This window comes from Lethenteron reissneri, chromosome 45 (genome assembly GCF_015708825.2).
Source record: "Lethenteron reissneri isolate LAM-NWPU_2019-01 chromosome 45, ASM1570882v1, whole genome shotgun sequence".
NCBI lineage: Eukaryota > Metazoa > Chordata > Hyperoartia > Petromyzontiformes > Petromyzontidae > Lethenteron > Lethenteron reissneri.
In genome coordinates, this window is record NC_083823.1 from 5,575,730 (window position 1) to 5,719,908 (window position 144,179).

Sequence of the window (144,179 nt, forward strand, 5' to 3'; positions counted from 1 at the left end):
TATTGGAATTACCTTCCCCGCTGGACACACGTCTGGAAAGACGCGTGAGTACACACACCGTAATGATAAAATATATTGGGACATACACACACATCCCCCCCCCCCCCAATATTCAAATATGCTCAAAATGTGTCCCCCCTAATATATTGCTATATAAAATAGATTTATGTTTATATGATTGTGGTTATGGTTGTACTTTATTAATCCCTAACCTCTGCCATTACATACAATGAAACAAGAAAAGGTAAAAAACCAGAGCAATATCATACAATACACTTTTAGATATTATTGTAAAAAATAAATAAAAGGTCCATCCTATGTGTTAGTGATTTTTTTTTTTCATATTTCAGGCAGGAAATTGCAGGCAAATTAGTTTTCAAATTGGGATTTTTTTTTCTGGGGGGGGACCCCCAGACCCCCTGGAAGATTTGGTCCCCCCCAATGTTGACTCCATGGATACGGCCTTGACCGCCACCATACACGCGAACTGGCCCGATTCGTCCGACTACGTTGCTGGTGGATGGACAGAGGCTTGTGGGGGAAGTGGATTCAAGAAACTTGCGGGCATTGTATCAACTGCCGCGCCCGGAGGTGAAACAGAACCTGCGACCTCCAGTGTGCTCACGACTGCACTACTGTAGCAGCATCCGTTTCTAAATAAAGTACTGAAGATGAAAATGTCGCATCGGGGACCACATGTTTCCATGCTGTTGCTACACTAACACCACTCACTGTTATTAATATTATATTATTACCGAGTTTATTTCTGCTTTAACAAAAAAAGTTTTCCTTTTGCAATCGCTCATGCAAAAGGGTTCATCCTCTTCTTGGGGTGGGGTGACACGTGGATATAGATTCTTACAACTCATTAAACATTCATTGAATCACGTGTGTAATATTATATGCGTTTTATTTATGTCAAGTACGAGCTTTACTACCCGGCTTCGCCCGGGACTTGGATTCACGACGCCCGGCCGCCTTTGTCTCCCCAGTCGCGATGTTCACACAACCACACTACTTACTGGTTTGAGGCTGAGTCGTCCTAGGGGAGGCCCAGGACCCGGTTAAAATAATCGTCACCGGTGGTGGCCGTGAACGGGAATCGAACTCGGGTCGCCGGGTTCGTAGCGCGCGCTACCTGCTACACTACAATGCGTTACGCTTCCACATGCGTGGGTCACGTGACAGATGTGACGTCACAGCTCCCTTGCCGTGCTAAAAAAATATGGATTATTGAGCTCCCCCCCCCCCAAAAAAAAAACCACAAAAGTGTATTTTTTATATTTTTGCATGGTGTACTGTCTGGAAAGTACCCCAAATTTCCAGTTTGTTGCATGTCGGGAAGTACACTAAACATTTTGAACAGACACACATAATCACAATTTTGCCTTTTATATATATGGAGATATGCAATTGGCATGCTGTTTCATAAAGATTAATTTATTATTATTATTACTACTACCCTATACTTGTTAATCCAGGAAAACCTCACTGAGTCACATGACTCTTTTACAGGAGGGTCCTGGCAAGTGTCCGCAATGAGGGGGTGTCGGGCAGGGGGGGGGGCGATAGATGCTCATGTCATTGATTCATTTGCGGTGTCATTTGTTAAATGTAGAGGAGAATGCCACGGCTCTAAACGAAACATGTTTTTTTTTGTTTTACCCGGTAAGACCCGGCCATAAATGATGATAGCTCAACGAAAGTGGCTTATAGGGTGGAAGTTTATAGCGGCCAAATACTCTAAACGATTGATGTTGAGTGTAAATGTGGAGGGAAAACCCGGAGAACCCAGAGAAAAATCCACGCGATCACGGAGAGAGAGAGAGACATGCAAACTCTAAATATGCAGCAGGCGTCCGGGTCGGGATCGAACCCACGGCCTCCTGTACACAGGGCGAGAGAGTTAACATCTCCTAGCCACTGCGGTGTCGATTAGTGGAGCATTTTATCTCTTAAAGAGTTTAAATTCCAAGCCAGTGGAACTTGTTGCTAATTCTTTGATAAACCAACTTAGATGCTTAACTCAAAATAATGAGGAGCGCCGTCAAGAGAGAGAGAGAGGGCCTTGCTTGTCAGATCAGCACTTCACCATCATTGATTCAAGCAAGGCTCACTGCTGATGAGACACTGAAAGTCGAAACCGGCACAGAGGTTTGCTGAAATTACGCACTCCCAGAAGGCTGCGAAGCCGATGGGTAGTGTAACACATTATTTGTACCTTTTATGTAGAGAGACAACTTAGATGAAGGATACATATTAGCCTGTTTATCCCACGTGTTGTTTATATTCTCCACGACAACGATCACGATTGTTTGAGTCGTTAGATAAGGGAAGGATTTGAATGTCCGTGGCACTTTATTCAGTGTCTCCACCAATCAAAGCGTGGTGCTGGATCGTTAACATCGCAGAACCGTGAGAGATCGCGACAGCTTGGACGTGTGAGATGGGTGGGGGGTGTCATCCAGCACGAGATAGATCATGGCTGATTAAGGCGATTATATCAATTTCCCAGCAGCCCATGCTTAGAATAGAACAACACACAAACACGTGGTCACATGGTCGTCGCAAAACAGATGGACGTGCGGTTCCCGAAAACGGGAAGAACATTGAGCGATTTTGACACAAGCGCCCATCACTTCCTTCCCACGATCGGTTCAGATGTCACTCGCCACCAGTGCCGGATTATCGTAGTAGCACAAGTAGCTACATTTGTAGTAGCTACACATGTAGTAGCTACACATGTAGTAGCTACTACACATGTACTACACGTGTAGTAGCTACACATGTAGTAGCTACGGGCCCCGCACTTTCAAGGGCCCCGCGCTAAACGCTTTCAAGCTATCAATCCCGGTTCAGTGATTCTGCACTTGCTCTATTACTATAGTACTATACCGCCTTCAGCCTTTACGAACGACTGGGTGTTTAAGGTTAGCGATTTGTCGTATCAACTGGCTTTATAGGAAATGAAAAAATACAATAACTTTACTGTGCAAGTAAAAAACATTGTCTTTTAATATTTGTGATTTTTTTTTTATTAGGGCCCCTTTACAACATATACTACAGGCCCCGCACTCCTTAATCCGCCACTGCTCGCCACCGGTGTTTTGCACTGAGTTCCGCGGGTTTACCTAAAAAAAGAGAAATACACTGATGGATGAAGGCCTCTACGTGCCTTTCGATTGCCGAGATGACTTGACCATACTTTGCCCAGCTGGTCAACGCGGGTTAGTGAAGGGGTGGAGAGGGAAGAGCACAGCCGCTCACGGAGACGAGAGGCACTGAACAGTGGAGCACACCCACCGGATTTGTCGCGCTACTGCCCTCTGCCGGCCTACAACTGGAGCCCCGATTCGTGTGCGTGGTGTAATTGGTTCACGTGCCCCCTTGCAGCCACTAGAGGCCGCTACATCCAATACGAATACACGCCACGTCACCACGGCCCCTGTGCCAGGCCAGGTGCACTTTGAGGCCACGTGAAGTGTCGAAGGCTCGCTGACAAGGAGGTCACGGGGCATACCCAGGTGCCGTGGGTTTGGCTGACTGAGATGAATGGTTAGATGCACCAGTTGTACCCCCGACTGTGCCGCTACATGAACCACAAAATCACATTCATACCGGAGATGATTTAATCGAAACCACTGATGATGATGGCGGTGGTGGGGGGGGGCAGTTGTTCTTGTACTGCACTATAAGTTCGATACCCGGTCACGGCTAACATCAGTAGCGGCGAGTGAGATCTGAATGGTTCCTGGTGGCCTCTCTCTCTCCTGTCACAGCTCAGCCAAGCGGGAGATGGGAACCATCGCCCCGGTGCTCAGAAAGAGGCCGTCCATTAATGACGTCACGCACCTAGGGGGGGGGGTCAGACATTTGTGACGATGTGTGACGAGTGGGGGGGGGGAGAAATGTGACGTCACATCAAAATGCGCAACTTTAAATAAATATAGAATTGTTATAACAACACAAATTTTTATTAATTTTCATTGTTAACCAGAGGTGTGGACTCGAGTCATGTGACTTGGACTCGAGTCAGACTCGAGTCATGAATTTGATGACTTGAGACTCGACTTGGACTTGCATAACAATGACTTTGTCCCACCTCTGAGGTGTGGACTCGAGTCATGTGACTTGGACTCGAGTCAGACTCGAGTCATGAATTTGATGACTTGAGACTCGACTTGGACTTGCATAACAATGACTTTGTCCCACCTCTGTTGTTAACTATTTGATTATTTAAATTCACTAAGGTCACCTTTTATTTATTCCATGAAGGAGAATTTTTCTTCTCCATCGGAGAATATAGAAGTATACATTTTAAAAAAATGTTTAATGATTGTTATTAAACATTTTGATTCCAATGATTCTACCAGGGCTTTTAATTCTGGAGAATGAATAGACGATTGTTATAATTGTACTCTCCATTTTGCTTCGTTCTACTACAAAGTTTCAGGTATTTTTCTAATAGTTATAATTACTTTTAATATTTTATAATTATAAGATAATTTCAATGCAATATTCTGAACATCTGCAGTTTTAGTTAGACGTTGAATATTTTCAAGTGAATTTTATGCTAATTTTAAGCTTTCCAACGCCTCATTTTTAATAAATGTTTTCTCCTACAACATCAGAGTGCAGCGCCACATTAAATACGCACTACAATGACAATAGTTTAAAGCGATTTGAAGCATGATTTATTTTCTAAATGTAAGTATGGTTTTGGGGGGGGGGCGGGGGGCAGAGCTTTGTGACGTCATATTTGAGGGGGGGTCTGACTTTTTGTGACGCCGTGTGACGAGAGGGGGGGGGGGGTCAAAAATCGTCCAAAATCGAGTGACGTAATTTATGAACGGCCCCAGATCACTTTGGCTCTGACAGGAATGAGTGTGGAAGGAAGGCGACGGTGACGAGTCGGTCACAGCGTCGCGTGCATCTCGCCTGCCACCTGCTGTGCGACCAGAGGCTGTGACACAACCACCACGGCGAACGAGAGCCCGAGACGAGGTATGTTTTTTTCTATTCTATGTTTTATTTTATTTGACCAGGTTAAAGCCAAGTGAGCTAGTGGTCATCTTTCAGACGGTATCTGGCCACGCGTAATAACAGCTGATGGAAGTGGCTCACATCGCTCATCATCACACGTGGGAATTTGTAGTCGGAGGCAAAACATTCAAAACGGATAAATTGCGATGTAAAGCTTTCGTGACTGCAGGGATTCATATTCTTGGTTCTTTCGGTAAAGTCACGTAGAAGGGAAATAATAAAATAATAATAGAACAATTACATTTTCTTGATGTGGTTTTCACACCTGATGATGATTGCTTGTGTTGCAATCGAAACGTCGTGAGCATTTTATGGTTGTATTTGTATTATTTTATTATTTCCCTTCTACGTGACTTTACCGAAAGAACCAAGAATATTCAAAACGTATGTTTGTAAATGTGGAGGGCAAACCCGGAGGAACCCGTAGAAAAAAAAATCCACGCAACCACCACAGTGAGATAGAACATACAAACTCAAAATATATATACATGCAAAAGACAATCAGCAGTTTCTGAATAACTGCATTGTGGACCTCTTGTCTAAAACAATTAATTTGAGCAAACGCGACCGACTGACAGCACTAATGATAGACAAACTGTGGACCGGTAGCGTCTTAATTCCGACTCACCAGCACGGTGTCCGTACAGTGTACAACTTTCTAGCTAAAACGTTTCAAGGCCGGGTGACTGCATTGATTTTAAATCGATGCAATGAGAATATCCTCAACACACGACACACATTATTGTGGGTCGAGTCGTGTGATTGGTCAATGAACGACAGAAAACGCACGTGGCGAGTCACGTGACGCAGCCACGGCACGTGCGATCAAACGACCACGTGGCGCGAGGCGGGTAGTTGAGTAAACGAATTCTTTTGGAAGTCGCCGTTTATTATGACTTTGTACAGAATCCATAGAGAAGCAATGTTATAACGACCACATCTTAGGCTGGTCGCGATTTCAGAAGTAGATTTCGGAACGTCCGTCGCCTGCCTTTATCGACAAGTAAGCAATGCTGTGTGGCGAGGGGTGTGACAACACATCGTTATTTATCGGATTACCAAACGGACTCACACTCTGTATTATTATAATCCAGTAGGTGTAAGTGACCATATTTATATACAGCAGTTGTATTGGGGTGAGTCAGTCACTAATATATGAACCGGTCCTGGGCCTGCCCTAGGTCGACTCAGCCCCAAAATAAATGATCACCCAGGTCACCCTTGCAATTGAGGCTCCAACTCGGTCTTTGTTGAGTTCCCCACCTGGTTAACCAAATCAACTTTCTAGAGTATGTGGCTGCTGTAAATTTCCACACGATACGCCAATTTGTTGAGCTATCATTTGCGATAGCCATGTCGCTTCTTCAAAAGAGCTCAAGTGGACCTTACCGAGTAAGATAAGATAGTTTTAGTTTAACATGAACTCGCGTCCGTTGCCTTTTGTCGATGTGCCTGTGACTGACAGTGCGGAGAGTAGATTCGACCTCGCCGTGGGGGGAGGCAACTCTCCAGCCACCCCTTCCCCCACCCACACCATCACCGATCAGCTTCTTGACTGTCCCCCCAACCCAACAACACAAGAGTACGGTGTGGATGACAGCAGGCCCCCCGCAAACAAACTGCCCCCCGGGACTGGAATTCATGTCACAGGTGAGGTGAAGGGGTTTAGAGGCAGTCGCCCCCCCACCGCTCACAACAACGAGCGGAGCGCCGGGCGGCTAAAAACGCAGGGAGTTGACGCAGTGGGGAGCACAGGTGGTGGTGCATCTTGCCAGCCATCTCAGTCAGTCAACCCATGACACCTGGGTCTGTCCCGTGACCTGTGAGCGAGCCTTCGACACTTTGCGTGGCCTCAAAGTGCACCTAGCATGGCACAAGCACCGTGGTTACGTCACCGCTGCTTAGTGGTGAACGGTGGGGTTTGTTGTTTGCTGTTGAGAGGGAAACGTTTTGGAGTTTGCTAAAAATATATATAGAATTTGGATATTAAGCAGAATTTGGGATTCATGTTCCAGATTTTTGGATAGTTTACATCGCGTAATGTAACGCGGCTTCGTGCGAACAAAAGTGACGTCACCCGGTGGCACTGCTGAAGCTGTCATACATTGATTGCCACGTGATAACTTTATTAATTGGATGCGTCGGGTGATTGGAGGGTGTACGACACACATTATACTTCTTAACACGGTGATCTGACCCCAAAACTCAATTGTAAATTCTAATACTGCTTATGATTCATTCCTTCACGTGATGTGTCCGTCGGTTTGTTTTGTAGGTTGATCAGCTGCTGGTGAGCAAATTAAGAGAAAACACCGAAGGTATCTCTATTTGTGATATTTTTTTCGAGAATTATTTTATTTTGGTTTACCGCGTTGGCTTTCGCGACCAATATTATCCATAATAGAGGTTTCGATTGAAAGCTTTCGTGACTGCAGGGATTCATCTTCTTGGTTCTTTCGGCAAAGTCACGTAGAATGGAAATAATAAAATATTTTATTACGTTTGCTTTTATTCTTTTATTATTTCCATTCTACGTGACTTTACCGAAAGAACCAAGAAGACATAATAGAGGTGTTTGGGTTAGATCGCGTGAATATAAACGTGTCGTTAAACCCGCCACCACCCGACACAGCCAATTAGTAAGGTTTGTCACGTAAACAGAAGGTGGCAATTCGTTTCTAGTACAGCACACCGGTGTGTTGGAGAGTAAACCCACAACATTTACAAGTCTAGTACATGGAGGTGAAACCTACAAATCTTGTTTATCCGTGAAAGCCTCTAAAAAAAGAAGTGAACAGCTCAATGGGCCTTACTTGATAAGATAAAAAAAGTAGTTTAGTTCAATTTTTTTAATGATTTGTTTAGCTTTTTGTAGTTTTCACTCCCGTCGTGTTTCTGTATTGTTGTTGTAACGTTCTGACCCGCCCCTACTGGGCATCTGTGAAAAAAAAGCTTTATAGCTCATCGGATTCCTCCAGTATGAATAAATATTCAGATTCTGAGTCTCAAGACTAACTCTGAGGAGGGTCCTGCCAAGTTTTCGCAGGAGTGGCCGACTGTTGCTACGTGTTTCCAAATCCAGTAAACTTCGAATATTGTTCATTTTAACTTTGGACAACGACGCTTGACAAACCATTTAGATATATATTCTTGGTTCTTTCGGTAAAGTCACGTAGAAGGGAAATAATAAAATAATAAAAATATAAAACAATAATAAATTCTCACGACGTTTCGACTGCAACACAAGAAATCATCATCAGGTGTGAAATCCACAGCAAGAAAAAGCCTTTTTTCAATTTTTCTTGCTGTGGATTTCACACCTGATGATGATTGCTTGTGTTGCAGTCGATACGTCGTGAGAATTTTTTTTATTGTTTTATACTTTTATTATTTTATTATTTCCCTTCTACGTGACTTTACCGAAATAACCAAGAACATGAATCCCTGCAGTCACGAAAGCTTTAAATCAACATTTAGATATATTAAAAAATCGGAATGAGAAGTTTTATTTCCCGAGCAAAACTCACTGAACATCAATTTAGCCTTTTATATCTCCTAGTTTATTTCCTGGCTTTCCATACACGGCGCCGCGTTGCGATCTTCCGATGATGCGTGCCATTTTAACGAGATAGTAAAATTGTCGTGGTGATTGTTACCCTCCCGCGAATGACGTCGCCGCATCTTGAACGTCGACCGTGGGTGCAGACGGCACGCATTATTTCGCGGCTGACAACCGTACACACCGCAGCATTGAAACTAAACAGTTTTTATTTTATTTTACCAGTTAAGGCTCACTAAGGCTCTTTTTCACAAGCGACCTGGCCACCGCAAATGATAGGTCAATGAAAGTGGCTTATCATCGTGTGGACGTTCATAGCATCCAAGTACTCTGAACGCGTGATGTCGATTCTAAATGTGGAGGGAAAATCCGGAGGACCCAAAGAAAAATCCACGCGACCACGAGTAGAGAGAAAGACATGCAGACTCGAAATATACAGCAGCAGGCATCAGGGTCGGGATCGAACCCACGACCTCCTGAATACCAGGCGAGGTAGTGAACATCTCCTAGCCTGGGGCGACCTTCCGGATTCTAAACCGCTCACCCCTAAATCCTGCCACCCACGGGGCAGAGACGGCGAGCGAGCTGGGCACGGTGAGCTTCAAGGTGAAGAACAGCATGGGCCAGCGCGTGTTCTTCGTGACCAAGAGGCCCTACCCGGCGCTGGCGCTGACGCCGAGCAGGGCTCAGGGCGCGGCCTGCTCCTGGGAGGCGACCATGACGGATGGCGGGTCGCGCGAGGTCATGCGGGTCGTGCGCAGGTTTCGCTGTGGCTGCCACCGCTGCAGCTGCAACGTGGATGACGTGAGTGAGCGTGCGTGCGTGTACTGGCAGTCTGTTTAGACGGTATGTGTGTGTGGGTCTGTTCCATGACCTGTCAGCGAGCCTTCGACACTTCACGTGGCCTCAAAGTGCGCATGGCCTGGCACAGGCGCCGTTGTGACGTTACCGTGACTTAGTGGCGAATGGCGGGTGTTGGTATTGTGGTTAGCGGTAGTGCAGCAGTTAGCGCAACGCTGCGCTGTGAACCTGGCTACGAACCGAGTTCCATTCCCGCTCACGGCCACCGACACCAGCGACGAACCTCTGAACCGGTGCTGGGCCTCCCCTAGTTCGACTCAGCCTCAAATGAGTACCTGGTGCGCTGTGTGGTAAACATCGCCACGAGTGAGACAAGTGCGGCCAGGAGTGGTGTTGCCCACACGGCCACCTCGTGCGCCGTGCCGCTAACAGCAACAGCACTCGCTTCAACAGCCTCTTTAGGCTATACAGCGAAGGGACCTTTGCATTTTGGAGTGAATTGGAGAGAGAGAGGGGGACGGCCATGCGGTGTGGCGAAGGCTCTGCGATGTTTCTAACGCCGCCGCCGCCGTGACAGATGGAGGTCCAGTCCCCTCCGGGCTCCATCATCGGCTACCTGCGGCAGAAGGTGACCGAGACGGAACCGACGTTCGCCGTCACCGACGTGAGCAACAAGGCTCAGCTGTGGCTCCGCGGGCCCAGCTGCGCCGTCTACTGCACCGTCAACAACGCCGTGAGCTACCAGGTGAGGCACCCTCCAGGTGAGGGTGAAGCACGAGGCAAGCCTGCCAGGTGTGTCACAGGCGAGGCACTAGGTGCAGTTGCGGGAGGCAGGCGTGCTTTGGGGCGAAGGGGAATTCAAAACTAGTGATTTTGCGGGAGGTAAGCTGGAATACACTCCTCCACTCCGCGCTCAGCCACTAGCACCGCCCACTAACACACTTTTGTGTGTGGTGTGACATGGTAAGCCCACCATGTTACCCCACTGGGCGATGCGGTGGCGAGATGTTAACTACTTCGCCTGGTATACAGGAGGTCGTGGGTTCGATCCCGACCCTGACGCCTGCTGCTGTATATTTGGAAGTTCCGTGTTTTCCTTGTGGTCGTGTGGATTTTTTTCCGGGTCCTCCGGTTTTTCCCTCCACATTTAGAAGCATGCGTTTAGAGTATTTGGCTACTATAAATTTCCACTTTGTTGAGCTATCATTTGTGGCCAGGACGCTTCTGAAAAAGAGCTATATAGCTCAGTCGGCCTTACCTGGTAAGTTTTCAATGAACATGACAGTCACATAGTAAAGTGTACGTACTCTCAGCTCTACCAAGACGTCTGGCCGCTGTGGAAGAGTAGGCAAAATACCCTTCTCTAGAGCGCCTTTCGAGAGCTTCCTCTAGTGGAGGCCCCTTCCACCTGCAGTGTTGTGAGCGAACAATTGCAGGGCTGCGCCTTTACCTGTAATCTCTTGTAATCTGTTTAATACAAAAAGGTAAATGAGACCCCTTACACTGCAGGAGTTTTAGGTCCTGGCTGATTGTCTCACTTGCCTCTCCCGTGCCCAACTCCCCCCAACTCTCAGCTACTCCCCCCCCCCTCTCTATCCAACCCGCACCTCCGATTAGCGCGGTCAGCTATGTACGGTGCGAAAGAAGTTCAACATATGAACCTTATGGCGGGAGCCTGGGGTCCCGAATAAACGGAAGTCAACATCGTAATAAATTAATTTATTTTTGGCGACTCCGTCCCACGGCGCACATGAACGCCGCGACCCACCCCGCCGCGGGTCATTCTGTTGTCGTGTCGTCCAAGCGCAGCGAGGGCGAATGCGCAGAAGAAACAAAACTTTTAAACTTTAATTATCGCATCGCGTAGAGCTCGTCGAGAGGAATAGATTGCCGTGTCGTTCGCCTTCAACAGACATTTTTACGTCGCAACGCAGTTTATGCGAGAGCCGGAGGCTTATGGGACCCCGGGGTCCCTCCACATGTACACACAAAGACTCACACAGAGACCCATCGTTTGTTGTCTTTCCCCCGCACCTCCGATCAGCACGGTTCACTACGTACGGTGTGAAAGAATTCCCAGCGTACGTACAAACCCCGGCCCCGCCGACAGCGTGCCCGCGCAAGGCACAATCGCTCGCGCTCCGTCGCAGCGCTCCGAACGTTGTTTGTTTCGTCCCCAGATCTTGAGCAAGGACGAGAGGACTCAGGTCGGCGCCGTGGTCAAGCAGTGGATGAAGGGGGCAGCCGCGGAGAGCGCCGGCGGCGGTAGCAGCAGCAAGGGAGGGAAGACCTTCATCCAGTTCCCTATGGACCTGGCTCCCAAGCTGAAGGCAACACTTCTCGCCAGCTGCTTCCTCATCGTGAGTCTCTCCGCGTGCCACGGGGGCAGATAGTCCCCGAGTTACGATGGTTCGACTTACGATATTTCGATTTTACGATGGCGATAGCGATACCACAAAATTGTAACCTAACATCGTTCAAGTATGCAGACGACGGACAGAATCTTGGTGAGTACAGTACAATATGATATGTTACGATACGTTCAATGCATGTGTGATACGTAGCTTTAGCGATTTTATTTTAGGGTTACCACGATACAATACGATCAAAGCATGTTAAAAGTTTTTTTATAGCAGATAGGATTGTTTCCTGAAAAAACTTTCTATTAAATAGCAGTTCATATAGTTAGGCTAAGAATTTACCTTGTTTTTTTTACTTTACATGTTACTGTGCAATACAGTATTGTAATTAATACATACATACAGTATATAGTTTATACAGTACGGTACTGTAACTTGCTCTGTTTTGCTAAATTATCACCAATCATTAAGACTCGTGGGTAGGCTAGGCCATTTTCGACTTACGATATTTTTGACTTACGATGGGGTCGTCGTAACGCATCTCCGTCGTAAGTAGAGGACTACCTGTCGTTCCTTTCTGGCAGTAAAACAGGCGTTTAAACACCAAATAGATACCGTTTGCAAGGAATCAAGTACTGCATTAACACCACATGCTTGTGGTGGACATGCAAACAAACATGCTCTGGTAATATTTGCATCGTCTTTGAAACTGATTGGCCTACACCAGAAGGCTGTCTCTGGTGTGGAAGAGCAGAAGGCCCTCCCCGAGGGAGCTCGTGGCTTCGTCAGATTTCAGAATCGGAACCTTGATGGATCCTGTAGGAATCCGTTGAGAGGTCTTTTTCGCACGTGTCTATTCAGAAAGTTAGGACAAGAAACAATACACTAAAACGATAGGAGAGCCGAGCAAAGTAAAGAAAAGGAAATAAATCAAAATAAATGCATAGAATAGATGCAGTTCCACCTCCTTCATGTCACCATTATCGCTGGGTTTATCCTGGACAAATCCGATGAGCCGTGAAGCTCTTTTTCACACGCGTCCGGTAGGGGGCGGGTCGGCAAGCGGGGGGGGGGGGGGGGAGCGGGTTAGCAGGGCCTGTCGTGGTGCCGGGCCTAACCTCGCCGTAGGCCTCCTGCGACGACGTGGCGTGACGTGGACCACTTCGGTCACGGCAACGCGGGGGGGCTCTGGGTTTCTGATGATTGATGACGATGATGACTGATGATTGATGATGATGATGATTGATGATTGATGACGATTGATGTTGATAATGATTGATGATGATGACGACTAATGTTGAAAATGAATGATGACGATTTGATGATGATGATGATGATAATTGATGACGATTGATAATGATGTATTTTATGATGACGATTGATGATGATGGTTGATGATGGATGGTGATGATGATGTTGCTGCTGCTGCTTCATCCCGTGTGTGGTCGGTGTCTCCACCTGCAGGACCACGTGTACACCAAAGATGATGATAGTTGATGAGCATGATGATTGATGATGATTGATGATGATGGATGGTGATGATGATGGTGCTGCTGCTTGACCCCGTGTGTGCTCGGTGTCTCCGCATGCAGGACCACGTGTACACCAAAGATGATGATAATTGATGATCATGATGATCATGATGATTGATCATGATGGTTGATGATAGATGGTGATGATAATGGTACTGCTGCTGCTTCACCCCGTGTGTGATCGGTGTCTCCACCTGCAGGTCCACGTGTACACTAAAGATGATGATGATGATGATAATTGATGACGATTGATGATGATGGTTGATGATGGATGGTGATGATGATGGTACTGCTGCTGCTTCACCCCGTGTGTGATCGGTGTCTCCACCTGCAGGTTCACGTGTACACTAAAGATGATGATGATGATGATGATAATTGATGACGATTGATGATGATGGTTGATGATGGATGGTGATGATGATGGTACTGCTGCTGCTTCACCCCGTGTGTGATCGGTGTCTCCACCTGCAGGTTCACGTGTACACTAAAGATGATGATGATGATGATAATTGATGACGATTGATGATGATGGTTGATGATGGATGGTGATGATAATGGTACTGCTGCTGCTTCACCCCGTGTATGGTCGGTGTCTCCGCCTGCAGGACCACTTGTACACTAAAGATGATGATGATGATGATAATTGATGACGATTGATGATGATGGTTGATGATGGATGGTGATGATAATGGTACTGCTGCTGCTTCACCCCGTGTATGGTCGGTGTCTCCGCCTGCAGGACCACGTGTACACCAAAGATGATGATTGGTGATCATAATTGATGATGATAATTTATGATGGATGGTGATGATGATGGTGCTGCTGCCTCACCGCGTGTCTGGTCGGTGTCTCCACCTGCAGGACCACGTGTACACCAAAGATGATGATCATGATGATTGATGATGATTGATGATGATAGTTGATGATGGATGGTGATGATGGCACTGCTGCTTCACACCATGTGTGGTCGGTGTCTCCGCCTGCAGGACCACGTGTACACCAAAGGTCAGCGCAGGGGGGGCGACGGCACGCCCGAGACGCGGTCACCCTGCAGCTGGCGCTGACCAGGGCAGACCCCTGCAGAGAAACCGGCGAGCGTAGCCCGTCAACATCATAGTCAACATCATCGTCAACATCATCGTCAACATCGTCGTCAACATCATCGTCGTCAACATCATCGTCAACACTTTGATGTTATAAAACCGCCGCGCATAGCCCGTCAACATCATCATCAACATTGTCAACATCATCGTCAACATCGTCAACGCCTCGACGTTAGATTTTCACGTCACGTGCAACTCGTGTTGAATTTGATCCAAGCTGAACCACCCAATTGCCCGGAATGCACCACAACAGCGCACTGGCGAGTTTGTGCTCCTGGACATCGCAGCGCGCGCCGTTTTGAACTTTAAAGTGAATGAAAGCATCGATTTGTTTATTAGATAAAAGTTGGAAAGCCCGAAAGTTAGCGTTCTTGTGTTCCTGGTTGAGACCTCGATGTTTTGAAGGTGGCTGGGGCATTGCTCACGGCTCCCGTGCTGGGATGTTCAAAACCCATGCGTCAATTATTACAAATAAATAACCATTCCGTGCAGTTCCCTGCACTCTCCAGCAGATGTGAGCAAAACGTCAGACAAACGGCGTCTCCCCGCGTGTGTCTCGCTGGGCTGAATGAGGCCGAGGTGGTTTCAGGGTGCGGCGTGATGCCCAATTCGCAGCCCGCCAGCCCCACCGTGCACAGCCCTCTTGGAGAGAGCAGGGCATTGATTCAGTGCAAGCGGAACGCCGGATCGCTTTCGGCACCCGCAGCGGCTCATCAGCAGAGGCAGGCCCGCCGGAGCTAACCCTGGCCACAACAATAATACAATTACAGTTTCAGCTCGTAGCACTGCCCCACCGTCGCCACGCAGTGTCGTTCGATCGCTCTCGTAGAGAGAAAGAGGATGATGAGTTGCAGGTGCGAGAAGGAGGCGGGAAGGCAGCAGCACCCACCACCAAGCTCTGCGGTCCTCGATATATCGAGTTGTTATCGGCCAAATAACGAGTGTTTATACGGTAAACCGCCGGTAAAGAACGCCCTTTGGATGTGACGCTCCCTCCAGCCAGCCAAACTTTTTCTTCTTCTAATGTCGTGTGACAATAAGTCCGATTTATAAGGGTTCATGTGAGGGAGTTGCTCACCCAAGGCCGAGGGGGCCATGAGGCAAGGCCCCCCCCCCCCCCCGCTCCTTGTCTCGGTAATGGTTTGGGGGAGGCATTCGCGGTGCTTAGTCCACGCGAAGGCACAGGAGGAAAGCGGAAACAAATGACGAAATGTGCAGTGAACACCCAGGGGCTAACTACCCGTGGGTCGTGATGATGGCGGTGATGATGGTGATGATGATGGTGATGATGATGATGGTGATGATGATGGTGATGATGATGATGAGGCCGTGCGGCGGCGGCAGGGGAAGGGAATGAATTCCGCGCGGTACAATCGCTCGCGCCGTGGGACTTGTACGCCCCACTTCGAGCCCACATTCATCCCTGCGAACAGGCCTAACGTCGGCCCAAGCTCGGAGGTTCATTCCATGGCAATACATGACATGTACGTTCGAAGGCAGTGTTCTTCACTCATTTACAACGGGGGGGGGGGGGGGAGGGGGCAATTTCGCCGATAAGACATAAGCGTGCGAGGGCCGCCACATCATTTGAAACCATCGTGGGGGTTGACAGCAGCACGGTGATGATGATGATGGGGGTGTTTGTCACGTGTCGTTGTGCATTGTCGGGCGGCCGCACTAAAGGGCCACCAGGGGCCGCCAGGGGCCCGCGGGCCTTGCAATGAAGAGCGCCGATGCAAGGAAAGCTTTGCAGACTGCAGGGGCAAGTGCTGTTAGCGAGCACCTATGAAGGCCGGCACGGCACACGAAGGGGGTGGGTGGCCAACACCACGCCCGACCGCCTTTGTCTCCCCAGTAGCGATGCTTACAGATCGCACCAGGTACTCATTTGAGGCCGAGTCGACCTAGGGGAGGCCCAGAACCGTTTCAGATAATCGTCACCGGCGTTGGCCGTGAGCGGGTCTTCGAACGCGGCTCGCCAGGTTTGTGCCGCCTCGTAGCGCTAACCGCTGCACCACCGCTCCCCACACACGGACACACACACACGGCTCCCCAATGAGCTTCATTCCCTAGGACGGGTGAGGAACGTCCGGCCCGCGGGCCGTATGAGGCCCGCAAAATCATTTGGTTCTGGCCCTGCCAAGGCAACCGCAGGCGGGACTCGAAATTCAATAAATCTCGGAGCAAACTTGGAAAAGCAGTTGCGAGTAGCGACATCATCAATACCAGCTAACATCACACGCCTCGCCAAAGAGAAGCAGTTCCAGCCCATCGCATTAGGGGTGAGTTAATTAAATGTTTGACCAAAAATAACAGGCAAATTTTTAAGTTGATAATTTTGTATGGCCCGCGAATGATGTTATAAATATCCAAATGGACCTTGGCAGATGGATGATGCAGCGAAGGAAAATAAGATCCTGGACAGGGTTTTCCTCTTTCACTTTATCCTGGATTCTTTTCAGCAGCCCAACATTTTTTCCAGTTAAATTTGGCGATCCATCCGTTGTGACATTGACAAGTTTACTTCAAGGTAGCGTCATTCTTTCGATGACAGCAGATACCTGGTTATACACCCCTGCGCCTAGGAGAACAGCAGTTGGGCCTCGGCTGGCTGCAGGATGAATGGGACTGCCAGGGGGCACCAATCCGATTCCGTGCCCCCTAACTACCTGCCCACCACCGCACCCCACCACAATTCACCGTGGAGAAATCAATACGAACTCCCCCACAATCAGCGAGTTTGTGGTGATTGTTGAACGCAGGTCCCGTCGCTGCCGCCGCATGCGCGCGCGTGCGCGTCGCTAACAGCACTTGCCCCTCCAGTCTGTTAAGGCTATGTGGGGGATCTTTGTCTTTTGTGTGTGCCCTCGCAGCGCAGAGTTTGTTTTTGTCCGTGTGATGGGGGGCTGAGGCTGTTATTAAAAAAAGAGTTGGGGAGAGGTGGGGAGGGGGGGCATCTCTTTGCGTTTGTGACCGTTTCACCCCTCGCCACCCACAACCCGGTGATGCCAAACGCCCCGTCGGTCGTTATTCACCGCGGTTATTGGAGTCCCGGTTCGTCAACGTGATACGCAGTGCCGCTGATTTGTAAAGCCCGGTCGAGGTTGAAACGAACAGCACGACTTTAAAAATGTCAGTGCGCGACTCGTCAAGCAAAGTTCCAGGAGTGATGTCCGCTGTGGAAATTCCACATTCCTTTTGTCGGGCGCGGGGGGCGAGTCTACACGTCTACACATGGGGCAGCCCGGGGGGGGCATGATAACGCTGAGTTCAACCCCCACAACTTGGATTTGAACTCGCAACCTTCTCACTGTGAACCGCTCAACTGCTGAAGCCGTGTTCTTAGGTTTTTTCGGTAAAGTCACGTAGGTAAAAAATGTAAATTAATAAAAGTAAAACAAAAATAAAATAAAAATCACGATGTTTCGGAGGCAACACAAGCTTCAGTCTTCAGGTGGAACCGTCACAGCGCGATAGCTATCGTGTGTTACCTCCGAAACGTCGTGATTTTTATTTGATTTTTATTTTACTTTAATTAATTTAATTTTTTACCTACGTGACTTTACCGAAAAAACCTAAGAATATGAATCCTTGCAGTCACGAAAGCTTCAAATCTAGAATGCTGAAGCCGTCTTGTAATTATTGAACGTGTGGTCATTTGGTGATTCGACTCAGACCATCAGCTTACCGCATCTGAAATCCCCACGTATTCACGTTGGGCGTGGAACCCGGATTTGAACCTGGGATTTGTTTGGGTGCCGGCTCACAACACGCTGGCTGCTGTCCAAACAGCCAGCGGGGGGAGTTTAAAGATTGATGCTCGCCCCGATTAAACAAAAAACACATGTGTAGAAAAAAATCAAATGCACTGAAAACCTTAGACTGATAAATGTGTTGTTGACAATTCCACGGGGATGAACCGCTTACACGTCTCTGAATGATAACATATCTTCCCAAACGTTGTATTACCGTATTCCCTCGGCCACAAGACGCACTTATTACCCCCCCCCCCCCCGTACTTCAAATCAACAGTCTGGAGTTCGTCTGGCAATCCAGTGGATGTGCGTGAGTGCGTCCGCGTGACCACCAGATGTGTATCGGTGTATTGGCGACGAGCTACTTTCCGGAAATAATAAAAATAAAGCCGTCGCTCAGCTGGCCTGGGAACGCCTGAGAATTCCCCGCGAAGAGCTAGAGTCTGTTTATAGTAGTGTATCTATATATATAAAATCGCAAATCTGTCTGTCTGTGTGTGTGTCTGTCTGTCTGTGTGTCGCCGGACCATACGCAGTTTCATTGGACGAAATGTGAGGGATTTGCGAGACACGATTGGTCCGTTTGGTTTTCCACGGCGGTTGCCCCTGGCAACGGGTAGCGACGCATTCGCTGTGGGGTGGACGCCATTTTTAATTCCCGTTAAAAATATGCGCACGCATTAACACGCGACTCTGAGGTAAATTCAGGTAAAAAGTATTATTGTAGCGCGGGGGGGGGGGGGGGGTAACGGCCCCAGTACCCAGCCTCAGCCGGGTGGGCAATTTAGGCGAGGCCGGAGGCTCTGCACGGTACTAGGCCTCGACCACACTATAGGCCGTACATATTACTGCACAGTGGCCGAGGAGATCGTGGCTGGGGGGGGGGGGGGGGGGGCAGGGGTAGCAGCCCATCTGTGTATATATGTAAGGTTATTAAGAAATATATTTTTCACCCGGGCAACGCCGGGTACTTCTGCTAGTAGTAATGTATAAATAGTGTGTATAGTGGCCACAGGGTTTGGAAGAGGTGGAAAGTGCCCACACTTTACCCCACCACAAGCCACCTGCCCATCGACTGCGGTTAAGCCATTTATCCTGCAGAGTGGACAGTGGTGGCACGGTTTGATTTAATAAATCAGCTCATTATTGCAAATGCCACGCCGGGAAATTGAACCTAATAAGGAATGAATTGCGTGTAACATTAGTCAGTACGCCACATCATTTATACGCGTCTCATGCATTGCACATCACACTATCTCTCTGGCCCCTCTATGTGCTGTCAAGGGCCGTTGCCCGAAACGTCGACTATTATATACGATTCGTGTGATGTCGTGGGACGGCCAGGCTCGGCTTCTGCAGTGTAAAAAAACAATAACAACCAGGCCACGAGGGCCCCGGCACGGCTCTGTTGTGCAATGGAAAAGAGACGGACAAAGTGGCAGGCCGCGCTCCTGCAAGAGAAGTTCTCCGTCCCCAGTGCAGGCCCAGCTGGATCCAGTTCCAGGGATTTCCACCTCCCCCCCCAACCCACCCCGCGTGGTACAGCGACCCGTTACATCGCCGTATTTCTGATTCAAGGGACTGCGTTTTTAGTTGCACCACGTGTCACATTACGGCTGGGTTTTAAATTTATAGACCCATAATTTTGCGCGTTTCCCTTCTCCCCAGGAAGAAAATAGCTTTTGGCTTGGCGCTTGACCTCAGAGCTTTGCTCAACGATGGTCCACAATTTCTCGTAAAGTGGAGATCATTTTTTTGTTATACTTTTCAAAGGAAACTGTAAAGTACAAAAATGTTGGCACGCATTGTACACACACATATAAAGATTTTTGACACGCACGTAAAATATATATACGGTATTGAGAGCGACGCAACAACAGTCCACCCGCCCCTTTCAACGACAGAACTCACGAATCTTGATTACATTCGCGGACAATCTCCACGAGTGCCAGGGCTGATTTTCAAGAGGGTACTGCCGTGAATGATTTGGCCAATACCAGCAATAAGTGGACACACACTTAGTATACCATTCAAAACCTGCACTAGCCTGGTATCAGCATATATTCCGGAGTTCAATACAGTATATAACAAACCCACATTTGTGTTGCAATACAAAAAAATATTGAACGGAAATCACAATCATATCATCAGGAAAGTCTCACTGAGTCTCAACACACTTTCTTTTGCGGCAGGATGCTGCAATGTTGTGATGCTTGGCCAATTCGCACCTACGTACGGTGCAAAATAAGTTCAAAATAAACAGATGCAATACTGTGATTGAGCGTTTGGCTTCGTGTGGGAGAAAACGGGAAAACCCGGAGAACACCCAGCACGCACAAGCAGCTGACGCTCACCCCCCGCATACATTATTTTAAATTGTACGCTTCCTTACCAGCATGGCGCTGTGTGGGTTTAGGGCAGTGTTCTCTTCATTGCAAGGCCAGTGGGCCACTGGCTGCCCCTGGTGGCCTTGAGTGCGGCCCCCGACAATACACGACACGTGACAACAACCCAAATCACCATCGTGTTGTCAGACCCCAACGGTTTCAAATGTGTGGCGGCTCTCACGCTGACGATGCCTTGTCGGAGAAAGTGCCCCCCCCCCCCTTCTGAAAATGTGTGAAGGACAACTGCTTTTGCGTGTTGACACCATTATATATACGGAGTGGTATCTCCTGTAATCTCTCATTTACTTGATACAGCTGTCGGGCTGTGACGGTTCCACCTGAAGACGGAAGCTTGTGTTGCCTCTGAAACGTCGTGATTTTTTTTTCGATGTAAAGCTTTCGTGACTGCAGGGATTCATCTTCTTGGTTCTTTCGGTAAAGTCACGTAGAAGGAAAGTAATAAAATAATAAAAATAAAACATAAAACAATTCTCACGACGTTTCGGCCACAACGCAAGCAGCCGTCCTCAGGTGAAAACCAGGTCCGTCGAGGCGACAGAGTCTGATTTTTATTTTATTTTACTTTTATTAATTTTAATTTTTTACCTACGTGACTTTACCGAAAAAAACTTAAGAATAAAAAAGCGGCTCTGTGGTTTTCTAAAGTACCTTTACCATGGGCTTTTTAAAGAGGTAATCTAATCTATACACAGAAGTGGGCAGGTGGCTCAGCACCAGAGGACTTTGCCGGTTACAAAGACACATCCTGGGGTTTTGAATCCAGATTTCGGCCACCTCGTGGATTGAGCCAGGTTCTTGAGTTTAGCGAGATTGCGATCCATTTGCAGATAGCCCCAACCGATAGCTCCATGACCCCTTTAATTGCATATCAGTGACCTCAGTGAACGCGCACCATCGGAAGTCGCAAGGCAATCTCGCCGGGCTCTGTTGGACAAAGTGTGTGTTGAGATTAGTGGAGGGGGGGGGGGCACGTGGTGGATTGAGGCTTTGAATTGAAACCTAAAGGAGTTTTCTCGACGATGTTTCCCTCTTGTTTCAGTGGGGTATCTTTAAATGGATCCGCCTGAATAGTAAGTTTCTCTTACTTTTTGGTTCTTTCGGTAAAGTCACGTAGAAAGAAAAACAAATCAATAATAGAATACGACGTTTCGATTGCAACACAAGCAATCGTCATCGGGTACGAATGAATGAGAAAACAAACCTAGTGAACTTATAAATATAATGCAATACAACACAGAGAGTCGGCTAACATAACAGTCAACACACGTAACTGTATCATTGCGCGTACTGTATCACTGTACCGCTCCGCTGCTCAGCTCAAGAAAGTAGTTCGTCGTCGACCGCTCAGCAACCGCGTTATAACGGTGCGCTTTCTGCGTTATAACAGGGGGCGGTACCGGTCCGTGGCCTGTTAGGAACCGGGCCGCACAGCAGGTGAGAGCGGTGAGTCCACGCGTGTCCCACCCCCATTATTTTATTATACATGTTGTTGTTGTCATTGTTGTGATTATAATGTGGTGTGAGTGGGGGGGGGGCTATGTAGTTAGATTTGTGTTAAATTTGTTTGTGCGAGGGGCTGGTAACTCCTCCACCTTGAACATTTTCTACCAAATACCATGGTGGAAACACCCAAATAAGCATGTGCTGGGAATAATTCAGGCTGGCCTGCCCATGATCCATCCTGGGTTGAACTAGGCTGGATTGTGTGCGGAGCTCACAAATCCTTGAAATATCTGGACACATTCCCATCAGTGAGCTCCTCCGGCGGGCATAGCTGCATTGGCTGGGTCATGTAACCCGCATGTCCAGGCACCGCATGTCCAAGCAGCTTTTGTTTGGCCAGATAGAGGGGGTTAAACGGGCGTGGCACGGGCTAGAGAAGAGATGGAGCTCATGCGGTACAGGCGGACGTGGAGCTGAGTGGACGTGCCGATGATCGGTGTCAAGTTCGGCCTCTGTGGAGGAGGCTCGTGATGGACACTGCTGGGCAGTTGGAGGCAGTCGCTCTTCAACAACAACTGAGAGCAGAGAAGCAACGCTCACATTAAGCAATCAATGTCTTAACTCAGTCCGGGTTTGCACTACAACAACAACAAAAACCGCCATTCGCCACTAAGTGGCGGTGACGTCACCACGGCGTCTGTACCAGGCCAGGTGCACTTCGAGGCCACGTGAAGTGTGGGAAGCTCGCTGGCAGGAGGTCACGGGCCAGACCCTGCAGGTGCCATGGGTTGGCTGACTGAGATGACCGGCAGATGCACACCAGGTGTACTCCTCTACTGTGCCAGGCTAGGTGCAGGTCTCGGGACAGACCCTGCAGGTGCCATGGGTTGGCTGACTGAGATGACCGGCAGATGCACCACCAGCTGTGCCTCCTTGGGTTACGCCCTCCCCCCTAACCCCACCTTCACCAACCCCGCACTGACCAGTGTGGCGAAGTATGGTCAACCCCCCCCCCGTCCCTCTCCATGACCGGTGCGAAACGGGGAGACCTTCATCCTCCAGTGGATTTACAAAAGGGCCTTACATTATTAAATGCCTTCATTTCAAACGAAGACCTTGCGCTTCCAGAATGCGAACGTTAATCTTATTAGACGCGCCAATCTCTCACACACACACGTGGGCTGATGTCTTCATATCGCGTAATCCCGTCGGCGTGTCGCTGTTGTGGTGTCTACCCGAGCGGGGGTGCTTGAGTTTTGTTCAAAACACCCCGTCCGCCGGCAACCCACAAACTCATAATTACCAATTCGCTCTCATTACGAGCGTACGGGAGAGACGGAGGAAGAGGCTTCCACGAGAAGGAGATGTTAGTGAACCCCTTGAGAGAGGGGGGAGGGGTGTCTTGGTCTACTTTTCCACTGTGGCCAGGTGTTTTGGAAGAGGTGGGGTTACCCTCGATTTAGACAGAATTTAGATCGCGTGCGCAACCTGCCACGCTGACCTCATGGCTGTAATTGTTGAGCGGCCAATTATAGAAAGGAAACATTTTCAGCATTTCCTCTTCTTATTTTCCTGATGGAGAATATTATTTTTTTTAAACTTTACATTCCAGAAAACAGCATGCGGCTATAACGGTCTCTTGTAGCTGTTAAGATGTAGCACGTTTTTTTATTGCACAATATTGGTTATTTGTGAACAATAGACTGTGGGATTTATTACATTAACGTGCCATGAGCGGACGCCTTAGGAGATCTTTTACTCCGTTGAAAATGCCGCTTTTTAAACAAGCACTCGATTATTACACGACCTGTCCCGATCAATGAAACACGGACCCTCCGCCGTGCCGCCATCGAGTAATTGAGAGCATCCTCCATTCGTTAAACTTTTAATTTGGCTTAAAAATAATGTAGCTCCTCCGCTGACTTAGGGCCCCATTAAAACAAAAAAGACAACCAAGCAAGCTTGCGCGTCCACCACCCGTCCTGTTTATATTCATTTTGTCATCTGTGCTGGAATCCTCCCCCACCCCAGCCACCTCATCCACCCACCTCAACCACCCCACCCACCTCACCCACCCACCCCACCGACCCCACCCCACCCACCCAACCCCACCTCAACCAGCCTATCCACCCACCCCACCCCACCCACCCACGCCACCCCGCCGACCCCATCCACCACCCACCCAACCCCACATCAACCACCCTACCCCACCCACCCAACCCCACCTCAACCACCCTACCTTTCAACCCCACCCCACCCACCCAACCCTACATCAACCACCCTACCTTCCCACCCCATCCCACCAGGTCACTCTTGCAAATGAGACTCCTATCCTTGGTCTTTCTCTCGAGTTCTCACCCTGGTAAAAAAAAACACAAAATCAACTTGCCCTGTCTTGACTTGCTGCCCAACCAAATCGCTCTCGAAAAAAAAATCGCGCAACTTAGCCGGTCCTCTGCTTCAGTATCACGGGAGAATTTGACAACGGGCCGTCGAGTTTGGTGACCCGCTGAGTGGCTTGCTGAGATACCAAGTGCCTAGAAAGTAGGCGACTATCGCAACCGATCTCGGTGGACAGGTTGATGCGATATCTATGGGAACATTTTTTTTGGCAGTATCCAAAATGATGAAACATTTGAATAGCTTTTCCTTTTTTCGGTCAATAAAACAGGTGTTAAGATGATAATAGGTGTTTCACCCTTCTATCTGGCAACAAAACTGACACTTTTTTTACAAGGAGTCATGTTTGCGTAAACCACAATACCTGCAGTCATAATGCAAACAAAAAACATAACTCTGATAATGTGCACTGTCCTTGAAGTTGATTGGTCCACACCCGAGACAGCTTTCCTTAGAGACTAGTCTCACATGGGTTGGACCAGATGACGCCAAAAGGCGCACAACTCAAAGACAATGCACCATCAGAGTATGAGAGCTAATGGTAAGCATTTACACCATTGGAACCTCCTGGCAAATGAGGTTCCAATGGTGTAAAAGGTGTTAAGATGTTCAAACAACAAATATATACCTTTTGCAAAGCATCAAGTCTGCATTAGCCACATATACTTGTGGCAAAGCATGCAAACAAACATGCTCTGATCAATTTTGACTTAAAGCTTTCGTGACCGCAGGAATTCATATTCTTTGTGATATTGTGATTATTATTATTTTTTTTTCTATCTACGTGGCTTTACCGACAGACCCAAAGAATATGCTCTGATTACTCTTTGGTTCTTTCGGTAAAGTCACGTAGAAAAAAAAATCAAACAATAATAGAATGCGACGTTTCGATTGCAACACAAGCAACCGTCATCAGGTAAGAATGAACGAGAAAAAAACAACACGGTAAACTTAGAAACACAATGCAACACAACACAGAGAGCCGGCCAACACAACAGCCAACACCCCACATGGCTGACCACACTCCTCCAAAGAATGACAAACAGAAAGACAGCGCCACTGTTCAACGTGACTTTACCGAAAAAACCAAAGAGTAATTCCTGCAGTCACGAAAGCTTCGAATGTATGCTCTGATAATATAATCAATGAGCCTTTGAAATTGATTGGCCTGCACCAGAGACCACCTTCTTTGTGGCCGTGTTTCACCGCCAGTGTTAGACCATGCGAACCACGGTTCCACGGTCCGTGACCGTGAAAGAACTCAGCCGATCATCTCCTTGACCGCCTGCACATATCCATAGTTGTGATTGCATCCGCTGAATGCAATCACAACTATGCAACAAATCTCTAATCCGTGGACGCAGAATCGGATCTAGAACCTGGCAATACATGTGCCTCTGTTCATTGAATATATTTGGGTCGAATGCCATGCAACGAAACGTTGCTCAAGTTGGAAAATTAAACCCCTGCCCCCCCCCCCCCCCGTGTATTCGTTGACATGTGTTGTATCCTAACCCTTCTTCCATAATTGAGATTAATAATATTTGATGATTTTTATATATTATCTTTTTACTTGTTTTTTTTAATGAGTGAAACACACCAAGCGCAGCAAACTGCAAAACACCAGGTGTTGTTAAGTAATGAACCGGAGGAGGGCTAGGATGGCAGAATTTGCAACCTTGCTTCAAGGAAAGATAAGGCCTGATGAACGGGCACATGTCACCCGTGCAAGGGCAGAGACAGTGGGAGTGTCAGCCAGACATAGTTAAGACAAAAAGCTCAATTATTCTGTATTGCTATTAAAGTAACGTTAAAGTCGGAATTTAACAACAGGGTAGGCTAAAGTTATTGATATTCACACCCACTCCAATTAAACCAGGCCACAAGTTACGCCTACTGAACCATCACCATTATTAAGTCAATATGAAATGTTATTTCCATACTTCAATACTTTCTATACAATTCGACCCGAAGCATATGACAATCAGAACCTTCCTAAGTCAAAATTGAATCGCACCCAGACAGGAGCGAATAGTCAATATAAGGTTGAAGAGGGAAGGAAATCAAGAGCACGGCGAACTGCAAACGTAAGCAAAAAGCCGGGAACGACCAGCCCAGCAACAGCGAGTGGGGCTTCGACAGGCCATAAAGTAGAATAATAACTCCCGGGGTCAGGGGACACAAGAAGAAGCAGGCAGACAAAAACCAGAACTGACTCCAAGGTTCAACCGCCCTCACCTACTCAGGAGTGACGGAAATTAATGAGGCCTTGAATTAACGGCAGGCAACAACAACGGCGAGCAGAGATAGGGTGGGGCAAAGACTGCGGGCTATGAAATACAGCTTTGTGTCAGTAAAGCTCTGACAAACAAGTTAAGTTAAAGACATCACAATACATAATATCGCACATAACATCAATGTTAACGCTATTCACCGTAAACTATATTCCGCTTATATAACCATGCAGGCACCAAGGAATACGAATTCCTAGGATCAAGAAACTTACCCCTTAACCTAAGATATCGGAAATAAATTTATAGTAATAAGTATATGCATGAAAAGACAAAAGTAAAACTTATGGAAAAGCCAGGATAACGGGATGAATCACCACCAGGTCGAATATAAATACATAATAAAAAAAAAAACAATGTTAAACCCAGGGTCGGAGAGAAAGGGAGATCCCGGCCGTCTTTGTATCCCCGCAGCGCGGGATAGGAGTGTGTGTACGCTCGGGGAAACACCTACACTTGGGTCGGGAACCACGATGGGAAACGACAGACCTTAGGTTACATACAGAATCATAACTGTGAAATAGTAAGGGACAAATGTTAACTTAAAACTTTTTAACCATTTCTTTGTGCGCCGGGTCGGAGAGAGTGTTGCCCCTCCCTCCAGGTTGTGCAACACGAACAAAGACGCCTATGAGACGATTTGTAACGTCTGTGTTTTGGGTCATGAAGAAGGCCAGACAAGAGATAATATTGCACCCAGACAGAGAGACGACTTCGAGGCAATTTGTAACATCTGATTGTTTGCTCGTGGGTTTTATGGAGGGAGTGTGACAACGAATATACCGTCAGTGATGCACACAAGGACACACGGACATACGGACAGACACATGGACACACCTGCCTACGGACAGATCCTGACACAGCAAAAATCGGAGGAAGCCCCGCCTTGTGGGCGGGATCCAGGGGGAATTTTCGGCATAAAGTAAAGGATCCTGAGCATTGGAAACCAGTGCGACGGGAGGGTCCACTCAGAAGCTCGACCGGGAGGGTCGACTCAGGAACGAGTGTGACGAGAGGGTCCACTCAGGAGCGCGACCGGGGGAGTCGGCTCAGGAGGAGTGCGACCAGTGGGTCCACTCAGGAGTGCGACCAGAGAGTCGACTCAGGAGCGAGGGCGACCAGCGGGTCGACCCAGGAGCGAGCTCGACCGGGAGGGTCGACTCAGGAGCGAGCTGCGACCAGCGGGTCGGCTCGACTCATCTTCAGCTCGTCAACCTCTGCCGAATCGGGGGTCTCTGCTGCCACCGGAGTGGTGAGCATCGCGGATCGGCGACAACCCAGAGCTGCACGCTATGAGCGAGTTGTGGGCGCCACCTACCGACCGGGTTCCGAACTGCGACAGCGTATCAACAGCCATCCGAACCAATTCGCCACGGGATCGACTGATACGTATGACGCGCACCGCCCCCTCACCACACGACCACCAGGCGTCTGTTTGACCTAAAGAATCGACTCCGAACACTGACTATTCAAGACAACTCTTACCACTCAAAAACACTCGAACCCATAAGCCATCCGTGGCTGGAAAGCATCACAACGAGACCGAGGGATGGCCCTCCGTCGTTTATAAGAGTATTCTTAATTTTTATCTTTAATATTTAGTGGGCTGTACTCTTAATCGCATAAATTCCCAACAGATCCATCAATACGAACTGATTCTTGGCACCTCCTTCCGCCGAGCCACGCTCACGTGGGGAGTGGTGGCCCACCGGATCCTTATCAGGTGATCTGGTCCCCAATTAGTAAACTTGGTATAAGATAACGATCTTCGGAAAAGGAGCACCGTCGCAGGCCCTTACTCCGAGCCGTTCTGAGATAACCTGCCGATGTATCTGTTGAGATTGGTGCCTTTAAGAATAATAACTGTTTTCGATTGTGTTTTTTTATCGCCGTATAATCTTTCAAGTATCTTTCAGTCATAATCGCCGCACGTACTCGCATCCTCTACAGAATATTCAACTGTTCCGTGACCCAAGGTGTTAACAACGTGATAAGGGTTGCGTATGATCAATAAGGAGTGCGGTACTGCGTGAACAATATTGAGTATAATCATTCATTAACGTTAAGGTTTTCTTAGCATAATATTTGCATGTTTTAACGACTCTCTCTCTCACTAAGAACCATCGCGTTATGCGGGATCCATGTGCCGTTGTCAAAGTGAAATCAGACAATCGTTGATGATACTGTATTGATGCCGTATTGACGTTCCGGGATTGAGAGTTCGCATACTATATCATAGTTAAGGTTGAATTAGTAATAAATTGATCAATACAGAAGTGGTTGTGTGATTCTTTCCTGAAATCTATGCATAAGATCTGCTTCTGCGTTGAGATTTGAACTTGGTGACCTTAATAAACACACTAATACATACTCAGTAAATGTTAAAGCGATAACGGGGTGAACCGGGGTCTGGTTATCATAACGACTTGCGTTATCATAATTACACCCACTCGCATAATTAATACGATTACCTCTCGAATTGGCATAATTAAAATGTGCGTAATTACATAAATTAACATATTTCCGGATAATTACACATTTGGCCAAATTTCATTTAATTATTATTATTTCCACTGAATATTCATAACCCACATATACAACATAATAATTTCACCCACGCACGCATACAACATAACAAATTTTCATACCCAACATATACAACACATGGACATCTCCTTCTGCAGGTCGCTATCAACACGCGGTGTGGTGGAGGCAATGCCATGCGCCTCCATGCTAGAGGTCCGGCAATGGGGAACGCCTTCCGTCTGTTGACACGGTGCGGAAAATAAATAAAATTGGAAAAATGACAAACAGTGAAAAAAAAAAGTTCGCTCAATGTGACGCGCGGTGAATTCCCACGTTACGAACTTCCCGAGGCTGCAATTGAGCCGGAGAGGGGAGAGGGAGGGAGAATGCGCACTCAGGAGACGATCTCCGTGGCTTCTGCAGAATCAATTGGGTCTCGCTGGAATTCTTTGAGTCTCGTGTGGGGTGAAGGGATTCGTCACGCGAACCACTCCGAGTTTGTGTAAAATCCCAACCCGATCGAGCCTCTCGCGATGTGAGCGTCACGCCAGGCTCGGTGTCGTTCTTAACAGGGCAGCAGGCCCATCGCTGTTGTAATTAAGAGGGCAGCAGAGCCCATCGCTGTCGTTATTAAGAGGGCAGCAGGCCCATCGCTGTTGTTATTAACAGGGCAGCAGAGTCATCGCTGAGGATGCACAAACTCTGCAGTAGTTTATATTCACGGGACCCTTTTATTTTTGCCAGTATCAAAAGTACGACAAGAAAACAAGGATACATTTGACCCTTTCTGGCAATAACATAGGAGGTGTTATAAGACGTTCAAACACCAAATGGGTACCTATTGCGACGGCATCGAGTCTGCAGTAGACACACGTACTTGTGGCAAGACATGCAAACAAACATGCTCCGATAAAGTATGAATTGACTTTGAAACGGATTGGCCTCCACCATACAAACCTTCTTTCATGGACTTGTCTCACCAGCGCCAGAACAGAGAACGCCACAAGGCGAACAGTACAAAGGCAATGCAATAATTCGAATTATTGCATTAATAATTATTATAATTATTGCATTAATAATTATGATAATTATTTCACGTGTAGCTTGGGTTGAGCAGCAATATCTATGGGACCTTTTTTGCCGGTAACAAAAGAATGAATAAAAATAATAAAAAGTTTTACCCTTTCTGGCAATAAAAAAAAACGGGTGGTAAGATGTTGAAACACCAAAAAAGAGACCTGCTGCAGTAGTTTCACACGAGGGGGGGCCGTGAACCGGGATTTAAACTCGGGTCGCCTGGTTCGCAGCGCAGCACGCTAACCACTACGCCACCGCTCCCCGCTATGTACGTGCAAAGACAAAGATCCCCCGTGTAGCCTTAACAGACTGGTTGACCAAGTGCTGTTAGCGAGCACCTATCAAGGCCGGCACGACACACGAGGGGGTGGGTGGCCAGCACCACGCCCGACCACCTTTGTCTCCCCGGTGGCGATGCTTTACACACCTCACCAGGTACTCATTTGAGGCTGCGTCGACCTAGGGGAGGCCCAGGACCAGTTCAGACAATCGCCACCGGTGTTGCCCGTGGGCGGGAATCGAACTCGTGTCGTCGGGTTCGTAGCGCAGCGCGCTAACCGCTGTGCCACCGCTCCTCACTATGTACGTACACACACACGCACACGACAATCCCAATGCATGTAATAAACTTAAAGGGGACCAAGAGACATGCCTGTCGCACTGAGCACGTTCACAAACGTGTATCCGTTAACCTCGGCTCGTTATTCATTTGACATTGAACCATGTTGCTCTTACAGAAGAGGAGAGGAAATAAGCATAACCCGTAAAAACAAAGTTTTTCACTCTAAATCCTTTATATGCGTGGCGGCTAGAGTCCTCTCGTCCTCTGGCTTGAGATGGCTGCCACCTATGGGTCAGATGATTGTCTGCCAGTATTAAGCAATTGGTAATTAAATATTTAATTTGTTTTCCCTAAACAGTATAAAATGTTGGAAAAAAAATTTCACGAACATTAATTGTCTCGCACAACGAGTCTGTGTGCAAAATGTCAGCTCGATTGGATCACGGGAAGTGGGTTAAAAAACGACCGAAAGATTTGCACGGTCGTGAGCAAGCAAGCAAGCACGCAAGCACGCAAGCAAGCGAACTTAATATAAAGGATTTAAAAAGTGATTGGTGGTGAAGGGCGAGAGGGGGGGGGGTCATGGGGAGGCGGGGGGTCATGGGGAGGGGGGGATTGGGGAGGGGCATCTCTAAAAAACAGATTCATAGCTCTTTGTGTTCCTCCAGTCTAAATAATCTCATCCTATTATGCACTGTTACGTCTTCAATGAAAACTCTCTTTTTTTAAACTGCTCTGTGTGTGTTTAGCACGTGGACCCCGAATGATCCGATCGAAATCACTCATTTCGATCGGATCATTGGGGTTTATTAGTAATAAATCGGCATTTCGCGACCCCCACTGCCACTGTGTAGCATGTTATTACGTGCCAGGGACTCTATGAGATAATAGCACAATAGTCTGAGTCCATAATTGGCAATAAGTAACGGCAAAGCAGTTATAAGTGACTCAGAATTGTGCGCAGTTGCGTATACAGTACACGACTTCCTTGAAGGCATTCACCTTCAGCGAGCGCGATGCCGATCACACGTACGGTGCGAAATAAGTTCAGCAGGCAGTACGCATCCAAATTGGACAATCACTTGGCCATGTTAATGCCCACCTCGTGTCCTCCATCCCCTAAGGGAGCCACCGCTCTTGATGACATAATCCCACCCCCCCGCCCCCCATTCGCAACACTGACTAACTTCACTCCCTTCTTCGAACGCCACCACTACAGCCCTCCTCGGGACATGAAGAAGCGGGGGGGGGGGGGGGGGGGTCTTGAGTCTCGTGTCTCCGCGAGCTCGAACTGGCAGGGTCCGTGCCGACTTCTTCTCTCGGCCCATCGACCAGCGGGGGTCAAACCAGTGACGGGTTAAGCTCGTGCGGGGCCTCCAGCAGACGTTGTTATAAAGGGGCCGTACATTTTTTTTTCTATAACAAAAATAATTAAATATTAAAACACAATTTTTTTTACTTGCATAGTAAAGTAATTGTAGTTTTTCATTCGCTATAAATCTAGATGATACGACAAATCGCTAACCCTAAACACCCGGTCGTTCATTAAAGTCGAAGGCGGTATAGTACTATAGTAATAGGCCAAGTGCAGAATCACTGAACCGGAATTGATAGCTTGAAAGCGTTTAGCGCGGGGGCCCTTGAAAGTGCAAGGCCCGTAGCTACATTTGTATATACTTGTGCTACTACATATGTAGTAGCTACTACACATGCAGCTACTTGTGCTACGACGATAATAATCCGGCACCGATTTGAAGCTTTCGTGACTGCAGGGATTCATCTTCTTGGTTCTTTCGGTAAAGTCACGTAGAATGGAAATAATAAAATAATCAAAATAAAACATATTAAAATAATTCTCACGACGTTTCGGCTACAACGCAAGCAGCCGTCCTCAGGTGAAGAAGGAAACACCACCAAGCTTGGAGCGTATATTTAAGCTGGGTTGTTGGGGGAAGAAGAGCGCCTTGACAAAATAATTTGCATATCAAGAGGAATTATACAAAAATACATTTAAAAACCCCCCGCCCACCTCCTTCGCATTTCCCATAAATATGCTGAATTCTTCTTGATATGCAAATTAATTTGTCAAGGCGCTCTTCTTCCCCCAACAACCCAGCTTAAATATACGCTCCAAGCTTGGTGGTGTTTCATTCTTCACCTGAGGACGGCTCCTTGCGTTGAAGCCGAAAGGTCGTGAGAATTATTTTATTATGTTTTATTATTATTTTATTATTTCCATTCTACGTGACTTTACCGAAAAAACCAAGAAGATGAATCCGGCACCGGGTCAAACGCAACCCAACCCGCAGCCTGTGCGCCGTGGGGCGAGATGCGCGTCCAGCAGTGGATTTGTCGATCGAGCGTTGCGGCGAACGGTCACGCGTCGTCGTCGTCCTAGCAGTGACAATGGCAACATCGCAAGCAGTTGGCGTCTGCTTAAAATGGAACGGGGGGGGGGCGGTAAGGAGGGGGGGGGGGCATCCGGGATGGAAGGGCAGCTGCTAAATTCTTGCGAACAAACCCCGTAGGAGAGCTACCGCGTGACAAGTCAGAAAGATCTTTCCAACTCTCTCCAGCGAAGCCGTGTATGTATGCATGGCGCCACGGTGGCTAGGAGATGTTGACTACCTCGCCTTGTATACAGGAGGTCGATCCCGATCCCGACCCAGACGCCTGCTGTAATATTTCGAGTTTGCGTGTTCTCCCTGTGGTCGCGTGGATTTTTCTCCGCGTCCTCCGGGTTTTCCCCCTCCACATTTAGAAACACGCGTTCAGAGTGTTTTGGCTGCTATGCATTTCCTCTGCAACAGATGTAGTCAACACACACACTCAGCCGCAGTGCTTGGAACAAATCTACCTGGGGCGCCGTAGTGGTGAGATGTTGACTACCTCGCCTGGTATACATGGAGCGTCGTGGCTTCGATCCCGACCCTGACGCCTGCTGTAATATTTCGAGTTTGCATGTTCTCCTAATGTGGTAGCGCGGATTTTCTTCCGGGTCCTCCGGTTTTTCCCTCCACATTTAGAAATGTGCTTTAAGAGTATTTTTTGCCTGCTATACATTTCCACGTGATAAGCCACTTCGTTGAGCTATTATATTTATTTGTGGCCAGATCGCTTCTGAAAAAGAGCTATGTGGCTCAAAATATATATATAGTTTAGTTTTCAATGCACATGACAGCTGTCAGACTCAATTGCTCATTATTTACGTTTTAGTTCTTGAAGAATGCTCCTAGCACGTGGAGCCAAACGTCGGACATCGTGCCGAACAACAACAACAACAACAACGCGACACACAAACGGAAAACACATCGGACTCTGCGCGCATCCAATAACTTTTGAACAAACAAAAAAAAGGGAATTGATCGAATGTCGTCTAAGCGGCACCGTCCTGAGACTGGGCAACATTTTCCCACGGGCGAATGGCTAAAACAGCAGCTGAGTGACAACGACAGGCCAGCCGTGCGTGATTCAGCCTACCCCGCTGCGACTTGGTGACATCGCATACAAGCGTCCGAGTGAGTGAGCCACTCGTTCGTGCTCGAGTGGGGCAGTGTTAGCGTCACTATGACCAGGCTAAGAATAAACATTATTATGGGGAGGGGGAGGGTGTTGTAGTTTTTTTGGTGGTGGGGTGGGCGCTATTGAAGCCATTCCCCTTGAAAGTTTTAACAAAAACTCCGTGCCTGGCGATCCAAAACGCTCGACCGTTATTCACCCTCGGTTATTTTAGCTCTAGATTCTAAATGCGAAATACTGTGGGCATTGTGAAGGTATCAAGGTCGTAGCCATCGAGTCAACATTGGGGGGGGGACCAAATCTTCCAGGGGGTCTGGGGGTCCCCCTACAGAACAAAAATCTAATTTGAAAACTAATTTACTGCATAAAATAAAAAAATCACTAACACAGGATGGACTTTTTATTTAATTTTTTACAATAATGTCTAATAGTGTATTGTATTACATTGCTCTGTTTTTTCTTTTTTACCTTTTCTTGTTTCATTGTATGTAATGGCAGAGGATAGGGATTCATTAATTACAACCATAACCACAATCGTATAAACAGAAATTTATTTTATAGCAATATATTGGTGGGGGGGAGATATTTTGAGCATATTTGAATATTGGGGGGGATGTGTGTCCCCCAATATGCCCCCCCCTCCCCAATATATATTATAATATCGGCCTTGGAAGGTATATCAACGTTAAAATGAACGAAACTATTTAGATTGCGTCCTGTGACTGGTAGACATATACAGAGCGATGTCGCTCGGGCTGGAATGTACAAATTATATGTACTGTATGATTAATCGGTGCTGCAGTATCGTGTTTGAACCAAACAGTATCTTCATAGGACAACCACTCTTGACTTCCTTATAAAGCAGTACTAATTTTAATCGACCCCGGAGAAATGATTGGCTGAGTCAACCCCTAACCAGGATCTGAACTCGCAACCTTCAGATTGCGAATTGGAATGGAAATAGAGGAAAAACGACTGGGCGCTGAGTGGAGGGGCAGTGTTGGTGTCGCTGCATGGACTGGACTAGAGGGGACAGGGCGCATGAACCACGAAACAGGCCACATGAACCACGGGACAGGGCGCATGAACCAGGAAACAGGCCGCATGAACCACGGGACAGACCACATGAACCACAAAACAGGCCACATGAACCACGAAACAGGCCACATGAACCACGGGACAGGCCACATGAACCACGGGACAGACCACATGAACCACGAAACAGGCCACATGAACCACGAAACAGGCCGCATGAACCACGAAACACAGATGAACCACGGGACAGGCTGCATGAACCACGAAACAGGCCACGTGAACCACGGGACAGGCCACATGAACCACGGGACAGGCCACATGAACCACGGGACAGACCACATGAACCACGAAACAGGCCACATGAACCACGAAACAGGCCACATGAACCACGAAACAGGCCACGTGAACCACGAAACAGGCCACATGAACCACGGGACAGGCCACATGAACCACGGGACAGACCACATGAACCACGAAACAGGCCACATGAACCACGAAACAGGCCACATGAACCACGAAACAGGCCACGTGAACCACGGGATAGGCCACATGAACCACGAAACAGGCCACATGAACCACGAAACAGGCCACATGAACCACGAAACAGGCCACATGAACCACGGGATAGGGTGCATGAACCACAGGGCAGGCCACATGAACCACGGGACAGGCCACATGAACCACGAAACAGGCCACGTGAACCACGAAACAGACCACTTGAATCACGAAACAGGCCACATGAACCACGGGATAGGGTGCATGAACCACAGGACAGGCCACATGAACCACAGGACAGGGCACGTGAACCACGAAACAGACCACATGAACCACGGGACAGGCCGCATGAACCACGAAACAGGCCACATGAATCACGGGACAGGGCACGTGAACCACGGGGCAAGAGTGGACACCGAGCCTTGCCAAAACATGACTGCGAAACGCGTTCTTATCCTGTGAAAAAGAGCTTCACATCTCATCGGATTCCTCCAGTAAAATACATATTCTGATTATGAAACTGAACCCCTATTTGAAAAGCTTCCTATCCTTACATCCTCTTTGTTCAATAGCTCCCCACCTCGACAGCACTGCAGCCCCGACTCAGCTTGCCAACATCGACGTAATCTCATGGACGCGCAGCTGATGTGGCTGTCCCTTGCCTTCTTTACCGGCGTTTCTAAGGTGGCACCATCATCTCAATACATCATATGCTTATTCAACTAATCTACGCCTCGAGTTTTCTGGCTGGCTCGTAGGCTGGCTGGCTGCTGGCTGGGCACCTCTCCACCAGGGTTGCGATTTCCGCATGGAAAATGCGGAAGGAGGGTTCAAATTTTCCCGCATTTTTGCTAAAGTCAACCGCAAACGGTGGAAAGACTACTCCTATGACCGCGCGCTTTTAACAACACGTTAATGCGTTCTATTGGAAAGGATACATCATGTACATGTGCTCGTAATCACGGCTCCGCTTTTGAATAAAGTATGTGGTTCTTGTGCGGAAATGCGGAAATCATATATTCATTCCAATCAGTAACTCAAAGCCCTACGTGATGCTGGGCCTTGCATGTATCCTTTCCAATAGAACGCATTAACGTGTTGTTAAAAGCGCGCGGTCATAGGAGTAGTCTTTCCACCGTTTGCGGTTGACTTTAGCAAAAATGCGGGAAAATTTGAACCCTCCTTCCGCATTTTCCATGCGGAAATCGCAACCCTGCTCTCCACCCCAACACAAACTCTTGTTGTCGGTGGCTGCGGGAAGTTGCCACCGATACTAACTGGGTAACTGGCTACACGGGATTTTCCGTGTAACAAATACACTTGGAGTTGAATTGAAACGGCGGAAGCAGCTTTTCGGGAGACTTTAAATCGTAACAATAATTACACCAATGGATATAGCGACACACAAGAGGTGTGAGTAACAAATACAAAAGACGGTTCATTTAAAATCGCTCCAGAACTAATTTTCAGAGGGGGGGGGGGCACTTTCGCCGATAAGAGTGGCCACCACACATTTGAAACCATAAGAAGTTTGTGACAGCACAATGATGATGGGGGGGGGGGGGTCTCACATTTGTCGTCGGGGGCCGCACTAAAGGTCGACCAGGGTCCACCAACAGCCCGCGGGCCTTGTAATGAAGAACGCTCGCTCTAAATGTTCAACTCGTGCTCATATTATTAATGCACAGGAAGACTGTGAAAGGAGCATGCTCATGACAGCTGCCACTTATTTTCCGTTACAGTGCAACACCGGGGGGGGGGGGGGGCTCCACTCGGCATATATAATGTATTCTACAACTTCCCCACTTGCAAATTAATTCCTTTCTACGAATTTCTTATTTTTTTGTATAAAACAACCCACCCGTTTTCTCGTCTCAATGAGAAGAAGCAACTGACAACACAGTCTCACCGCACGTGCAGTCCCGCGATCCATTCAACAGCATCGGCAGAAGTCTGATATAACGCATGGGTATACATTCCCACGATATGGAAACGGATACATTTGAAATTGTTGCCCGAACGAGACACATTTTGTCGCTTGCAAATTATATAATTATATTTTAGAATAAACGCCCTTAGCGGGGGAGGAAATATTAAGGTGAGAGTGGATATATGGTGGGTGCGTAGGTGGAAAGTATCGGGGGTGGGGGGGGGGGGGTAATGGGTTGGAGATAAAAATAAAACCGGTGATAAATCTCAATTATCGCTTTTATCTCGCGTCTTCGGCGGCGGCGGCGGACGACGGCGGCGGGAAGATGCAAAAGGCGGAGGGAATCTCGCAGCCGCATCGTCTCGTACGCAGCAGCGCCGGCTTTGATAGACGGCGAGAGAGGGGCCAGAGAGAGAGAGAGGAGATCTGGCTCCGCAGTCGTCTGCGAGCAGCAACCGACGACGGGGTTTTTTTCGGCCAAATCATTACTATTCACGGCGCACCTTGAGCAACGCGCTCCCACCAGCCCCCCCCCCCCACCGTATCATCGTGGTTGGTGCGGCGGTGACGCACACGGCACGCTGCCAGCCCCAACGGGGAGCGGCCCAACCAACCCGGTCTCACCCCTCCCCTACCCCACCCAGCCACGCACCCCCACCACCACCACCATCAGCCCCCCCTCCCCTTCCCTACCGCTGCCCTGCCTTCCCGACGTCCCTCTCAGCTGCCTTGGCCGCCTCGGGTTTGTAAACAAAATCCATTCAGCAGCAGCAGCGGCGGCGGCGGTGCTGGTGGTGGTGGCGGTGCAAGCGAGCTTCGTCTCGTCTGTGAGAGCGAGAGGGAGAGTGGAGCAGCCTGAATGGATCTGGGCGTTCCTTTATCAATAAAACAAAACAACAAGGCCTTGTTTTGATTTGTATGGGTGGGTTATTCATTTTTTTTCGTGCAATTCTTTTTGGAGGAAGCGGCGTGCGGGCGGGCGGGCGGGCGGGCGGGCGGGCGGGCGGGCGGGTGGGGGGGCCCGTTTTATTTTCGGAATGTGACGGCGGATATCCCCCCCCCCCCGACCCCAACACACGAAGACGGGAGAAATTCAGGATGTCCGAGGCGGTCTAGCGGTTAGCAGTGTTTACTGTATTTTCATCCGACGGATGGGCCTTCCTCATCGATGTGATCGTGCTCGGAGCCTGGGATAACCTTGGAACAACACCATGTCAGAATACGACTACCCCAACACATCTTCTTCGGTAAAAAAAAAACGAATAAGCTCTCTCTCTCTTTCTACACGCTGTGCATTCTACGTTTTTTTCTTCTTCTTCTTCCCATTCGTTTTATTAATTCATGTGCATGTTCGTGTTGGTGCTCCACGCGTGATTAGTGTCGGGTTCTTTTAGATTTTTCCCTCTTCGCCTGTCTAGCGTTTCTGTAATGGAATGTTTGCATACCAACACCGCCGGACAAGCCGGTATCGGAGAGTCATCATCCCCGCTTATTTCACTCTCCAGAGGAAATTTGTATGCGGGAGAGGACTGCAATGGCAAAGCATACTGTACCAATACAATTGCCTCGCCGTCCCGTTATATATATTTTTAAGGTTGCAGTCTTTGCAAAAAAAAAAAACATTGTTCGCCTTGTTTCGCAACGTAATCGTGTTGCATAATAGACCGTCAATGCCGCCGTGCCGGGAGAAAACTGTTTGCATTCGCATTTATATTTGAAAAGGGGCCATGAATTGCTAAAGAGGGCCCTATGAATAGCACTCAAATGCCATCAGCGAAATGCACGCGCGGAATGCTGCTCAACAGAGACGCAATCTATATATGGAAGTCGCACTTTGAGCGTGTCTGGCGATTCTGAATTGTGATTAAGGCGCATAGCATAAATGATCAGACAATTAGTTAATTATGAATAATATTATTCTATCCATTGGCCGACTCGGGACAATGGGTATTCCTGGTTAATGAAAAAAAACACAAGCCGCATTTGCCACGTGATGTTTTCCTGCTGCGATCAGAGGCCGTATAATAACAATCGCACAGACCGGGCGTGTTCGATGCGCGTTCGACAGCACGCGTCGCGAAACGTGGCCGACCTCGATGCCGTCGTCGTGAATGTTTTGGGAGACGAGACCAATTCTTTTCACGATCCGCAAAACAAAATTCCAACACAATTTACAGGGAGGTGGGTGGGAAATCTGATTACATTTCGCTCGTCACGGTGAAGGCAGCTTGGCGCGGGATGTTTATTGGTGGCGGACTTTTGGAGAATCGCAGCAGCGTGAAAACAACAGCGTGACCATCAACCACCACCCACCACCACCCCCCCCCCGTGTCAACAAGGCGACTTGAAAACACGCGTGCCAGGGCATTCACGCAGCGAGGCGTCGCTCATTCCGCTGGTGGAGGTGGGAGACACCAGCCGGAGGAGCGAGGGAATTGGAAATCTCGTGCGGTGGAGGGGGGGGGGCAGTGAGGAGAGTGGGCGGTAGTGGAGTCGGGGTACACGGCCCGGTCTCTGTGGTACAGTCGGCACATCGCGGATTGTCTTCCTGCAGCGGCGGTGGGAAATTGTTGCACTGCGCTCGATTCGCTGCCCCTCCCCTTCCCCCCTGCCCCCCTCCCTCCCTCCCCTGCCCCCCCCCTCCCTCCCCTGCCCCCCCCCTCCACGCTAGCCCCCCCCCCCCGCGCCTCCAATGATGTTGTCGGCCGCGTCACGTGTTACGTATGCGATGCTGGGAGCTGCATTTTTATACGATGTAATCCAGCGCACACACACACGTATATTTTTTAAAAAGATAATATTTATAACTATATATTACCGGTTTTAGTAATATATATACAGTCACGGTGTATATTGTATGGTGGTATAAAACTGCATCGGCTGTTATTTGATTGGGGCTGGGCTGGCGAGGAGAGAGACTCCCAGCGTTGTGTTTTGTTAGAACGGAGCGTCTCGTCTCGTGCCGCCGCGTTTATTGGGGAGGGGGGCGTGGGGGGAGGGGGGGCGTGGGGGGGGGGGGGAGGGGGGGCGTGGGGGGAGGGGGGGCGTGGGGGGAGGGGGGGGGCGTGGGGGGAGGGGGGCGTGGGGGGAGGGGGGGGCGTGGGGGGAGGGGGGGCGTGGGGGGAGGGGGGGGAGGGGGGGCGTGGGGGGAGGGGGCGTGGGGGAGGGGGGCGTGGGGGGAGGGGCGTGGGGGAGGGGGAGGGGGCGTGGGGGAGGGGGGGGGCGTGGGAGGAGGGGGCGTGGGGGGAGGGGGCGTGGGGGAGGGGGGGCGTGGGGGAGAGGGGGGCGTGGGGGGAGGGGGCGTGGGGGGAGATGGGGGCGTGGGGGAGGGGGGTGTGGGGGGAGGGGGGCGTGGGGGGAGGGGGGGGGCGTGGGGGGAGGGGGGGCGTGGGGGAAGGGGGGGCGTGGGGGGAGGGGGCGTGGGGGGAGGGGGCGTTGGGGGGAGGGGGCTTGGGGGGAGGGGGGGGGGGGGCGTGGGGGTATAGGGGGAGGGGGGTATAGGGGGGGGGGGGGACTATGGGGGGGAGGGGGGAAGGGGGGGGCTATGGGGAGGGAGGTATGGGGGGACGGACCTGATTAACCTCGCACCCAAGCGAGAAATATTTCGTCTTCGTTATTGATTTCCTTATTATTCAACGTAAGCGCTCTTCCGAATGATCGCATGAATTATAAATACGAATCCGGACGAGCGAGCGGGGGGGGGGGGGGGTTTAGGTTAAATTATGTCGAATCAGCTCGAGGGAGAGAGACAGACGCACGTATTACACAAGCAGCCCCCCCCCCCACCACCTCTCATCCCCATCCAACGCTCCCCCCTTTCAAGGTCACGTCCGCCACTCAAGGTCACGCGAACGCCGAGCGCAATTGGTTGGTTGCTTCTCCCAGCAGCAGCAGCGGCGGCAGCAGCAATAGACGCGAAGGATCACCGGGGGACCCGAGCGGCACACGCTGTGTCGTCGTGTGCACGATGACAGCTCTCCTGATTGCCGGCACTACAAAAGACAAAGACCCCCCCCCCCTCCTTCCCCGCGTAGCCTTTACACGGCGTTGGGGCAAGTGCTGTTGACGAGGTGCCTAATGAAGGCCGGCACTGGCGCGCGAGGGGGTGGGTGGCCCGGCTCTATGTCCGGCTGGCTCTGCATCCCGAGTGGCGATGGTTTTCACACCGCGCCCAGCTACTCATTTGAGGCTGAGTCGACCTAGGGGAGGTCCAAGACCGGTTCAGATAATCGTCACTGTTGTTGGCCGTGGGCAGGAATCAAACTCGGGTCGCCGGGTTCTTAGCGCAGCGCGCTAACCGCTACAGAATGTCTTTCGACTGATGGTGATTAAACGGCTGAACGGTGATTGATTGATTAGTCTGGGGCCTCGGCGCATAAGATCCCCTTTATAGCCTTAAGACTGTAGGGGCAAGTGCTGTTAGTCAGCACCTATGAAGGCCGGCACGGCACACGAGGGGGTGGGTTGGTCAGCACCACACCTGACCGACTTTGTCTTCCCAGTGGCGATGTTTACACACCGCACCAGGTACTCATTTGAGGCTGAGTCGACCTAGGGGAGGCCCAGGACCGGTTAAGATAATTATCGTCACTGGTGTTGGCCGTGAGCAGGAATCGAACCCGGGTCCCTGGGGTCGTAGCGCGGTAGTGGAGCGGTTACACAAGCACAACAACCGCCATTCGCTAGCTACTAAGTGACGGTGATGTCACCACGGCGCTTGTGCCAGGCTGCGTGCACGTTGAAGCCACGTAAAGTGTCGAACGCCCGCTGGCAGGAGGTCAAGGGGCAGACCCAGGTCGACCGACTGAGATGATTGGCCGCACACACAAACAAGCAATTGTCAATCGCACGCAGAAGGAGAGAACAGGAGGGGAATCTCCACTGCCCACCCCCCTCCTCTCCCCACACGCAACATTTGGCACGAAATTAAATTTCGCTGGCTCTGTGTAACGCGAGAGAGTCACGCGGGCAGCGCTTGTCATTGCGCGCGGATACAATCGGGAACATCTCTACGATTTAGCTATCGGGGTCATTGCGTTGGCCCCGGGAGAGGTTCGGCATAATGATACAACTGCAAATTTAACGCTTTAGGGATTCGAAGCTGATTCGCTCTACGCATATTATTACTGTTGCTCGCAATATGCAGACAGCTGTGCTCGACTGCGGTGAGGGTGCGGTTGTGGGGGGGGGGGGAGCTATCCGAGTTTGAGTCCTAGTCACGGCTTACGTCAAGGTCGAGGGGGTCAGGGGGCTCGAGCTGAAGATGCCTTCGTGGCACGTGTCATCAGCAAGCGCACGGCGAGGACACCACCACCACCCACCACCACCCACCACCACCACTCACCACCACTCACCACCACCCACCACCACCCACCACTCACCACCACCACCCACTACTCACCACCACTCACCACCACCCACCACCACCCACCACCACCACTCACCACCCACCACCCACCACCACCACCCACCACCACCACTCACCACCACCACCCCCCACCCACCACCAACCACAACGGCGTCGCCCCCACATGTCCAGACTCGTTCCCGTTGCGAGCCTTGACGGCGGCGGCGCGGCTCGGCTCGGCACGGCTCGGCTTCTGCAGTGGAAAAGGGAGACGATCCAAAAAACATTCCGGCGCTTCTCCTGAGCTCGGCACGGCCCTGGCACGGTTCGGCTTTGCCCACTTGGCGAGGTGGGGGGAGGAGGAGTGTGTGGGGGGGCAGTGGAGATTCTCCTCCGGTTTTCTCCTTCTACGTGCGATTGACAATTGCTTATGATGCTTTCAAGTGAAGCCACGAGTGTCGCACAAAAAAAGTAAACAACGCATGCTGTGTTTGACCCCCCCTCCCACCCCACTTGCAGGCCGGCTGTGTGAGACTCCTCCCAGTGCCTTGGCAGAGCGAGCACTTGGCCGAAATTTGCCATCAGCTGCATCGAAAAGTAGTCATCTGCCAAAAAGGTAAGCCGCGTCATGGGGGGCACGGCCGGGGGTGGGGCATGGGGGGGAAGGGGGGCGGGGGAGCACTGATGGCATCAATCACATGGGCAATGGAAGTGTTTGTCAATTTAACCCAGAATCGTCAGAATTTTTTTATCCTGGAGAAATCCGACGCGCCATGAAGAAGCTCTTTTTCAAAGCAATCCAGTAGGGACGGGTCAGAAAGTTACAACAAACAAAACAACTATAGGAGTGCGAAGTATAGGAAAGATAAGCAAAATCATTAAAACTAAATTCATTGAAACTTTATTTTTATTTTACCAGGTAAAGCCTACTGTGCAGTTCTTTTTCAAAAGCGATCTGGCCCTCCATCGGTTCAGGATTTGTGTTCCTTGTGTCTCCACGGCGGACGTGAGAGTGGACCGCTGTGACTATGATGAGAGGAGTGAGGAGGCGAGTGAGTGCTGTGTTTGATGACACACTGCTGTCCGCTTTGTATGTGTTGTCCGTGCAACGCATTGTGGGTGTGATTCAATGTTCATGGATACGTTTAGGAATAGTGACGTTGAGTAAAAAGGCCAGCGACAATTTGTTTTGTACAACTGGTGCTGCTTCGTTGATACCAGCGGGTGGCTGGGTGGGTGGCTGACTGTTTGTCTGACTGGCTGGCTGACTGGCTGGCTGGCTGGGTGGCTGGGTGGCTGGCTGGGTGGCTGACTGGCTGGGTGGGTGTGTAGCTGACAGTTTGTCTGACTGGCTGGTTGGCTGGGTGGCTGGGTGGCTGACCGGCTGGCTGGCTGGTTGGCTGACTGGCTGGCTGGCTGGTTGGCTGGGTGGCTGACCGGTTGGCTGGCTGGTTGGCTGACTGGCTGACCGGCTGGCTGGCTGGGTGGCTGACCGGCTGGCTGGCTGGTTGGCTGACTGGCTGGCTGGCTGGGTGTGGGTGGCTTGCTGGGTGGCTGGCTTGGGTGGCTGGCTGGCTGAGCGGATGGCTGGCTGGGTGGCTGACCGGCTGGCTGGCTGGTTGGCTGACTGGCTGGCTGGCTGGGTGTGGGTGGCTTGCTGGGTGGCTGGCTTGGGTGGCTGGCTGGCTGAGCGGATGGCGAGGTGGCTGACTGGCTGAGTGGATGGCTGGCTGGAGTAAGCTAACCAAGCAAACGACCACAATAACAATCCTCAGTGTGACTCAGAGCTGTGCAGTGTCGACAATTGCCATCATCATCATCATCATCGGAGTCATCACCTATTTTTGCACCTCTCACATTCAACGCTCCATGCACACACAACAACGACGAGGGCAATCCGGGATGTTTGTGCAAATTTTAATGGGTAAGTGGGAGGCTTTCTGCCAGCCCAGTGCTGCGTGAGTCGGAGCAAACGCTATCGCCTCCACGCAGCAACGCCACACCGGTTGCGATGGCTCTACACCACAGCAGCTTGCGTCCCGTGATAAACATCAAACCATCGGTTTTTGCGGGGTGCACCTGACAAGACGGTTCGCGTTGCCTGTGACAATTTTTTAATGTCCGCGTTGAAAAATGCAACAAAAACTGCCCCCCAATTTCTTGTGGCCAGAACCTTGGCATTGCTTGCGATCAGAAGTCGCTCAAACTCAATCGAATAACAATCTCCTTCCATCCTGCAACTCCCACCCCCCCTCTCTTTCGTTGAGTGTTCGTGGATGAAGGGGGGAGGATGTGGAGTTAAGCAGAAAGTGGCCTGACACACTCCCCCCCCCCCTTTGATGCGCAACTGCTCGCTCAGATGTGGGCAAAGCAGTTGGCAGGGGGGGGGGGGCTCAAGGGGGGAAGGTAGTTTTTGAATAACCCCCCTTGCCTTCTGGGCACCACGAGAGGATGAATGGGTAAATGACGGTCAAATACGATGCTTATCATTATTAATACTGCGTAGGGCAAATTAACGGAGGTCACAAAAATGCGTGGTGACCAAATTGTGAACGGTGTTATAATGTAGAGGACGCGAGCGCGGTATTTATCGACGAGCTCGGCGCGACCTTCTGACAAGTCGTAGCGAGAAGGGCGCGAGCACGCGGTTTTGCCCCGACACGTGACCACCCTTAGCGCGCCCGGACGCGACGACGCCACGGCTCATCACCTTGCGCTGTGTTTTCATTCCTCTGCTTCCCTTTAATCTCCGCCGTCCTCCTCCTAAAGAATCTCTCCGCTCCGCCGTGACGATTTGAAACGTGCACGAGTAGACCGATCCCCACCGCCCCCCTCCCCAAATTCGTCTTCTTTCGTTGCGTAAACTCTTACCCAGCATGACGCTTGTGGTCCCTTTTCCCCACCTCACACTACGACCATCCCCGCAACCTCCTCCCCACCTGAACCGAACCTGACCCTCAACCCCAAACCACCACCCCCCCATCGTTGCCACCACCGCTGACATCCTCGCCACCGTCGCCACCAATACCACCATCGTCACCACCGCCATCGTCGCCAACACCACGACCATCATCGCCGTCACCACCGCTACCGCTTCAACCGCTGCCACCCCTTGCCACCATCGCCATCAACGCGAACAATCGCCACTACCGCCATCATCGCTTCCGCCACGACCACCGTCGCCACCGCCACCACCACCGCCACCCCCGCCGGCCCCAACCCTTCGGCGGCAACAGCCGTGCGGAGGTTCATCGCTCGGCAGAGGTTGCGGCAGAGGGTGAGCGGTGGCGGCGGCGGCAGCAAGCAGTGGGCGGCCGTGACTCCCACCAAGGATGGCCACGGGGCACCACCGCCGTCGGCGTCGGAGGGCGGCAGCGGCCGGCGGTTTTACCGCAAGCTGAGGGCGATGCACGGCGGAGGAGGCGGCGGAGGTTGCCACCCGCACGAGTGCTCCTGCGGGCTCGATGGCCTCAAGAGCGGCGCCACCAGGCACAAGCTGGCGGCCAGAGACTGGTAAGCGGCGGGCGTGCAGCCGGAGGATGAACCGGTCGGTCGGTCGGTGCAGCTTGGTCGCGTGGGATTTGCGCCGTCGCCGATTGTCCGCGATTCGAGATGCAATCAATTTTTTTGTGCTAAGCCGGACCCCCCCCCCCCCCCCGCGCGCCCCCCAGCCCCCACCCCCCCCCCCTGCCCCCCCAGCCCCCCCAGCACCCCCAGCCCCGCTTAATGATCCGGCCAAATGTGTGTCGTGGCACCCTCCGCCAGCTGACGACGCAGCCAAAACCAATTGAAACGTCCGCGTGTAATAGCTTCCGCGCGCGTTTCCGCTCACGGCCAGGGCGAAGTTCGACGCGTGATTGTTAAGCGAGGGTTCCTCGCCTGTAAGACCGGCAGTTCACCAGCATTGATTCATGCGATGCCCGACTGCTGATGAGACACTGTAATGCCGAAACCAGATTAGTGTCTCCGTGTCCAAAAAAATGTCACGACGTTTTGTTTTTTTGATCACGGGGGAAACAGTCGTTCCGCTCCAGGTTGTGACGGAACTTCTCCTTAAGCGGACGATGAGAAACATAGTTAAATATGTGCTTTAATCACGAGTTAAAAGCAATCAAACAAAAAACTACAACAGGTGAGCGGCGTAAATGTTTTTCCAAATAGTTTCCACCAACAGGAGGGAAACAAAAACAAAGGTCCCCCGTATAGCCTGTGACAGGCTATTGGGGAAAGTGCTGTTAGCGAGCACCTATAAAGGCCGGCACAGCACAAGAGGGGGTGGGTGGCCAGCACCACACCCGACCGCCTTTGTCTCCCGAGTGGCGATGTTTACACACCACGCCAGGTACTCATTTGAGGCTGAGTCGACCTAGGGGAGAGCCAAGACCGGTTCAGATAATCGTCACTCGTGTTGGCCGTGAGCAGGAATCCAACTGGGGTCGCCGGGTTCTTAGCGCAGCGCGCTAACCGCTACAGAATGTCTTTCGACTTGATGGTGATTAAGCGGCTGAAAGGTGATTGATTGATTAGTCTGGGGCCTCCGCGCATAACCGCCCAACGCTCCAAGCCCCGGGGATCATTGACCGGTCGAGATCTACGAGGCCGCACGTCCGCACACAGGCCCAAATGAAGCGGCTCGCGCTCCGTGTTTTCAAAATAGATTCCGCAAACAAGTTGGGCAGCAGGGCACTCCGGGGCACACCAACAACCTGCGCCTGACAACTTTGCATGAGGTCATTTTGGCTTAAAAAAAAAACATACACAATCAATCAACCAACATCGGGACGCTTTTTCCTAACTGAATCGGGTCACGGGGGCAGCGAATCCACCAAGGCCTTCTTCCATCCTGGTCCTGTCCTCCGCCAGCGGCATCGACCGTGGCTCCCGGATCGCCGGGCTCTCCTCAGCCAGGCGGACCGGCCCGCGCTTTTCCAGCACAATCGCGGGCGGCCTCGGGGTCTTTTGCCCGGATGACATCCTTCGAACGTCTCCCCGGGGAAGTTTTTCGGCATTCTTAGCAGATGAGCCCATCCACCGTAGCCGGCTTCGCGCTACGCTGAATAGTGCCGACTGAACGTTGAGTACATCTCTACAAAAATAGAATGCATCTTGGGATTACATCGACAGACATAAAGAGCAACACATGGGTTAGAGCACGTGCACAGGCATGTTCTCGAACAGCACTTGTCCCAGCAGTCTGTACGCCTACACGGGGGATATTCGTCTAGGTGAGATCGAAGAGGGCTTGAAGCTGATTATGCGGTCAGCAACAAGCAGCACTGTCGATGGTGCAACGGATCAGAGTGCGAACGCAGAGGTTAGGAGAGCTTTGGGGAAGGGACGATGGGTAGGGGGAGAGAATGATTGTAAAATTGGCGACTGTATTTTATTGAGTACATATCTACAAAAATAGAATGCATGTAATTTATTTTAACAAGTCAATTGAATGCCATTCAACGGCTGCTCGGGCATGGCCAGCTTTCTGGAAGATGCAAAAACACCGAGGCACTTTGTGCACTTTGTGCAGCAGGGGGTTTAAGGGCAATGCTGGGAACGCATCGTACGCACGTATATGTTGAACGTCATTCGCACTGTTGCAAATCGGAGGTGCGGGGCTGGGACCTTGAACTCCACCTGTCCACTCGAGAATTCTGTTTCATCTCACGACGCAGTACACACGTGGGTTTCGTGTAGCCTCTCAAAGCCACCGTATCTGTAGAGACCGTGGCCGTATTTGTTTTTTTTTTGTAGAGAGAGAGCAGGGGGGAAGAACAAGAGGCAGACAGTCAAAGGCAGAGCGGTGAACAAGAATAAAGTTCTTGAGCGTGGACTTAAACGGGGGGGAGGGGGGGTGCAGGGTATCGACAGCACGGATGGCTGGAGGACGGTAATTCCAGACTGTGGGGGACAGCAGAGGACGATGCCAATCTCGGGTGGCGGCAAACCGGATTCAAACCCAGGTGCTCACGTCCCAGGTTCTCGCCTTGTGAGTGGCGCTCGCGCTCGCTTGCCGTCGATTTGGCCTCTTTGAGCAGGTGGCGGCAGCGGTCGTCTCCCCCGCGAAAGTGGCAGCGGCTTCAGGGTCGGCTACACGCAAGCGACGTCGCGACGCCTTGCAGGGAGCGTCCCTGGTCGCGGAGGATCACGCCGGGAATTCAAACGTTTCCTATAAAAGCAGCGGTGACGTTCTCCGCCGCTGAGACCGCCTAAGAAATCCAAGTGACTGCAGGATTTACGTGTTTTTTTTATTTTTGGCTTCTTCAAAATCGTGCGATGCTGTACATCAACACTCCTATATTATCCAGGTTGTTCTTGTGCACGACTGCCCACGCAACAATAACAAATGATTCGTTATATCGAGTTAGAACATATTCACTGCATCCTCAGCGCATTTATTTGTCAACACACGAGTGCATGTGTAATGAGCGACTTCTGCGACACATCGTGTAGAGGGTACTTCTTCTTTATTTGCTCACACTGGGCACAACACAGGCCAACACTTGTTCTTCTTCACACTGAGCATAACTCGAGGTATTAACACCTCTACTGGTCACACACACAGCCGATCACTCGGCGTGGTCACATTGCCCCCACTCGGCTACGCCGCTGGCTGGCGGCGTGACGATGATGGCGATAGAAACCACGCAGGAGATCTTCCACGTGGCCGGACGACGGAGAGAGATGTCGGCGAGCAGCGACGCAGCCAGGACCCAGGAACCCACACAGGAGCCTCGAGCTCCGAGTCCGCTCTCCCTTATATTCCCCCAGCAGAGGTCGAAAACGGGTTTTGATTCCTTACCCGTACCCGTACCAGGCCGCACCAGAGTCGCAAACGGGTACCCGTACCCGTACCCGGCCGTATCCGTACCCTACCCGTACCCGCGGCCGGATACGGGTAGAGTACAGGTATCGGGTACCTGATTGCGACCTCTGGGATGAAGCCATGTTGCAGGCGCGGGTGGGTTGATTCTAGGAACTTGAATTGTGAGAAGAGACAAGACGTTGGGAAATGAGTGACAAACAGTTACTCACCAGTGACTCACGGCCTACCCGTACGCGGCCGCACCAGGGTCGCAAACGGGTACCCGTATCCGGCCGGGTACGGGTAGCCGGGTATCGGGTAGGGTACGGGTATCGGGTACCCGGTTGCGACCTCTGCCCCCCAGGCGTGGCTATGCCCCGCATTCGGCCACGCCCTCTCGTGGAAACTTCGAGCAGGTTCCCGGAGTGTCTCGGCTAGCCCCGCCTGTTACCTTTGCCCCAGATACACCTCCTTCTCTGATTGGTTGTTACTTCTGTGCCCGTACCCGTGAATCCCTTCCCAGGCCAGCAGGTGTCACCCTGTCATTACACGTGTAGGGTTTCTCGTTAAGGAGCAGAAACCATCATGCAAACTCCGGTCATCTTCACAGCAGCGGCTTTTGGTTCACCATCAGACAAAGACTGTTGTCACCGCATCATCGCGCGCTTTCCGACGTGCTTCTGCGGCCATCTGGAACGCTCTTCTTTCCAATATTAGGAAGTCACTGGAGCTGTGCACTTTTAATTATAGATTGAAAACTCACTTCTTTGTCCTTCCCCCACACCTCCAATTAGCACGGATGGCAGTGTAAAGTGCGAAATAAGCTCCACATACATACATACAAAGACTCACACAGAGACCCATAGTTTGTTGTTCTTCCCCCGCACCTCCGATTAGCACGGTTGGCTACGTACGGTGCGAAAGAAGCTCCACATACATACGTACGTACGACACATTCCAAGCATTGCCCTTCAACCCCCTGTGGCACAATGCACAAGCGTCTCCGTGTTTTACATATGCCAGAAAGCCTGACCAATGCCAAAGCAATGCGTGAATACCATTCAATCGACGTGCGGAACATATAAGGGGCGTGATGCTCGCGGCTATGCTTCAGTTACGAGTGGACACTCACGCGTGAAACACCATGCAGGCCTTTCCGCTAGCAGTGACGTGAGCAATAAATTGCAGACGTCTTCGGAATCCATGAATTGTGGAAAATTTGGGTCACGCTTCGAATCAGGAATATACAAATATATTTTTAGACTCTGGTGCATGTAGTGAATCTTACGGGCAGCAGGGGACACATGTGCCCATTACATACAGGCAATATGAATTGAAAAGCATCGAGTCGCAAACGTATTCGATGCGAGTATTCAATGCGAGCTTAAGAAGTGCATTTAACGAGATGTCACGAAACAGTTCGTCTGCGGGACCTAGACGGACGGTTGCATCAGAAGAGCCTGAGACATGGCTTCGCTAGGCCTTCATCCAGCAGTGGGTAGATCATGATTGATGATGATGATGTGTATTTAAAGTAAGGAGCAAGAACATGTAAATGTTTCACAAGCAAGCGCCGCTGCATTCGTGGATTTCAAATGGGTTTCCATTTTGAGCAGCTAATGGATTTTCCTGTGCATTGGCGTGCGCACGTGCGTTGTGTGTGTGCGCGTGCGTCCATGCGTGCGTGTGTCTGGGGCGGAGCGGTGGCGCAGCGGTTAGCGAACTGCGCTGAAAGCCAGACGAGAGATGAGTTTGTTTACCGGCCACGGCGAACATCGGTGGCAAATATCTGAATCGGTCCTGGGCCTTCCCCCGCCGCTAGGTCAGCTCAGCGTTAAATGACCACCCGGTGAAATGTGCAGCACGCCAGTGCTGGAGAGATGAAGGCGACCGGGCGTGGTACTGGCCACACCATTGTCTTGTCTTGATGGGTGCTCGCTAGCAGCGCTCGTCCCAGCGGCCCCGTATGCCTACAGGGGCGATCTTTGTCTGCGTAACCTGGGTGAAAGGGCGATATTTTTTGTGACAGTCAGAGAGAGCTGCAGTTTGTCAGAACGACACGGACACAATGAGGGGGACCTCCCAATCAGCCGCTGCAGTCCGTGCGGACGGCAATAAAGAACAAATTAAATGTGACAAATACCCTTGGAATTGCATTCATAGAGAGAGAGAGGAGCACATGGACTAACGCACGCAGGTTAACGACACCGTTCGGACCGTGGGCTTGGGCCGGAGGCGTCACGCGGCCAGGGGGGATGACGACCGATGGTCAAAGACGAGGCACGGAGTGGCAGCCCAGGGATGGAACGCGTCTGAGAGGACGTCCATCCGACGAGACGGAGCGATGAGACCAGCGGCGGCGCTGGAGATCTATGACAAAGAGCTTCACAGCTCTTCGGATTCCTCCAGTATAAATACATATTCTGATTCTGATCAATATTCTGAAATGAGTATTTCGCACCATCCTGTGAGAGATGGGGACAGATTGGGGAGGCCTTCAGCCAGCAGTGTATTGGCCATGGCTGATGATGATGATGATAATGAATTAAAATATTTACCAAAACATAATTCGGTCTTCTCTGAACCTTCAGGTGCTCTTCTCACACAACCCGCGGGGAATTTGAGCGCAATACAAATACAGCGCATAATACTTAACCAATTATCTTGTGAAATTGCCATTGGCTATTCAGGGGCTGCTGGACGCTTCACAATGCGTCAGGGAGGCGATTCTGACGTGAGCGGTTTCCGCCTGAAAGCGCAGGTCTGACCTTTGTCGCATGCCGCCTTCGCTGGCACGTCGCCGTTACGCGGCCGCGGTCACGTTTTTTTTTTGTTGGACGCCTCCGGGGGTCACTTTTCGTGGCGCGCTCCAAAAAATACAAAAATTGTAATAAAATAAGAAATGAAAAAAAAATTGTATTTTAAAAAAATTATCATGAATTAGCGTCGTGAATTGTCGCCACCCCCCCACCCCCCTCCCCCCGCCGCATTTTAACGAACGCAATCACTTGGCAGATCCTCACGGGTGCTCGCCGTAATTTGCCGTGGCGTCGGCGGCGCGCTGGCCCGCACCGTGGCCCGCGATCGAGGGGCCTGAAAAGGCCCCCATGCGCGACTCGACCACGCGGGCCCCCCCCCCACCCCCACCCCACTAGAATGCGTCGCTCAGCTGCTCTCTCGTGCATTTTCCTTTCCGGAGAAAGAACGAGGGCAGCGACAGGGAAGGGATTGGTGGGTGGGGGCTGGGGGGCTACGGGGTGGGGGCGCGATGATGCGGGGAAACGACGAGGCGGCAGTGATGAGCTGGGGGGCACAATCCCCGCAATTTCTTCCACGCGAGCGCTTTACCCTTCGCACGCTATGCTCTGCCTCGATTTCATTTTGTTCCCTCCCTCCCTATCCCTCTCTTCCTCCTCTCTGCCGGTGCCTCGCTGACCGCCGTCGCCACCGACACTCCCCACCGTCACCATCGCCACGACGACTCCTCGACACGATCCTCCCGCAGCCGGGTCGCGGCGGCAACGGCGGCGGCGACGGTGCCGGAGAAGGGCCTCTGCTCGTGCGACCATCGCCGAGTCCTGGCGCTGCCCTTCTCTTTCCCGCCCTTCGGATTCGCCGCCGCCTCCTCCGCCGTCCCTTCTCCCGCCGCGGGCGCTCGGCCCCCGGGACGGACGCGCGCGGCGGCGCTCGCCGTTTCCCCGCGGCCGTCGCGCGCGTACCCGCAGATGTTCCTGCCGCACCCCTGCGGTCCCCCCGCGGGGTCCAAATCCGCGGCGGCGGCGGCGGCGGCGATGACGGCGGCGGCGTTGGAGCACAGGCAGCGGCCGCGCCGCTGCTGCAGTACGGGGCCCGCGCTGTGCTACGAGATCGGCTCGCCCGACGGCACCGATGGCGGCACGGGAAGAGCAGGTCGGTGGCGGCGCCGCGGGCGGCACCGGGGGGCACGGGACGGGGCGACACGGGCAGAACAGGGCGATAGCCAACGGGGCGGAATTCGTCGCGCCGCTCGCGCCGATGAGAGTCTTCGCCGAGCCGTGCCGCTGTCGGCGTGCGCCGTGCATGTCGACGGTGGCGACGCTAATTGTCGTCGCTTTTACTCCCCGTTTTTTAAAGGCGGCCGATGAACAAATCGCCCGCAACGCGCCCCGATTCTGTCAGATCTTGGAAGCCAAGCGGGTGTGGGATAGTGCTCGGACGAGCGACCGCCGTGAACAAACAGGTTGCCACAAGGGGCCTTCACACAGCAGTGGATTAACAAATGGCCTGTAAATTATGGAGGAAGCCACCTCTGTGCCTCTCGGTCATGGAGGGTTTATTTGGCCATTCTTCACCGCGCTCGCCACTGCGGGTCGGTGAAGGTGGGGTGGTGGCCCATGACTGGTTCATATATTAATTCGCCGTTGATTTGAGCCAAGGTTAGGAATCAAACTCGGGTGGCCGGGTTCAGAGAAAAGTGTGCAAATCACTCAGCCTCTGCTCCAGCGATTGGTAATATAAAAATGGTACATTTTATATGCTAACATATAGCAAAAAAATAGAATTTTATATAACTGGACATGTATTTATGAACAAAATATATAGATAGATAGATCGTTTATTGTCATTGTCACCAGTACAACGAAATTTAAAATGCTCACCAGTCAGGGCATCATTCATAAATTTAAATTAAATAAAACAAGGAAATAAAAATTAAATTAAATGAAAGATAATCAATTTATACTATATATAAAAACAGCCCAAGTATACCCACATACCCACATAAGGTTACATTTTGTCATTGCACATCTCTATTTCACAATCAATTGTAAACACTATTACTTAATAATTAATTAGCATTATTGAGTGTGGTGATCGCTGTAGGATAAAAGCTCTGTTTGAATCTGTTTGTCCTTGTTTTGACTGATCTGAATCGTCTGCCTGATGGCAACAGCTCAAACAGTGAGTGTCCAGGGTGAGAAGAGTCCTTTATAATATTCTGTGCTTTTTTGATGCAACGTGAACTGTGTAGTTCTTCCAGTGTGGGGAGATGGCAGCCGGCGATCTTTTGGGCTGTGTTGATGACCCTCTGGAGCGATTTCCTCTGAGCCACTGTGCAGCTGGTGTACCATACACAGATGCAGTATGAATGCTCTCTAACCAGCCAGGGAGCTCAGCAATTAGAAGGTAGCGAGTTAAAATCCTGATTTGGGGTCTACTGTGCCCATCATCCCTCTGGGGTCGGCAAAAACAGGTACCACTTTGTGTGGGAAGTCAACAGTGGTTGCTCTTTGGATCGACTCACCACTGTCATAGGAATGTAGAATTTCCACCAATGCCTCAATGCTCGTTCAAGCAAGGACATCTATTTCACTCTGACTTAAGTAACATAATTGTTGCACTTTGCACGAAAAGTCGCTCATGAGATATTACATATGTATTATATTATCGATCGCATGTTTCTTTATTTCTTTAATCGTACGGCGTTATTGATGAACGTGTTGAGTTGTGCGGTTGAACAACTCCACCGTACAGCACGGGAATCCCAATATTTATTTATACTGCAGGAGGAATCCGATGAGCTATGAAGCTCTTTGTCACAGATGTCCATTTGGGACACGGGGACAGAACATCACGACAACAAGCGATACAAAATAACACGATAGTAGTGCAGAGCACAAGAAAGGTAAACGAATCACCAAAAAAACATACAAATAAATTTGTGATCGCGCGGCCGCACATTTTTCCTGCCTGGAATCAAACGGGACGTGACATCCACGGGAGCCCGAGCAAGAGCCATTTCCAACACAGCAAATGCGGTATTGGGGGGGGAGAGTGAAAATAAACCCCACTGCGTAATTGGCAAACTGCCTCACCGCTTGGGGCGTTTCACCCATTTCTAACAAGCGCCGCACGTTACAAAACGTTAACTTAACCCCCCCCTCCCCGTTCCGCGGGCAAATCGACGCGATCGTAAGACGCCCAACGGGATGTACCGCTCTCCTCCGTCTCTGCTCGTGGAGAATCTTCGGGAATTCCTCACAATGATTCACCCCCCCCCCCCCCATAGCCTTTGCAAACTGTCGGGGCAAGTGCTGATAAGGAACACCCACAAGGGCCGGTACGGCACACATGGAGATGGGTGGCCAACCACCTTTGCCTCCCCAGTGGCGATATATTTATACACTGCACCAGGTGCACATTTTTTTAAGTCGACCGAGGGGAGGCCCAGGACCCGTTCAGATAATCGTCGCTGGTGTTGGTGGCCGTGAGCAGGAATCGAACACGGGTCGCCGGGTTCATACCGCGGCGTGCTAACCGCTATATGAACAGTTGCCCGTTGGATAGACTCTCCACAACCGTAGGACTGTCAATTTACACAACTGGCTTGGGCTGTAAATGGGGGATGATAACCAATGGCTCGGTGATCATTGAACCAAAGAAAACACTGTGACAGTTTTGTTTTCGTTCTTCTAAATTACATTGGCGTCATTGCCTTAGCCACCCCCTCCTGCCCTCAACCTCCCCCACTCTTCCGCCCCCTGGCCCCCTCCCACCGCGCTACCCACAGGTGATCAGAAGCCGCGTGCCGACGACGACGATTACATCACGAAGAGGAGGATCCCTCCGCCGAAGCCCAAGCGTAACCCCAGCACCCGGCTCAGCGGCCTGTACGGCGCGAGGAGCGCCGCGTTGGCGCTGCCGTCGCGCCCGGCCTCCACGCCCGTCATCCTTGAGCGCTCCTGGGCGCGGCCGGGCCACACGGCGCTCAAGGACCACCACCCGCCGCCGTGACGACGACGACGATGACGAAGACGACGACGGAGAGCCGGTCTACATCGAGATGGTCGGCGAATTCGGCAGAGATGCCGAGCAGCAGGAGGAGGAGGACACGGCCACCGCAGCTGCCACCGCCGCCCCTGCCACCGTCGGCACTCCGGCGTCGCGGCCCGAGCAGGTGGAGTCGGAATACGAGGAGATGAAGTACTACCCGGTTTGCTTCTCCACGCTGCGAGAGCCTGCCGACCCGGGCAAGCGCGGCGCATTTGGCCTGCCCTGCTACCGGAGGCCGCAGCCCCACGGCCACGCCGATGCGACTAAGGGCTCGGAGGGCAGCGGTGGCGACGGGATGCGGTCGGGGCTCCGCGACGAGCTGGCCAACCGGATCCCGCCGCCCTTCCCCGAGCTGCAGCCACACAGGCCCCCTCTGCTGTCGCTGCCGCCAGAACCGGCTTCGGCGCCGTCGGCGGCCGGCGCCGCGGCGTGCCCCTCGGCCTCCGCGTTCGCTGACGTGGCCGATGCCAAGCAGGGTGGCGCGCCGGGCGCCAGCGCCGGTTACGCGAGGCCCCCTCCGGGCCCGTCTAAGGAGCTCGAGGCGCCGGGGAAGGAGTTTAAGGACGCGGAGAGGGAGGTCTGCGCCCCGCTGAGCAGGGGGGCCCTGAGCGGCGCCGAGCGGCCGTGCCCGGCTCCCGCGCAGCCGCCACTCCTGCTGCCGCCGCCGCCGTCCTCTAAACTGTCGTGCAAGCCGGGCCACGCTGGCCTGTGCCTTCCGGGACACGGCCAGGCGCCCAAGTCGTCGGCGTCCGAGATTTCTGATACGACGAGCCCCAAGATGCCTCTGGGCCACCACCGTCACCCAAAGTCCCACTCCTACACCGCGCCGGCCGCGGCAGCCACGGCGGCGGTGACGCACGCGGGGGGCTACGGCGCTCAGGCTCAGGTGTCCTCGCAGATGAAGGCAACGGCGGCGGAGGCCAAGGCCTACGATCCAAAGGCGGCCTGCCCGCGCGTCCACCGGCCCCAGGAGGTCACGGGGTTTCATGCTCCGCACGTTCCCAAGGCCCAGTCCCTAAAGAGCTGCCAGGTCAAGGCCCAGACCTTCCCGCAGCCGCACGGGGCCTACAAGCCAGCCTCCGGCCAGGCCAAGCTCCAGGACTACGCACGGGCCAGACCTCCAGCCTACTCACAGGCCCACCAGCCCCCAAACTATGCACAGGCCACGTCCGAGATTTACACGCTGGCTCAGTCGCTGGCCTTCTGCAGGGTGCAGTCGCAGAGCTGCACAAAGTTCCAGTCGATGGCCCCGCAGGCGAATAGCCACCGGCCTTGCGTGCAAACACAGTTCAGCGTGCCGCCGGCCGCCAAGGCACAGCCGGGCTCTTCGCAGCAGCCCAACCACCACCGCTACTTCTGCCAGGAGACGCACATCACCACCTACTCGCGCGGCACGCCGCACGCCACTGGCGGCTCCAAGAGCCACACCGTGCCGCCGCACGCCAAACTCGGCTCTGCCGCGTGGACGTCCGCGCAGGCGGCCGGGAATCCCAGGGCCGCTCAAGCCGAGGCCCAGGCTCGGACGCGAGCTCCGGCCACCGCCACCGCCGGCGTCGGCGCAGCTGCCGGCACAGGCGACGGCGAATCTGGGCACAACCAGCAGGGCAGCTGCGTGCGGGCGCAGCACACACAGACGTACCCGCAGAGCAGGGCCCACGGCGACGCGCGTTTCGGGTACCGCCAGCAGCACCACTCGGCGGTGGCGGCGGCGGCGGGCGGCAGGCCTCTGACGAGCCCACTCGACGACCTGGCCTTCGTGCTCGTTACGGGCAGGCCTGCGCTCAGGTCGTCACCAGCCGGCAAGCAGCTTAACGGTGAGCAGCCTTTGTTTGCTGTCGTCGTTGTTGTTGTTTTCTTGTTGTCATTGTCGTCGTTGTCGTCGTTGTTGTCATTGTTGCTCTTCTTGTTGTAATTGTCGCCATTTTCGTTGTCGTCGTTGTTGTTGCTATTCTTGTTGTTAATGTTGTCGTCATCATTGTCGTCGTTGTTGTTGCTATTCTTGTTGTTAATGTCGTCATCATTGTCGTCGTTGTTGTTGATGTTGTTGCTATTCTTGTTGTCATTGTCGTCGTCATCATTGTCGTCGTTGTTGTTGCTATTCTTGTTGTTATTGTCGTTGTTGTTGTTGTTGCTATTCTTGTTGTTAATATCGTCGTCATCATTGTCGTCGTTGTTGATGTTGTTGCTATTCTTGTTGTCATTGTCGTCGTCATCATTGTGGTCGTTGTTGTTGCTATTCTTGTTGTTATTGTCGTCGTTGTTGTTGTTGCTATTCTTGTTGTTATTGTCATCGTCATCGTTGTTGTCGTTGTTGTCATTGTTGTTGCTAATCTTGTTGTTATTGTCGTCGTCATCATTGTCCTTGTCGTCATCATTGTTGTTGTTGTTATTCTTTTTGTCATTATCATCGTTGTCGTTGTTGTTGTTATTCTTGCTGTCATTGTCGTCGTCATCGTCGTCGTCGTTGTTGTTGTTGCTATTCTTGTTGTCATTGTCGTCGTCATTGTTGTCGTAATCATTGTTGTTGTTGTCGTTGCTGTTGCTATTCTTGTCATTGTCGTCGTCATCGTTGTTGTTGCGAGTGCGTGCTTCCTGCTTCTTCGACAAAATTCTGGTGTTCGTCTTTCTTGACTGGTGACAACCGCCAACTTTACACAAAAACACATCGTATTCAAAGCTTTGTTGCTGAACTTACTTTTTTTTCTGACGGTGTTCCGAGTCCATGCCTGGTGGGATTGTTTTTGTTACATTGTAAGCTCTGGTTGTTGTCCCTGTTGTTTGTTAAATGTGTCGGAGCCTATAGAGTGTTTTTTTTCTGTTTCTCATGATTTCTGAGCGCATGACCAAAGGTCCGAAGCTCCTGATCACTTTCTCATGAAGAAACCCAGGAACCGATACAATGAGAAAGATCCCCCGTGTAACCTTAAGTCTGTTGAGGGCAAGTGCTGTTAGCGAGCACCTATGAAGGCCGGAACGCCACACGAGGAGGTGGGTGGCCAGCACCACGCTCGGCACCACCTTTGTCCCCCTAGTGGCGATGTTTATACACTGCACCAGATACTCTGTAGAGGCCTAGTCGGCCTAAGGGAGGCCCAGGACTGGTCCAGATATTCGCCGCTTGTGTTGGTGGTTGCGAGTGGCAATCGAGCTCAGGTCGCTGGGTTCATAGCGCAGAGCACTGACCACTACAGAAACAGTTGTTCTGCGGTCCATAATAGAGGTGTTTTTGGGTTAGTTCACGAAAAATATAAAAACGTGTCCACCCAACACCGCCAACTAGTAAGGGTTGTCACGTAAACAGAACATGCCAATTCGTCACTAGTACAGCACACCCGTGTGTTGGAGAGCCAAGCCACAACATTTACAATCTGAGTACGACGTTTCACCAGTAATTACAACCAGCTTCATCAGGCGACAGCCAGATTTGTGGAGAAGTCTAACTGTTTCGTTGTAGAGGCGTAGATGTGTTAACCAACCTTCTGCGCTCTTGCACAATGTGGGGGGGGGGGGGGGGTATTACTGAGGCAAAGTAGATTATGCATGTGCATTGTCCGTTTATCTATTTCATTACTTATATTGTCCACAACGCTAATTGTGTTTTGTTTGTTGTATATTATTGCATCAAACTAGGACCCCGCATCTCAAAGAGAGGATTCCTTGGCTATAAAGGTCTGGCCGTTCACCAACAATGATTCAAACAAGCCTCACTCTATTCTACTTTGTATTTAGGAAGTGCCTTTCACCAAGGCGCTTAACAATGTTCGCTGACTATAGCGCAACATGGCAAGATAAGGGATGGGGATCGGGTAGTGACTAGGGCAGAGGGAGCGAGGTGGAGGCATCAAGGGCGTTAGGTGGTGCTGGTAGGGGTGGCGGAAGAGGAAGGGATACGGCGAGGTAGAGAAGAGAGATAGGATTACCTGAGGGCAATGCAAGAATAGGAAAGTGAGGGGGGTGGGTGGAGTCGGATGTGGAGTTGGAGTTGGTTCCAGTGTAAGGGGGCAAGTGGAGAGAAGGAGTGAAAGCGAGACTGGGCGAAGGGTGGAGGAGGGACAGCAAGAAGATATGCAGCCTGTGACCGGAGCAAGGCATGATGGGACACATAAGGAAATTAGAGAAGGCAGGTAAGGGGAAGGGGGGGGAGGCAGTCCATGCAAAGCTTTGAAAGCTAAGGCGAGTCATTTAAAAGAGGTAGCGGTGATAGATAGGAAGGCGGTGAAGTTGTTGAAGGAGTAGGGAGCAATGGGTGGTGACGGGGGGAGGTTTAAGACGGCGGGGTGCGAGTTTTGAATTTGTTGTCGAGGGGCGAGGGCGTTGGCAGGGAGACCGACCAGGTGCGAGTTGCAATAATCCAGACGAGTGAAGACTCAGGGGAGTGCACAAGAAGTTTGGCGGCGGTGATGGTGACGAGAAGATGATGCGAGTGGCGTTGGCGATGCGGGACGTGAAAAGAAATGAGGAATCAAGAGGTGACGCCAAGAATTTGGACGGAAGCGATCCGAGTTGGACTGAGCGGAGGGAAAGATATGGAGGGGTTAGGAGGAGGAGGAAGAGAGCGGGAGAGCGGGAAAAGTAGAGCCACGGTGATTTGGAAGGGTTAAGGGAGAATAAATGTTGTGTCATCCATGCTTGGATGGCCATTAGGCAGGATGAGATGCGGTCGCAAAGGTCGGGGGTAAGAGCCTTGAAGGAAAAGACGATTTGAGTGTCGTCGGCAAATGGGTGATACGAGAGATTGAAAAAAATTAACCCGTAAAAACAAAGTTTTTCACTATAAATCCTTTATATGCGTGGCGGCTAGAGTCCTCTCGTCCTCTGGCTTGAGATGGCTGCCACCTATGGGTCAGATGATTGCCTGCCACCATTAAGCAATTGGTAATTAAATATACTTTTTTTTCCTAAAAAGTGTAACATTTTGGAAAAAAAATTTCACGAAAATTAATTGTCACGCACAACGAGTCTGTGTGCAAAATGTCAGCTCGATCGGATCACGGGAAGTGGGTTATAAAACGACCGAAAAATTTGCACGGTCGTAAGCGCGCAAGCAAGCAAGCGCGCAAGTGAACTTAATATAAAGAATTTAAAATGAAAGGACAGGCTCGAGGGGGGGGGGACACACGTCTAGAGGGAGAACAGATGAGGACTCAGCGCAGAACCACCCTGGGGGGGGGGCAACCGTAACGGGGGAGAGGAAGAGCCACGGTTCATGGAGACAGTGGATGAAACGAGAAGTGAGTTAAGAGCGGCGCTGCATAGCAAGGCACCGAATGCCGAAACCGGGCCATGGTTTGCTCGTGCTTGATCAACCCCGCTGAAGTGATGCACTCCCAAAAGGCTGTGGGGGCCCAGTGGGTCGCGTGAAGAAAATCACGTTCATTTTTGCATGCGCTGAGACGGTTATATAAGGGAGACGAGCTGTGTGTAATGCACCTTGTGCCGAGCGACTTACCTATCCACCTCCTTACCAACCCACCCAATATACCAATCTATACCCACTTGTCTATTTATCACAACACCTGCCCATCTCCCCACTGATCTACCTGTGCAACACAAAGACCCCCCCCCCCCCCCCCTGTATAGCCTGTAACAGACTGTAAGGGCAAGTGCTGTTAGCGAGCACCTATGAAGGCCGGCACGGCACACGAGGGGGTGGGTGGCCAACACCACGCCCGGCCGCCTTTGTCTCCCTAGTGGTGATGTTTACACATCGCACCAGGTACTCATTTGAGGCTGAGTCGACCTAGGGGAGGCCCAGGACCTGTTCAGATAATCGTCACAGACACGCACAGATAGACAAAGACACACAGACACACACAGACAGACAAACACACTGACACACACGTACGTAACATAGGGGCCGTCCATAAATGACGTCACGCACCTGGGGGGGGGGGGGTCAGACATTTGTGACGATGTGTGACGAGGGAGGGGGGTTTGAGAAATATGACGTCACATAAAAATGCGCAACTTTAAATAAATATAGACAACACGTTCTACTTAATTAAATATACTTTTTTTTATAATGTTTTCTCCTACAACATCAGCGCCACCTTGAATACGTGACGCCGTGTGACGAGAGGGGGGGGGGGGGTCAAAAACCGTCCAAAATCGCGTGACGTCATATATGGACGGCCCCATACACACACAGTGACACATAAAGAAACACACAGACACACACACAGGTACACACAGACACACACACAGGTACACACAGACACATGCACAGGTACACACAGACACACACAGGTACACAGACACACACACAGGTACACACAGACACACACAGACGTGCACACACAAACCAACCGCTGCACTGCTGCTCCCCACAGCTACCTGTGCACTCACCTAGCAGCCCCTCCCCCCACCACCACCGCCAAACCTCTCACGGACATTTCTTGGTGTATTTAAACAAATAAAAAGTCATTTCAACCATGAACCGTAGCCACTTGCGGTACCGTCATTTAAGCACTTAATTAAGCATCGCAAAATAAGCTGCCCTATGAGTTTAAAACGACGCGTAAACAACACGACAGCTTCAACCGAACCCGCGTCGCCGACTGTGCTGATGCCCCCCCCCCCCCCACAAAGACAAAGATCCCCCGTATAGCCTCGACAGACTGTTGGGGCAAGTGCTGTTTGAGAGCACCTATGAAGGCCGGCACGGCACACGTGGGGACGGGTGGCCAACAGCGGTGGCGATGTTTACACACCGAGTTGAACCTCGGGGGGAGGTCCATGAGCGGTGGAGATAACCCTTGCCGCTGTTGGAGGCTGCGAGCGGGAATCGAACTCGGGTGGCGCTAACAGCTCTCCCGCAAGGGCCCGGAGGTCACGCGGCTCGGGATTTTGTGGCCCAACGCCGCTCCGCACGCACGCGGTGCCCCACGTACCAATTGCCCTCCGCGCCCCACCGTCGCTGATGTAGCTCAGTGGGCCTTCTTACCTAGTAAAATACAAAAACAATACTCTTATTTTTTTTAGCGGTAAAGTCACGTAGGTAAAAAAATGAAATAAAAATTAATAAAAATAAAATAATAATAAATCACCACGTTTCGAAGGCAACACAAGTCTCCGTCATCAGGTGGGACCGTCACAGCTAGATTAGTAAATCGTCACGGCTAGATTAGTAAATCAAATTTAGTAAATCTAGCTGTGACGGTCCCACCTGATGACGGAGACTTGTGTTGCCTCCGAAACGTCGTGATTTTTAAATCCTTTATATTAAGTTCACTTGCTTGCGCGCTTACGACCGTGCAAATCTTTAGGTCCTTTTTTTAACCCACTTCCCGTGATCCAATCGAGCTGACATTTTGCACACAGACTCGTTGTGCGTGACAATCTATTTTCGTGAAAAAAAATTCCAAAATGTTACACTTTGTAGGAAATTTTTTTTAAATATTTAATTACCAATTGCTTAATGGTGGCAGGCAATCATCTGACCCATAGGTGGCAGCCATCTCAAGCCAGAGGACGAGAGGACTCTAGCCGCTACGCATATAAGGATTTATAGTGAAAAACTTTGTTTTTACGGGTTAATTTTATTATTATTTTATTTGTATTAATTAAAATTTCATTTTTTTACCTACGTGACTTTACCGAAAAAACTAAGAGTATGGATCCTTGCAGTCACGAAAGCTTCAAATCTAGAATACAAAAACAATATTTTTCGATTTAAAGCTTTCGTGACTGCAGGGATTCATCTTCTTGGTTCTTTCGGTAAATTCACGTAGAATGGAAATAATAAAATAATAAAAATAAAACATAATAAAATCATTCTCACGACGTTTCGGCCACAACGCAAGCAGCCGTCCTCAGGTGAAGAACAGACGCTGTCTTTCTGACAGACCTGTTCTTCACCTGAGGACGGCTGCTTGCGTTGTGGCCGAAACGTCGTGAGAATTATTTTATTATGTTTTATTTTTATTATTTTATTATTTCCATTCTACGTGACTTTACAAAAACAATGTTTAGCTCTTGGTTGTATAGCTCAGGAGGTTGAAGCCTGGGGGTAGCGCGCAGTCGTGTGACCCACCAGCGCCTACCGGGCAGTTGTCGGCGTGCGGCTGCGAGCGCGGTGAAGTGCCAGGGGGTGGCAGCACAGCGATAGGTGTGGAGGAGGGTGTACGACACCTCTGTCCACTTCTGAGATCTGACCAAAAATCTATGATCGTGAAACCAGGTGCGCTCCGCAGATTAAACTGTTTGACAATTTTGTTTTATTCTACCAGCTAAGGCACACTAAGTTATATTGCTGTTTTTTCAGACGTGACCTGCCTGCTAATGCTAGCTCAACGAAGTGGCTTCTCGTATGGAAATGTATAGCAGCCAAATACTCTAAACGCGTGTTTCTAAATATGGAGGGAAAACCAGAGGACCCGGAGAAAAATTCACAACCACGGGGAGAGAGAGACACTCAAACTCCAAATATACAGCAGGGGTCAGGGTCTGGATCGAACCCACCACCTCCATGAATACCAGGCGAGGGAGTTAACATCTCGCCACCGCAGGTACCCCAGATAGATTTGCTCCAAGCTCTGCGGTTGAGTGTGTTGATTGAATCCATCTGTGAAGAGTTTCTAGCGGTACACCCTGGCATACTAAGTGGGTTATCCAGGTGCTTCAGTTCCTTGCAGTGCGGCTTTTATAGGTAACAATCTTGTTTCTTTTTGTTTGCATTTTGACTGCTTGTGTTGTGGTTATTGCAAACATGACCCCTTGTATAATGGTGTCAGTTTTTGTACCAGGTGAAAGGGTAAAAACCTATTACTATATTTTGCTACTGGTAAAGGAGGTCTCATAGTGTGTTAAACTTCTTTCGCACCGTTACGTAGCCGACAGTGCCAATCGGAGGTCTTGCACAGACCACGGAATTTGAGACACGATCGAGGGAGCAGCTGCTGCCCTCTGCGTGCAGAGCGCAAACTTCAACAACAGAATGAAAACGAAGAAAACGGGCCCTTTCTGGCAATAATACCGATGTCAAGATGTTCAATACAATTTATACATAAGCAGACGATAACACATCCTTCCTATCTTGATGTGAAGCTTTCGTGACTGCAGGACTCCATACTCTCTGGTTCTTTCGGTAAAGTCACGTAAATAGAAAAAAAATAATAAACGAAAAGAAAACACGACGTTTCGGTCGCAACACAAGCGTCCGTCTTCATCCTTCCTATATTTGTGTTTTTTTAGACGAATGTTTTCTTGTTATGAACACGTGTGCCATGAGATGGTTAAAGGTGCAGCCCTGCAATTACTTGCTCAGGCCCAGGATCAATGGACTACGCATGTACACTAAACTTCTTTCGCACCGCACGTATCCAACCGTGCGCATCGGAGGCACGGGGGAAAGGGAACAACATAACTGCACACAAAAAGCAGTTCTTTCTAAATTAGTTGTGAAACCTTGATTTAAAAGTGAATAGCTCCCAGTGGCTTTCTACTATAGGGGGGCCCGAGAGGGCATTTGTCGTTCGGCATTGTTTGTTCCGTTTAATACAAGTAGAGACGAAGCGAGTCACGCCTGCTGCCAGACAGATAGTTGGGATAAAGAGTTGGACTGCCACTTTACACCACGGCCGGATTAAGGTTCTTGTAGGCCCTTAGACACTTCTGTTTAGTGGGCCTTCAGTGATAACTTTATACAGTTGACGCTGCTTGCCCATGCTACTACTACCGCCGCCGTCACCCGCTTGATTGTGCGAAAATCATCATTTGAAGATGTTATTTGCTAATTTTGCAATGAAAACAAAATCTCTAAAAGTTCATCTTCAGGGTTTCATTTCTCTCACATTATGAAAAAAAACCGATTGCCATTACTCTGCCTATTTGTATATACACTCTGTGCCTAGCCTTGCTATGTAAAGATATTTATTCAAGTGTTTTTTTTATCATACATACATGCAAACAAACAAAAACATGGTCAAAATATGTTCTCTTACGCCCTTTAGTTTTCGTAGACCCTAGACACAATGCCTACTGTAGCCTCTTGGATAATACGACACTGCTTCACACTATGGGGACCTGATTAGAATGACATTACAACTAAAATTACGGTTAACGATGTACCGTACAGTTTTAAATTTGCGTTTTATGAACGATTACCTATTTATTACCCGAGTAAACTTGCGAACTTTGGGGCAACTTCGACAAACGGTTAGAACAATGGAACCAATTTCGATTTAAAGCTTTCGTGACTGCAGGGATTCATCTTCTTGGTTATTTCGGTAAAGTCACGTAGAATGGAAATAATAAAGTAATACAATTATTTTATAATGTTTAAATTTTTATTATTTTATTATTTCCATTCTACGTGACTTTACCGAAAGAACCAAGAAAACTGAACCAATGTCGGCACAACTGTCGGCACAACTGTTGGACCGACGTCGGCACAATATCGGTGCAACGTTCCATGTTTACTTGACAGGGAGCTGTTGATTAACAGACGAATCCTTCAGTGATAAAAAAAGTTTCAGAATAAATCATCTCAAGTGCGCTTAGCGTGCGAGCGCGTTGCGTGAGCTAGACGTTGCCTAACGTCTGAATTCTCAACAAACGGCGGTCTCTTCTTGTAAACGGGCCGTGAGAGGCTTAATTGCTGCTTGCTTACGAAAATTCATGAAAGTAACCAAAGCGGCAGCGCACAATGGATAATCTTAACAGTGGCGCGGTGATTCACATTTCTGGGTCATACGATGCATTCTTTGCGTTTGTCGCTATGCAGACCTTTTCCCGATGTGCACCTGGTTTACACCTGAGGACGTGCTCTGTGATTGCGTTTACGTGTGAATACGCGTATTCGTAAGGCGCAGCACTGCAAGTACACGCTCATGCCACTGCTGGTGGAAGATACTCCACCGGAGGGACATTCTAGACAGCTCCTCGACATGGGAGGATATTTTAGCCGACCCTCCAATGCTGGCAAGATGTCTTGAAAGAGGTGGTAGTACCCACACTAACACGTAGGCTTTTGCAACCAATATCATCCATAATACAGGGTTTAGTTTTGGTTTTATATCGCGTAAATATATAAATGTGTCTGTCGTTAAACCCGCTGTACTAGGACAGCAACACCGGTGTGTTGGAGAGACAAGCCACAACATTTAAAATCTGAGTACGACGTTTCGCCAGTAATTACAACTAATTACAACTAGCTTCATCATATGACCTAACCCCCCAAAAAACACCTGTATTGTGGAGTTACCCACACTTTACCCCACCACGCACGACCCGCCGACCGACACAACTGCGGTGAAGCCTAGTGATAGGTTGTTACCCTTTCAACTGGTACAAAAACTGACACCTTTATACAAGGCATCATGGTTGCAATAACCACAACACAAGCAGTCAAGATGCAAACAAAAATAAACAACTCTGATAATGATAATGATATGCACTGTCCTTGAAGTTGATTGGTCCACACCCGAGACAGCTTTTCTTAGAGCCTAGTCTCCATTGGTGTTGGACCAGATGACGCCAAAAGGCGTACAACCTAAAGAACAGCGCACTATCAGAGTATTGAGAGCTCGGGGTAAGCATTTACACTGAGACCTCCTTTACCAGTGGCAAAATATAGTGATAGGTTTTTAACCTTTCAACTGGTACAAAAACTGACACCTTTATACAAGGCATCATCTGGTCCAACACCAATGGAGACTAGGCTCTAAGAAAAGCTGTCTCGGGTGTGGACCAATCAACTTCAAGGACAGTGCATATCATTAGCAAGGTTGTTTATTTTTGTTTGCATTTTGACTGCTTGTGTTGTGGTTATTGCAAACATGATGCCTTGTATAAAGGTGTCAGTTTTTGTACCAGTTGAAAGGGTAAACACCTATCACTATATTTTGCCACTGGTAAAGGAGATGTCTCATAGTGCGGTGAAGCCGTTCGTTAAAAAAAAAACTACACCAGGAAATATCGAACCGAGGGGTCGGTCGGTCGGTCGCCATCACGCCACTGTCGGCAGCTCTGCCCGTCTATTCGTAAATTAACGTCCGGCGCAAATGCTCGCAGCTCGGATATGGGGGTCATAATGCGAAAGAGCCGTCCTCATAGTGCCAACTTCCTTTCTATATTTAACCCGAGACCCTGGGAGGGACGACTAACCGCGGAGTGGGGTCAGGTCTGCGCGTTGCCAACCTATGACCTACGACCTGAGGGTGAAATTCCCTCCTGGCCCTACCCCCTCCCCCCCCCAGCGCCTTCCAGAGACAGAGCGCATCGGAGGGTCCCTAAAACAATTCCACGAACAAAATAAATTGTGAATGCATCGAGCTTGATATGAAATAAAAACCACTTCACTGAAAGTAAATGGCCCATAAATGTTTTTATTCATCGGGTGTGCTGCAGAGATTATGCAACCGACAAATCTAACCTTGTGAGTTGCGTAACAATCTGAACAATTGTACGTCTTCGGCAAACCGAGGAATTCCAGGCATCTGGAAAACTCGCTGCCCGAGCGCGGTGGGAGTGATCGGGGTTATGCCCGGGTATTGAATTAACACGCCAAGCTGCAAAAACGTCCCATTTTAAGATCTCTTCTTTATAAAACCCCTGCCGTTCCGAGTCTCAGCCGTGCGGCACCTAAACTAAATTATTTACTACACTATTTTTTATTCTACCAGCTAAGGCCCACTGAGCTATGTAGCTTCTTTGCCAGAAGCGACTTGGCCACAAATGATAGCTCAACGAAGTGGCTTACCACGCGGACATTTATAGCAGCCATATACTCTGAACGCGCGTTGTTGTTGATTCTAAATGTGGAGGGGAAAACCGTAGGACCCGGAGAAAAATCCACGCAACCACGGGGAGAACATGCAAACTCCAAATATACTGGCGTCAGGGTTGAGATCGAACCCACAACCTCCTGTATACCAGGCAAGGGATTTAACATCTCGCCACCGTGGCTCCCTGGCAAAGACGCCTCTCCATAGATAAAGTGGTGGGGGGGGTGGTGGGGTGAAGTGATGGGGGGGGCTTCAATCGAAAACCCCTCACCCACAACAATGTGCTGATGCACCGCTAACTGTCCCGAAAAATCACTTCCTTGAGAGACGCTTAAAATGAATAAGTGCCACGGTTGAATGACGGCGCAGGCAATTTGTTTTTTAGGATTTTTTTTTCTTCTTCTGCTGCTGTGCTTTAGAGTCCGCTGGGAATTTGTCAAGGCCTAAATTAAAATGCAGTTAATGCATTATTAATGGGGGGGGGGGGGTGTGGGGCGGGGGGGGGGGCATAGGAGGCAAGGGGCAGGGGGGCATTTGCACACTAAGATGATGGGGTTGGTGAGCGAGTAGGGGGGAGAGGGGATTTAACCATCCTGGGTGGAGTGTTTCCTGCATTCGTTTTTTTTTCTTGCAGAGGAAACGAATTCACTTGTTCGCTTGAGAATTAAAAAATAACAATCGCCTCTCTCTTGGTGTGAAACTCCGCAGTGAATTCTCAAGCAACGCGGACAGAGATCTACAATGCACACAGTTATAGATTTGAAGCTTTCGTGACTGTAAGGATCCACACTCTTTGGTTTTTTCGAAAACAAATACATTAAATCACGACGTTTCGGAGGCAACACAAGCTTCCGTCTTCAGGTGGAACCTGTCACAGTAAAAATCACTGTTTCACCTGAAGACGGAGGCTTGTGTTGCCTCCGAAACGTCGTGATTTAATGTATTTGTTTTCCTTGTTAACCTACGTGACTTTACCTGAAAAAACCAAAGAGAATGCACAGTGTCACTTATGACCGTGGTCTGTAGCCAAACTCTTTTTATACAAATATATAAAAAAAACTGCGTCTAATTGGCATATATTGTATGTGTTTACCGCGTTACAATGGGCACTCAAAGAGGATTTTTTTATAATATATATTTGTCAAACGTGCGTGGTATTTCATGACAATTATATCGTGGAACACTGGAGCCTGCGCTCCTTCAGCGGACGCGGTGTTATTGACGGTCTGCGTCGAGCCACTTTGTTATTCGTGCATGTGCACCACTGGCGACGCAGTGTCACCAAGCAGCTTTGTTTAATTCATGAACGCTCACGTCCTTTCAGTTCAGCAGAACAGAGGTGAATAATGCAGAGGGTCCTCAAAATAACGCGAGTGGATCTCACCGTGGTGCCCGACAGACAACTGTTTTTCGGGCACCCATCAAAAGAAGAGAATTGTAATTTACCTTCAATCTTTCTCCCCAAGGTCAACAAGGTCAACACCGACTCGTAACGCCACGCGCCAGTGCCGTCCCCCTTTGATTCTCTACCGCCAGCGGCATCGACCGCTGTGTCTCCGGCTTTGGGCATTGGCAGAATCAGCTTGATAATCGTCCACGCTCGCCAGCGATGTTCATCTCTCTCTGTTTTTATTTTCCCCCCGCGCGTGCGCCCGTGCCGTGCCGCAGCGTCGGTAGAAGACATTTGCGACCGGCTCAACGGGAACGTGCGAGCGGAGAGAGAGTACCGCACGGGGACGCCCGGCGTCGGACGCCACAGCACGGCCACCGCCACCGTCACCACCGTCGTCACAGCAGCAGCCGCCGCCGCCACCGCCACAACGACGACGACGACAACGACAACAACAGCCGACTCGCGAGCCAACAACAGCAACATTCACCCGTCCCCGGATCCGGCAGCCGGCACAGGTAACGGGGGTGAACGTCCGGTGGGCTAGGGCCCAGGGAAGGTCGGGGGCCACAACAACATCAACAACATGAACAATCTACATTATCATAAATGATGCGAGTGATCTCATGTATGTTGAACTTCTTTCGTAGCAACACGTCGGCTTTCGCGAGCAATATCCATAATCGAGGTTCTTGGAATCGGTCACATAAATATAAATGTGTCGTTAAACCCACCACCACCCAACACAGCCAATTAGTAAGGTTTGTCACGTAAACAGAACGTGCCAATTCGTCACTAGTACAGCACTAACCGGTGTGTTGGAGAGCAAATCCACAACATTTACAATCTGAGTACGACGTTTCGCCAGTAATTACAACTAGCTTCATGACGGTGCGAGTGACAAACCTTACTAATTGGCTGTGTTGGGTGGTGGCGGGTTTAATGACACATTAATAAACAGGGTGCTTCGAAAAATTGTTTACCCTTGTGTGGGACTATCGTTTTTAATGGAAAAAGAACGGATAATACTACACTGTAACATGATAACAAATGTATCATCATTGTCAACACATGCCTGATATGGTCTCCACATTTCTTGTGGTATTGTTGCAAATTCTCAGAAGTGTTAACATCTTTTTGAAGCACCCTGTATTAACGCGATCTAACCCAAAAAACCTGCATTATGGATGAGATTGGTGGCGAAAGCCAACGTGTAAAACAACACCACAGTTAGTCGATTGGTAGGCCCAAACACTCCTTGGAGGGGCTCTCCAAAGCTCCCTCTACTCGAGACCTTTGCACCAGCAGTGGCGAGAGAAGGCAACTGCAGGGCCGCACTCTGGTAGGTGACACGCCCGTGGGTAGTGCCTCTGCCGCCCGTCGCAAAGGTTCATTGTTCCAATCCGATGAGCCGCCATGGTTGCCGCTGCAGGTGCATTGGACGTCAAATACGCGCCCTCGGTCTCGCGTTGAAGGTCCCGTGACAGTCGCTCGGAGGAGAGGAAGGCCACCTGAGCGCTGGCGTCATGGCCCCAAACTTGGCAATAAAAAACAACTAAATTCACACCGTACGTTACTGAATTGAGATATGCATAGCAACCCCAGGGTGGGAGAAAAGAAAAAAAATAACTTAGCGCAGGACTCTTCTGAAAAAGAGCTGAAGATTTGCCGGTAAACAAGTAGGTGTCTTTGCCTACTCTGCGGGGCAATTTCCATATAGAACTGCAACCCAAACGCTTCTTTGCCCCAGAGAGGGAGGGCTTCGAGCCTGGACAGAGGAGAGAACTCTGCAGCCCCAGTGAGACCGATGAGCGTCCATCAATACCGACCGCTGCCCGCTCAATATGCACAATGGCCAATGTCCACAATCGCATTTCTTACAAAAACACACGCACAATACCTTTTGACACGAGCACCCCCCCACCACCCCCCCCCCCCGAGGGGTAAACAGATGTCTGATTTGCAGCTCTTTTCATAAAACCGGCGGCATTTTTGCATACACGTCGAGGAGCTGCGAGGCCTTGAAGCTAAATAATAGAGAAGGTCTATGGGAGAAGGCTTGACAATCAGTATTTTAATATGATTATAAACCCACTGGGTGCACGCAATTACCATGAATGCCCCCCACCCCCCGCCCCCCCCCCACCCCCAGGCCTGCCCCCACCCCACCCCCCATGATGCCCTCCAACTCCAACCCTCTCCACCGCCCTCCGACTCATCTTTGTTGCCGTTCTGGTCGCCCCCACCCAAACAGCGGAGTCGAGGGTCAGGGGTCACGTCACGGGACCGCCATCTGTCGCGTCCACTCCTCGGCCGCTCCCCTCGTCCGCCTCCTCGTCGAACCTCCACCCCTGCAGACGAAGGCCGCACTCGCAACCCCTGCCCTAGCGAACCCAGGTATGCCGGCCCTTGCCACCGTCAAAGAAAATTAAAGATCCTCCCCGTGTAATCTTAACGGACTGTTGAGGCAAGCGCTAGCTAGCAAGCACCTATGAATGCCGGCACAGCACACGAGGGGTGTGGGTGGTCGGCACGGCGCCTACCTGTCCAATTTTGTCTACACAGTGGCGATGTTTGAGGCTGAGTCGGCCTAGGGGAGGTCCCAGGACTGGTTCATATTATCGTTACTGGATGACCGTGAGCGGGAATCAAATTCGGATCGCTAGGTTCGTAGCACAGCGCGCTAACCACTACCTCCCACCTCCGATTGGCATGGTTGACTACGTATGGTGCAAAAGAAATTCAACATGCAAAGGACAACATACAAAGGAAATACAAGTAACAGAATAGATCAGCAGACAATGCGTCTTTTAGGTCAATACTTGTTTTTTGGTTAGGCCACGGGGTACATTTATGTCGACAAAATTGCCTGTTGCGTTCACACCGGAGGTCGCAAATGGGTTCTGATTCCTTACCCGTACCCATACCCGGCCGCATCAGGGTCGCAAGCGGGTTCCCGTACCCGGCCGGGTACGGGTAGCCGGGTATCGGGTAGGGTACGGGTATCGGGTACCCGATTGCGACCTCTGGGATGAAGCCATGTTGCAGGCGCGGGTGGGTTGATTCTAGGAACTTGAATTGTGAGAAAAGACAAGACGTTGGGAAATGAGTGACAAACGGTTACTCACCAGTGACTCACGGCCTACCCGTACCCCGCTGCACCAGGGTCACAAACGGGTACCCGTACCCATACCCGGCCGGGTACGGGTAGCCGGGTATCGGGTAGGGTACGGGTATTGACCCGATTGCGACCTCTGGTTCACCCGCTTCCTAAACGCACGGAATATACAAACGGGCAGCCAATGTAACACTGCCCTCATGAGCTATACATTGAGCAGCTAAAATTGATAATTATTCTGCACGTGTACCCCACGCTGTCAATCCATTGCTGGACGAGGGACTCCCTACGCCGTGATTGCTTGTCGGTATCGTTTGACCATACTTCACCATGCTGGTCAGTGTGGGTGGTGGGGCACGAGTGGGGGGTTGTTTGGAGGTCCAGGACCGGGGTTGAAGACATCACTCACAGCTGATGTTAGATGTTAGCCCTGGCCAGGAATGGAACTCGGGCGCCCAATTTGTAGTGCGGTGCACTAACCCCGCCGCACTGCCGCTCTCCATCGATTGCCTCTGTGCCATCAGCGTGTCAAGCGTACGAAACAAAAATGGGAAAACATCATCGCGAAAAACAACAAGTGGTGGTGATGTGACTTTGAATATCGTGTCGGTTGCCCACCGCAAGGCTGTGTGTGTTGTAATATTAAAAAAAGCGATGGTTGGATAGCCGACAGCCTGAGGGTCAAAAGTTCAACACAAACTGGCCGGCACAGCCTTCACAAGCTGTTGACCAATGCAGCATTGATTGCGTACAAGGAACAATTCTGCGCTGGTTTCAAAACAACTGTGCCCCCATCGGCAGGGTCAGGCTTGCTTGAATCAATGCCGGTGAGCTGGCGATCTTGCAGAGGCAACGACGGCCCCTCACGTCACGATGACTTTCCCCCGTTAATTTTGAGTCGAAGATTCTCGGTGGACACGCACGGAAGCGCTTCGACGCAAACAGTCGCTCGCGGCCGCTCGTCGACAACCTCGCCACGTCTCTTTTTTTCCCCCACGGTGTTTTTCCGTGCACACGCGCCCTCCCGGGGACTCATCTCGGCGGAGCCGAAGGGGGATGTCAACACCGGCGCAAACATTCCAAGAATCCGCCGTTTGTCTCCGCGCGATCGCGCAACGCAACACGCTCCGCCCCCCCCCCCGCCAACCTCGCACGCTTTGGCTGCGTGCTGCCTGCGGACCTACGGGAACTTGCGCCGCGCGTTACGAACTTGTAACTTTTGCTCTTTCCGCTAAGGGGGCGGATGAAACCTCTCCGGCGCACTTCTTGCCGCGGGGGGCTCGAGTGAAGGAAACTTTTATCGACGGGGCCCACGGTGCCGCGTCCGTCCGCGGGCTCGCGCCAAAAGCGTGGTGCCACGTCGCGGGGTGACCGGGGATGAGGGCAGGGGCAACGGCTAACGACTGTTGCGGAGTTTGGGTAACGGAGCTGCCAGCTATCGTTACCGTTGCCGTTCGTGTGGCCCACTGACCCGTGCGTCGATTTGACACCGACCCGCAAAAGTCGGCGTAACACCGACCGTTTGTTGGCTGCCGCCGAACGTTCAAACAGGCCCGTGCTTGAATGTGCTTGAGGAACCAGGGAAGTCCATGTGGCCACAGCAGATACTTGCTTGTGTTGCAAAACGAGCAGCAGCAGCAGCAGCACACCTATCTGTTTTTTTTTACGTCGCTCTCAGTTTACAAGCACATTCCACGACCGTTCTGTCCATCACGGCCTCTACAAAAAATGTTCAAACAATTATTTTCACGATTTTATTCTTGCGTATGGCAGCAGACAGTTTAGGAGCTAAAAGCCAATGTCGAGGTCTGCTGCTGGCCAGGACGAGAGGGCTTCAGGAGGGAGATAGTTCGTGTCGTTTTGCCGTTCCTCCTCTTCCTTTTAATGAGCGCAGACCACCGGTTTACTAAATAGTCCACAAGTTTAAGTTGCATGGCCATAATCGCACCGTGGCTTGTCGTTAATGTTATCTCCGAGTCTCTATGTTTAACTTCTTCTTGGTTCATTCGGTAAAGTCACGTAGAAGGGAAATAATAAAATAATAAAAATTAAATATGATAAAATAATTCTCACGACGTTTCGGCCACAACGCAAGCAGCCGTCCTCAGGTGAAGAACAGGTCTGTCGGGGAGACAGCAGTCTGAATTTCAGACGCTGTCTTTCCGACAGACAGAAACGTCGTGAGAATTATTTTATTATGTTTTATTTTCATTATTTTATTATTTCCCTTCTACGTGACTTTACCGAAGGAACCAAGAAGATGAATCCCTGCAGTCACGAAAGCTTTAAATCTAAATTTATGTTTAACTTCTTTAGCACCTTACGTAGCCAAACTTGCACATCGGAAGCGTGGTGTGTTCCTCGGAGTCTCAGTGCATCTCTGTGCGTCTCTACGGGTTTACTGTACGATCCATAGTTTGGGTTGCGTGGCTACGAGTCGCTCTGTGGCTTGTGTCTTGAATCTTCCGTTTGCGGAGGAGATGTACGCATCGGCCTGTTGACGCTCTGATGCGGTTGATGGTTCCACCACTGGTGTGTTTGAGGATTTCAACACCAGGAGATGCGATGTTTGGGACTTAAACTAGGAGGTGTTCATTCTGCACGTCCTCATTGTTCCACTCTGTTCGCCAACGTTCTTCCAGATCTGGGTGAGATTCTAGGATGGTGGCCGTGTTGGCAGTAGTGGTCAAGCACAGCAAAAGTAATTCTCAACTTTGGACCAATGTTGGGCTAATGTTGGTCCATACTCTTAGTTCTTTCGGTAAAGTCAAGTAGGTAAAAAATGAAATTAAAATTTATAAAAAATAAAATAAAAATCACGACGTTTCGGAGGCAACACAAGTCTCCGTCATCAGGTGGGACCGTCACAGCTAGATTAGTAAATTGTCACAGCTAGATTAGTAAATCAAGATTAGTAAATATAGCTGTGACGGTCCCACCTGATGACGGAGACTTGTGTTGCCTCCGAAACGTCGTGATTTTTATTTTATTTTTTATTAATTTTAATTTCATTTTTTACCTACGTGACTTTACCGAAAGAACTAAGAGTATGAATCCTTGCAGTCACGAAAGCTTCAAATCTAGAATTAATGTTGGTCCCACAGTTCCAACCACATCCGAACCTTGGCACAATACGAATTTGCTTTACCCTTTCTGGAAATTAGACAGGTGTTAAAGTGTTCAAACTTGCATTGCATTTGTGCTGTTCGCCTTTTGGCATTCTCTGGTCTCACACTGGTGAGATAAGGCCATAAAGAAGGCTGTCTCTGGAGTAGGCAAATCAGTTTCAAAGACAATGCCATATACTTTTTTTACCAAAGCATGTTTGTTCGCGTGTTTTGCCACAAGTATGTGTGGTTAATGCAGACTTAATGTCTTGCAATAGGTATCTATTTAGTGTTAGAACAGCTTAAGACCTGTTTTATTGCCGAAAAAGGGTAAATCCATTTTTTCCCATCATTTTTATCCTAGCAAAAAAAGGTCTCATCGATATAACTATTCATATGCCAATTTAAAAATGTTCATAATTTTTATTCATCAGGAACTTTTTTTTCTTACCAGGCCCCAGTGCGGTCTCCAACTCTTATTTATCCACTCTCTGGCCTCTCTGTTTACTAGCTATTAAGACGGACCATTGCCCAAAACATCACCTATTATACGTTTCCTTATAAGGCCACGGTGTTATTGAGAAACGTGTTGAGCTCTGCTCATGAAAACGTGGACAGCCCCATGTGCGTTGTGCACAGCAACAAACAAGGTCCGTGGATTTGACGGACAAATTAAGAATTCCCTTCCGTGCCTATTTCAATACGAGCAAGAGAAACAAAAACATGTTGGTTACATTTGCACATCAGATGTGAAGCCGCAACAAAAAAAAACCACAGGCAGCTAATCAGCTCACCTTGACCTTTACACTCTGACCCATGCAGCTTGCCCCAGGAATCCAATCAAAACAGCCGTCAACCTTTGACCCCTATCCGTCATATTGCTCACAGTGGCGGGAAATGACATTTAGAAAAATTAGATAACATCAATCCAGTGTTCATAAATTGTCGGGTAAAATTGTGAGTGATGTGATCATTACTGAAATTCAATTTCACAGACTGTAAAATATATATAAACAATTGAAATGCGAATCTTGAGAGAAAGCAAACATTTCTTGGCATCTTTAATAATGTTCACAGCTTAAGATATTTTTTTCAGTAAACAAAGGTTAAAGCATTCCTTCATCCATATGTCATTTTTTTATATATATCCTATGTGTTCCAAGTCGCTCAGCCACTCAGAACACACACATATATAAGATCCTAGCTAGGGGGTTGACTCAACCCATCATAGGGTTAATAAAACAAGTTCCACTTCCTGGGGTAATCAGCAGTGGTTGTCCTTTAAGATAGCCTCACTCCTGCCATACAAATGTGGAATTTCCACCGCTGGCTCAGGGTTGTGAACAGATGATGAGCGCACTGCCTGCATGCTCACATGATTGCGAAATCACTTCTGACTTTTTCCCGTCTCTTGCCACTGCGCCAATTGTGCCATCACTCTTTCCCCTGCAGAGGGCAGCTTCAGTCCACTTGTAAAATGTACTGAAGAGCCAGACTTGAACTTTAAACGTGTACATATATTGAATATTCATAATCAACGTTTTTGGGTTAGATCGCGTTACTTATAAATGTGTCGTAACCCTCCACCACCCGACACGGCCAATCAGCAAAAAAAGTGTCACGTTGACAAAAGACAAATAGTTCACTGCTTTAGCCCACCGGTGTGTTGAATCGTGAAACCACAACATTTACAATTTTTGAGTACGAGGTTTCGCTGGTAATTGCATCCAGCATCATCGGGCAATTCGCGAAGAGAACTATTTGTCTTTTGTCAACGTGACACTTTTTTGCTGATTGGCCGTGTCGGGTGGTGGAGGGTTACGACACATTTATAAGTAACGCGATATAACCCAAAAACGTTGATTATGAATAATATTGGTCGCGAAAGCCTACGTGTTAAATATACTGAATATGTACGTCACAATAGTAATAATTGCTTGACACGTGACGGGGATAAAGTGCGGCCCTGCAATTGCTCGCTTGCGTGCCCGCTGCTGCCAGCGTCTACTCTCTGTGAACACCGCCGCGAAGAGGGTATTGCTGCCTCCACTTCCGCGGTGTCAAGACCTCTTCCAAGAGGTCGGAGTACCCACACTTAACCCCACCACGTCTGACCTGCCGATCAACTCTACTGTGGCGGTGTGGGAGTTGGTGGGGGGGGGGGGGCTCCACTATCCGCACTGCTTTGGGTGGACAGAGGCGACGTGGGACGGCGATTCAAGAAACTCGCCACGTTGTTTCAAATGCCGGGGCCGGAAGACACAATCGAAACGGCGTGCGCTCACCGTTGCGACTGCGACAGCATCCCTCCGATTAGCACGGTTGGCTATGCACGGCGCGAAAGAAGTTTCAACGTACGTGCATATACGTACGAGGCGAATATCTCACCAAACCCCACAAGAGTCGAGGTGGTGGTGGAGGGTTGGGGGGCTGCGAACTACTCGTAACAAGACAACGGCTAGGGCTTTTCGCGACGTTCAAACGTGGGGGGTGCGGGGGGAGCGAGGTGGTCGGGCAGTGCGTGTTTTAATATGACGCTGCCACCCGCACGCTCACCACCATTGCCTCCGCCGTGTGGATATTTTAAGGCCACACCTGCTGAAATCACTCCTCACACCAGGGATCTGGGTTTTAATGCTTCGCCAAAATTAAAAATGATGATGATTATTAATAATGATGATGATGGTGGTGATTTCATAGTGGTGGATATTTTTGTATCTTTTTTTCCATTTCAGCTGTTGACAAATTAAGCAGCGCGAAACTTTCGAACCGCCGAACAAATTGGCAAACTTCAACCGCGTTCATATTTCAGCGCGAAGTTGCACGAACGCGGCCTCGCCGCTCGTAGAGAAAGTCCAAGAGAACGAGTTTTTTTGCCACTTCTTGTGAACTCGCTTCGGCTTTCGAAGCATCATCATGCGCATCTGCGGCCGTGCGGAACGCCTCTTCTTCCTACCGATATTAGGAATCCACTGGAGCTCTGCCACTTTTACAATCTAGATCGCTAAGAAAAAAACAATTCTTTGAACTGCTTTTTGTGTTTAGTTTGTTGTCCTTGCCCCCAGGCACCTCCGATTAGCGCGGTTGGCTGCTTACGTTGCGGAAGATGTTCAACGTACGTACATCAATTTAACACGTAGCAGGCTTTCGCGACCAATATTATTCATAATATAGGTTTTTGGGTCAGATCGCGTTATTTCTAAATACGTCATAACCCTCCACCACCCGACACGGCCAAATAGTAAAAAAATGCGTCACGTTTTCAAAGGACAAATTAATTGACTTCTTTAGCCCACCGGTGTGCTGAAGAGAGAATCAACAGCATTTTAAAATTTGAGTAGTCCGACGTTTCGCTGATAATTACAATCAGCTTCACCGGGCCAGAAGTACGTACATCATCGGAGAATGGCCCTCATGATTACCTCTCCAGGATTGAACGTCCGCTGTTGAACGTGCGCTGTTGAACGTGCGCTGTTGAACGTGCGCTGTTGAACGTGCGCTGTTGAACGTGCGCTGTTGAACGTGCGCTGTTGAACGTGCGCTGTTGAACGTGCGCTGTTGAACGTGCGCTGTTGAACGTGCGCTGTTGAACGTGCGCTGTTGAACGTGCGCTGTTGAACGTGCGCTGTTGAACGTGCGCTGTTGAACGTGCGCTGTTGAACGTGCGCTGTTGAACGTGCGCTGTTGAACGTGCGCTGTTGAACGTGCGCTGTTGAACGTGCGCTGTTGAACGTGCGCTGTTGAACGTGCGCTGTTGAACGTGCGCTGTTGAACGTGCGCTGTTGAACGTGCGCTGTTGAACGTGCGCTGTTGAACGTGCGCTGTTGAACGTGCGCTGTTGAACGTGCGCTGTTGAACGTGCGCTGTTGAACGTGCGCTGTTGAACGTGCGCTGTTGAACGTGCGCTGTTGAACGTGCGCTGTTGAACGTGCGCTGTTGAACGTGCGCTGTTGAACGTGCGCTGTTGAACGTGCGCTGTTGAACGTGCGCTGTTGAACGTGCGCTGTTGAACGTGCGCTGTTGAAGGCACGTGGGTGTCCGATTTAGGCGTCCAGGTTAGGCGTGTGGGGTTCATTCGGTGACCACCGACAAAACGGACAAAACACAAATCGTGAATTCTTCTCTGTGGGAATTGCAGTGAAGGTTTTTTTTTTCTATTTGATCTCCCCCCCCCCCTCCCTCTCTACCCCCGAGCAGCAAGAGAATCCAGACTCGGCAGCGCTGGGGTGAAAGGTCGCGTAAGGGAAAACGAGCACTCTGCTTGGAATTCGGGGCCAAAGGTCGCACGGACATCACACCCCGAACCGCACTCACCTCTCCGTGCGGACCCACGCCCGTTTGCCACGAAACAAACACAACGACTCCCGTTTCCCACATTCGTCACTCCGCGTAAACAGAGAAAAAAACAAAGACAGTGGCTATTTTCGTTTGATTCCACGCAACCAATCTGCCGCACGGGGCCTTTCGGAATGCGAGTGCGTCTGTCATCGGCAGCATCCGTTTTCAATAAGAAGCAAACCTCTGGACCGGTTTCGACATTCAGCGTCTCATCAGCAGTCACCCTTGCTCGCTGCAAATTGCTGGCGTCCTGCCCGGCGTCAATAGCCCAAGGGCACTCTCCGCGAGAAATGAAATTCATCCATCTGGTTTCGGCTTTTTTTCTCTCTCTCTCTGTCTCGCGTGTGGCCGAGTTATAGTCACCACCACCTGTTTGGTGGAGCATGAATAAATAAATACCCGACGATGAATGCAGGTAAGGGAAACCCGCGCTTGCGTTGCCCGCGCACGCCGCTGATTCAACACCAAGCTGGAGCCGCCGTGACTGAGTCTCCATCAGAGACCCCTCCTGCTGCCCCCGAGAGCCAGCGGGGTTGGCTCTCGTTTCGCGGTTGCTTTTTCACGAAAGCATTTCTGGCATCCCCCGAGCGCGTTTCCACATATCCCTCGCTGCCCCCACCCCCACAAATCCTACTTCCCCCCCCCCGCCCTTCCACCTCGCAACCCCTTCCTCCACTACTCCTCCACGTGCTACTCGCCAACTGGGATCCCCTCTGCTCTCTCTCAAAACAAAGCGCCATCGCTCGGCTTCACACTTCTGAATTGGAAAAAGAACCCCCCCGTGACCGATCATGAGAAGAAGAAGAATATCTTCGATCATGAGTCATGATCTAACCACTGTCGGATGAAGGTCTCCCACCCCACCACTGGTGATATCCCGAACGCTACCCTGAAGGGGAATGATGTTAGATGTGATCGGTGGACAATAGCACCGCAGTCAAGACTTACCGTGCTACTACCGTTGTTGTTGTTTTTTTAAACGCGGCTCTGCAAAACACTTAAGACGGACACCAAACAGAACGTCGTTGGCTTTTGGCAGCTGCGATGCCACCAATTCCACCTCCTGCGCACGGACGGAATTCGTCACTCCATCTCCTCGGTGTACCCCGGAGAGAATCCACGCGCAGCCAGGAGACAAAGCTGAAAGGTCTGCACAGATAGGTTCACGAACCCACCTGCCGTTTTTGTTATCCATTGGTCATGTACTGGACGTGCGAGCACCACAGTCATGAGCTGCAGTGTTGCCGCTTGGGAGGTTCAAGTAAATCGGGACATGCCGTGCCCCAATACGAAACACGAACTGCACCGTCAACGCATTGCCTCGTGTATTGTTATTGTTATTACGCAACTGACAATAACGATGACTCTTAATGTTCTGGTAAGACTTGTGGTTTTTTCCCAAGACAGTAGAGCCTAATACGGCAAATAGAATAAAACATCCGCCTGGCACGGACTCAAAACCATCCAAATAGATTCTGCAGCGAAGCGGTGAAAGCTACCAGAAAGTTTTTTTGTTTCGTGTAAAACACAAATGAGCCTTCATGGGGTGGTGGTGATGGTGCTCATCTCCTGGTTACAGCCAGTGATGGAAATTCCACACCCCTGTGGCGGGGATGAGTCTATTCATAGGCCAACCACTGTTGACTTGCGGGAGGATTCGCGAAGGTTTGCAGGCAGGGATTTTAAGTTCCAGACTTCAACCCCGTGCCAGTTGGCAGCACATCGCATTCACATCTGATGATTACGCAACCGACAAAAAAAACATACGTTGAAACGTCCCGGGAAGGCCCACTATTTCACGCGCAGATTTCCCAGGACAGCTACCTTCGACAAGAGGGCGAATCCTGGACAAACCGGGATAGGTGGCAACCGCAGCCGTCACACGGCCAGTCGCCCCCCCCCCCCGTCCCCCCCGTCTCTCTCTCACCACACCGGATCTTGGCGCTGGCTCCGTTGGTCAGAGGCCAAGCGGCAAAGAATGCGCCCGGGAGCCTGAAGAGAGCGCGACAAAACCCCGGGCGCCGATCCAGAGTTTCCGCCCCGAAGTCGCACAAACTAGAGATCGCCACGAATGTAAACTCTCGCTGCGAGGGCCCGCCGGGGGTGCGGGAATAGCTTCCGCTTGATTCTACCACCGCCTCCACCGACCGCCCGTTACCCGCGCGGCGTGGACGTGGGTCAGCAGTGGTCCCCTGCGCATTGTAGAGGCCACCAGGACCCGCTGGTTACCGCAAGGCCACGTTGGTTCCATCGCAGCGCGACGTCACGTGCCAAGGGCACGGCCGTTCATTTTGGCCCGCGAGCATAATGGGGCGCTGCCGTGGCGAGATGTTGACCACCTCGCCTGGTATGCAGGAGGTCGTGGGTTCGATCCCAACTCTGACGCCTGTTGTATATTTGGAGTTTGCGGTGTGTCACTCCCGGTGGAGAGATGTTAACTACCTCAACTGGTATACAAGGAGGTCGTGGGTTTTATCCCGACCCTGACGCCTGCTGTTGTATTTTTGGAGTTTGCATCTCTCTCTCATCATCATCACGGTTGCTAGGAGATGCTAACTACCTCTCTCCCGGTGATCACGTGGATTTTTCTCCGGGTCCTCCGGTTTTTCCCTCCAAGTTTAGAATCAACTTCGCGCATTTAGAGTATTTGGCTGCTCTAAAGTTCCACGCGATAAGCCACTTCGCCGAGCTATCATTTGTGATAGCCAAGTCGCTTCTGAAAAAGAGCCGTACAGCTCAGTGGACCTTACCTGGTAAAATAAAAAAAAATTGTTGAATAATTTATTTGGTGATTAGGATCCCATGTTTTATTTCTTTTTTACCGTGATGCTACCGGCACACGGACTCTGTCGACGCACGTACAGCTGATCCGCTGCTGGATGAGGGTTAGGGTCGTGCATGTTGTGTGGGTCACAAAGGTTATTTGAATCATCGGAATCTTTATCCTGGAGAAATCCTATGAGCTATAAATCTATTTTCATCGGACTATAACCACCATGCGACGTTTCGGGCAATGGCCCTTCATAGCACGGAAGTAGAGAGGCCGGAGATCATATAATACAGGGACTCCTCAACTTACGAACGAGTTAGGTTCCAGAGCTCTCTTCGTAAGTCGATTTGTTTGCAAGTCCAACTCCTGTCGATTCCAAACATGTTGTACGACATGTACACTAAACACGGGGAATGGCTTTAAACGTTCTGTAATCTCCTGTAGACGTAGATGCCACTGGTTCTTCACGTTCTGCAGATGTAGATGCCACCACCGCCATCTATTGCGTGGCGGTTGAACTTACCACTCTCGGTCCAAATGGGCAACTGGACTTACGGACAGGTTTGTTCGTATCTCTGAAAGTTCGTAAGTCGAGTGTTCGTAAGTAGAGGAGTACATGTATATATCGTCGTCGATTCCTTAGTCATTTTAAGGCCGTGGTGCTATTGACGAAGGCGTCGAGTTTTGTTGTTGTTTATGTGCTTGTGCACCACTGCCAACGCAGCAGCAGCAGCATCACCACCAAATAATGTGTACAATCACGATGGTCCACTGCGGGTTGGCTGGCATAAGGTTCGGGAGCGTAGACGCGGGAGCGTACAAGCACAGTCCAACGAAGGACATCGCTGCCGCATGGCCCTTTGCTCAAGACGTGGCCCGGCAGCTGCTCACAGCGCCCGTGCAACGCATGCCGGTTGCACCGTCCCAGACGCTCTGTCCACGGTCAGGACCTGCTAAGCTTGCGAGATCTGACAGGATCAGGCACACCGTGGGAGCACGCGTGCGTTTGTGCTCGGAACTGCTCTTCGAACCCGCCGACGCCAATTCGATCCTGCTCACGACCAATAGTAGTGGCGAATATTTGAACCGGTGCTGGGCCTCCCCTAAGTCGACTCGGCCTCAAATGAGTACTTGATGCGTTGTGTAAAACGGCGCCACTGGGGAGGCAAAGGCGGCCGGGCGTGGCTCTGGCCACCCATCCCCTTCGTGTGCCGTTGCGGCCTTCATAGGTGCTCGATAACAGCACTTGCCCCTACAGTCTGTCAAGGCTATACGAGGGGGCACGAGGGGAGGGGATATTTGTGTTCATCATTTGCGAAAGTGCTGCGTTTTAATAATGTCATTTGGAAATGCAATGCACTGCGTACTAAAAAAAGTAGTCGTTCAGCTGCGTGACGGTGAAATCGTTAGCACAGCCTCTATGAATGCGACGGGCAGGTTTCGGGTTTTGGTGACCATTCGAGAGGGGAAACGAATCGATTAATCATCAGGTCCCCGATTCGACAATTTGATTATTTTTGTTGCGATGAATTTCTGCGTTTTCTTGTCGCTGGAAAGGTCACTCGAACTCACTGCATACGTATGCAAACATTTTTTTAAAAACAAATCCATACATCCTTCCTGCAATTCCACGGTTTTATCGCGAGATTAAGAATCGATAATTAACCGATGCATGGTTACGACTCTTCGCGACCGTGGAACGTACAATACTTTGGTCTTGATATTTCTGACACTGCATGTAATCAATTGTTAGAATTCAGAGGGGATACGAGGTGTAAATCACCTAAAAACCATTGTTAATGAAATGGACAAAAGTCATTATCGCCCCATAAATTATCCTTCTCCTGCTGGATTAAAGTCTCCGCATGCCATTAAACAATTGCAGACATGCTTAGGAGGGAAACAACGGGTAATTAATTTATACCTCTGGCAGTTATTGAATAAAGGTGGACCTGAATTAAATATATATCAAATAGGCGACAGCAGTGGGGAGGATTTTCAAAATCGATTGTTTCATGTCGCGGGTAGTGTTGCAGACTGTTATTTTAAACGAAAACATTGCGTTGCGTTTGAAGGCAAGCAGGCTCCTGCCGGCACCCACACACGCACACTCACTCACTCTCTCTCCTGCATACCTGAGTCAAGGCCTCCGAGGTCGAAGGGTTAAACTCGTGCGCAGATTTCTGGAAACGATCCAATTGCAAGTTTCCAGGAATTTGATTCCTCCTGTAAGTAAAAAAAGGGAAGAGAAAAATTCCGTTGAAGGTGTTTGGTGAAACCCTTCAGGATGTTTTAAGAGAGAATGTAACGGCTGATGTATATATTTTTTGGCCCAAATATTCCTTTTGACCTACATATGCTTGAAGGATGCATTTAGAGAAAAAGCCTTTTTGCGTTCGAGTGAAAGAGAAAACTTCGTTGTTGTTGTTGAAGCGAGAAAAATATGCAGCGTGATTTTCGAAAGGGCGACAAATAGTATTACGCATAAACCCGCGATGCAAGTCGTGAGATATGATGATGGGTCAACACGCACTGTGGCCCAGCGTTTTGCTCCGTCAACCTGAGTTCGATTCCCGGCGCGACGGCTAACATCAGTGGTAAGCGATGATATCCGAATGGGTCATGGAGATGCACCCTGCCTCCCTCCTAACCTTCAACAATCCACTCCGCAAGTACGGTCAGACCCCCTCCCCCCTCCCGACACGGCCAAACAGTAAAAAATGTGTCGCGTTTTTCAGCAACAGGAGAGCTTCACCATTCTTGCCCGATGAAGCTGATTGTAATTATCAGCGAAACGTCGTACTCAAATTTTAAAATGCTGTTGATTCTCTCTTCAGCACACCGGTGGGCTAAAGTGAATTATTTTGTCCTTTGAAAAACGTGACACATTTTTTACTGATTGGCCGTGTCGGGTGGTGGAGGGTTACGACACATTTATAAATAACGCGATCTGACCCAAAAAAAAATCTATATTATAAATAATATTGGTCGCGAAAGCCTACGTGTTAAATCCCCCCCCCCCTCCCCCGTGTGAGGAGGCCTTCATCCAGCAGTGGATCATTGGCACACACACAAAAAGGGGTCGCAAGAAACTGTGCACCAGGCGGAAAGCAACACCGAATTTCCGAATAATTGAACTTCATGCCACGCATGTGGTCCTTGTTGTCCTTCCCCCGCGCGTTTGGCTCCGTACGGCGCGAAAGAAGTTCAACATGCACACACTTCAGACCGTGTTTGTCTCTTTTATCCGCACATTACTTCACGAGGCATATGCTCAGCAGATTCATAGCTGGCGCACGCACAACAACAGACGCACGCCACCACCGTCACGATGCGTGGGACATCAAAAGGCCCATATGAAGCCCGCTTGCTGCCAATCCTCGCTATGCCCCTATCTCGCTCAGCAACACTGAGACTTAAGGGCAAAGGACAGAGAGGTCAACACATTCGGTCAATAACACCCTCCTCCAACACTCCCCCGCCTCGAGAGGACACAATAATATAACGGGCAACATTTCGGGCAGCGAATCTTCTTCGTACGCTCGTTCCTACACCACTGCCCACCGCAGCATCACAACAGCAACAAACTAGATTCCGTCTTTACGCACGGCACAAAGGCACGGGCGTGCTTCGATGCTTCGGCAACTCGAAGCACCTCCATGCCTATCTCACCTCGGCCACGTCAGTGCCCCCCGCTGTAGTCTGGCTAGTGGCAGATGCCCCACCGTGTGACACAAGGTGCAGGAGAGGCAGTACATGCCCCGGCCTGTAAACAGGCTGTCTTAATCTTCTTGGTTCTTTCGGTAAAGTCACGTAGAAGGGAAGTAATACAATAACAAAAATAAAACATAATAAAATAATAAGTAATAATAAGTAATAAAATAACAAAAATAAAACAGAATTATTTTATTATGTTTTATTTTTGTTATTGTATTACTTCCCTTCTACGTGACTTTACCTAAAGAACCAAGAAGATGAATCCCTGCAGTCACGAAAGCTTTAAATCGAGGCTGCCTTAATATCGCGCACGCAGCACACACTCACTTATGAGACATCGCGAGAGACGGCGACTCGGGTGGCTCGGACACGTCCTCAGAATGGACCAGGACCGCATGCCAACACAATTTGCCCCTAAGGTGGACACCGCCGGGTGAATAGAAACCCGGGAAGACACGTGACCAACTGGCGCGAGGCCGTGTTGTGGTGGCAGTGATCGACTTCTCTTGGGGCGAGGCTCAACATGTTGCCAAGGGCAGGAAGCAGTGGATGCGAACTCGTTGCGGCCTCATGTCCCAATGGGGATGGAGAGGATTAACTCACTAACTGTAAATAGGCATTAGTCTGCCGCCAGGGGTGGCCGCAGCCACCGTGCTGGGTTTTTTTCCTCTCCCAATTTAAGCGCCGATTTGCAAGCCACTGATCACATTTGGGTAAAACAAAACAAAAATCGAAGACCGTGACTCTTGGCGCGGCAGTTTAAACTACGGGGGCCACGTTACTTAGACAGGAACACCCTCTCCCCTGCTCACTGCAGCCCAGCAGTAGTCAACGGAGGTCCCAGCGCACGGTTGATTCGATGCGCGTGCGGCGAAAGTCGTGCACGGGGCAACGAGAGAGACCAGCGGTTACTTTTGCGACCCATGTGCATGATGTTAGTGAGCGTCACTGGCGATGCATGGACTAGGATACGTGCACCCCCTCCACCCTTCCCACACACCACCCCCCTCCCGGTCCCTCTCGTTGATTCGCTCTCGATGCGATCATCTCCTCCACTGTGCACACATTCCCAGACATACACCATCACCGCCCCCGCCCCCCATATTTCCCCTCTCCCTTTCCTCTCCCCCCATCTCCATCGCCTCCTTTCCTCTTACCCTCCCCCTCCACCGATCGCCCCAATTCACAGAGGCGGGGAATACCAGCAGAGGGTGTCCCTCATTGTCCAATAATTATTAACCCCACCTCCCACTGGTGAGTGTAACTTCGCCGGTGCTCTCGTGCCACTGAAAGATCTTGCTTTGAAGCTTTCGTGACTGCAGGAATCCATACTCGTTGGTTCTTTCGGAAAAGTCACGTAGGTAGAACAATAATAGATCACGACGTTTCGATCCCAACACAAGCGTCATCAGGTGGGACAACCGCAGCTGCTGCGGGGTCCATTTTCTGCCCCGTTCCCCCCCCCCTTCTCCCCCCCCCCCATACTGCCGATACATAACCTCGTGCCACGGCAGATCTAAACCCTACTTCAGCAGTTTCTTCGCTGTGGTTGTCCCACCTGATGACGATCGCTTGTGTGTTGCGATCAAAACGTCGTGATCGATTATTTTTCTACCTACGTGACTTTACCGAAAGAAACTAACGAGTATGAAATGAAAGATCTTGCTTTCGATGTAACAAAACAAAATGACCAAACACAATTGTCCGAAAGCTTTGCTGGGACACCGCTTGGGATGTGCATCCCACAGCTGCGGATGTCGAAGGCCGCTTGCCGATAGCCGCCGGCTCCATTCTCAACGATGGTGCGGAGTTTCTCACCACTGCTTCACCCCCATGCCACCACCCCACTACCCCTCGCCTCTGTCCACCCCAGCGGGATAAATCGGCGCGCTCCAATTGGTCGATCGGCAGGCGGTTACCCCGATGTCCAACTTCGTGCGTAGCCAGCACGTGCTAAGCGGCGGTGTTGGTTTACCCCCCAAGCTCTTGCAAGACGTCTGGGCAAACCGTGGAAGAGTAGGCCAAATACCCTCTCGTGGCTCGAGGGGGGGGAGGGTGTGCACTGTAGGGGGTCTCTCGAGAACGAGATCCTTCCAATAGCAGTGGCGCGAGTCGGTAATTGTAGGGCTGCACTTTAAACTTTTTTTATTGTTTTTCTACACGAGACGGGGGGTTAAATCGCCGCACGGGGGCGATTATTTACCATCTCGATTTTTTTGTTCCCTCCCACCACCACCACCACCACGCGCCGTCAAAACTCCGTGTTTTTGGGTCAAACGGCGATGGACAAAAACAAAATCCGTCTCCACAGAAACACACGGCAAGGGAGCGAGCGAGCGAGAGAGAATGAGTCCTCCTCCTCTCCCCCTCACCCACCTCGCCGCGCCTTGCACGGTGGCTTTTTTTGTTCTGCTTCTTCTTTAACCTTCGAGTTTTGTTGCTCTTTGACGATCACTTGAACAAAAAAACATCAACTCGGTGACCCTGCTAAGCCGCAATTCAACCAGGCGCTGGGAAGCGTTCAATGAACGCCATCGCTGCCCTCCAAGTGCACCACGCCACCCCCTGGCTGCCCGGCCCGGGGGTATGTGACTGGGTATGTGGCTGGGTATGTGGCTGGTCATGTGGCTGGGTATGTGACTGGGTATGTGGCTGGGTATGTGGCTGGGTATGTGACTGGTCATGTGGCTGGGTATGTGACTGGGTATGTGGCTGGTCATGTGACTGGGTATGTGGCTGGTCATGTGACTGGGTATGTGACTGGGTATGTGACCGGGTATGTGACTGGTCATGTGACCGGGTATGTGACCGGGTATGTGGCCGGGTATGTGACTGGGTATGTGACTGGTCATGTGACTGGTCATGTGACTGGGTATGTGACTGGTCATGTTACTGGGTATGTGACTGGGTATGTGACTAAGTATGTGGCTGGTCATGTGACTGGTTATGTAACTGGTCATGTGACTGGGTATGTGACTGGGTATGTGGCTGGGTATGTGACTGGGTATGTGGCTGGTCATGTGACTGGTCATGTGACTGGGTATGTGGCTGGGTATGTGGCTGGTCATGTGGCTGGGTATGTGGCTGGTCATGTGACTGGGTATGTGGCTGGGTATGTGGCTGGATATGTGACTGGGTATGTGGCTGGGTATGTGACTGGGTATTTGACTGGGTATGTGACTGGGTATGTGCCTGGGTATGTGGCTGGGTATGTGGCAGGGTATGTGGCTGGTCATGTGACTGGGTATGTGGCTGGTCATGTGACTGGGTATTTGACTGGGTATGTGACTGGGTATGTGGCTGGGTATGTGGCTGGTCATGTGGCTGGGTATGTGACTGGGTATGTGGCTGGGTATGTGGCTGGGTATGTGACTGGGTATTTGACTGGGTATGTGGCTGGGTATGTGGCTGGTCATGTGACTGGGTATGTGGCTGGTCATGTGACTGGGTATTTGACTGGGTATGTGACTGGGTATGTGGCTGGGTATGTGGCAGGGTATGTGGCTGGTCATGTGACTGGGTATGTGGCTGGTCATGTGACTGGGTATTTGACTGGGTATGTGACTGGGTATGTGGCTGGGTATGTGGCTGGTCATGTGGCTGGGTATGTGACTGGGTATGTGGCTGGGTATGTGGCTGGGTATGTGACTGGGTATTTGACTGGGTATGTGGCTGGGTATGTGGCTGGTCATGTGACTGGGTATGTGGCTGGTCATGTGACTGGGTATTTGACTGGGTATGTGACTGGGTATTTGACTGGGTATGCGACTGGGTATTTTACTGGGCATGGGAAGGATGCTGGCGCTGCACTATGCACCCGGCCACCCGGGTTCGATTCCGCTCATGGAACAACACCGGTGACGATCATCTGAACCGGCCCTGGGTCGACTCAGCCTCAAATGAGTACCTGGTGTGGTGTGTAAACATCGTCACTGGGGAGACAAAGGCGGTCGGGCGTGGTGCTGGCCACCCAACCCCTCGTGTACCGTTCCGGCCTTCATAGGTGCTCGCTAACAGCACTTGCCCCTACAGTCTGTTAAGGCTACACGGGGGATCTTTTTTGTGTAGAGGAGGCAGCGGCGGGGGGTGGTGGTGCTGGCCGCAGGAGTTGTGGGGGTTTTCTGGTGAGGGGGGGCGGGCGGGTGGGTGGGCGAGTCGAGGGGCGGGGTGGGGTGTTCGGGGGAGGGGTCCGTGCCTTTTTCTGACCACTTGGAATTCTTGAGCAGATTAGATCGGCCCCTGCGGTGGTCCCTTCCCACCGGAGTCTATCTGTTGAGACATTCCACCTAGAGCCCCTTTCCACAACTCCCACAACAACCGCCCCTCCCTCTCACAACAACAACGACCACCACCACCCCCCCATCTCCATCCTGCCATCTCACCCCCCCCTCTCCTCCTGCTCTTCATCCTCCTCTTCTCACCGACCCTCCTTCACCCCCCCCACACACACCCTCATTCTAAAAAACCTAACAAAGGCCACCCTCTGCAGATCAAAAGGCTCTACTGAGGGTTTGTTTTCACACAAAAAAAAACCGGGAGTGAGAAAGAAAAAAAAATTCCACCACCTCTGAGGGAGACGAGGAATTTAGATCTCTTAAGGTCCCCCCCACCCACCCGCTCCTTTCAAATTGGCTGGGAATCACGTGTCGAGGTGCCGCCACGGCCGCGGTAACCTTTAACCTTTGCCCCACGCGACGAAGTGCGAAATTAATTAATAATAACAATAACAAACAACAAGAATTACGTTTAAATCTTACGGCACAAAATACGTGTGGGAATCGCAAGGCGCCACGGTGGCGAGACGTTAACTGCCTCGTCTGGTGTACAGGAGGTCGTGAGTTCGATCCCCACCCTCTGGGTCCCTGGTGTTTTCCCTCCACACTTAGACACATGCATGTAGACTATTCGGCTGATATACATTTCCACGTGATAAGCCACTTTGTCGAACTATCATCTGCGGCCAGGTCGCTTCTAAAAAAGAGCTATATTGCTCAGTGGATCTTAGCTGGTTAAATAAAAAATAGTTCAGTTGATTTAGTTGAGTTTATAAGCACAGCCCTTGAGAGCAAGGCCAGCCGTGCTTATATCAGAAGCAGTGTGCTTGTTTTAGCAATAGCCGTTTGCTTTCCTTCCACCAGTGGCATGTAAGCACGTGTTGTTTCTAATTGTACCGATATATGAAGTGTGCTTATATCCAGCTGCTGCTGTGTTTGCCCTAAGAGGAAGGGAAATGTCCGCGATTGTTATCTGGAGCTTGGCTCGAAGCGTGGGCTCACACCTGAGCTATCACCCGGTGAACATTGGAAGCCTTGGGGACAATGTTGGGCTACCGTTGGTCCATCGGTTCCAACCACAGGCAAACGTTGCCTCAACGATGCACATTTTACTGGGAAGTTGCACAGATTGGTTGCATGCAATTAAATCGCTGATATTGTCTCTGCAAACGGTTGCGAGCAACTTGCGCAACCTGTTGCTTGCAGTCGAGAGACGCTCTAACTTTCAGGAACCAGGGATATGTAGCTACATATTTAGTCACGTGGTGCACATTTTGTGAACCCGTGATTTGCCTGTTTGCGATCTCAGAAAACGGCGCCGCGTAATTGTTACTGTGGCTCAACTGCTCGCTCAGATGTGGACAAATCGGTCGCAGGCGATGATGGTGTGGCCCTGCACTAACGTTCTCTGTCGCCTGCCTTGCAGGTGAAATCAACGTGGAGGCGTTGGTGGCACCGCAAAGTTCGGAGCAACGCACGAGGATGAAGGAACATGCTAAGAAGCCTGCAGCTTAAATAACAAAAAAACATAAACGCAAAGCCTTGAAAATTCACCTAGCTTCTCTTTGTGTCTATTTCTATCCAATTCGATGCTCGTGGGATCATATTGACAAACGCGTATTAAGAATGCAAAGTCAGCCGCGATGAGTTCAAATGTAAACGTAAAACGCACGTGGACGACAAATTGCCGCTTTCTAACAAAAACGTGAAACGAAAAATTCAGTGGCACTGCACGAGTGGGCATTAAAAAAATGTTAACATCACACAGTGACAATGCACAGGGAAGGGTTGAGTGTCAATGTTGTTGTGAGACGACACGCAAAATCCGTCAGAGGGTGTCATTGGTACAAGTGAACGAAGCAGTGGATTGTGTTTTGCACGGCAGGCCTATTGTAGGCCTTGTAATTGTGGGTGACAATTCCTAGTTTGTCAGGGGTGGCATAGTCAAGCTAGACTAATAAAAAGATTGGCAGAAGAATTAAAATATGATCTTTTTGAAAGTTAGCCAGCCTTGTGGATGGATGATCAAAGGTCATGGCTATTCATAAATAAAAAAAGACGAGATGCATGTCATTTGTCTGGCCATGATCTGGTGAAGAAATGGTGTGGTAGCGTTCTTAGTTGTGTCGGTCACGTGGCACGATGGGCGGGAATTTGGTCGAGAGCAGAGGCACTTGGTGGTGTTGGTGGGAGGGAGCCTTTGGTATGTGGTAGCGGTGAGAACAGATAATACGTGCATTTATACGGTTTTTAAAGTGAAATGGCAGGACCATATGAACCCATCAAGTCACACTGGATACCTCTGCAAGGGTTGGGAACTCGAAGGCTGTTTGTTTGCTGGCCTCGTAGTGTCGTCTCCAGCAAGGGGAAAATCAAGTTGGAACGTGCACCATACGCTTAAAAGAAATCCAACAGGGTAAAATGTAATTTATATTTGGAAATCTTTGTAAGTGCGCCATTTGATGAATGCTGGCTTAAACGACACGGTAACTTTTGAAAACAAATATTTGAATAAGAAGTAAATGTGGATTTTTATCAGGACATGGAAATGGCCCGTAAGCTATGATGATGATGGCGACGACAACAGCAATGATGTGAAATTATTTGAGCATTGTGATTTTTACAGCTTTCAACCCGGGGGGGGGGGGGGCGGAAGGTGGGGCAAACGAAAGGGGTCAAGTAAATGCGTACGCGAGAGGGAGTTCTCTTTAGTCTGCATCCCATGGCCATTGGCGATTGGCTTCGAGTTAGCTCAGAGTTTGTGTTCAGATGAGTGTCTAGGTTAGTCGTAGCACGGTAGTCAGCGCGCTGTCGTAGATTTCTCCTCGAAGGAAAGAAAACAACGCACGAGCCAATATCTTCTTTACGGCTCAGATTCACCGCACACTGCCAGGCCCCCCTTGCAAATGAACTATTCTGTCTCATTTCTTCATCATTATTCTTATTGTTATCAATCATTTCACGCTTGTTTTATCCACGAAAAGAACTTGCTTTCCAAACCGTTAATTTGCGAGTAATTTTTCAAAGATTTGCGAAGTGCGGACCGTGACTGCGGCAGACGACAGCCGACTGTTCCTCGAATCACGTCGCAGGGATTTCTTAACGTGAAACTGTGAAGCAGACGGAACGTAGTCTTTAGTTTTTCGGTAAAGTCACGTAGATATACGAATAAAAATAAAGTGAATAAAAAAAACACGACGTTTCGATCACAACACAAATATTAACTTTCTTTTTTTCATTATTTTCCTATCTACGTGACTTTACCGAAAGAACCAAAGAATATGCATTCCTGCAGTCACGAAAGTTTGAAGTCAAAATTCAGACGGAACGTATTTTATGGTTAATGCACGCACCGTAGGTTAATACGCACACTGTAGTATTAACCAGGGCTGCCTGCCGGATGCTGACCTTTGCTACAATCGGCGATGGCGCTACCGCTGGGCCATGTCACCACCCAATTATTTCTCCCCGACATTCCAATAAAAGACCGTTAGTTTCACGGCAGTTCTATGCGAGGTACAGAACAAACCCATAAAGTAATGAAATGTAAGCATAGCTCAGTTTAATGCCTCCACAAATAAATACAAATATGTGTTTGGCTTGCTGCCCATTGGATGGATTTCCAGGCCAGTATTATCAAGTAGCAGCATTAGTCTCAGCAAGAAAACTGTGGACCGGTTTGGACCATCTGGGTTTCATCAGTAGAATCATGCTTGTTAAAATAAAAAAACACATTCTGCTGGGTTACCATGTTATTGACTAGATGACTCAATATAAACCACTAAACCCCAATCACAAAATGCATAGAGCGGAGTCCGACTTTTATATGTGTCTATCCATAATGTACCGTGGCAACCCATGCATTTGTATTATAACAATTGTTTGTGAAAATATTATACCTGGATAATCTCTTGAGACATAACATCTCATTTGCAAGGGTTTCCAGGGTAGATAAGGGTTGACAGGGTGGCCTTTGAGGAACGCCCAGTGGATTTCTTAAATTATTCCAAACCACGTGCGAATTTTTTGTTAAGGAAAACAACGCGTCGATTAATCAATTAGTATCGATTATTAACATAAACGCATATGTAACAATCGATGTGAGATTGGTAACGTCCTTCACGTGACACCCCTCCTTCCCCGACTCCTTCCCCTTGCAGCCACTAGAGGCCGCAACTTTCATCACAATTGTGACTGAGATCAATCGATTGCCGAAACACGTGACCCCGAACTGTACGGAGCAGCGCGTGGAACTCGGTGCCTATGAACGGGCAGAGAGGCGTTAAGGCCACTCGCCCTGTTTGGGACGTGCGTTTGGGAGGGGGGGTGTGTTTGCCCAATTGACAATAATCGACATAGAATTCCCTCCCACCCTCCCCGCTTTGTGAACGCGACAAATGATCAAACGACATCAGTGTTCATCGCTGCGCTGCCTCTCAAGAATTATTTTTACAATCGGTACGCTTGGCAGGTACGCGCGTGTGCCAAAGACTTTGGCCTAAGTTCGTCGACAAAAAGTAATGACTTGGTGGTCATGCACCGAGCCGCTTGTGTTGTGCCAAATTTCAGCCATTCTCAATGCTTCCCACGACATTGTGGGTATGTGTGACCATACTTCACCACGCTGGTTAGTAAGAGATGGAGTGGGGGGGGGTGCAGGACTGCTTCTGATCCCGCTCACCGCTGATGTTTGCCGTGGACAGGAATCGAGTTTCAGGTCGCCGGGTTCATCGTGCAGCGCGCTAACCGCTTTGCCACCACTCCACCCTGTGTTGTATAGCCACTGCAGAAATCACCTTTCACTCTGGAATGTCCCACTTTTTGTTCTCCATTTTTATTTTAACGAAACACGAAAAAAAACAAATATTTGAAGACTATGCACAGGGTTATATGTAATAATACAAGAGCGGTGTATTACTGTACAGATATGTGTATTGAAAACAGATTAGCCCTCTGTCAATCCACTGCTGGATGAGGACCTACCATGCTGTATTGGCCATGGAGGTTTGTTTACCCATAATTCACCGTGTTGGTCAGTGCAGGTTCGTTAATGTGGTGGGGGGTGGGGCGGGGGGGGGGCAGTTCACATGTCACTGACCACTCGTTAGCCATGGGATTGTTAGCCATGGCCGGGAATGGAACTCAGGTTGCCGGGTTCAATGGCACACCACTCGCTAACCCCACTGCCCCCTCCTCTCTCTGCCCCCCCCCCCCCATCTCAACCCCTCGCCCCCACAAAAATCTGCATATGCTGCAAGCAACTGCACTTTTTTGTATAAAATCAGCAGTTTGAAGGCCGTGTCGCGTGCGCAACTGGTCCGGGCTCAGACTCGAGATATTCAAAACGGCTTACGCGTTCGTGCTTAAACTTTGCGTCCGGTAGCCGGCAACCTCGCTATGTATTCCCTTTGTTTCTGGTGGCTGGATCACATCTCGCATCCGAACTGCGAGGAATCCTGCTGCGGCGAACAACCACACCTACCCGCCGAATTCATCTTCGTTCCACTTACGTTTCCGCCACCGCAGGCAAAAGCGCGAAAGCAGTTTTTTGCCGCGTCGCGCAAAAAAAAAAAACATTTTGACGTCCGCGTTCTCGAACAGTTCCCGGGGGGGTGGGGGGGGGGTCCCATCCGTGTCTTATTTTCTCGACGAGCCTTGACCAATCACCTCGTCGACAGCGGGATATCCGCGACCCACCGCCGCACACCGGTTCAAAGCGCGGTATTCTTTTGCCAGGGTAAAAAAAAAACGAAAAAACTTAAGACGACGAATCCTCGGATTGGAATACCGGCTACAGCCCCGCGGAATGCGAGGGACGCTTCCCAAGGCCTCGCGGGCCCAAACAGCGGGGCCGCCGCCGGCAGGGATGGCACGAATAGTAACAATCACGCCTCGTGGCAAGACGGGGGCCTTGCTGGGTTTGATTGCCGACTCGGGCTCCTTTGTATGTTCACCCCCCTCCCCAACTACCCCCCCCCCCCCATCTGTTCTGCATGGGTTTCCTCCCGGTGCATCGATTTTCTCCCATTAGTTAAACAAACAAAGACAAAACCATAGTGCAACATCCCAATGCTGAAAATGTACCCGCAAATTTACTCGTTCTGGACGATGTATAAGCAACATTGCCCCTCTCCCCCCCCCCCCCCCCCAAATAAAACTAAACGAGTCTTGAGACTCACTCATTTTTATTTGAGCTGGTAAGGCCAGTTGTGCCAGAACAGCTCATTTTACAAGGACTCGTGCACGGCTTTCCTCGGTAAACAAGCAGAACAACTCGATAATAATAATAGTCACCAATGCGCCGTGAACCACTGGTTGGAAACCACCAACAGCTTGCGTCGCTCCCCGGCGCAAATCGATGAGGAAGTCGCGAAAATTTGAAAGTCGTTGCTTTGGTTCCCAAAAACAATGTGTAGCGAGCGCTCTTTCGAATATTTTTGGTTTGTTAAATATGTATACAGGTTTCCCGTCGCTTTATGCGGGTTCGGTTATATGCCATTTCGCGTATATGCCAGCTAACCTATTTATACCCGCAATCCGCTCTACCATGCGGTCTTGATTTCGCTCGTTGTGCGCCCCTTAAATTTTCCCGAACGCATCTAACTATTACTGTGTCAAGCGAGTGAAACCTGTGTGCATACACGTTTATAAAACGTTGGAACGTAGAAGAGGTCGCAAACGGGTTTTGATACCTTACCCGTACCCGGCCGCACCAGGGTCGCAAACGGGTACCCGTACCCGGCCGTACCCGTACCATACCCGTACCCGGCCGGGTACGGGTAGGGTACGGGCATCGGGTACCTGATTGCGACCTCTGGGATGAAGCCATGTTGCAGGCGCGGGTGGGTTGATTCTAGGAACTTGAATTGTGAGAAGAGACAAGACGTTGGGAAATGAGTGACAAACGGTTACTCACCAGTGACTCACGGTCTACCCGTACCCGTACCCGGCCGCACCAGGGTCGCAAACGGGTACCCGTACCCGGCTGGGTACGGGTAGCCGGGTATCGGGTAGGGTACGGGTATCGGATACCCGGTTGCGACCTCTGGAACGTAGTCCCCTAAAATGTGTACGCGCTGAACACGGAACTCGCCTTGGGTTAAACCCCAAAGACTTCAAAACCGCCCGCAGCGGTTGATTTGAGCTGCCGTAGTTTGGGAACTCCCTGATGCCAACAGTCGTAGACAAAATAACCCCTTTTGCGAACGATCGGTATGGGACGACACGTCCCCTTCTGCAGCCAGTCAGATTCGTGTGACACGTGACCTCTGTGTTGCGTTTCAAACGGTTACAAAAGTTTTATGCCATCTTCACTCAAACTGTTGGACTCCCCACAACACTCTCAACCAGGCTTATTGATATCGCACGGTTGGCTATGTATAGTGCGAAAGAAGCTTAACATGCATTGTCGGAGAAAACGGAAAAACGCTGTTTAATTAAGTTTACCCATTACTCAAACCCGCGTCGTCTCATGGATGTGCCAAGATATTTATCCGTATGACATATTGGTACCGTAACATGATCACAAATCTCCGGGCAATGGAATTAATTTACTCAAATGCTACCGTGCACAATACCCATTGCTATAACCATTACAACTCGTATCATGTGTGTGTGTGTGCCGTGTAATCACGCAGCAGTAACAAGACGTTTGTCACGAAATTCAGTGTAAGTAGCAATGCTTCCTACAGTCATGTTTGTTTTTATTTTGCAGAGATATTTCCAATGTGCGATCAAAACCACGCGTTGGAACTTAAGGCATTTCCAATTAGAATTGTCCTAAGCAAGCAGTGCCCCGTCTGTGTTTGTCACTTTCATTGGCCTCTTTGTCCACAGTGGGGGGAACTCGTTTTAAGTGCCCCCAAAAGAGTGGTTAATTCCTTCCCAACGAAATGCAAATTCTCATAGCTGGAATATGATGAATTATGGTTCTTTCGGTAAAGTCACGTAGAAGGGAATTAATAAAATAATAAAAATAAAACATAATAAAATACAATTCTCAAAAAATACAATATGTAACAACAATAACTAAAAAGGATTGATCAGCTGATTAATATATGTGGTGATTGGTTCACCAGACTGACACCATCAACTCACTACACATGAGGACCTGCTTAAATGGCAGGGGACGCATTCCGGATTTCAAACCCAGGATCTCAGCTATGCATGCTCAGTGCTCTGGTAGAGTGTAATTTCTCCCATTCCACATGGTCACCTCCGAGAAATTACACATAATTTTGAAATAATAATCGACAGCTACTTGTTAATCCTCTGCTGGATGAAAGCTCTCACCACGCCTTCTCTCTCATGGCACGTGTTTGACCATACTTCACCACGCTAGAAAATAGAGCTTGGTAAATGGGAGCACTGGGGTCTTGGTGGGGGGGGGGGGGCTGGTTCAGATGTCACTCGCCACTGATGTTAGCCGTGGCCGTAAAGAAAATTTGATTGCCGTTTTTATATATCGCAGTGCGCTAACCGCTGCGCCACCACTCCACCCACAATACGATGGTATTTATCACCAGCTCCTTCAATGGAGGAATGGCAAAACGACTCGGGCTCCCTCAGTCCCGAAGCCCTCTCGTCGTGGCCAGGAGCCCTCGACGTTGGTGTTTAGCTCCTTAACACGTTGCTGCCATACGCCACGGCAGAATCAACATTACCAGTTTATCATTGTGTTGAGTTGTGGACTCGCTGAGTCCAACCTGTCTGTTTGGGAAATTAACTCGGGATTTGTTTTAATTGCCGAAATATCTCCTTTCTCAGACAAGTGCCCGCGGTGCGATGTGTAAACGTCGCCACTTAGGAGGCAAAGGCGGCCGGGCGCGGTGCTGGCCACCCACCCCAACCTTCAAGTGCTTGCCCCAGAAAAAAATCTGTTAAAGTTATACGGGGGATCTCTGTCTTGTCTAGACAACCCAGTGCTCCCATGGCCCAGTACAAATTCAATAACCTGTTCGTAGGAACCGCTACGATTTTTTTTTTAAAAAGAGTGTTTCATTTTATGTAATGCACAACAACAACGGTGATGTCATCTGGACATACAACGCATGCTGGGAAAGATTCCGGTTATGTGTGTTTTTTTCTCTTTCAAGACACATAATTTGCATATATATTATATGATGTATCCTTCGTTGACTTAATTTTATCACGTTTATTTGCCACATTGATAATCGCGAGCCAGTGTTAACTTGGGAAAACGGACGTCGTACGTTAGCACATCCATCTGTCCTTAATTGTGTTAAACAAAAAACTAAAATCCCTAGGTGCCAAGTAATGTTCACTAAAGCCTAGAGTGTGCGATGGGACTGTGTGGAAAAAGAAAATGTGTTTGTTGTCCCAAGCAGGGCACTGCTGGTCACTTACCATCAAATGGGCACCACGGTGGTGAGATGTGAACTACCTCGCCTGGTATACAGGAAGTTGTTGGTTCGATCCCGACCCTGACGCCTGCTGTATATTTGGGGTTTGCATGTTCTCCCCGTGGTCGCGTGGAGTTTTCTCCGGGTCCTCCGGGTTTTCCCTCCACATTTAAACATGCGTTAGAGTATTTAGCTGCAGGATAAGCCACTTCGTTGAGCTTTCATTAGTGGCCAGGTCGCTCCTGAAAACGAGCTATACAGCTCAGTGAGCCTTACCTAGTAAAATAAAAGAATAAATATAGTTTAGTTTTAAAACTGCTCTCTCTTAGCACAGCGAGACAAATGCCACGGCGTGGAATTGGTGGGTGTATGTGTACGGATTGTGGAATGGTAAATACCAGCACCGGTATCCTTAAAGAAAAAAATGAATTCCTATACATAGTAGATAATGATATATTTATTACGATGGGTGACTTGAAATTGTGCCAATATTCGCCAAACAGCTAAACGACTGCTCACTCAAGCAAACACAGAAACATGGAGAAACACAAAGGCATTCGTGTCTTGCGTGTAGTGCGAATGTGCGCGCGCGAGTGTGTGCGAGTCTGTGTGCATGCGTGTATATTTGGCCTCGTGTACGCGTGCTCGCGTGAGTGTGGCTGTACTTGTGTGTGCGTGTACGCACCTGTGTTAATTTGGTGAATTGGGGGGAGCAGTGGTTGTAGTGGTTAGCGCTACGCTGCGCTGTGAACCTGGCGAGCCGAGTTCGATTCCCCGCTCACAGCAAACACCGGTGACGAATATCTCAACCGGTCCTGGGCCTCCTCTAGGTCGACTCGGCCTCAAATCAGTACCTGGTGCGGTGTTGTAAAGCATCGCCACTGGGGAGACAAAAACGGCCGCGTTTGATACTGGGCCACCCATCCTCTCGTGCACTGGTGCCGGCCTTCATAGGTCCTCGCTGACAGCACTCTCACTGACAGTCTGTTGAAGGCTATACGGGGGATCTTCGTGTGTGTATGTGTGCACGCGTGTGAGTCTGTGTGTGTGTGCACGCGTGTGAGTCTGTGTGTGTGTGGGTGCGCGCGAGAAAGGGAGCGAGCGACGCATCAACGAATTTACACAAGCCAACCCCAAAACGTAACTCTCTAAATTTGATTTTAGGTTTTGCTTGAGCTGTGAATAAAACAAACAGACAAAAAACCGACACATTACGCTGGCCACGAGCCCCGGTGGGCTAAACAGACGCGAATTGTTGGCGTTTTTAGTATGGCCCAGGATATGTGCTTTGCAACACTGACATGCATTGTATTTTTAAATATGCAACAATTGTTTTTGGTGAAGATAAAAAGGGGGACGTGGGAAAAACAGTTTTCAAAAGGTAAAAAGAAAAAAACTATGAAATATTTAATATAAAAAATGTGTGGGTTGTTTAATATTTATAATTTAACGTGTTTTATATGCTGTACACAATTACAGTATTTAAGACCGTACATTTGTATGTGACGTATGCTGTATTATGCACTGTGTGTAAAGTGTAACGTGAATGTTATAATACAAGGCTCATTCAAACGAACTCTTGGAGACTCACGAATCTTGTGATGAGTTAAAATAAACATCGTTATCCATAATGAAGGGAGGGGGGTCTTTGGGTGAGATTGGATTAACCCCGACACCACCTAACACAGTCAATTATATGCTTGGTTCTTTCGGTAAAGTCACGTAGAAGGGAAATAATAAAATAATAAAAATATAAACAATCATCATCACCCGATGATGATTGCTTGTGTTGTAGTCGAAACGTCGTGATAATTTTTATTGTTTTATATTTTTATTATTTTATTATTTCCCTTCTACGTGACTTTACCGAAAGAACCAAGAATATGAATCACTGCAGTCACGAAAGCTTTAAATCAAAACACAGCCAATTAGTTGAGGTTTGACACGTAAACACAACGTGCCGATTAGCTACGAGTTGAGCAACACCTGGGACGACGGAGAGTAAACCCACGACATTTACAATTCGAGTGCGACGTATCGCTGATGATTACAACATTTCAGTTATTTCATTTCAGTTTCATTTATTAGGCATAGCCCTGTGAGCCATGCGGCTTTTGACTCGGGTGCAACCGCAACAAAACAAAAACACGAACAAGAGAAGCATCTTAAAGTGACTACACGCAACAGAAAAATCGTGGAAAAAACAGCAAAGTCTTCCAGAAAAAGCACCGTAAATCAACGCTGTGTGCAAAAAAATCCCAATGGGATGCAAGTCAAACAGTAACAACCATAAGAAAATGTAGATTAAAGTTATCAGGCTAACTCTGTACTACAACAAACAAACATGGCTAAACTAAAACGTATTCAAAATCACCAAAATTAAGCTATAAAAACAATGTAACAGTGATCATAGGAACTGTGATTCAAATTTAACAGTAAACAACAACCAGCCTCACCAGGCGATCGGTTTAGAATTGTGAAGAAGTCCTCCTGTTTGCGTCTTAAATAGAGCAATGGTAATATTCTTAGGTTTTTTCGGTAAAGCCACGTAGGTAAAAAATTATAATTAAAATTAATCAAAGTAAAATAAAAATAAGATAAAATAAAATCACGACGTTTCGGAGGCAACACAAGCTTCCGTCTTCAGGTGGAACCGTCACAGCACGATAGCTGTATCAAGTATCGTGCTGTGACGGTTCCACCTGAAGACGGAAGCTTGTGTTGCCTCCGAAACGTCGTATTTTTATTTTATTTTTATTTTACTTTTATTAATTTTAATTTTTTACCTACGTGGCTTTACCGAATAAACCTAAGAATATGAATCCTTGCAGTCACAAAAACTTCAAATCTAGAAGCAATGGTAATGTCATCACTGCGAGCCTATCAGGCTCGAACAACAACAGCAATAACAACAACAACAACGTATACTTGTAATGCGCTGTCAAGCACAATATCCACTCGCTCTCGCAGAGTTTCATTTCATTTCCGTTTCATTTATTTGGTATAGCCCTGTGAGCCATTCGGCTCTTGAATCGGGTGCAACCGCAACAAACAAAAAACAAAAAACAAAAACGTGAACAAGAATACATCTTAAAGTGACTATGCGCAAACAGAAAAATCCAGGAAAAAACTGCAAAGTCTTCGAGAGAGACCAATTCAGAGAGGCTTGAGGAGGAGCCGCAGACGAGCGCCAAGGGAGCAGCCACGTCCTCGACTGGGCGTTACCAACAAATGCCCAAGCTCTGCGATCCCCTCTATATATATGTGTGTGTGTGTAGGCGTTATCGGCCAGCCCTCGAGTGTGTTCAGATGTAGGAGGAAATCGGAGCGCGTGGAGAGAGAGAGAGAAAAAAAACCCTCACTCGGAGGAGAGCGAAACATCCTATCCCACACACACGGAACAGACGGAGATTATTCCACACTTTGCTGTAACGGCCTTCTCTCCCGGCGAGCCAGGGTTATGCCACCTTGTCGACCCCTGCAGGAAGGCAGCTTCGCGGCGTTTCGTGTCGAACAGCAACCCTCGCTGCCTCCCGCAGTGCTGGATTACAGGCCATGTGCATCGCTACCGCTCGCCAGCTGTAGCACCCTCCTGTACCCAGGCAAAGCCTTGCTGAGACCCAAGACACTCCGGCCTTTCAGGAGGGTCCTGCTAAACTTTCGCAGTAGGGGAGGGCGACGATTTCGATACGTTCTAGACGACGAGTTTCTATACGTTGCTGTAACGTTCTGACCCGCCCCTGTTAGGCATCTTTGCAAAAGAGCTTCATAGCTCATCGGATTCCTCCGGTATAAATACATCTTCTGTTTCTGATTCTGTACGTTTCCCAGGTCAGTCATTTGAGATCATATTCTTAGGTGTTTTCGGTAAAGTCACGTAGGTAAAAAATTAAAATTAATAAAAGTAAAAAAAAATCACGACGTTTCGGAGGCAACACAAGCTTCCGTCTTCAGGTGGAACCGCCACAGCACGATAGCTGTATCAAGCTGTTAGGAATGAGCCTTTGTTGTGTAAACTAGGTACGGATGATGTAAAGGTGCGTGTAAAAGGGACTGAACCTTTTTATTATGTAGAGATGATGCGGTTGAGATCACTTCTTCTTCTTCATATTTAGTAAACGTGTGCCGTGACTGCGACACACACACATTGGCCTGCCTACCCTCCATCGAATGCCGTCGCAGGATCTTTAACGTACAACTCCAAAGCAGACGGTGCTCACTTTTCGCGTGGTTAATACCGCGCGCGTCCACCAACCATCACCGACGCAGGGACGATGGCACTTGACGAACAACAACAACAACAACTCGACACGTTAGGCGATGACAGTGCCCTGAAAGGGGAAATATAGATCTCCGTCGACGTTCCGTGCAATGGCCCATTTTCATAACGCGTGGATGAAGAGGTCGGTGCGATTGAGCGGATCATTTAACAGTTGTCCAATTTTGCTGTTGACATTGAGTCTGCGTGCTCTGAAGAAGGCCCATTGCACGAAACGTCGCCTGTGTTGTGTGCAATGGTTTTCCCTTGAGAGGCAGTGTTATTGGCGAATGTGTTGAGTTTGTTGTTGTTGTTGTTATTTGTGTTTGTGAACCACTCTGCCAACGCGGCAGCCTCCGCATCTATCGATGTTTGTTGTTGTTGGGAAAAAAAAGCAACACTGGCCGGCGACCACGATCTTGGGTGTTTTTTTTTTTCAAAAGGTCGTGGTGGAGGTCAGAGTTATTGGCTAAACGATGCAAAATTCCATTCATGCTCTTTCAACTTGGACAGCTGTCATCCAATTAAAGTGAAGGAGCCAAACGTGAGAATGCTTTTGATGAAACCATCCGAACCCATTCCAAACAAACATTGAGCCGTTGAAGTACTTATTTAAAATACCCATGGTGAAAGGAACAAAATAACACCACCATCACCAATCCACCGCTGGATGAAGATACTCCTCGACCTGAAACCGTCGATGTTTCTCTCTGATGCAACGATCCCATTTGAGCGGATTTCACCGCTCCATCTCTTGCCACGGTTCCTAGGAGATGTTCACTACCTCGCCTGGTACACGTGAAATCGTGGGTTCCATCTCGACCCGAACGCCTGAACATTTGAAGTTTGCGGTGACTCTCTCTCCGTGGTCGCGTGGATTTTTCTCTGGGTCCTCCGGTTTTTCCCTCCACAATTTATAATCAACGTACGTTTAGAGTATTTGGCTGCTATAAATTTCCACAGGATGACAAGCCACAACGTTTAGCTATCATCGCCTGTGGCAAGGTCGCTTCTGAAAAAGAGCTGTACAGCTCAGTGGGCCTTACTTGGTAAGATAAAGAGATATATATATAGGTTAGTTTAGACAAACTTTCACACACACACGCACACATGCGCACACAAAAACAAACTTTTTTTTTACACCGAGTTTAACATACTCTTTGGTTCTTTCGGTAAAGTCACGTAGGTAGAAAAATAATAGAGCGGTTTTTTTCTTGCTGTGGTTGTCCCACCTGATGACGATTGCTTGTGTTGCGATCGAAACGTCGTGATCTATTGTTTTTCTACCTACGTGACTTTACCGAAAGAACCAAAGAGTATGGATTCCTGCAGTCACGAAAGCTTGAAATCAAGATCGAGTTTAAGATGTTTAATTGTAATTAGTATGCTTTGTTTAATTAATTTTAATACTTCTATTGTAAATACACTGCTATGTTTTTATCGTGTGGTTTTCATATGAAGCCCTATGGGGTTTCCAATCTCCCCTGCACCACTTTGTTACCTTGTTTTATTTATTATTTGCACTGTTTGTCCTTCACTTTTCTCCTGTTTTGGCGCGAATAAAGAATGAAATTCATTAAGACCGCGTTTAACGGTGTTGCCACTTTTCAGAATGGTCGACGTGATGTCGCTTAGCTTGGGAGAGCAGAGGCAGCGCGGACACGGGACAAGGTCGAGGTGGACAGAAAATCAGTGTCGAAAATCGAAATAACAAAAATGTGAATCCGTGTGGGGAGAAGCGTGGACAGCGGCACGCTCGGGGGTTACACGACAGCAGAGGTCGCAATCGGGTACCCGATACACGTACCCTACCCGATACCCGGCTATCCGTACCCTGGCCGGGTACGGGTAGCCGTTTGCGACCCTGGTGCGGCCGGGTACGGGTATGGGTAGACCGTGAGTCACTGGTGAGTAACTGTTTGTCACTCATTTCCCAACGTCTTGTCTCTTCTCACAATTCAGGTTCCTAGAATCAACCCACCCGCGCCTGCAACATGGCTTCATCCCAGAGGTCGCAATCGGGTACCTGATACCTGTACCCTACCCGTACCCGGCTGGGTACGGGTAGGGTACGGGTACGGCTGGGTACGAGTACGGGTACCCGTTTGCGACCCTGGTGCGGCCGGGTACGGGAACGGGTAAGGAATCAAAACCCGTTTGCGACCTCTGCACGACAGGGCCGAATGGCCTCCGACTGACTGGCCGTGCTTGCATCCAAATCTGTTGTCGTTAAAACCCCTTGCCTTCCATTCAAGAGCCGTCTTCAACTCTTCTCTGTTACGACTCAGCGAGTGCGGCTTCGTGTTGCTTGGAAGCGCGGCGCTTTGAGCCTGTGATCAGAGGCTGCGTTGTAAAACTAAAAGGCAACCACTGGGGGAATGGAAAGATAAGTCAATGAATACATTGACCGTTTCAAAGAAAACACGTATTTTTTTTTATCATACCGATGATATGAACTAATAGGTCTCGCCGGTGTGTTTGGAAACACTGAGAGGCCACCGAAACATCGACGATTGTCAATGCTGTTCACGATGTGGCTACGTACGGTGCGAAAGAAGTTCAACGTACGTACAAAAACACTCGAATTCCCACTGCCCATTTTGTCTCTCTTCCTCCACCCCACCCACCCCCCCAAAGAGAGGGAGTTGGTGGGAGGGCGAGGGAAGAAGATAGGTCAGGGAGTTCAACGCAGACACAGTCGGTCATTAAGTACACCCCGCCCGGCATTCCACTCTCGCACGCGCTCGGCAATGCGAAGACGGCAGGGCGGGGGTGGTGCGGTGTGGGCTAAGAAACAAAAAAAATTCTGTTTACTTCAACAAGAATCTCCCTGCTGCTGCTGCTATAGGACCGAACCACACCCACAAGTTATCGTGGGGTTTGTGAGTGTGTGCGCATGTGTGCGTGCGTGCGGCAAACTCTTCCCGATGCTAAGATGATTCGTATGCTATGCTCGACACCATGTACTCGTCTTGCTGTATATAACGAAGAAAAACCAACCTCAGCTAATAACAGGAGCGGATTATTTTGAATCGCTCATTTGGCCCGTGTTGTAAACATCGGCGCCGGGGAGACAAAGGTGGTCGGGCGTGGTGTTGGCCACTCGACTCACCCATGTGGTGCCGTTACGGCCTGAATAGGTGCTCGCTAACAGCACTGGCCCCAACATTCTGTTAAAAAAAAACAAGTCTATACGGGGGATCGTTATCTTTGTGGTTTTTGTTGTAGTATGCACGTACACACGCATGAGAGTGCAAAGTGTCACGTAAAACGAACGTTGCTACAGGGTCCGTATAAAGTCACGTGTGATATTACAAGATGCGTGCATTGCTGTAAAGTGACCGGTTGGTGAGATTCATCGCCGCGGTTAAGGGCCGTTATGTAGGGCACAACCAGCCAGCCAGCCAAGATAATTTTTTTGGGAATGGTGGGGGAATAACGCATTTTCAAAGATCCACCCTTAAGTCTAGATTGAAAAACTCATTTCTTGAGAACTGCTTTTCGTGTTGAGTCCGGTGTCCTTCCCTCCGCACCTCCGATAAGCCCAGTTGGCTAGGTAACGGTGCGAAAGAAGTTCAGCATACGTACGTACGTGCGTCTCACCTGAGGTTTAGTGGAGGAAACTGCCGGTCGGGGCAGGATGGTAGAGTCCAAACATTATCCACGTCTCCTGTTGTTTGACATAAACGCATCACCGCGCGGGATAGACGCGCAGAAATTGGCCCGGCAAAAAGATACAATGGAATTAAATTCGTACGTTGTTATAATCATACTACCGTAAAAAAAAATCTATGTCTCGAGTTTCCTGGCTGGCTGCTGGCTGGGTTCCTTCACCCCCCCCCCTCCCACCAATAACTATGTAAGTGTTTACACCATTGGAACCTCATTTGCCAGTAAAAGATATGATAATTGGTTTTTTTACCCTTCCATCTGGCAACAAAACTGACACCTTTTTTTACAAGTAGTCATGTTTGCATAGACCACAATACCTGCAGTCATAATGCAAACAAAAAACATAACTCTGATAATGTGCACTGTCCTTGAAGTTGATTGGTCCACACCCGAGACAGCTTTCCTTGGAGCCTAGTCTCACATGGGAAAGCTGTCTCGGGTGTGGACCAATCAACTTCAAGGACAGTGTACATTATCAGAGTTATGTTTTTTGTTTGCATTATGACTGCAGGTATTGTGGTCTATACAAACATGACTCCTTGTAAAAAAGGTGTCAGTTTTGTTGCCAGATGGAAGGGTAAAAAAACCAATTATCAACTATGTAAGTGGTTGAGTGCCATCGCCACCGGAACTGGCTGTGTAACTGGCGACACGAGATTTTGTGTATAACGAATAAACATTGGTATTAAACGGCAGAAGATGTTCTGGAGACGCGTGTAGATAGATAATAGACAGTCACACCGAAAACGCGGAAGCAACGGATGCAGAAGACTGACTACAGTTCATTTAAAATCGCTCCAACTTTTCAATTTGTATTCCTATTGATGCAATTCTTTCGCCAGATTTATCGTTTGACATTCTATAAAAGCAGAATACTTTCAGTGCTTCGAGTAAAGGATGATTGTGAGAAGAGACCGTACATGAGAGCCGTCATTTTTTTTTCCAGGGCAATGGGTTCTCTACTCGCGATTATAAATACCGATATCACCAGGAAAATGCCACATCGTGGTCGAAGAGTTTATTTTTCTTCAGGGCGGGTCCTGCACTGGAGATGTTTGGGCCAATGCCGATGACATTATATGTTTTTTTACTATGAGAGAAAACCGGCGAAGCTGAGCGAAACACATGCAGATTTAGGGGGAGGGGGGGGGAGAACATACAAACTTCCACACGGAGAGACGCCTGAATCGGGTATCAAACCCAGGTCCTGTTGCTGCAAGGCACGAGTGTCAACCACGCCGCCAAATTGTGCCTGGAACGATCGCGCAGCATCTGTGATCCACTCTGAGAAATGAAAACAATTAAACTAAAACCCGCTGGGCTGAGAGGTGGCCAGGATGGCAGGGTACTTGAATCCATCTGTACGGAACTATGGATGTCATTGCCCGGCACATGCTGCGGGGTTAGGTCCGTGTAGAGTTTCCGTCCACAATGGCAAACTCTTCATCAAAGGAGTTAGCCAAACATTCCAACGCAGGACCTTCCTGAAAAAACGAAGTCTAGCGAATCCGTGAGACTTTCCTAGGTAAATACGGGGAATTGCTGTGATCGTTGCGAGCGACTAAGCAGGTAAATATCGACCTCCCATGTTTCCCCCCAAATGATTAGATTGTGACCAATCTGAATCAAGATTGGATTCAAGATAAACTTTTGTTGTTGTCATATCTTGGTTAATATTTGTATTGCAATGCGCCCCCTCGATTAATTGTACTGCCACTCTCCGTCTCGTACGTTATGTCGAGTTTATTACGTATCGTCTGGTACCGAATTATAGGACTAAATTCATGTTTCTATCCGTGCATACTTCGTCCATTTCTCCTCCCATGTGCAGGACGCCAAACGCTCATCATGGGAAGTCGGCAGACATCCCCCCATTGGTGCCACGGTGGCGAAATGTTAACTACCTCGCCTGGTATACAGGAGGGCCGTGGGTTCGATCCCAACTCTGACGCCTGCTGTATGTTTGGAGCTTGCGTGTCTCTCTTCTGTGGTCGCGTGGATTTTTCTCTGGGTCCTCCGGTTTGTCTCTCCTCATTTAGAATTTCGCTGCTATAACATTTCCACGTGATGAGCCCCTTCGTTGAGCTATCATTTGTTTTGCAGGTCGCTCCTAAAAAGAGTTATGTAGCTCAGTGGGCCTTACTTGGAAAAATACATTTAAAAACATTGTTTAGCTTAGTTTGAGTCTTGAGGCACAGCGAGGATTCCCCGGGTAAGCGACGTGTCCCCACTTCTTTTTAAATCCTTTATATTAAGTTCACTTGCTTGCTTGCTTGCGCGCTTACGACCGTGCAAATCTTTCGGTCGTTTTTTAACCCACTCCCCGTGATCCAATCGAGCTGACATTTTGCACACAGACTCGTTGTGCGTGACAATTTATTTTCGTGAAAAAATAAATTCCAAAATTTTCCACTTTTCTGGAAAAAAAAAATACCAATGTGATAAAAATTAAACTCTTACTCAAGAAAAACGGAAATGAATAATAAAATTAAACCGATGCCACGCATATAAAGGATTTATAGTGAAAAACTTTGTTTTTACGGGTAATTTTTTTGATATTAACTGTTACCCATTGTAAGCACATGAGCGCCTTCAGCCACAAGGCTGTGACCTGAAGTTGCTTCGCATTCTGCTGCGGCAGTGAGCTGCATTCAAAATGAAAATACTTCGAGCTCAGTCAGAACAACAACAACAACAAAACCTCCGCCGCTTCGTGTTAATATCATGTTGCGCGGAATAAGAACTGCGAGTTGTAAGAGGACACATGCCGCCACTGTGAGCATGAATCGGAATGCAAACTCCTTTGACGGAGGCGGGGAATGGGAGGCGGAAAGGGAGGGGGTGTGGGTTGGAAGGGGTGCGGGGGGTGTGGGGTTAAGGGGGGCGGGGTCTGGGGGGAAGGGGGGCGGGGGAAGGGGGGGGGGCAGCGTTTAAACTGCGGAATCAACGTCCGAAAGCCGTTGGGTTGGACATCGTATTAAGAACACGTGGGCCTTACGATGAAACAACAGCACCAGTGCAATCGTAGCCGTTCAACCCAAACTATGGGTCATGATCGTAAAAAACAGACACATCGAGACTCAAAGAGATACATAGAGGAGACCCATAGAGAGATACACGGACGCAGATACACCTAGAGATACATAGATGTAGCGGTCGCCCGATGTTGTTTCATTTGCTTCGTCTGGCACGGAACGTCGGACATCACGCCGAACACAACCCGCGGTGCAAACCCGCGTCAGAGGACCACCAAGGCAACGACAACCCTCGTGCCTAAAGACCACGCGCAGAGCTCTCAACGGCGTCCGCCAAATGTATTGTGCTCATATGTTATATTTGTATTGTATTTTAAATGTCACCGTGACGTTCTAGCATTGGACACGGGGCTACTGCTGCTGGGCGCTGGGGTTACAGCGGTACAGAGTGGCTGCTAGCAGCGCACGGAGCGGCTATGGGTATTTGCAGGCATTTAAAATGCATCACTTGTGTTATTACCTATTAGTATGTATTGCAACCTGTCAATCTGGCTCTGCAATTCACAAGAAATACCATGTTTCATATTTATGTAGGGTGCCGCGGTGGTGAGCAGCTAACTAACTCGCCTGGTATGTAGGAGTTCGTGGATTCGATCCCAACCCTGACGCCTGCTGCTGTATATTTGGCGTTTGCATGTCTCTCTCTCCCCGTGTTCACGTGGATTTTTCTCCACATTTAGAATCAACGTGCGCTTTGGCTGCTATAAATTCGTTGAGCTATCATTTGTGGCCAGTTCGCTTCTGAAAAGAGCTATTTAGCTCAGTGAGCCTTAACTGGTTAAAACACATTTGTTTAGTATACATAAGAATTGTAGGGGTACATGAGTTTTGTTGTGCTCATTGGTAGCAATCATGCGTTGTTGCAGCCTTCATTCAAAGCAGTGGACCAATCAATGATGATGACAGGCAGTATCCCATTTAAGTACGCCTGTAACATCATCTGCCCCTTCTGTATGGGATAGAGTGTTTCCCCCTCGCACGGGTGAGTTTTTTTTTCCGGATGCTTCGGTTAATTGGCCGAAACAAATCTGAAATAAATATGCCCCCCCCCCCCCACTCAGTGTGTTGGGAATCGCGCAGCTGAGTGAGATGCAGTTGGCAACGCGGTCAAAATGTAAATTAAAAACAACGCCCGTTAACCAGGCTCAACCCCGCTTGGCTTCGCGGACGTGACCACGACACCGGACGCCCACCAAGTGCTCGATTTGATCGCAAACAGATGCGTAAAACGGTCGCACGAAGTTCCCGTGCCCGAATGCGATGCGCGGTTGTTCCGGCAAACGGGACGCGTTCCGGATCGGTTCCCCGGTTTACTCCCGTCAATTTTTTTCTTCACCCCCCCCCCCCCCCCCGTTGAGACTTTCAGCCACTGGCGGAATCTACAAGTGAAACGGTGTGAGTTCGGGGAAGACGAAAGCATTGTCTCTTTTCCATCGTTCAACAATTCTTTACACCCCTCCCCCAACCCCCCTTACTGCCCCCAGTCCGGCTAATCGCTGAGCCGTTACCGCAACCCACCCACTAACCCTCCACCCACCCCCCCTCCCTACCAACCCCTACCCCCGCGACCTCCGCTCTAAGCAATCTCCCAAAACAGATTACAGAATTCCTGCTGTTCCCTGCCCCGAGGGCTGCCACTCTGGCAAGCGGCACTCCCTATCCCAGATGATCTCAGCGTTGCGAGCGGCTCTTTACATTGTGAGCCACCGATGGATGTATTTTGTTTTGTTCTGCTTGTCACGGGGTGGCTTTAAGACGATCGCGTCTCAATCGCACGGCGGATGGAATGCTCGCTTCATTCCTCGCCGCATGCTCGAGTTGCACACGCGGTCGCCCCCTCCGCCTCGGTGAGTGTGCGCCCATGTCGAGAGTGAGCTGCTCGGCTCAAGGGAACATTGCGAGGCATTCGGTGCTCATCAGCCTGTTTGCAGCCCCCGCAGAGACGGTGGTGGGAATGTCCACGTTCCCGTGGTCAGGGCACGAGTCTTCGCGTAGAACAAACCGAAGCGAAACTATTTTATTTTGACCAAATAAAGTCAACTGAGTTATGAGCTTTTTTTTTTTGTTAGAGGCGACCTGGCCACGCGTGATAACGAATCGAAGTGGCTGATATAATCCTCATCATCGTCAGCATGCATGGGAATTAAAAAAGTAGCAGATACACATTCGAAGCGCGCGTTGATTTTAAATGTGAGAGGAGGGCAACACTGGAGGAACCCGGAGAACGATCCACGCGACCACCGCGAGCGAGGAGAGAGAGAACACGCGAACTCCAAATATACAACAAGCATCGCCCAGGGTCCAGGATCGAACCCAAGACGTGGAAGAAGGGATCATAGTCCAAGTCAAGCACCAACCACGGGTTTGAATTCGAATTATTTCCCATTGCGAGGCTCTCCGGCCCAGCCCAGCTGGTCGGATGTGGCAGCGAAGAAGGGAGTGACGTTTAAGAAATATACTCGCCGGGGTGAAAGGGGGGGGGGGGGATGTGTGTTTGCGAATCAGTGATACTGCTCCCCCTCCTCCTCCCCTCTGCTAGCCCCAGCTCCTACCAGCCCCCCACCACCACGCCGCCCCCCTCCCCGCCACTCACACGTCGAAAATTTGACCGAATCTTCCGTGTAAAAAAAAGCCCCAACCTAATTGCGTTAAAACAAACATCGTTGTCTATTTCACGCCGACGGTGATGACGATGATGCAAATGTCAGTCTAAATATATATATACAATTATACACGCGCAATTTTGTATGAGTGTGCTTTCATGAATGAACACTCCAATAGACAATATTCTAAAAAAAAAAAATAAGAATGTGTGTTGCGTTCCAGTCACGTCTACGTTCTCTTTGATCAGCTTATGAACAAGAAGATGATGCAAAACGCGTGGCAAATTTCCACCGATTCCACAACAACCACCTCTGCTCCCACCCCACCCTAAAAAAAAAAAAAGTAGCGAAAAAAAAATGAAAAATGAAATCAATTCCACGGAAATGGGGGGCAGTGGGAATGCAAATGCACAACATATCGAAAGCAAAAGCCGTGTTTGAGTCTTAGAGCCCTCTTCAGCTGCCAGAAGGAAGGGATATTATGCACGAAGTGATTGCGTTGATAAATATTTAAGCCTTCCCCTGTTGTATGGCCTCACGAGGTTACTGAGGAAAGTCAGCCATTCATAAGGATCGTATATTACAGCTTGGGTAGCTATGCGACAGATGGAAAATGTTGCGTCTGTTACAGAAGAAAAAGAAAAAAAACAACCTCATTATGTATTTATTACATATGCAGGGTGCTTCCAAAAAATGTGAACACTTCTGAGAATTTGCGACAATACCACGACAAATGTGCCGACTTCCGGGCTCTGGAGACCACCTGGAGAAGATTCCAGGCCACGCGTTGACAACGATGGCGAACACGTGGTGGAGACTCTTTGACTTTTTGAAGCGATTGACATCACATTTGTTATCGTGACTTACAACTTTCAAATTCTTTGGTTCTTTCGGTAAAGTCACGTAGATATTATTTACGATTTATTTTTTATTATTTGGAATTTTTATATTCACATTTAAAAAATATGCATTTATTACTCTTTTTTTTTATCTACGTGACTTTACCGAAATAACCAAATAATTTGTTATCATGTTACAGTGTAGTATTATCCGTTATTCATGTCCATTAAAAACGATAGTCCCATGTAAGTGTTAACGTTTTTTTGAAGCAACCTGTATATTTAATCTCCACTTGTATTGCTCCCGTTTTCACAGGATGGCGTGGTGTGAGGGGGGCAGTGTTTCTCGGGTTGTGTGCAAATCCCAAATTTAGTCATTTGCAGGAATTTGCTTGAGAATGTGGGGTTGTTTGGCCACTACCAGTTACATAAGTGGAGGGGGAGGGTTTGGTTGCTTTAGCTATGGGAGATAAATGGGGAACCCGGAGAAAACCTCCTGCAGAACAGCGGAAAGGGGGGGGGGGACATCCAAACTTGGAACTCCTATAACGGTCCCCCAGGTGGGAATCGAACCCAGACTCGTCTTGCTGTGAGGCACACGTGGTCCAACCACTGCGCCACCGGCCTGCCAGACCAGGGTGATTGAACGTATTCAAAATGCCGTGCAATAAACCAGCTGTACTGTAGAATGTTATATTATTATTGCTGCTTTTACTGGAAAATCCATGTCATGCATAGCGTTATCCCCGCCTAGCCAAAGACAAAGATCCCCCGTATAGCCTTTAACGGACAGTTTGGGAGCAAGTGCTGTTCACGAGCACCTCTGAAGTTCAGCACGACTCACTGGGGGGATGGGTGACCATAACCACGCCCGGCCGCCTTTGTCTCCCTAGTGGCAATCTTTACGCATCGCTCCAGATAATCATTTGAGGCCGATTGGACGTAGGGGAGTCCCAGCACCGGTTCAGATATTCGTCGGCGGTCTTTAACGCCCGTGCGGGAATCGAACTCGTGCTACCGGGTTTCGGGAACGCATCGCGCTGAAGCACTGCACCACCGCTCCACCCCCACCCCCTCCACACACTCTCCCTGCTGCGCGCAATCGCATTACGCAGCGCGACCGATGCTGCGTTGAACGCGCGAAATGCGAAAAAAATGCTGTGCTTATCAGCTCGCTTGCAAAGCGCGTCCCGGCCTATTCCCCGTGTATTAATGGGCAAGTGATAACGCGTGCGGATGCTCGCTCCGTGATTGATAGGGCTGCCCGTGCTGGTTTCACGCGGCCGATCAAAAGGTCCGACCGGTGCAATTTTTTTGTTGTTGTTGTAGGGAGGCTTTTTCGTAGACCGACGATTGCACTTTGCTCCTTCGCCCCCCCCCTCTCTCTCTGCCTCCACCCCCCACGCCGCCCCCCCTCCCCCCGCATGACCCCCTGTGCGTCTCAACCTGCCGCGGCTTCCAAAGAACACCACGGAGCAATTCAGCCGTAAAATCCACGCGGATCACAGACGCAGGTCGCCGGTTTCGTGTGGAAATCCAGCAGCGGCATTTGAGTGGAGAGGGAGGTCCAGATCAGAGCAGCTGACCAGACCTCCCCCTCCACCCCTGTACTCCACCCACCCCCACTTACAAAGCTTGAGCCCCCCCCCCCCCCCACACACTTAAAAATTCTTATTGTGATAGTGATTTCTTGCTCAAATGAGCATTGACGCGGTGCTCATATTCTGTTTACAGCCCCGCGCCAGGGAGGCAAATTCCACGTTCTCATGCCGGGACTGCGTCTTGTGCAACCACTGTTGACTTCCTCTCATTCTATTGTTTCAAGTTTCAAGTTTCATTTATTAGGTATAGCCCTGTGAGCCATTCGGCTCTTGAATCGGGTGCAACCGCAACAAACAAAAAAACAAAAACATGAACAAAAAACATCTTAAAGTGACTATGTGCAAACAGAAAATCCAAGAAAAGACAGCAAAATATTGCAGAAAAATCACCGTACACCAACACTGTGTGCAAAAATCCCAGTGGGATGCAAGTCAAACAACAACAACAACCACAAGACAACTTAGATTAAGGCCATCAGTCTAACTCTGTACTACAACAAACAAATATGGCCAAACCGAAAAACTTTTCAAAAATCACCAAAATAAAGCCATAAAAGCAATGAAACAGTGATCATAGGAACTGTGACCGAATTTTCACAATAAACGATGTAAACAACATGTACCACCAAACTCTGCAGACATAGCTGGCTGCATGAGTCACTCCACAACAGCAGGAGCATCAGTCGGAGTGTCAACATTTTTCAATGCACCTTTAAGATCAGCACACTAAATCAAAACACAGATCATAACACAGATCACAGATTTTGAACTCCCCCCCCCCCCCCAAAGGTATGATGGATCGAGTTGCCGGGATTTAAACTCTCTCTCATCTCTATCAACCTTCGTGAAATTGCCTCTAGCCACATCAAAACATCGCGAGCAAGAACATCGACCACCGTGCGTGCTTCTCTCCTCGAAGCTCCTTGTGGCCTCGTGACAAACCGCAGCGGCGGGGGGGGGGCTGCGAGCCGGAGGAGAAATCACGACGGCAGATCGAGGTGTCCTTACCACATTCTATTTCGCGGAGTTCAATTTTAGTTGTTGTTTTTTAAGGTTTGCATTCCATTGTGTCGTGGCCCCTTCTCCTGGACGTTTCGATGTTCACGCCCCCACCCCACCACCCTCCCACCCTAAACCCCCGGGGCTGACTGATGCTCGGCTTGCTTCTAATGGTCAGCAAAAGGGTTGAGGGCCTCTGGGGGGTGGGGAGGCGGGTCACAATTCGACGCCGTAAACTTAATATGGAGAGGCCCGCACCCCGAATGCAAAGCGACCGGTGACCTTCGAGCCGCGCTCGATTAATATTTCATTGCAAATAATCAGCTGCACGCACATTCACCACAACCCACCCCCCCCCCTCTACGGCGAAAGGCCAGCGAGTCGCTTCCCCCCCCCAACCCCCGTATGCATACCACGCGTGAGTTGATGCCGGTGGTCAGCGCTCGATGAATCGATTCGTCTTCTTGGTTCTTTCGGTAAAGTCACGTAGAAGGGAAGTAATAAAATAATACAAATAAAACATGATAAAATAATATAATAAAATAATATAATAAAATAAAAATATTATAATATTATAAAATAATTATAATTGTATTACTTCCCTTCTACGTGACTTTACCGAAAGAACCAAGAAGATGAATCCCTGCAGTCACGAAAGCTTTAAATCGAAATTTAATCGATTTGTATTGTCATTGCTGTTATTATTGTTGTTGGTATCGCTCAGTGATGTGGCTGCTTGTGGTGGAGTGGTAGCGCACTTCAGTAGCCTTGGTGGGTTTTTGCCTTTTTTCTCAGGAAGCAAATGGAAAAAAAAACTTTAATTTCACCCGCGCGTTGTGTGTACGCACCGCACGTAGCCTCCCGTGCCAATCGGAGGTGGCTCCAATCCGCGGCTAACGTCAGTGGCGAGCGAGTGATGCCCACACCAGTTCCGGGCACAACCCGAAAAACTCAACGACCGGCGTGGTGAAGTATGGTTGAACAATCACCATTGCCAATACGTCGTGGGAAGGCCTTCATCCTAGCAATGGACTGACAGTTGTGTACACATTATTTAGCTGACATTATAAATGAGTTCAATATTTATTGAATTAAATTGTAATACACGTCGCGGGAAGGCCTTCATCCTAGCAATGGACTGACAGTTGTGCGTAAATGATTCTGCTGACATTATAAATGAGTACAATATTTATTGCATTTAATTGTCATACACATATATATATTTCTACGAAAACAACGCGAGTGTTGAAGTGCCCATTGCACCCAGCAATGCCGACACGGTAAAACAAAAAAATATGTCGACGTAGTCGCCGGAACGTGTCGAAGCCAAATAAAGAAACGAACGCGATCCTGAACATCAATCCCAATCCCGGCACGGGCAGTCACTCCTCTTCTAAAGCAGCAGGACTGCTCACCTTTAACAAGGTTAAGTTGGCTCTACACAGCGACGAGAGGAAGACAAAGACGGTGGGGGTCGGTAGGGTGTGTGTGGGAGGGAGGGAATTTATTTTATTTTATTTTTAAACCAGCAGTGCAAAGGGCGCATTCATCTCCTCCACCTGCTCAATCAGCGGGCACTCATCCATCTTCGTACGCGTATAACTAGTCGGCAGTTTTAGCCAAGACTCTAATCACCCTAAATTGTGCCTCTTAAAATTGCCTGTCAGCCGAGAGTCCGCACATCCATTAACGGAGAGACATAGCGACCTGCCCTTGGCTCCAGTCCGTATTTTAACGTTATTATTATTATTATCTACACTACCGCACTGCTCTACTCACGCACGACTCCGCGATTGTGGAGTGTGGAATTAAATCGACGCAAAGGGACCGGTCGGGCTCGCTCTGGCTCGAATCCGAGGACCCGGAGAGAAGCAAAAATCCACGCGACCACGGGGAGACACGCAAACTCCACATATACAGCAGGCGTCAGGGTCGGGATCGAACCCACGAATTCCTGTATACCAGGCGAGGTAGTTAACATCTCCTACCAACCGTGATGATGATGATGATGAGAGAGACACGCAAACTCCACATATACATCAGGCGTCAGAGTCGGGATCGAACCCACGACCTCCTGTATACCAGGAGATGTAGTTAACATCTCCTAGCAACCGTGATGATTATGAGAGAGATGCAAAATTCCACATATACAGCAGGCGTCAAAGTCGGGATCGAACCCACGACCTCCTGTTTACCAGGCGAGGTAGTTAACATCTCCTACCAACCGTGATGATGATGAGAGAGACACGCAAACTCCACATATACATCAGGCATCAGGGTCGGGATCGAACCCACGACCTCCTGTATGCCAGGCGAGGTAGTTAACATCTCCTACCAACCGTGATGATGAGAGAGACACGCAAACTCCACATATACATCAGGCATCAAGGTCGGGATTGAACCCACGACCTCCTGTATACCAGGAGATGTAGTTAACATCTCCTAGCAACCGTGATGATTTTGAGAGAGATGCAAAATTCCACATATACAGCAGGCGTCAGGGTCGGGATCGAACCCACGACCTCCTGTATACCAGGCGAGATAGTTAACACCTCGCCACCGCACTTGATTGTGTTAGAACAACACACGGCAGGGGCGGCTTCCTCCTGCCCATTGCACGCTTACACGGGAGGCACGATCGCTGCGGCTCGTGTCGTGGTGCTTTGGGCACGGACTTTAAATAATTCCTCGTGGTGGTGTGATGTAGGTGGTGGTGTGGTAGTGGTGGTGGGATGGTGGTGGTGTGGTGGTGTGTTGGTGGTGGTGGTGGTGGTGGTGTAGGTGGTGTGGTAGTGGTGGTGTGGTGGTGGTGTGGTGGTGGTGTGGTAGTGGTGGCGTGGTGGTGGTGTGGTAGCGGTGGTGGTGGTGTGGTGGTGGTGTGATGGTGGTGGTGTGGTGGTGGTGGTGGTATGGTAGTGGTAGTGTGGTGGTGGTGTGGTAGTGGTGGTGGTGATGTGATGGTGGTGGTGGGATGATGGTGGTGGTATGGTGGTGGTGTGGTGGTGGTGGTGTGATGGTGGTGGTGTGGTGGTGGTGTGGTGGTGGTGTAATAGTGGTGGTGTGATGGTGATGGTGTGATGGTGTGGTAGTGGTGGTGTGATGGTGGTGGTGGTGTGATAGTGGTGGTGTGATCGAGGTGGTGTGATAGTGGTGGTGTGGTGGTGGTGTAATAGTGGTGGTGTGATGGTGATGGTGTGGTGGTGTGGTAGTGGTGGTGTGATGGTGGTGGTGTGATAGTGGTGGTGTGATCGAGGTGGTGTGATAGTGGTGGTGTGGTGGTGTAATGGTGTGGTGGTGGTGGTGTGATGGTGTAATGTAGGTGGTGTGGTGGTGGTGATGGTGTGGTAGTGGTGTGATGGTGGTGGTTATCCCACTACTCTGGAAACTTTTCCCACCCAAGTTCGATTCCTGGCCAGTGCGAGCAACAGCGGCAAGCGATACGTTCAACTCGCTGGCAACTTATAATCGCCACAAAATCAATAACCCACATCTCAACCGATAGCTCCATTGAAACCCGCAACAATCCGCCTATCAACAGCATATTCACAATCGCGATGGTCACATGAACCAGATGTGTGTGCACCTCCGACTCTCGGGGGTCCTCCTTTCCCGGAGATGTACGACCAACACCATTCGGGAGAGACCCGAGTTCGATTCCCGCTCACGGCCAACACCGGTGACGATTATTTGAACCGGTCCTGGCGCTCCCCTAGGTCGACTCGGCCTCAAGTGAGTACCTGGGTGCGGCGTCAAAACATCGCCACTATGGAAGACAAAGGCGGCCGGGCGTGGTGCTGGCCAGTGGCGGCTCCTGCAAAATCTCTCAGGGGGGGCAAATGTCGGGATGATTGATAAGGATAAGGTCCACCCATGCAATGGAAAAATTAACAGCTTAAGCATGTAAAGGCAACTTCACTTCTTTAATATTAATGAATAATAAAGTGACTCTTACAATACATCTTGTTTGTTTCTATACTCACTATTATTACAATCCACTCAGTTTATTTTATTAAAGATTCCACTAGGTGGCGACAAATAATATTATTGACTGAAACGTGCTTACGTATAATGACATAAGCACGTTAGTGCGAGCCCTCCCGGAAGCCATAGAGAATGCATTGGAGCGCCCGCCGTTCGAAAAAAAACATATTTGAATGTAAGTCTATGGGAACACTTTGGGCGATTCTCAGCCGGAGTGAAATCGCCCAAAAAGTGGCGGTACTCCACAGAACGTGACATGACGCTGATTGGACTATATCCAGAGGCACAGTAACGGCAAGCGTAACTCTGTGGTTGAATGACATTGGTGGTGCGTCGCCCAATCGCCATAATGAAGAAATCGCCCCTGGTGCTGGCCACCCACCCCCTCGTGCGTCATAGGTGCTACTCGCTAACGGCACTTGTCCCCAACAGCCTGCTAAGGCTACACGGGGGATCCTTGTCTTTTGGCTGCCACGCATCCAAATACGAACCCGGCTTCAAAATCCGCGTCGATCGGGCGCATCGCCGGGTGGCCGGGTTCTACTCTCGTCCGTCGCGCGCATCGCCGATTCTGTCGCGTTCACTGCGCGCAGTCGACGCAGCTCACAGCGGCTTCATCGGTATCGAGAGTCGGGCCGCGACTGCGTTGTGTCGGCTGCTGCTCGACACTTCGAGTCTATCTAACCTTCTCCCCACGACCCGCACTCACCCCACCCCCTTCCACCACAACCCCCGCTACGTTGAACTCGTTCTAAAAGTGGCCGCGTCAACAGCTGTGGGAGAATATGGAAGAAGGACGAGAAGAAAGCGATTGGCAAGTGCGGGAGGAGACGAACACAGCGTTTCTGTTTGCGCGGAGACGGTTGCTGTGTGTGGTGAGCAGCACATCACGTGTGTTCGAGATGTGTCGGGCACTACCGGTCACCAAGTCGGGTCAGTCTGCAAACCGGAGGATGTGCATTTGAGTCGTGGTCGGAGCCGCCTTCGAATTAGTAATGCATGGATGCGTAGTTTACTCGTCTGTGCCGCAAAGACCCAGTGGAGTCCAAGGCACTCGCTCTTTTTCAAGGAGTGTCCTGCTAGAGTGGATTTTGTTTGTTTGTTTGATTGCATCGTTGTAAAGATGCTTTCGGCCAACTGGTAAGTTGTGGGAGGAAAACGGAGCGCCCGGAGAGCATCCATTCACATGAGGGAGGTGGTGAGGGTGGTTGGGGGGAGAAGCTGCATTTCCCGTACAGATGAAAACAGATGGAGATTAGTCCACTCCCTGTAACCGCCTTGACCGGACGAGCCAGGGTATCGCACTACTTCGACCACCGGAAAGGAATTTCACGACGTCTTTGTGCACAATATTTGTTCTTGGACTCTATTTGGTCAAATTCTAGCTCTGATAATAAAAAAAGTCAGTTTGACTGTCATGTGACGAACACCTCTTGAGTAGGATGCAGTAAAAAAATTAACCCGTAAAAACAAAGTTTTTCACTATAAATCCTTTATATGCGTGGCGGCTAGAGTCCTCTCGTCCTCTGGCTTGAGATGGCTGCCACCTATGGGTCAGATGATTGCCTGCCACCATTAAGCAATTGGTAATTAAATATATTTTTTTTCCTTAAAAGTGTAAAATTTTGGGGAAAGAAATTTCACGAAAATAAATTGTCACGCACAACGAGTCTGTGTGCAAAATGTCAGCTCGATTGGATCACGGGAAGTGGGTTAAAAAACGACCGAAAGATTTGCACGGTCGTAAGCGCGCAAGCAAGCAAGTGAACTTAATATAAAGGATTTAAAAAGTAGCACACTCCTAGTGTGGATGGGAGTCTACTTGATGTAGCTCTGTAGTGTCTCCTTCCGTGAGCCCTCCTTCTCTGCCACATGGCTGGTACCGCTGTGTGCGCCAGGGGATAACACGTATCCCCATACAGATGAAAACAGATGGCAAAAAAATCCCCTTTGCCGTGATGCGTTCTCCTGCAGGGTGAGCCACCGTGAATGACACCACCTTGGCGCTCACGAGCATGGAGTTTCACAACATTGGGGTACAGCCGTGGCGAGATGCTATTTCCCTCGCCTCGTATACAGGAGGTCGTGGCTTCGATCCCGGCACTAACGCCTGCTGCACATTTGGAGTTTTCGTGTCTCTCTCTCTCTGCCCGTGGTCGCGTGGAATTTTCTCCGGATCCTCCGTTTTGTTTCCCTCCACATTTAGAATCGAAGTGCGTTCACAGTGTGTGGCTGCTCGAAATGTCCACGTGATGACGAGCCCGCTTCGTTGAGCCATCATTTGCGGTGGCCAGGTCGCTTTCTGAAAAGAGCTACGTCGCTCGAGCGGGGCCTTACCTGTCGAAATAAAAAAGAATATACGATAAACTGTGCTCGTGATCCATCAACCCTCGCTGCTACCTCCACAATACTGGGTTAGAGACAGCCGTCTGGAGCATTGCAGCCACTGCCGCTGAAAAAAACATCCCAGCAGTGAGAGCCCCTTTCCCTCCCTCCCTCTCTCTCTCTCAGAGAAAATCTACCAATTCGACGATGCCATACAAAACGTAAACAATCGACGTTTCGATTACTTTTTTTTTCGTGTTTAAAAATTCCATTTGACTAGTTGCCTCGCCCCTCGGTTGTTTACTTCTTTAGCATAGGAGACACGACACCACACCCCCCGCCCCGTATCTCAATTCGTTCGTCAAAGATTCCGATGTAAGCGACGGGGGGGGGGGGGGAGAGGGTGTTTGGTGGGTGCGGGTGGGACGTATGAGTCACACAAATCGCTCGGCGAAAATTTGGCAACTTAACAAGAGACGAGAGAGCGAGCGAGAGGAGGGGTGAGGATCAGTCACCCCGTGACGACGCGGTTGGATTTCGCCAGCGAAAGTGAAATGCAACATACCAGCCAACGCTGTTTTACTTAAGCGCTGCCACACTTGTGTGTTGAACAAAAGGTTGATATTCCCATAGCCTTCGTGGAATGTTGACCCCGCCCCCCCCCCCCACTTGCTCTACCCCCCTTCGTCCCTCCACCCACAAGCGAATCAAGAACCGGTGGTCACGTCTCAAGCAGCTGCAACATGGACACAAAAAAAACATCTTCTTGGTTCTTTCGGTAAAGTCACGTAGAAGGGAAGTAATACAATAATAAAAATAAAACATATAAAATAATTCTCACGACGTTTCGGCCACAACGCAAGCAGCCGTCCTCAGACGCTGTCTCCCCCGACAGACCTGGTCTTCACCTGAGGACGGCTGCTTGCGTTGTGGCCGAAACGTCGTGAGAATTATTTTATGTTTTATTTTTATTATTTTATTACTTCCCTTCTACGTGACTTTACCGAAAGAACCAAGAAGATGAATCCCTGCAGTCCACGAAAGCTTTAAATCGAAACAAAAAAACATCTTCGGGCCGTACTCTTCCGGATTATAAGACGCACCTTTTTGTTCCCTGTAAAGTGTTTGAGAGGGTGGGTTCGCGTCTTTACAATCCACTTGCGTGCGCGAGACCAGATCTGTCGAAATGTGTTGACACGTGGCACACGTTTGTGGGTGCGTCTTTAACCCGGTAGTTGTATCACTTGGTTGGAATTTGTTTGCAAACGTCAGCACTGGGAAGACGAAGTCAGTCGGTCGGGCGTGGCGCTAGGTCTCGGGCTTCGTAGGTGCTCGCTTGCAGCACTTGGCCCAAGAATCTGCTAAGGCTATACGGGGTGTCTTTGTCATAACTTTGTAGACACGGGGCCAAAAGTTCGGGGGGGGGGGGTGAGGCGGGGGTGGGGTGCGTCTTACTTTCCGGAGCGTCTTCTACGGCTAAGAATGCGGTAAGCGGTGGACAGGTATAAAAAATAAATCTACCTTCACAAATTCTCCCAACATTTTTCATTCCCTTCCTGGAGACATCATGCCATCGAGGCACGTGCGCTCCACACACACGTTTATTTTTTTCTTGTCAATTTGGATAAGCGCCAACACAATGAATGGCAAATTTTAAAAAAACCGAGCGGGTGAATTCCAAGCATAGCGGTTGTGGTATTAATCTGTCGCGAGGTGAGATGAATGGTTTGACTGTTATCTTGAAATACAACAGATGCCGAATTCTTCGGATGTTCCAGCGCCTCGTAACGTTACATAATTGCACGAGGAATCCAAAAATATTTTTTTTGGTGTGAAACAAATCTAACACGTGGCAGCCGCGGATTGTGCGTGGATCAATTTTTTTGCGCACGAATTATTTAAATGTAACAATGCACTGGGTTCCCCCCACCGGGAGTACATCCACAGAGGAGATGGAGCGATGAAAACCAACTCGTGCACGGGTGTTCCGTGTGACTGTCACATCGCTGGCTTGCGGGAGGCGTTGGCGGCTTGGCGAGGAACTTCATCCGGCAGTGGATTGGGCATGGTTGATAATGATGATCATTTTAAGTGTTATTGATTCTTAAAATTCAGCGCGTCGTCACTGATTGCCGTTAAAGATCTGTGAATGGAAATGCATCGACTCCTAGCGAGCTCGCCTCTGCTGATGAGACACTAAGTCGAAACCGGTCGAGAGTTTTGCTTTTATTGAACTCATGCTGAATGAAATCACGCGCTCCCAAAAGGCCGTGGGTCCGATAGGTTGCGTTAAAAGAATGCTTGCTTCGTTTTTTTTATTTAGAGAGTTGGACGTATGGAGATCACACGTAGTCTACTTATCTCGTGTAAATGGAAATGTATACGTCTTATCTCCTTCTTCTTCTTCCACGCGTTTGTCCCACTCACGTGGGGGTGTCCGATGTCCTTGCCAACCTTCTCCACGCTGCCCTGCCCTGCGCCATCTCTCCTACCGCTCCTCCGGCCACCACGGCCCGATCACACCACATCCCCCCCCCCCCTCCGACCTCTTCTTCTGCCTTCCTCTTGATCTCTTTCCTTCCACTTGCATCACTTGCCACCTTCTGACCCACGCAATTGTCCTGTTGTCTCTCTCATCTTCTCTGTGATGTCTACCACCTTGGGTATTCCTCTCACTTATTCATTTCTCACGCTGCCCTTCCTTGTTGAACCCAACGTCCACAGGAAACATCCTCATCTCTGTGACTGCCGTAGCTTGGTCCTCCCTCTTTCCTTGTGCCCCAGCACTCGTCCTCATACAACAGCACCGTCTTATCTACCAGGGGTATATTGATGCACTCCCTAACACCCTCCCCCGCCCCCCCCACACACTGATTCAACGAATTTACGTGATTCGGGGGTCCGATGCTACGATTTAAACGGTCAATATAGCTCTGAGAGGTATGGACTCTGCATCGGAGGAAACACGCTCTTTTCCCCTGCAAAACAAAACATGGAACTTGTTTGGAGAATCAGATTACGCAAGGCACAATACCCGGGGGGTCACGTGCGCGAGGAAGATCAAGGATGACATGGATAGATAACATCAAAGCATGGACGAGGCTCGCGCTGGAACAGACCGTGAGGATTACAGAAGACAGAAGTCAGTGGCAATGGACTGCCCGTGGTGCGGCCAACCCTCGGATCGAGGACGGCTGAAGACAAGACGAGACCCCGACTAGAAACGCACACGAGCATCATGACGGCGCGCACACAATCCCTTCTCGGTACGTTCACGCTCGCACAGAAAGGCAACGGAGGCGGGACGAACGTGCGTGCCGGGAATGAACGCCGCTCTCGCAACCCGCGATCCCGCCGTTTGCCTGCAGGAGGGGGAGGCTCGCTGCACGACAAGGCGTTTTCTGTCGCAGTTCAACCTAACCCCTGGCAGGCAACCCCGGTCACACCCTCTCCTCTCCTCCCTCCATCACCTCCCATCGCTCTCTCCCTGTCTGTGAACTCACACCGCCCCCCCCGCCCGCAATTCCTCCCTCCCCCCAACAAACTCGATTGCCCCCACCTCCCCCCCATCACCACCACCCATCCCCCAGCAAGCAAGAGACGTCTTTGGTGGTCTCTCTCTCTCTGTGCTCCTATTATCACTGGGAGATAGAGGGGTCCGGGCTGGATTTCTGCCCATTGTAGAGTAGCGTAGGTGGCCTAGGGTGGATGGGAGTGGGGGAGCAGGGAGAGGAGGGGAGAGGGAGGATGAGAGAGTGAGAATCTGGGATGATAAAGATGAGAAAGAGGGGGGGGGGGTGAATGTAAACAAAGGGAACAGTCTCAAAAGGGACAAAGGACGAGTGGCACAAAGACATTAAAGCGAAAAAAACAGAGAAAACAAGACAACAAAAGGGGCAATGCTGATCAAAGGAGGGGGGGGGGGGCTGTTAAGCTCGTTAAGGGATTTGACGCAAACCAAAATGTGGTGCCGCGTGCTGTTTGTCAATTTCGTTGCATTGTATTACATTGCTGCAATTGTTTGTTGTTGTTGTTGTAAAATATCTATTTTACTGGTAGGGACCTCCTGGTTACACCAGCCCACAGATGATTATTGTGTCCGTCCGTCCGTCGTGGATACAAAAATGGGAGGGGTGGGGCTGGGTGGAGAGGGGAGGGTGGGGAGGAGCTGGGTGGGGAGGGTGGGGCTGGGTGGGGCTGGGTGGGGAGGGGTGGGGCTGGGTGGGGAGGGTGGGGCTGGGTGGGGAGGGGTGGGGCTGGGTGGGGAGGGGCTGGTCACCCCGTGGTTCCCTTATAAAACTCAACGTTTAACCTATTCACGCCAGCTTGTGCCCGCCCTCACAGTCGGGCATATTTGCGGAATACACCACGCCGCCATTGACCCTGGTCATTGACCGAGCAACCCAACGTTCCTACCAGCTCCCTCCGCAGGAATGTCTTTATTGCCCATCGGACAATGGATAATTCCGTACAGGTTCTATTTCAGCATCGCGACTAGTCCTTTATTCGGACTTATATTGTTTGTTTTTATTGTTCATTTTATCGGCGGATTAAAAACGCTGATAACCCTGGGTGTTAACGACGGCGATGTTGATCGAGGGTGACGGATGCGTGCGTTAGTGATCATTCAGCATCCTGTCAATCAAGCAACGATCCCGTGCCCGCGGACAGGCGAAAGTAACAGCAGTCGACTCAGCCTCAAATAGGTACTCGGTGCTGTGTGCAGTAAACATCGCCACTATGGAGACACAAAGGCGACCGGGCGTGGTGCTGGCCACCCACCCCCTCGTGTGCCCGTGCCGGCCTTCATAGGTGCTTCTCGCTAACAGTACTTGCCCCTACATTCTGTTAAGGCTATACGGGGGATATTTATCTTTGGGTGAGAGAGCAAGAGAGATGGGTAATGGGGGGGGGGGGGGCTTGGGGACAGGCAGATTCAGGGGGTGCAAAACCTCAGCTCATAATCTGCGGGAGGTGGATGGGATGGGAGAGGGGGGCGATGGGTAGGGAGTGGGGGGGGTGGAAGGTTTTGTCAAGTTTGTCTAGCGGGAAATTGCCGAGAATTCGCAGAAATGTCTGAACAGTCTGTCGGCTAATTCCTGCGCCCTCGCTACCAGCGGACGCGAGAGTGGAGTTCACTCATCAGCCTCGCGCAGCAGCCCTTCAACAAATCCCATTCACACTTTTTTTCTCTCTCTCTCTCTCCAACCTTTTATATTCCGGCTCTTTTTTCCCCCTTTCTCTCTATCCCCTTCACAGTTGTGCGCGATGACTGGGGGGGAGGGGGGTGGGTGAAAAACGATCCGAACAATTTCTTTGCTCCTGGAAATGGCACAAAGAAATAAATAAATTCTGCGACGATTTAATTTCCTGTCTGGCCAGTTCCTAGAAAGCTGTCGGACATGGAACAGATGTTTGTTAATGAGCAGAAAGAGAGCGAGAGACACGGTGGGGTATGCGGGGCCAATTCCAAGAAACTTTAGGAAGCAGGTTACCCGCATTCCGACACGATTCTCGCTACCGCTACGTGAGATGGACGTGAGAGTGACGTGGTCATTATTGATACATGAAATGCTTTTAATCCTCTTTTTGAAGATCCCATTGATTATTTTAACCGAGGTTGACCCGTGCTGCGTAGAACATGCCTCTCTCTCTCTCCATTAAGTGGTGGCTCCCGAAGGAGCTGAGCTCCTGAACTTGCAAACGGACGAACATTTCGAGTGGAGACTGCACAAAGCCAATTTTGGTATCCACAAGCATTCCCGGATGCTATAGACGATTAGCCAAAATTCTAGATTTGAAGCTTTCGTGACTGCAATGATTCATATTCTTAGGTTTTTTTGGTAAAGTCACATGGGTAAAAATTAAAATTAATAAAAGTAAAATAAAATAAAAATCACGACGTTTCGGAGGCAACACAAGCTTCCGTCTTCAGGTGGAACCGTCACAGCCCGACAGCTGTATCAAGTAAATGAGAGATTACAGGAGATACCACTCCGTATATATAATAGTCAAAAAACCTAAAAAACTCCCACCCTCCTCTACCCACTGCATGTGATTGTTTTGTTTGTTAATAATATAATGTCTGTCACTGGTTGCTTACTCCAACATCAATACCGCGCGAGGGTTGCGATGTTTGGCTGCTTAAACTGCGATGATGTCATGAGCCCCATTTTTTTCATCTCTCATTCTCTGGGAATGCAAACATTGGGAACGCCGATTGAAGGACCCCCCCCCCCCCCTCCTCTTTCTCGCAAACCAATAATCCTATTTGTTTCCGATGCAGTCACTCGCGAAGAAATGTTTCCGTTTTTGCCGATTCATCGCACGGGCAAATCCGCCGTGTCGTTCCGAATTACACAGCTGCGTTTCTTACTCGCGGCGTCGCTACGATGTCGTGATGGGGCCGGCTGAGCGAGGTTTTGCCGCAGCCACGCAATGCAATGCTGATTAACGCTGCAGCCAGCCCGGGCTTTGTACAAGTGACTTGCATAGTAGCGCCAGTGTTTCAAGGCCGTCATTATAATACATCCTCCCCAATATTCAAATATGCTCAAAATGTCCCCCCTCCCCCAATATATTGCTATCAAATAGAGTTATGTTTATATGATTGTGGTTATGGTTGTACTTTATTTATCCCCAATCTCTGCCATTACATACAATGAAACAAGAAAAGCTAAACAAGAAAAAACAGAGCAATGTATTGCAATACACTATTAGACATCATTGTATAAAGTAAATAAAAAGTCCATCCTACGTGTTAGTGAATTTTTTTATATTTCAGGCAGGAAATTCGTTTTAAAATTAAGATTTTTTTTCTGGGGGGGGGACCCCCAGATACCCTGTAAGATTTGGTCCCCCCCCCCCAAATGTTGACTCCATGGCCACAGCCTTGCAGTGATTATAATACCCTTGGTAAATCCCGCAGTAGTTATCATCAAATCATCAGACGGTCTCCTACAGAAATGTATAAAACTACTCGTCCATAAACCGGTCATCACCATCGTTAGCCATGATCTATCCACTGCTGGATGAAGGCTTCGACTTCCCATCATGCCTTGCATGCATGTCATGTGATCACCACATGCATTGCACGTGCAATGACTCTCAACCTTGTCTGAGCCACCAACTCTGGAGAACTAAAAGGCGATCGTACCAACAGCTGCAGAACTGGCGGTTTAGACAAGGCTGAGAGAACTGTACTGTACGTAGAATGTGGGGGTCACGTGACAGCAGCACATATTTGCGTTGTTTATTTAACCCCATTTATTTCCAGGCTGCACGCATGTGCCGGTTTGCGATGGGGTTTCTCATCAATGACAGAAAAGCGTTGGCATTGGGCTTTGCAAGGAGCCAGAACCATGCACGATCTCAGGAGAACTACTAAAATACTATTTTTTTTATTTTACCACCTATGTCCCAATGAGTTAAATAAGTTTTTTTCATAAGCGACCTGTCCACAAATGATAGCTCAACGAAGTGGCTTGTCATATGGAAATGTATAGCAGCCAAATACTCAAATGCATGTTTTTAAGTGTGGAGGGAAAACCCGGAGGACCCGGAGAAAAATCTACACGACCACAAAGAGAGAGAGAACATGCAAACTCCAAATATACAGCAGGCGCCAGGGTCGGGGTTGAACCCACGACCTCTTGTATACCATGCAAGGTAGTTAACATCTCGCCACCGCGATGATGATGATGAGAGAGACACGGAAACTCCAAATATACAGCAGGCGTCGGGGTCGGGATCAAACCCACGAACCTCCTGTATACCAGGCGAGGTAGTTAACACCTCCTAGCCACCGTGGCGAGAAGAGATACAACTCAGGGCAATGTTCCATCATCTCTCGGTCCGTCTGCTCTCATTGCTCAGAGATCATCTCCATTCGAGTGTAAACGATAGGCGACGTTGTGGTGCTTTGCACTCGTCAATTCGAACGGTAAAAAATTAACCCGTAAAAACAAAGTTTTTCACTATAAATCCTTTATATGCGTGGCGGCTAGAGTCCTCTCGTCCTCTGGCTTGAGATGGCTGCCACCTATGGGTCAGATGATTGTCTGCCAGCATTAAGCAATTGGTAATTAAATACTTATTTATTTTTCCTAAAAAGTGTAAAATTTTGGAAACAAATTTTCACGAAAATTAATTGTCACGCACAACGAGTCTGTGTGGAAAATGTCAACTCGATTGGATCACGGGAAGTGGGTTAAAAAACGACCGAAAGATTTGCACGGTCGTAAGCGCGCAAGCAAGCAAGTGAACTTAATATAAATGATTTAAAAAGGAACACCTGGCACGTACTTTGGGAAATAATGCGGAGCCGGAGTTCAGAACCTAAAAAAAACGCACGCTATAATTTGTGCCACTTACAACAGCAAATCGCTTGTGGCACGCAGCTAAATGTGGACGTGTAATTGCATAATGCTTGCCGGCGTATGACACGGGATATTGACGTCCACAGTGGGTGATAGTTACGCTTCAAAGTTACCGAGACAAAGTGTCGGAGGAAATTGTATAAATTATGCACCGTCTAAAAGAGCACCTCCCCCACCCACCCACCCACCACCACAATTATCTTTGCAGGAGGCACAGGTGTGCGCGAGTTTAATTGTAGATCAAGGCCGTGAATCACGTGACTGTACTGATGGTGCTGCTGCCACAGTTGTGTGTGTGTGCGTGATGGTTCGCACCACCATCAATGGACTTGCGATGCAGCGTTTCGCAGGTTCGATCCGACCCTTACTAGTCGATGGACAGAACGCGCGTGGTGGGGCAGAGTGTGAGTACTCCCACCGCTAGCAAGACGTGTAGCCAGCTGGGACGAGCAGGACAAATTGCCCTCTGTGAGACGAACTCTCTCTCTCTCTTTCTCTCGAGACAGAGAGAGCTCCCTCGAGTGGAGGCCTATTCCGCCAGCAGTGACGTGAAGGGAGCAATCGCAGGGCTGCTCCTTCACCTTCAAAATTAAAAGAAAAAACTATCGGAAAGGAAAACCAGAAGTCTTGCTCAAATTTCGTGGCGGCGATGAGGGCATCCGTAAAGACAAGCACCGTTGCCCTTGGGGCAATGGCGTTCCCATATTATCGGCTCGTGGGTGTGCGGAAATCGGTCAGGTGAGGCCCCAACGCTGCTGTTGAAAACAAATCTCATGGTGCTTGTCAAGGGGGCCCCCAACTCGTGAGCTTTGGAGGGATGACGGGCCGAGTCAACCTTTCAAACTTCTACAATGCGTACTCTTAGTTATTTCGGTAAAGTCACGTAGGTAAAAAATTCAATTAAAATTAATAAAAATAAAATAATAAAATCAGGACGTTTCGGAGGTAACACAAGTCTCCGTCATCAGGTGGGACCGTCACAGCCAGATTTGCTGCTCTTGATGCAGCAAATCTGGCTGTGACGGTCCCACCTGATGACGGAGACTTGTGATGCAGCAAATCTGGCTGTGACGGTCCCACCTGATGACGGAGACTTGTGTTGCCTCCGAAACGTCGTGATTTTATTATTTTATTATTATTAATTTTAATTACATTTTTTACCTACGTGACTTTACCGAAAGAACTAAGAGTATGAATCCTTGCAGTCACGAAAGCTTCAAATCTAGAATTTCTACAATGCGAGCCGCTGGCTCTCTTGCTCAGCCACGTGGCCGGTTAAAAGTTAATGACCAGGTGAAGAGACGCGGAACATCGCTCCCTTCCGTCGATCCACACTGGGCCATGCGTCCGTGCAACTCGCGGCTCGTCAGACGAACTTAATAATAATAATGATATAATAAAAATCACAATCTACTTACGTATCCAGGAACGCCACAACATCGAGTCGTATGACTCTTTTTCATAAGGGTCCTGGCTTCGAGTTTTTTATTTTATTTTAACATGTTATCAGCTAATTAACGATGAGTTGTGCTCATTGTAGCAAGTGGGAGAAAACCGGAGCAACCTGGGAAATCCCACGCGCGGGCGCATGCGAGGGGGCAACGCTCTATCCCCGTACAGACGGAAACAGATGACGATTAATCCACACTTGCTGTACCCCTTTCTCGTGGGCGAGCCGCGGTGAATTTTCAACTCCTCGAAGCCCACGGTTTAAGGGAGTTTCTCGACATTCATGCGGCGATCCACTAACACTTGCCGCCGCCGCCGCCGCCGCCGCTGCTGCTGCCTCCACATGTGCTGGATCACAGGGGAAGAAGCCACGTGCGGCGCCGGCCACCACAGACATCACCGAGTTTCGCCTGCCGGGCCGCCACCACCGCCACCACCACCTCCTCCGTCACAGCGGGCGATCATCCCCCCCCCCCCCTCCAGCAATTGCACAATCTCATTACGGCCGCTTCACGTGCAACAATCTAATTTTAATGAAGCAGCTGCAGGGATGGAGTGAAGCCAAATCAACCGCACCGCCTTTCGCCCTCCCTCCCACTACCACCACCACCACCGAACACCTTCGCCTCCAATACCACCACCCTTACCCCCCACCCCCCTCTGCGCACAAAGCTCCCCCACTACCTCGATGTACCCCCCCCTCCACCACCACCACCACAATAATTCCTGTCCGTTCTCCGCAGCTGGTGGCACCCATCCCATCGCTCCCGACTCCTCACCGCCGGTGCAGGGGAGCGTCCCGCAATTTGCAGTTTTTGTATCAATGCGCGCCTCCTGGGCCTGAGACGGAGGCGTCTTGTAAATCAAGCGACACGGATAAGCTGGGGGGGGGGGGTGGGGGGGTTCCATGGAACGGTTCCAAGTGGCTGGCTCTTGTTTTGTCTAATGAGAAGCCGCACTGTTGTAAACTACATTCTCCCCGCGCGCTGCATTTTTTTAGTCTGGTGCATATTGTGAGATCTGATGATGTTGTTGTTGTTGTCGAGGCTGCTGCTGCTGCACCGTCGTGAACTTCGATCATAATAATTGATGTCATCATCAATCACCGTAAATTGACGCCGGTGTTTTCGCCGTTGACATCATCATTGTTGTCATCGTCACAACGCTCTTCATTTCGATGTTATGAAGCCACTGGGAGTTATGCACTTTCAAATGATCTGGATTGAAAACTAATTTCTTTAGAACTTCTGTTCGTGTTCAGTTTTTTGTGTCGCCCCCTTCCCCCCGTCGCACCTCCGATTATCACGGTCGGCTACGTACGGTGCGAACGAAGTTCAACACACACACATTCGTACACACGTTGTTATCATCATCGTGCCTTGAATTAAGAAGGTCCTGCGTTCAACTCCCGACTCGGGTTCCTTTCTTTGTGGAGTTTGTATGCTCTCCCCCTGTTCTGCATGGGTTTCCTCTGTGACCTCCGGTTTCCTCTCATAGCTAATATAACACATACAGTGTAATTGGTATTGGCCAAACATCTCAATGCTGAAAAAATACCTGCAAAAAAATCTCAAAATGGGTTAAAACATAGCAACACCTCCCCCAACTGAAATGGCCGTGGGACTCAGCGAGACTTTCCTGGATAACGACAAGCATCATCATAATTCTAAATCATCATCAGTATCACATCATCACAGTCATCATTATTGACACCATCATCGTCATCCTCATCATAGTCATCGTTCAGCGAGGTTTTACAATTAGCATTGTGTGCTCTGCGGTAAAGAGTTTCACGTTCGAAACCCACGTAATTGTTCCATAAAAATACCACAAATTCTCAGTATTTGATCCCCAAGAATACCTGGAACATAAGTACGGCATTATTCGCCTCGCGAGGTGCCCTGTGGTTAATGGCTGGCCCAGATTTCCTCGTTGCAGCATTAAATAACAACACACACACACAGGCGCGCGCATGCCTGGTTTCACTTAACTCTTTACATTGCGATATAATTGTTGCACTGCAATCTTAAGAGTACGTACGGTCCTTTTTATCGGCTCACTTTTGGATGAGAGGGTCATTGGCTTTATTCTGACCATACTTCACCACGCTGGGTTATGTTCTAGATTATTCTGACCGTTGATACGTTGGAATTTTTTTCTGCACCGACTTCCTTTGGTCGTAATGTGGCGCGTGAGCGAGCCTATGGCACCTGTAATGCATGCAGGGCGGTCACTCATCTATGCGCTCCATCCAGGCTCAAACCTGCTGAGCTTATATGAATTGTTTAGATCGGGCGGTGCATTCCAGGCGATTTGATCACAGGCTAATACATCTTAGAACGAGCGTTCATAAGAATTTTTTTAGCAAACGCCTTTAAGAAAAAATAACCTTTACGATAAATGTGTTTATTTAGTGATACTTTGCGTGGTTATTGAAGGGTTTGTCTGTTGCTCAAATATCTACTATTAGGTAACTATTGATGAGCCTATTGAAAGACTGGTCATCAGAAAACATTTTGAAAAAAGAGTGTTGAGACTTAGCGAGGCTTTCCTGAATAAAGGGCGACGGGTATTTAAAACATTTAGTGCAGTCACGTATGTTGAACTTTTCTCGAACCGTACGTATCCAAACGTGCTCATCGGAGTTGTCCTGGGTAAGGACAACAAACTATACACGCGAACAGCGGCGCTCAAGAAATTAATCTTCAGTGTCGATTTGGGGCAAGGAAGCCGCCAACAATAATTCGCTATCTTTCTGAACTCTCAAGTGGCATGAGGAATGGCCCATTGCCAAAAGCATCTATGGCATAATATTGTTTTGCCTTTATAAGTCGCAGCGTAATTGACACATGCTTTTTCACTTTTGGTCACTGCCAAGCCAGCAGCATTCAAACTCTTTGGTTGTTTCGGTAAAGTCACGTAGTTAGAAATAAAATAAAACATTGATTTGTTTTATTTTATTAGAAATTTTATTAGAAGTAAAATAAAATAAGCAAAATAAAACAAATTAGTGATTTGCTTATTTTAATTTAAAAATAAAATATTTTTATTTCTAACTATGTGACTTTACCGAAAGAACCAAAGAGTATGGATTCCTGCAGTCACGAAACCTTCAAATCAAGATTTAGCAACATCATTATTTGCTTCATCTTAAACAAGTATAATCCGTAAAAACAAAGTTTTTCACTCTAAATCCTTTATATGCGTGGCGGCTAGAGTCCTCTCGTCCTCTGGCTTGAGATGGCTGCCACCTATGGGTCAGATGATTGTCTGCCAGTATTAAGCAATTGGTAATTAAAAATTTAATTTGTTTTCCCTAAAGTGTAAAATTTTGGAAAACATTTTCACGAACATTAATTGTCTCGCACAACGAGTCTGTGTGCAAAATGTCAGCTCGATTGGATCACGGGAAGTGGGTTAAAAAACGACCGAAATATTTGCACGGTCGTAAGCAAGCAAGCAAGCACGCAAGCACGCAAGCAAGCAAGCGAACTTAATATAAAGGATTTAAAAATGTATTTGGCTAACGTGGCGTTCCCGTACAGCGATATTTCCTTCTGAAACATGCTATCCCCTACCCCACCAGTACCACCTCCACTCCCTTCCAAAAACAAAACTCACTTAAGTCCCTTACACTGCGGACCGACCGCCTCGATCGCTGCCACACACCCCACGCGTGCACGCGGATCGATCTCTCCCAAGCTTGTTGAGGCCTCTGACGCAAGCAACACCTCCTGTGACATGTGGGAGGTAGGAATTGTGTGGTGAGCGTGGCGACTGGGCCACACCGAACGCTCCCTCTCGTGTGCCCGCGCCGGCCTTCCATAGGTGCTGCTACTACCCTGAGCACCACTTTCCCCAACAGTCTGTTAAGGCTATACGGGGGGTCTTTGGCTTTGTTTGGTGGTAGTGGTGCTGGTGGTGGCGATTGTTCGGTTCATCAGCGGAAATAAAAACGCTGATAACCCTGGATATTCACGACGGCGATGTTGATCGAGGGTGACGGATGCGTGCGTTAGTGATCATTCAGCATCCTGTCAATCAAGCAACGATCCCGTGCCCGCGGACAGGCGAAAGTGAGCAGCAGTCGTCTCAGCCTCAAATGGGTACTCGGTGCGGTGTGCAGTCAACATCGCCACTATGGAGACACAAAGGCGGCCGGGCGTGGTGCTGGCCACCCACCCCCTCGTGTGCCCGTGTCGGCGGCCCTTCGTAGGTGCTGCTCGCTAACGACAGCACTTGCCCCGACAATCTGTTCAAAGGCTACACGGGGGATCTGTGTCTTTATGACGGTTAGGGGAGGACTTGAAATGGACGTGAGCCATTGGCTTTTGGATAGGGGGGGGGGTAGAGGCTTGAATCGTTGGTATGTGGTTCGTGTGGAACGCGAGACAATAAATCACTTGGAAGACCCCCCCCCCCCCACTACTCCCACCCTCGCTCCTCCTCCTCCTCCTTTCATTATCGTCCATACATTTGTTTCCAAGGCCGCTCAAAGAAGTTCTCCTCGCCGCTGGCAGCTCCGGGCGTGCAGACAGCACGCGCACTCGGCGCAGATCCGCACGGAATTCACGTTCGCCGCGTCGCCATTATCAACATCGCTGTTGTTGTTGTTGACGACGATTGCAACGATGCATTTTCTCGCGCAGCTGATGCATTCATCGAACGGCCGGTTTTGTTTTGTACGGTGACTCCCGCCCCCCGCCGCCCCCACCTTGCTCCTCCCGCCTCCTCCTCCCAAAGTCTCATCCGGCACCTTACAAGCGCAGGGAGACGACCCAGCGTGTCCCCGTTTGCCCCTCCCCCCACCTCTACCACCCACCCACCACCCACCCACCACCACACCCCCCCATTCAAAAAAGAAGCATTAAAATCACCCCCCCCCCTCTCTCTCTCTACCCTCTCCATGGGCGGCGTGCGCACGTACCGGTGGCTTCGCGTTCATTATTTTCCCCTCTCTTGCCCCATTGTCGCGCGCCTCTATAAAGCCCTTCTGCTGCATTGCCAACGGGTTGACCTGTCTGGCCCGCTCCGTCTAGGACCGAACCATTTGACCCTCAGACAAGGGGGTGGTGGTGGTGGTAGAAGCAAGCGTCGCAGAGCGGCCTGGTTTTAAATGAAAAACAACACGCGGACGCAGAGATAATTTCACGAAAGTATATTTTGTTAAACCCACCCAACCCTACCTCGCCACCACCACCACCGCCACCGGCACGCAACAAGAAAGCAAATCTTGATTTGAAGCTTTCGTGACTGCAGAAATCCATCCATACTCTTTGGTTCTTTCGGTAAAGTCACGTAGGTAGAAATGAAAGCAGCAAATGTACAAAACGCGCCGTCTGAACACTGAATATGCGCGCGTAACTTTTCACACTTGGCGGACCGAGGACGAGACGTAACACAATGAATATATTTATTTTATTTTAGAATTTTTTACCGCGTTGCAGTCGGCGTGAAAGTTTAGCGCGCCGTAGATGATGTGTACGCGTGTGTGTGTGGCGAGTGTTGATGGTAGTTGGGGGGGCGGTGGTGTAGTGGTTAGCGCTACGACCCGGGTTCAATTCCCGCTCGCGGCCAACACCCGTGTGACGATCGTCTGAACCGGTCCAGGGCCCTCCCCTAGGTCGACTCAGCCTCAAATGAGTGCCTGGTGCGGTGTGTAAACATCGCCACTGGGGGAGACAAAGGCGGCCGGGCGTGGTGCCGACCACCCACCCCCTCGTGTGCCGTGCCGGCCTTCATAGGTGCTCGCTGACAGCACTTGCCCCTACAGTCTGTTAGAGGCTATACGGGGGATCTTTGTCTTTGTTTCATCCCCCCCCCCACCCTTCGCAGGATTGTGTCGTCACCCGCGTTCGCACTGCAGCCGGAAACTGCGGTCTCGCTTTGATTTTTACGGCTACGGCGGCAAAGATTCGGCTCTCTCCATCTTTTCCTCCCGGTTACGTTAAAATAAATGGAGCCAACGCGAACGGTTTAAAGAGCACAAACTCGTTAAAGTCAACATTCGATAGGCGGGTGGTTGGTGGTTGGTGGTGGGGGGCGGGGTGTTTCCACTTTGTTCGCTGGATCGCTCAGTGAAGTTGCCGGTTGCACACGACCGCGATGCGGCTTTGTTCTTTTGTTGCCGGGAATGTTGCACGCAACTTCGGGGGGGGGGGGGTGGACACACATCCCACATCGCAGCACTGACCCCCCCCCCCCCCCCCCCATTCACACCGAGTGAGAGAAACAGAGGGAATACCTCTGGAAGCGAAGGGCAACATTCCAACGGCCACGATCCGAAAAATATGATCTGCCAATGCTGCTGCTCCTGTGGTGATGACAGTGGCGGACAAGCGACGGTTGGCATGCTAAGGCAGGAGATTGCGACGTTCGCTTCGTTCCCATGGCGTTCGTTTCGAATTTATGTATTTGGTAAAAAAAAACACAAATAAGTCGTGAATAGCACTAGCTGGTAATGAGCTGACTTCGGTCTTCATAAAAAAAATAACAAGGTATTGTTAAGAAAACTGGTACTATCAGAGAATTTATAGTTCGAGGTGAGCAGCTGTAGCACGGGATAGTGCAGTGTCTTTGTGCTGTTCGCCTCGTGGCGTTGTCTGGTCTGACACTGGTGAGACTAGGCCGTAAGGAAAGCTGCCTCTGGTGTAGGACAATCCGTTTAAAAGACAATGCGTGTATTGCTACCAGAGGATGTTTGTTTGCATGTTAACCACAAGCACTGTGTGTGTGGTTAACGCAGGACTTGATTCCTCGCGAAATGTATCTATTTGATGTTTTAACATCTTATCACCTATTCTTGGTTCTTTCGGTAAAGTCACGTAAAAGGGAAATAATAAAATAATATAAATATAAATCTATAATATTTCTATAATTTTATTATTTCCCTTCTACATGACTTTACCGAAAGAACCAAGAATATGAATCCCTGCGGTCACGAAAGCTTTAAATCAAAATCTTATCACCTGTTTTATTGCCAGAAAGGGTCAACCCTATTCTTATATTTTATACTTTGATACTGGCAAAACCGTCCCATGATATAGCTGCTCACCTCGAGCTATGAAAGTGCATTGTTATTTTTAAATCCTTTATATTAAGTTCACTTGCTTGCTTGCTTGCGCGCTTACGACTGTGCAAATCTTTCGGTCGTTTTTTTACCCACTTCCCGTGATCCAATCGAGCTGACATTTTGCACACAGACTCGTTGTGCGTGACAATTAATTTTCGTGAAAATTTTACACTTTTTAGGATTTTTTTTTATATGTAATTACCAATTGCTTAATGGTGGCAAGCAATCATCTGACCCATAGGTGGCAGCCATCTCAAGCCAGAGGACGAGAGGACTCTAGCCGCCCGTTTCAAAGACCAATGTGGGCTGGGTTGTGGCCCATTGAACACGCATATAAAGGATTTATAGTGAAAGACGGGCTAATTTTTTTACTGGTAGGAACCTCCTGGTTACACCAGGTCACAGGGGATTATTGTGTCCGTCCGTCCGTCGTGCAGGGAGGGGCCGGGTGGGGAGGGAGGGGCTGGGTGGGTAGGGGAGGGTGGAAAGGGCTGGGTGGGGTGGGGAGGGTGGGGTGGGGAGGGGAGGGGCTGGGTAGGGGGTGGGAGGGGAGGGGCTGGGTGGGGAGGAGCCGGTCACCCCGTGGTGCCCTTATAAAACTCAACGTGTAACCTACTCACGCCGGTTTGTGCCCGCCCTCACAGTCGGCCATATTTGCGGAATACACCACGCCGCCGTTGACCCTGACCATTGACCGAGCAACCCAACGTTCCTACCAGCTCCCTCCGCAGGAATGTGTTAATACAAAGTATTTCATATATGTACTGTATAAAAATATAAAACCATCTGTAATAACACTGTGTGGCATTAAATATATATTGCAGGTGACGTTTCAGGCAATGGCCCTGCTTCTTCAGACCAATGTTTTGATTCAGAATTGATGTATGGGTCACATCGCGCGAGTCAAATGCCAGTGCGCGAGTCGTGAACCGGGTGGAGGAGGGCCTCACGACACAGGGCTGGAATTTCACTCGCGCGAATCCTTCTCCAAAAACAACAAAAATCCGAATTCAAGTCCCTCGCGTCCGTGTGCCGCGTGGTGATTCTCGGGACATCAGCCGCTGGCGTCACCGCACCTCGCGGTTCGAGTTTGGCGGTACGGAACGAAGGGGGGGGGGGTAGGTGGGGGGCGAGGTGGGGGGCGAGGTGGTAGGGGGGGGGGGAACAACCGAAGGAAGCCGAACGCGACGCATTCTCCCATTGCGTTTCTGGCACGGACGATTCGAATTACAGCGACTCCCTCCGCCACACGTCCCTCCACTCCTCGGACGGGCGTGGCCACACCCGGGGCCAGCAGCGCGAACTCAAAGCTCGGAGCCCGGGCAATGCCATGAGGATTGCAAACTTGTGAATGGCCATGCGGCACAACAACGCGTGACTGGAAGATGACCCACCCCCCTCCCTTCAACCCCCTCCCCCACTCCTCTTTCACCCCCCACCCTGCCCACCCCCATCAACCTCCCCCCCCCCTTCCCCCCAGTTGTCAAGGCTTCTCTGCGCTGGCGATGGATCGAGAGGTTATGCATAAGGGGCCGTCCATAAATGACGTCACGCGATTTTGGACGATTTTTTTACCCCCCCCCCCCCCTCGTCACACGGCGTCACAAAAAGTCAGAACCCCCCTCAAATATGACGTCACAAAACTCTGCCCCCCCCCAAACCACATTTCCATTTTGAAAATAAAACGTGCTTCAAATCGCTTTAAACTATATTTATTTAAAGTTGCGCATTTTTACGTGACGTCACATTTCCCAACCCCCTCCCCCCTCGTCACACATCGTCACAAATGTCTGACCCCCCCCCCCCCTAGGTGCGTGACGTCATTTATGGACGGCCTCTAAGTGGCAACGGAGCTGATGTACTTTAGCAGGAATGTGCACTCCGATGAATTGACAATTATCAAGCACATGGGGGGGAATTGTATTCGCTTAATTCGTTAAGGAGCTTATTTGGCGAGTCCGATGCGTGTACAAATTCTCCTCGAGTTCAAACCGTGCCACCTTAACTCAACCGGATCAGTGAAGTGTCATTTCTGTCCTTGCCAGTAGCGTAACGAGCTTGTGGCGGGTACGGGGATGGCCAAAGCTACGAGTTGGGGCCCGCTTGACAACCACCATGTATCCTTTAAACAAGTATAAAAGAACAACAACACTTATTTAAAACGCGGTATAAATTTATTTTTTTGAAATAAAAATGTTTTCGTTCACAATACACGTTTTATTTTAGTTTAATACTGGTAGGTACCTCCTGGTTACACCAGCCCACAGGGGATTATTGTGTCCGTCGTGTAGGAAGGGGCTGGGTGGGGAGAGTGGGGCTGGGTGGGGGGTGGGAGCGGTGGGGCTGGGTGGGGAGGGGCTGGGTGGGGAGG

General features: G+C 49.7%; 3 protein-coding genes across 3 annotated transcripts; all 3 read left to right on the top strand.

Annotated features, from left to right (window-relative positions):
• Positions 1-5,875: 5,875 nt before the first annotated feature.
• On the top strand, positions 5,876-14,909 carry LOC133353902 (phospholipid scramblase 2-like). The gene is made up of 7 exons (XM_061570398.1): positions 5,876-6,046; positions 6,509-6,693; positions 7,319-7,361; positions 9,174-9,406; positions 9,981-10,148; positions 11,584-11,763; positions 14,282-14,909. Coding segments are annotated over exons 1-7 (888 nt in total). The 5' UTR covers positions 5,876-6,045; the 3' UTR covers positions 14,360-14,909.
• Positions 14,910-38,902: 23,993 nt separating this feature from the next.
• On the top strand, positions 38,903-53,780 carry LOC133353814 (uncharacterized). Its single transcript, XM_061570235.1, has 5 exons — positions 38,903-39,086; positions 43,706-43,802; positions 46,423-46,699; positions 53,491-53,658; positions 53,711-53,780. Exons 1-5 carry the CDS (start codon positions 39,051-39,053, stop codon positions 53,778-53,780), a joined length of 648 nt encoding a protein of 215 aa, XP_061426219.1. The 5' UTR covers positions 38,903-39,050.
• LOC133353847 (mucin-19-like) lies at positions 53,753-103,230 on the top strand. Its single transcript, XM_061570287.1, has 5 exons — positions 53,753-53,894; positions 56,533-58,609; positions 71,189-71,428; positions 73,165-73,307; positions 93,661-103,230. The coding sequence occupies exons 1-4, from the start codon at positions 53,874-53,876 to the stop codon at positions 73,296-73,298; spliced, it is 2,472 nt and encodes an 823-aa protein (XP_061426271.1). The 5' UTR covers positions 53,753-53,873; the 3' UTR covers positions 73,299-73,307; positions 93,661-103,230.
• The last annotated feature ends 40,949 nt before the right edge of the window (positions 103,231-144,179 follow it).

Excerpts from the sequence above, each read along its gene's own strand:
- LOC133353902 (XM_061570398.1), top strand. Across the intron at positions 7,362-9,173 it reads ATTAAGAGAAAACACCGAAG|AGACGGCGAGCGAGCTGGGC; the intron begins GTATCTCTATTT and ends CCCACGGGGCAG. Across the intron at positions 9,407-9,980 it reads GCAGCTGCAACGTGGATGAC|ATGGAGGTCCAGTCCCCTCC; the intron begins GTGAGTGAGCGT and ends CCGCCGTGACAG.
- LOC133353847 (XM_061570287.1), top strand. The coding sequence starts at position 53,874 with ATGGCGGCACGGGAAGAGCAG. Across the intron at positions 53,895-56,532 it reads TGGCGGCACGGGAAGAGCAG|GTGATCAGAAGCCGCGTGCC; the intron begins GTCGGTGGCGGC and ends CGCTACCCACAG. Across the intron at positions 58,610-71,188 it reads AGCCGGCAAGCAGCTTAACG|CGTCGGTAGAAGACATTTGC; the intron begins GTGAGCAGCCTT and ends GCCGTGCCGCAG.
- LOC133353814 (XM_061570235.1), top strand. The coding sequence starts at position 39,051 with ATGTCAGAATACGACTACCCCAACACATCTTCTTCG. Across the intron at positions 39,087-43,705 it reads ACCCCAACACATCTTCTTCG|GCCGGCTGTGTGAGACTCCT; the intron begins GTAAAAAAAAAA and ends CCCCACTTGCAG. Across the intron at positions 43,803-46,422 it reads AGTAGTCATCTGCCAAAAAG|CCGTGCGGAGGTTCATCGCT; the intron begins GTAAGCCGCGTC and ends CGGCGGCAACAG.